The sequence below is a fragment of the Mustela erminea genome, chromosome 2 (assembly GCF_009829155.1).
Source record: "Mustela erminea isolate mMusErm1 chromosome 2, mMusErm1.Pri, whole genome shotgun sequence".
In the NCBI taxonomy this organism is placed as follows: domain Eukaryota; kingdom Metazoa; phylum Chordata; class Mammalia; order Carnivora; family Mustelidae; genus Mustela; species Mustela erminea.
Genome location: NC_045615.1, coordinates 70960436 through 71084529, shown reverse-complemented (window position 1 = coordinate 71084529; position 124094 = coordinate 70960436). Strand labels below are relative to the sequence as shown.

General features: G+C 38.8%; 1 protein-coding gene and 1 long non-coding RNA gene across 3 annotated transcripts; one reads left to right on the top strand and one right to left on the bottom strand.

Annotated features, from left to right (window-relative positions):
- Positions 1-4943: 4943 nt before the first annotated feature.
- Positions 4944-94614, bottom strand: UGT8 (UDP glycosyltransferase 8). 2 transcript variants are annotated; one of them, XM_032333261.1, is made up of 6 exons: positions 94030-94614; positions 60452-61275; positions 14806-14948; positions 13244-13320; positions 9729-9948; positions 4944-7605 (listed from the first exon to the last, which is right to left on the bottom strand). In XM_032333261.1, exons 2-6 carry the CDS (start codon positions 61271-61273, stop codon positions 7242-7244), a joined length of 1626 nt encoding a protein of 541 aa, XP_032189152.1. In that variant the 5' UTR covers positions 61274-61275; positions 94030-94614; the 3' UTR covers positions 4944-7241. The 2 variants fall into 2 exon arrangements, with proteins under 2 accessions (XP_032189152.1, XP_032189153.1); XM_032333262.1 differs by lacking the exon at positions 94030-94614 and adding an exon at positions 93114-93311.
- On the top strand, positions 19943-23718 carry LOC116584626. Its single transcript, XR_004283264.1, has 4 exons — positions 19943-20031; positions 21510-21771; positions 23320-23398; positions 23626-23718. It is a non-coding gene; the product is annotated as an uncharacterized LOC116584626 (long non-coding RNA).
- Positions 94615-124094: the final 29480 nt, after the last annotated feature.

Sequence of the window (124094 nt, the reverse complement as noted above, 5' to 3'; positions counted from 1 at the left end):
ATCCATCCAATTCAGATAAGCCTCTCTGGAATATCACTGAAATATACCAAGTGGATGAAAATATATCATGAAAAGCAGACAAGGCATTCTGAGGCAGTTTCCTATCTGACACTGCTGCTTCCTTTCCGGGTGGCCCTTGCTTTCTACCCACTACTTTGTTTATTGCTACAAGGGAGAAACCTGCTGCGACCCTTGGTTGAGCTATGTTTTTTAATGCCTGCCACCTTTAAGTGACACCATTAAGGAGTCCTGGGCCTTTCTTTGGCTCTACCAGACAGCTGGCTGCAGATATAGCATCTTCTGTTAATATCAGAGTTACGGGTGACACTAAATAAGGGAGGTCAAGAGAATGCATCCTGGTGCAGATCCTTCTAGGAGCACCAATAATGAACGTAAGAGGCAGGCTTCCTCTGGAGAAAGGTTAAGGTCTCTCTTCATGCAAACCAGTTGTACAAGAATTTTGACTGATCAAGTGGGGATTAAAAAGGGATATGTGAGGCTTAACAGTTTCGAGATCACTGAGCTATGCCCAGAACCAGGTCATGGGGTCCCACAGCCCAAAGTGCTGAGCAGAGCCCCAAGGGAATACGGTACTCACTCAGCCCTGGCCTTCCTCCCCACACCTGTAAGGAAGCACTGCCTAAGTATTTATTGTTTTGGATGGACCTTACACCCTAAAAGCATTCAGCCAGAGCATATAAGAGTTGTTGTTGTTTTTTTTTTTTTCAACATAGCCGGACATTTTCTCAATTTAGCCTTCTGTAGATTTGGGTTTCTTAAACTAAATGTGTTTCCATAGTCTGTTAAAAATAAAACAGAAACATCATTAGATATGTAAGCACGATCTGTGCACCATGCACCTGGGAATGGTAGGGCAACACAGAAAACACTGAACAGTGGAAAACCCGGGAGAAGAAACTAAAAGCTTAGAGGAGAGAAGTGGGGCGGGAGTGGAGGGGGAAGGGAGAGACCTAGTAAGGGAGGAAATCAGGTTGTGAAGTACGTAGTTTGAAATCTGGAACTGGAGGCTGACATACTCAAAGTTAATTGTTTTCACATATGCCAAAATCGACCCATCCATTCTCTTGGATCCATGAAATACCTGAGTAAGTTTCTTCCTTGTTTTCTTCTTCTTGAGACACACCCCCCAATCGGAAACTGCCATGTATCAGCTGAATCTAAATCTCAAATATTTTTCTCAAAATATTTTTCTTCTAGAATAGAAGATGGGACATTCCTGAAAGAAGATATTCAGAACAGTGGAGTGTCTTTATAACAATTTCACCCTATCTTCCCAACATTTTAGCAAGAAATGTTACAGACTACATCTAACCTAGTTGTTAAAACTTGCTAGTTCTTTTGAACTCTTTTCAGTTTCAAAGACATTTTTGTTTCTTGAAATAGACTTTTAAGTGCATATACTGGCCTTAAAATATAGAGAAGAAATTTTTGGTTTGAGTTAAATTTTTAGAATCTAGTTTCTAAAGAATTGTTTGATATAATTAAATGCTAACTACACACATGCACACACATGCAGTTAGTATTGACATTATATATTAATGTATTTTTATCACTTTGATATATACATCATTAGTAATTTTTTTTCCGATTGGCCAAGGCTTCACTGATTTTGTTCACACTGGCAATTTTAAGCACTCTACAACTGCCTACTTATAAGTTGAACTGCTTGTTATATCCAGAGGACAGAATCAGGATCAGAAACAGAACTAAACATTTTCATTGTTTCATAGCCTTGGACTTTTCTAGATACCTGGTCTCTAACCACCAGTTCCTTTGATTTATGAACAAAATGCATTCACCCAGAAATATAATACCACAGAGTATCATCAACATGAAATTTAACATTACATGCAATTTACCTAAGATATTTATACTCAAAACTTCCAAATTTTCTGCTAAAAGTAATACTCATAATCTTCACCCAAAATTTCATAAGGGTAACTAAAGCAAACTTAGCATAAATTTTAACAATTTCCTTTTAAACATATTTGTCTGACATTCCAATGCAGTGCTATGGTAAGTAACAGAGTAATAGGTCCCTTCAATAGCAAAATTATGTTTTATCTAAGATCTCAATAGCAAATTATTCTTGGTTACACTGTCTTTTACTTATTTCTGACCTAAATGGAAAATTGATCTTAATATTAGGACTAAGGATCCATGGCTTAGTAGAAATTACCTTTTAGAAGTAGGAATACTATATTGAATTCAAACTAATTCTGTTTTTGTAATAAGGAATGATCACTTACTCCACAAAACAGGTTACTGAAAGAGTAAAAACTAATTGTAGATAGAAATCAACACAGCATAAAATATTTTTAGTCATATAAAATTCAGTGAGAACTTCAGGTTTTATTAGTGAATAAATGAAAATGCTTTGTAATACCTGAGACTGTTACTATTGGTGTTAGACTTCTTTGTGTAGATTTACACTATTAAAATTGTTTTATTTGAGTAACATAATTTTACATGTAATTCTTATTTTTCAGTCCACTGGGATTACATATTGCTGTTGAAAAAAAAATCTGGTTTTATTACACAAAACAAATTGTCAGTAATCTTGTGGACTATATGAATCCTTTAAATTATGTCTTATTTACCCAAAAGTAAAGAATATCAATTTTATAACTATTGTGTGCCTTTCAGTTTCCATACTTTGACAAATTAAGAGTAGCCATGCTCTTTTTCCCCTAGCTCCAACTTGACCCAAACATCCAAGTCTATGACAGGGAGCCTGAAACATTGTGCAGTTTGTAGAAAAGTGACAATATGAGGATTTTGTGTGGATTCCTAAGACACTTATAACTAAAATTTGTTAGAAAAATGTTTTTGCTGTCTTTCAAAAATTTCACTAACATTTTTGCATGAAACATAGATTTTCAATGCTGGCTGAAAATCTTACCCTTCCAGAAATAAGGAGAATGAGAAGCCCTTTACTGCACATTTTAGAGAATTTTTACCAATAGAATCCATATAATTCTTAAATTTTGTCATGTAAGATTTAAAATTTTTCTCTTTCAAATGTCTTGATTATACCGGTTATAAATTAGCATTCTCTACTGTGATTTAATATTTAGAATCCAGCTGAATTACTTAGAAGCAAAAATGAAAATGAATTATACTTTCAATAATAAAACAGATTATGAACTATTCCTTCAAATGGTTTTGTCGCCTTGTTTTGGGTCTCTCATTTTTAAACCTTTTCTTTTCATAGTGGAGTCACTCAATTTTAGTAGCATTTTGGGCTTTGGTGAGGACTTGGCTGTGAAGAGATTAGACAGGACAACTCTGACAGACTAGTGAGCCACTAGCACCTTGGACACCACGGGAGTGAAAAGACAACTCAGGAAAGGGTTGCTGAATCAATGAATAAAACATGTATTTTCAAACACCATCTTTCAAAAACTCAAAGTGCAACACTGTGACAGAGGTTCGTCGATTCAGGACTAACCACCACAAATCTGAGTGCTCATTTCACACTGGCCATTATGCTAAATAGCCACACACACACACACACACACAGGCACAGTGTGTTTAAAACATTTAGTATGGTAGCCAGTACAGAGAAAGCATGTGTGAGCATGTATTCATGGTAAGTCCATGAGGTAATTATCACTAGCCAAATCAGAATTACAAAAGTTGAAGATTAATAACTGTTGGGAGTTAGCTTCCAACATCAGGACCCTCGGACAACCAGAACTTGGGTTCAATAGACAATTCTCTGGAAAAAAAAAAAAAATGATGAGGACGTTTCTGATTAAGCAAGACATGCCACAGGAGTTGTATTACCAACCACCACCAAGCGAGTCGGTATGAGTGTGGGGTTTACTGTGATGGGTCTTGTTGGCTACTCAGTGCTTCTACAACACCCCCATGTATTTCTGCTATAGCCATCAGCACTTTACATTATAATTACTTATGTATCCGTATCTCCCAGATCATGAGCTCCTTGAGAGAGAGATGGACCTTGTCATTTTTAAGTTCCCCTGGTATCTGGCATACTGTCTGGTGTGCGACAGGCATCCCCTGAATGTTGAAAGGAGGCCACTCTGACCTGGCAGTTCCTAAATTCTAGGATAAATAGGTTATTTTTTATTGAACTCACTTCAGTTGTGTATTTCAGAGAAGGTGCTTACCATTTATAAATAGTAACAGTCCACAAAATGTTCTCCCAATAGAATGAACTTCCGTCAATTTCAGTGCATGTATCACACCCCGTAACATCCAATTACAATGTCTAATATCCTTAATTAGGGCGCAAAGCTGGAAGCAGGCCACTGAGGTGGGGTATCAGAATCTATCAGACCACTTGAGCATGGATATTCTTATAGTCTTGGCCGAAACAGGAAATGTATGGGGGATAAAAACCAGGATGCTACATCTTGACGCTGGAGTGTCTCACCACTACCAGTCCCTAGCAGGGAAGGAGGCAGGCAGGGGCAGATGGCAGATCACAGAGTAGGACAGTCCTCTGAGGATCCAGTGTGGTGGATTCTCGCCCAGAAGGAGCGGGTGCTGTGTATCACAACGTAGAGGTGGGTGGTAAATATATGGTTGGGTAACGCACACGGTGATTCTTTGAGGACAGTATCCCCGAGCCTACAAAGACCTTATCAGAAAATGATCAATGTAGTACCTGCTAGTTTGAGATTGTCCTCACATTTTAATACAAAGTTTCTATGGTCTCAAGAAGAATCTTGAACGTTCAACTTTAATCACTAACCATGACTTTCACCCAAATATTACTTTCCTTCAATCCTGATCATCCAAATTCTGCCCCTAGATCTATGTGGAGGGATATTAAAAGTTATGGTTCTTAAAGAAAAATGGGTTGATGTGTTAATTCTCATTTGCATTTGATATGATGATGACCAGCTATGAAAATATTTGCAGAGGCTCTTTTTAAAAATAAAATGAATAAATACCTTCTTGAAAACTTAACTTTATTAGAGAATCTAGCCCCAATGTGGAAAATTTAAAATCACTCTATTTACCAAAACTGGCTAACAATAAGCTTACTAGGAAAAAAGAAAAAAGACAGAGAGAGAGAACAACAATGATCAGTAAATGCCTACACTTAACATTCTTCTGGGATAATTTTAAGATCCATGTTGATGTACTTATAAGGTAAATCCCTCTATTTAATAGTAATAAAAAAAATTCCCACATAACATTTTGTTTTTTACACTCATATACACATATAAAAGTTGGGAAACATGTCTCAGAAACCTGTTTATAATGGATATACATACTCTTGTGAAATATAATCTGAGTAAAAATTTTATTCCAACAACATTTCTCTATTTTAAATCATGTTTATTGTTTAAGTTTTCATCACAGTGGAGATTAATTTATGCTTAATCATCCATTGAGTGCCTACTGTCAGCTTCATCCAATTCCAAAAAAGTCAAGTCAACTCATTCATACACTCTAAGCCTGTTTCCATCCCACCATTCATTGCCTGTGCCTTTTTTCCCTTTTAACGGCAACATAACAATAAGATTGTGAAAAGGTATAACTAACAGACGTGTATGTATAATACCATTTCTTCAAGTATTCAGAGAGCAGTACGTCTGTCTGCATTGTACATTAGAAAACTATTTGTGACATTATTTCTAAGTAGAGGAGAGTGGCTCCTGGTGGGAGTGTAATGAAGTTGTATGTCATAGTGTATGACAAGGATTTACAGCATTCTAGAATTTTCACAACTCTTCCCATGTTAGTGAATGTCCTTAGGTGAATGTATGTTTCTACTCTCAGCTGTCAGACATGGGATCTCCAACTACAAATAAATAAGCATACACTCAACACGTGTAGTGCAAACGCTAAGTAAACAGAATGACATGGAATAAACTCATAGTGGCCAACTAGTGAATGGTTCAGCTGGGAGGCCCTGATTTTATGATGTCCGTGACGTGCTTCCTTCTTCTCCAGTGAACACTGTCACTGTTCCATGTCAGCCACAGTGACTTGAAAATTCTACTGAGGTGGGGCGTGAAGAAGTGAAGAGGGAAGAAGAAACTCATTTTCACAAGCAAGAGATACAATTTCTCTATCACTTCTGTGAAACCGGTAAAGTCTATCTGTTAACAGAATCTCAAACCTCTCAAAGGTGGTACCAAGAGGGAGAACTGTAAATGTCCCATTTAATTAAATGTTGGCACCTACGTAATATGGATTGTGTGGCCCAGACAACAAAAAAGGATGAAGAACATGTTTTTTAAAGGTAAAACTTTGGAAAGATAACACCTGAACATTCAAAAATTACATTATAAAAAATCCATCAGTTACAAAAACATTCAAATAACGGCCCTGTTTAAAGATGCCACATAAGCAATAATCTTCAGTACTTTGAACGAAAGTCAGAGTTTTGTAGCTTTGTCTTAATTATGAATTTAACACAAAGTTATTCATTAAAATGAAATAGAAAAAAAAACCTACAAAATTCTTTCAGAGGCAAATTATTGGTAGGGGGAAAACAAAAGTAAAATGTGACAACCGATTTATAAATTTACTTAATTGCATGTATTTTTCCCCCAGAAGGGTCCACAGCCTATAAGAAAAAGAAAACAAAAACAAAAAGGCAAAACAAAACAAAAAAACTAACACAAACAAACAAAAAACCCCAAAAAAGTATAAAAATGGTGCCATGTATCTTTTCATTTTCTTCCACTGCATTCAGTATTGAGGGAATAGTGTTCTTTCATGGTCAAGTGTTCTGAGTTCACATATATTAAATTCTAGAAAAGAAACATTTGGAGCCTTTCAAATTCATTCTTGAATGTGTTGTACCTTCAACAAATATGCCAAGCAGCCACCTAAAAATTCTCTTAATTAGGAAACACACATACATACACACATACACGCAAACAAACAAATCTTCTTCAAAGAAAAGAAACCATTCCTCATCTGGGACACACACGTATCAAGATTCAAAACTAAGGTCTGACATGGTCACTTAATTGATTTAAATAATTAAGGCTTCTAAAAGGTTCAGTGCCAAAACTCTCTGTATCAGTATTCGAATAAGATACATTTTTGCATTTTAGGTTTGTGCTTTTTACAGCCATCTTAATTCCACAGAATTTTGTTAGTAAGATCAGGTAACGGAGTGTTAGAATTGTTTACTGACATTTAACTTTTAGTAGTTGTTAGACTAAATTATAGTGATAAAAGGTGAATGACTGAACAGATTTGTTACTATCTTGTGGGCTGTTGGCTCATTTCACCTTCTTTTCATGTTTAATATGGCCATTTCTTTTGTACTTGCCATTGAGGATTCCATTATGGTAATGTCCATTAACTGTGCTATGCTTATTTCTAGACCACAAACTTTTGATTTTTCTGTAGATAAATTTTGTCACCCAGGACAAAAAAAAGTAGAACAAGGCAGCACCAAGCAAAAGCACAAAGGCTATATCCAGTAAAAAATACTGACAGAAAGAGATTTGATGGACAGCGGCACGTAGGTGATGGGCTCCGTTGTGACGAAGAATGTAATCTATCCAATAGACAGTCCGATTGACAGGGTGACCAGGCTGATCCTTGTGGATTTCTGAAAGCTTCTGGGCCCTCTGACGGTAGCTATGGAGCAGAGAGGCAGAACACAGAGTATCATGTCGCTATAAGGTTCAGTATTAGGACTTTCTCATTCTAAAAATGAGGAAAGTAATAAAACCAACTATTCTTTATTAAGTACATAGTATGTGCCAAGCACTGTGTTAATGCTCTGAACACAGTATCTTGTGTTAAGACAATAAAATAAATTTTAAACAAGCGAGGAAAACGAACTTGGAGAGACTGAGCGACCTGATGAGGATTACAAAGTTGAGATTCAGATTCAAGTGTTTCTGACTCTAAACCCCAGTTTTCTTTGGTTTGTTTTTGCTATACCATACCTCTTACCCGTACATACTCCTTCTCTCCCTATGCTTTTAAATACTATTAGCCAATGAATCTCAACCAGAAGAGGTACGTATTTATTAGATTCTGAAAGGTGGAGATGAGGAAAAATGCAGAATTTTGTCCCAACACCTTTTTTAAGCAATGAAATTTAACTTTGCTCTGATTTAAAATAACAAAGTGAAGGTGTGAGGTTTTTATACTTTTCAACAGAGGAAAAGGAGTTGAGAAACACCTATGAAGCCATCCACAGATAACTGTCATACGGTGCATATATATATACATATATATAGTTTTTCATTTTATACATATTTTTTCATTTTATATATAAAATATAAATAAAATATATACATATATAATATAAAATATATTGAATATATTAATATAAATATATAAAATATATAAAATAAGTAAAATATATACATATATTTCATATATATACATATATATGCATATATGTATATATGTAGTGAAAATACCCTCTTAAATGGTTAATCAGAACTCCAGGGTACCTCTGTATACTTGGAAGACTGCACAACTGGGGTTTAATTGCAGTGTGATGTATGACTACAGCGTGGCCTGTGACCAGGCCCTGTTTATATCTCAAAGAACACTGACAGAGGGACTGTATGTGGATAATCCAACCTTTTGCTTTTTTCTGTAGACCAAATCCAATCCTAGAAGCTCTGCAAGTATCTTCCCCCCACACCCAACAAACTTCACTTTGGGGCTATATTTTACAAACCTTTCTTAAAAAGCCTGTAAAATACTTATCATTTTTCATAAAATCATGTCTTGAAAAACACTCGACTTTGAAAGAAGAGCTACAGAACACAGAAGGATCCCCAAACTAAGGCACCTCGGCGCTCCCAGCGCCAGAGCTGGAATCAAGACACTGGATCCTTTAAGAGGTCAGAGCAAGAAGGCTGCCTCTGAGCCCACTTAAGGCAGCATAATGAACCTCAGTGGACCTGAATCCAGCCTTTTATATGGAAGCTGCATCATTTTCTATGAAAGAATTTTTCTTATTGTCAGTTGTTTCTTAGACGATGACAATGTTTTTCAATCCAGTGTTTACCCATACCGTGCAGGTATAAACAGAAAAATTCTACTGTCATATGAAATGCAAGATTAACTGAATGTCATATAAAAATGGGGAATACTGCTGCGTTGTTTTAAAACTACATGAGTCATCTCTCCAGACCCTTTGAGACTCAGTGGTTAACTGGGTTAACACAAGAAATCAAATATTTAACCACATCAAATAAATAAATATTCTGATTAGTCATGCACCTGAGTCAATAAATCTCTGTGTTTTGGTGATACTCGTCCTAGGGAAACCCAGCACCAGTCAATACAAAGGGCACCAACTTTGGAATCAGACAGTCCTGGTTCAAATTTCTACTCTAATAGCTGTGCAACTATGGGCAAATTACTTAAGCTCTCTGAGTTTCAAGTGCCTCATCTTTATAATGTCATTAATGAAAACAGTGGTATACAGATATTACGAGTATTAAAATGAGACACAGAACACAAAATTTGACACATTTTAGGAACCTTATGATTGTTCCCACTGGAATTTCTCCCTCAATTTGGCAAATCCTGGTAGAATATTATTCAAGGTCATACCTGGCTGGCCGTATGATTGCTGTCTTTATTTTTCAAATTACAGAAGATGTACAGAAAGCATCAGACACAGGTATTTCTGTAACCGGTTTATTGACAACTTCTTTGTAAGAACTGGTTACTGACAATATGCTGTGCTATTTATCTTTCATTTGCTTTCATATTAACTGAAAACTTACCTGGGATTATTGATAACTTTCACCAATGCTTCATACAGCTCTCCTTCAGTAACAGTCTTCCATTCTAGCAATATCCCCATGCCTTTTGCCTGGACCCGAGTCATAGTATCATAGTGGTCTCCAAAGAGTGGGATTCCCACGACAGGTACACCGTGATACATAGTTTCAAAAATACTATTCAAACCACCATGGCTCAGGAAGGCTTTAATATTTGAATGCCCTAAAGAAGGATTAAAAAAGAAAACAACTTACAGTACTGTATATTATTCTAAGCGATCTTCCAGGAATCTCTTAAAAATCCACCCTATAATAAATATACATTTTAGATATAGATTTTAAAGGCATAATTTCACTGATTCCTCTTCTACATCAATTAAAATGCTTATCATAAAAAAATAATGAACTGATTTGTGTATATTAGTTAAAAGCCATTTTTATTTGACAGAGAGAGATCATAGTACACAGAGAGGCAGGCAGAGAGAGAGAGAGGGAAGCAGGCACCCTGCTGAGCAGAGAGCCCGATGCGGGACTCGATCCCAGGACCCTGAGATCATGACCTGAGCCGAAGGCAGCGGCTTAACCCACTGAGCCACCCAGGAGCCCCCAAAAGCCATTTTTAAATAGCTAAAAATTATGGCTTTAACTTTCCCTCAAAAGCAAGTATCAACTGACTAGCCACATCTATTTAAGTGCCCAATAATAAATAGGAAGTCAATGAAAGCAAGAAATGCCAAGAATACCAGGGTGCAACCACATTCTACTAAAAACAGACAGCCACCTCTGGATACCCAAGCATTTATCCCTCCCTTTATATATTTTTTTAAAGATTTCATTTATCTGAGCGAGAGGGAGAGTGTGCAAGAGAGCACCAGCAGGGGGAGCAGCAAAGAGAGAGAGCAGCAGACTCCTCACTGAGCAGGGAGCCCCTTGTGGTGCTCCATCCCAGGACCCTGAGGTCATGACCTGAGCTGAAGGCAGATGCTTAACCAACTGAGCCACCCAGGTGCCTTGGCATTTATCTGTATTAACAGCAGAACACACTTTGTTTAAAGAAAAAAAAAAGTTACGATGTGGGGCTGGACTCCTAAAGGCCATGAAGAGTTTATGTGCTTATCCAAGGAGGAAAACTGTGCAGTACAAAGTATTTACAATATTCAAGTCATGTCAGCTTCTGTGCTTCACAATTTTAGGGTCCAATTTCACAGTCTGGGGACATAAACAAGTAGGGGCTGACACATTTAAAAATTAGTTGTAAGCGATGGAATATCATGTAACATCTAGTTGTCACGGGGATAAAAGAAGATAATTTATCAAAATTAATGAGGTATTTCCAAACCCAGATCTCCTCCTGAGCAGCCTATATTTCAAAAAGGGACCAAAAGCCTTGTGTAAGAAGTGTAGGACAAAGAAACACTGCATTTGGGGCGCCTGGGTGGCTCAGTGGGTTGATCCGCTGCCTTCGGCTCAGGTCATGATCTCAGGGTCCTGGGATCAAGTCCCGCATCGGGCTCTCTGCTCGGCAGGGAGTCTGCTTCCTCCTCTCTCTCTCTCTGCCTGCCTCTCTGCCTACTTGTGATCTCTCTCTGTCAAATAAATAAAATCTTTAAAAAAAAAAAAAAAAAAAAAAAGAAACACTGCATTTAGTGCATGCCACGGTCAGAAAGGAACTAAAGCTCACAGAAACAAATCTTTTAAATATTCACACACCACGTACAGTACGGACTCCTGGTGTTGAACCTCCATCTCAGCTGGGCACTGGGACACTCCCACCCTGTAGCGAGCAGGGTTAGTCACTCAGTGTCACCTCTGCCTACAGATGGCTTCTCAACTCAGCCCATCTAATGGACCTGCCCTCTCAGTGCATTTCAAACTTTCTTTTTAGCAGCAAAACCTTCTCTTTGAACAAAACCTTACTACCAAGTCCTGAAGTGACCAAGGAGACAGTGCTGGTGGGTGGAGGGCAGGGAGAAGTACGGAAGGAAGGAAGGGAAAGACAGTGGAGTTCAGGTCTGACTCCTCATCCCGGAGGAATCTTCTTATCATGGTGAGGAGCCAAAAGAGGGCCCATAAAGTCATACTGGGTGATGAAAAGAACACTAATCTTGGCAAAGGTAGAGAACTACGATTCTGAGGAACCCGGAAGAGCTATGAATTTGAGGAGGGCCACTGGATGTGAACCACTGTGTAGCCAGACCTCGCTGTACAGCCTCTCCAAAAAACCCTGAGAACAGCTCAGATGTTCTCAGATCATGGTATAACACTGTGGCACCGAAAGAACAGGCAGTCAAGATTCTCTGACTTAAATTTCTTGCTTCTTTCTACCTTCTATGGAATCTGAAGTCATAATAGTAAAGACATTTTTTAAAAAATGAAAATGAAATACAAGTATTAAGAAAAGTACATTGCCCTGTTTCTTCAATTTTGTCATTTACAGAATAATATATATAATGAACTAGATGAAAAAAAATTATATAAGGAAAATTTCTTGCTGTTTTTCAGTTATAAAATTCGATTTGCTGGTTTTTAGGATGGGTCACTTTATTGCATCTAAAAAATGCTTTTCAAAAGCCTATTTTTAAGAATATTATATAGAGCCACTTACATACCTCACTTTTTCAGTTACAAAATTCGATTTGCTGGTTTTTAGGACAGGTCATTGTAGCTTCTAAAAAATACTTTTCAAAAGCTTATTTTTAAGAATACTGTTTAAAGACACTTACATAATCTCGTATATTTTAGTATTATTGAACAGATGATGGCCAATACTGCCAAAACTCAGTACCATTTTATAACTTTCTTAATATCTTAAATAATATGGCATCATGTTTTCCTAAATTTAATGAAATTACAGTTTTACTATCTACACTTATTCAACAGTTAAATTACATATTTCAAATATCTTAAAATAAATGCACATAATTATTATTTTAGTTTTCATCTGAGGGTCAGAATCTCAATAAATAAATCATGTGTTTATTTAATAAAATGTTTCAAAAATGTCTGGTGACTTCAGGAGAAATCTAAACAGATGAACCAAACACAGATAGGATTTTATTGGCCTAAAGATGTTTCCTTGGCCTTTTGCTTCTCTTTGGTTTCAAATAAATGAATAATTTTGAATTTTTCTGAGTTCTCAGGTAAGTCTATAATAAAACTCTAACACAAATCTGTATTTTCATTGTTTTAATTTTACTACCTTTAGCTGATTAGTCTAATCAGGTAGAACTTTAGTCACTGCCAGTTTATATAGCTTATTAAGTATATTTTCCAGAAAATTAAAACTAGTGACTGGCCAAAAAATATTAATTTATAGACCAAAGGATTATATTTGACAAATTATTTTCCAATAAAGATAGATTTGATTTGTTGGCTTGAAATCTAAGATGAGACACTGGATGACACGGCGACTCTTTCGTAAACTACACACGTATTAGAGAAGATGTTCACATGCAAAAATCACATTTATACAATTCAGATCCAAAAGCCAAGTAAATACCTACATGCAGCTGACTTACCAAGCAGGTCATTTTGTGGTAACCATTCTATGAGCTTAGTGTTGTTTCCTAGATTCTTTGGTTTGGTTCCAGAAAACCTAAAATGTACATCATCAGACAATGAATCTTTCAAAAATCCAACTTAACTCCTGGTACAGACTCTGTGGTTAAGTTATCAGGTTTAAAATAAACGTTACATGATCTTTTGTTGATATTTTAAGAAGGAAACCATGCTTTAGCAACAAGAAAATTTTGATATTCTTTTTCACATTTTCACAGATTGAGATTAAAAACAAACAAATGAACAAAGGCCCTTGGCTTATGTTGAGATTTTCCTTCAGTTCTCACCTGATTACAGTGGGTGAGGGGGTGGGGTGGGAAGGATCCAAATTAACCTGTTCTAGAAAGTCACTCTCCAGCAGGACCCAGAAGGAGAAAGGCAAGAAGCAGGGAGGCCCCACTGGGCAGTGGATAGAGCCTAAGGAAAGGTGTGAGAATTGGAAGAAAGCAGGAAGTACCTCCTCTAGCTTGGCCCCAGAGACAGGAGCTCTACGGGGCAAAGGATACAATTCAGTGGTTTCTTACAGATCAAGATCTTTCCAAGATAAACCGTGAACATGCTTAATGACTGAGGGAGTGGCAAGGGTCTGAACTGAGCAGACACAACCTGTCCTCAACAAAGCAGAAGGGTGCTTTCTGGTTTTCCTAATAGAGAAATCGCAATCTAACTGGCATCCAGAGAAAAAGTCCTAAACGGTGGGGATAAAAATATATGTCCATTTCATAGCTCAGACAGGAAAAGCGGGACCTAGTCTTTACACAATTGTTATAAAGGAAAAACCTGTAGTATTCAGATCCTACTAGTAATGGCTTGAACCTCTGGGACCGATGTGGATCACTGCAGGATCCCTGAGCCCAAGGGCAGTGGCGGGCACTAAAGAGATCCATGGTACATGGTGTTCAGGTCTGATGTTTCCATGGTGGTCTGGGAAGTCCGGAGACGGACACTTATTGGCAGGGTCTCCCAAAGGAAGCTAGGGCAATCTATGGATCTGTTTAACCAGCATTAACTGGCAAGTTACTGCGTTTTTAAAAACCCAGTCTCTTGGATAAATGAAATAAAAAAGCATGTATAAAGGACGAACAGTTCCATGAGAACATTTTAACTGTTTATTCATTCACCCATCATTCTTTACCTCATTCCAACACTGATGTGAAGGTATACAGAAGGTGTCTAGAAATGCTTTAATTACAATAATTTTTTTTAAATGACAATAACAAGAGAAGGAGAAACAGGATATAAAGCTGAAGGTAACATAAAAATGCACCCGAGACAAGGATAAATCACTCTGCATCCTATTTTCTTTGCAGGCTATATAGGCTTGATATCTCTCTCTTTATCCATCACAGAGTCTCATAAATTCATCCCTAGATTTCAACAGGCTAAGAAACAGAATGAGAAGTCGGGGGCATCCTGCTCATCTTGCCAGGGAGCCAGTGCGCTGTGTGGACTGGGACCTGCCGGCTAAGCAAGGAGATCCCAAAAATCAGCAGTGAAGAAACCAACAGCATGATTACCTTACCTCCAGATCACTTTCTGGGGCAGTCTCCCCAGAGCTCCAGCCAGCTTGTTAGCAATGTCTTCGGACAGGTACTTGACACCAGCTCCGAAAGATACCAGGACAAAGCCATGTTCGTTAGCACCATTTACCCACCTCTGGAGATCCTATCAATCAAAACGCGGCAATTAATTTTATGAAAGGCCAACCAACCACAGTTCATAATCAGAGTCATCAAGAGCCCAGTTTTTAAAAAGTATTCGGGTAATTTTCTTAAACAATTAGGGAGTAGCGGATATAAAATTTTTCTCTAAACATCTGCTTCTGTTTAAAACAGTTCATCTGACAACACTAACTGAAATAAGGAGGGGGAATGGCTAATTTGGTAAGATCATCAAGTAGCAACAAAAAAATCAGTGTCTAATGGCCTAAGATCACAGTCAGAAAACTGAAACTGATGCTTAAAACACGGTCAGGGATAAATTTGTATGAGGAGGGGGCTGGGGTGGTTCAGTCAAGTGGGGTGTCTGCTTTCATTTGGCTCAGGTCAAGACTGGATCCAGTCCTGAGTCCCCACTGGGCTCAGCGGGGAGTCTACTTGTCCCTCTGCCCCTGCCTACCACCCTTCCTTGCCTGTGTGTACCCTCTCTCTCTCTCAAATAAATAAATAAAATATTTTTTAAAAAATTGTATGAGGATACAAGCGAAAGATGTGGACTGGACATTAAAAAAAAAAAAAAAATGAACTCTCACCCTCACTCCTACCCAGGAAGATTTTTGTTTTTAGGAGTGGGCTGGCTTTATCTCGGTCTAAGCTCCATTATTTTTATCTCTACGAGTCATACTGTGTTATATGGTAAGAAAGAGAAGGAGTTAGCTAACAGGTCCACAAATCCATAGGCCTAGTGAGTTGTACTCTTTCTCTAAATATTCCTCCAACTCACGGAGAACACAAAGCATGCATGCTCCATAGTGAGGCATCCAGGGTTTCTGGAAATCTCTGAGTGGTTACTCTCCCTCACAGTGCAGGAAAATGCTAAATTCCAAACCCGTCCTTAGATAGCCAACAGATGCCGGCCCACTCTTAACACTGCAGGAATCACTCTCCTTTTGGAGGAAGACACATTCACAGATTTTTGCCAGTGTGGTTGACTTATACTGAAAATGAAAGCAGTTAGTTTTAAGGGATACTATCCTTGCTTTGTTTCATTCTGTAGGCACAAACTTGCATCATCCCCTTGAATAAGTCTTTTGTCAAAGACACTGAGCTTCAGGTTCCCATATGAAAACTAACAGAGCCACAGCACTTAGAGGAACACAGAATTTCACTGCAAGGAAAACAAATGCGCTGTCTGTGGACCACACCTTTGCCGTAATGTAGGCACGAAAACAGGGGACAGGCTCACTCTGTATTCACGACGTGAAGAGTGAGCTGTCTCACGGACCCTGCGGGTCTGTCTTTCAAGATGAAGGAGCTTCTAGGGTGTCACCGTGTTCTTTGCATTTCACACCCCTTTCTGACACACCCTGATTTATTGCCGGGGAGGGGGATGGGAACTGCACAGTAAGCACTACCGTCACAAGGGCATCCCCACCTAGCTCCATACCAAGTATTTATATGCATATTAGCCCCCACCTCACCCACGTCTTCCTTTCCTTTGTTTTTCCCCTTTTCTTTTATCCCTTAATGAGATCTGTATTAACAACTCTATTGTACTCATTCTTAGCCGGGAAGAGGGGGCCACGTTTCATGTCCAAAATGAGTAAGTAGTGTCACTGGATGACTGGGATAGTGATGGGAGGAGTTACGCCCTTCCGGCTACTCAGTGGGCAAAACAGGTTGTGCTTATTACTAAAGCTCTCAATTTACAGTCTACTGCACTGACCAACAATATCGCATGTACTGAAAATGTAACAGTGTTATCTGTGGATTCAAAATAAGAAACAAGAGCAAACGGATTTAAAATTTTCATTTTTGAGACGGTCCTAAGCCAGATGTACTTAAAACAATATGAACGTTGCACAGTAGAATGACTGTAATACTATGTTTTATCCCTACGGCTTGTCTTTCAAGTAATTAATTTATCACCTACTGTCCAGTTCTCTAAAGATTAAAATTTCAGGGTCAATGCCATTTTTAAAAAGCTTATATTCAGATAAACCACCCCTTACAGTCATAATATTATTTAAATTTGCTTCCCAAGGACTTAAAAGGTCTTTGAGTTTGAACTGAATCTATGCAATACTTAAGTTGTTTGTTCTTTGTTCTGCATGAAACAAAATAAAATCCATTAACCTATTTTTCTAGATTTTTTCCAGCCATGCCCATTGACCATTTACAAGAATATATTCAACTATGTAGCCTTTATTGATATGAAAGGGAGTAGAGAAAATCTTGCTCATTATACCTCCCTTCAGGAAAAGCACTCAGCATTTTTAGAAGATAACATTCCAATTGGCTTAGAATGGGGCAAGGTGATTTCCAAACTGTTACTCCCTTGGCTGGAGAAAGAGGGGACGCGAAAGGTCAGAGAAGAAACAGTCAGCCTGACTGGGGTCTTGGACGGAAACCCTTCCCCATGATCTCTCATCTTCAGCCTAAATTCACAAAATGTTTGGTGTGACTGATGTCTGATGGAAACACAGAGGGTCTGGGTTTGGGGTCTGGCTGACAAGGGAGACAGGCAGCAGAACAGCAGCCCCAGGCAGAGGCTGAAGGGATCCCGAATTTGCTGAACTCATGGTGAGGATTTGGGAACCGGAACTTCATGAAAAGTATGCCTGGCTCTCCGAAGAGCAGAGAGGCCCCAGGTGGCATTTTGTCTCGATATACACAGGCAGTATTTTCTGGAATTTAAGATTATGCAACTATAAAGTGAAACTGATTTAATAACCACTCTTAAAAAAAATAACCTTCATAATAAATGTGTTCAATGTAAAACAAAACAAAAACAACCCAATCCTGGATATTTAACACTGTCAAAGGTATTTTAGAGTGTCCTTGCTCCCTGACAAACACCAGGTAAAAATATAGAGTGTTTAAAAAAAAAAAAAAAACCTCATTTATAATATCAACAAAAACCACATATATCTAAGAGTAGAGTATGCCTAACAAAATACACAAGATGTACATGAAGAAAAATTTACTGAAGGACAAAAAAGAAAAACTAAGTAAGTGGAGAGATGTAACATGTGACAGGAAGGAAGAAACATCAATGTCCTGAAGATGGGTTTTTTTGTTTTTGTTTTTTTTTTGAATAAAATTAAGTTCAATGCATTCCCCACCTACATTCCAAGAGGACTGCTATGGATCTAGAGCAGAGTCTAAAATTCATCTGGGAAAGAAAATACACAAGAAAGGCTAGGAAGATTTTGAAAAAGTACAGCGAAGGAGAGTTTTCCTTCCAGATATTAGAATGCACTCCAGAATTTAGAGTCCTCTCTATGAAATGTTCAGTTTTAGGAAGAGACTGCAAGGAAGGGGCCAGTAAGCTAGTTGCTGTCTACACAACTACACAACAGGAACTGAGCCTTCACATCAGTGGGCACAAGTCACCCACCACCGATGCAAAAAAAGGGAGGCTAGATTCCCCCCCCCCACTAATATAAGAGTTGCAGGAGCATTAGAAAGTCAAAATGAATTAGAATATATGAAATATTTGAAGAATCCCCAAAAGATACTTTTACTGTTTCTGGGTGTGGAAGGCCTTCCTGGTCCAGTCACAAATTCCAGACGTCATAAAGAAAACACTGAGAGATCTGACTACAAAACAATAAAACTTCTAGAGTATAAAAGATAATTTTTAAAAGGAAAATAATAATAATAATTAATAATAATAGATGCAGAAATATTTTCAATATACATAGTAAAAGATTTATATCCAAAACAAAATAATGAGAAAAGAATTTTCACAAACAACCTAAGGAAACACCCATTTCACAGATGGAAAGCAAATGGCATTCACATGGAAAGATGCTTAGCTTCACACACTAGCCAGAGAAACACAAATTCAAACTGTTTTCATCTCTTATTCTCTGTAGTCTCCACAGTCCTCTGTTAGGATTTGTTGACTGTGTTTTCTGTCAATATAAAATTTAATCCATTTTAACTTAAAAAAAAAAATGCAGAATTTACCCTTAAGTATTAATGCTTTGTAATTTTCTACCAACTTTTTTGTTTTGCTATAAGGATAAAATGTCTTTTCCGAAATGGCTTCTGGGTCTATTGACTTAGCACTTTTCCTACATTAAGATTATCTTTCAAATATCCATAGTTTCCTTTAGTAATTTTATAGTTTCATTTTTTTTTTTTAAATCCTTTCATCATCCAGAATCTCTTTTGGGGGAAAGAAGGAGTCTGGGATCCATTCTTATTTTTAACCCTATGGATAATCTTCTCAACACTACTGAATATTTCCTCTTGTCCTCATTAATGCAAAATTCCGCCCTCACAGCAGATTTCTGAGTTCCATTCTGTTCCATTGATCTATGTATCCGGTTATTCCTGTGCCTGGGCCAGAGACTTTTATTGACTGTTATAACACATTTTAATATTTGCAGTGTTAGATTTCTCTCAATTTTCATTCTGGGGATTTTATTAGTTATTTCCGTAGTTAGCATCTTCTTTAAGAACTTTTTTTTTCTTTAATTAGAAAACAGTGTATTATGTTAAGTTTTAAAAATCACAAGAGCTTTGGTTACAGTTGCTAAATACATCCAGGGACACACTACTGCAGCCCCCAAAGTAGTAAATACTGCAGTATTTTATTAATGGCTTTGATTATTTTATCATTGCTAAGTTTGTGAAATTTATAAATATCAAGGGGGAACTTGGCGAACACAAGGAATTTCATATGAACTGGACATCGATCATTCTACTCCTATCTGCTCTCTGCTGTGCTGCGTGAGCTCAAAAATAGCTTCAAGGTTACAAGTAACTGCATTTGTGGAAGCGGACAACCGACAAGCCCCAAATCTTCTTTCTGAATACCCCAACCGCCATTTTCCAGCAGTACCACTCCTTACACAGGGTAGGAGGACTTGCGCAGCCATGGACAAACACTTCATTTCACACACCGTACCCTTCAAACAGCGCGCTCAGTCCTTTCTGCTCAACTGGCGGGGGCACGTGCGGCACGCTCCTCCACTAGATGGCGCAGCAAGCACGGAGCACGAGCGTCTGGCGTCTGCGGCCGCTCCCAGGGCTTCTGACCCTCGGGGACCGGTGCAGACCCAGAGCCTAGCTCTATGGTATTTCGGGCTCCTTGTGGAGGGGAAGAACTCGGTCATTTTCCAAATCCAAAGGAGACCGAAGTTACCACAATAATGAATCAAATAGTAAGAAGGAAATCAGCAGTAGGCAGGTGCTTCCTTCACTATATTACTATGAAAATTTCCATTCTTCTACAATTAAAATAATTGACTTAGATACTTATGTAGAATATAGATATACAGATAATTTTTATTTTATAATTTAAAATAATTATAAAAATGTAATTCTATGATTTTATAGATATGATTATTTTTATTGAGGTCTCTTTTCAAAAGCTGTATTATATATATCAGTATCAATATATCTATATATAAAATACAGCTTATATTGATATATCTATATATATCTATATCTATCTATCTATCTATATATATATATATATAATAAGTCTTTTGAAAAGAGAACCTCGCAATAAAAATTATCACTATATCTTCTTGCACAGTTAAGTTGTCTTGGTCCTTTAATGGGAGAAAGTAGAATAAGGACATGTGGATAACATATTTATCATAATTACTACTGCATGTTAATGTATTTGCTTTCCTGACTCGTTACAATCATGACCTGGATATGCAATGATTTGGTTTCTAGTACTGCCAGATTTCTTTTCACCAAATAGAGAGTAAGGCACTCTACCCTGTTCCTAACGTGGAGAGCAGTTCAGGACAAGCCAGGGGGAAGTAACTAGGCTCTGTGAGACGGGACAAGGGCTGGAACAGGAGCCAAGAGATACACAGAATTAACCAGCAGGGAGCAAGTCGCTCCCAAAGTGTAAAATTTTTATTAATTTTACATCATGTTTTGACATGATGGATATCAAGAAATGAAGGATGTGAAAAATATTAAAAGGAGTAGAGGGTGCCTGGATGGCTCAGTCAGTTAAGCATCTGCCTTTGGCTCAGATCGTGATCCTGGAGATCCGGGATAGAGTCCCACATTGGGCTCCCTCCTCAGCACGGAGCATGTTTCCTCCTCTCCCTCTTCCCCCTACTTTGCTTGCTCTCACTCTCTCTAGGTCTCTCTCTCTCAAGTGAACAAAATTTAAAAAAAAAAAGAGGAGGAGAAAGCAAGATCTGAGAAACTTAGAGAAGACAATCATTGGGTAACTCCTTTTTATATACCTAGCCACCTGTCCAAAAACAAACAGAAGCCTCCTGTTAGCTGTGGTCAATGTGAAAACCTCCCAAGTCCAGAAATGTAAAAACAATTTTAAAAAGATAATCACTTCAGAACCCATGAAAGAAGAACTAATTAAAAGTTGGCTGGTGTAGAGGCCCAGCTCTGGCCTGTCTGGGCTTCATTCTAAGGGCTGAGGAAATCGGGAGAGATTCCCTAGAGAGATCTTTCACTGCACCCTGAGACCTGGGGCCAGACTGGGTCGCCTCAGTTAGTTACTATCAAATCTGTCCTGATGGCAGCCTGTGACCCAAACCTACTCTCTTCTCTCCCCACAAAATAGGAGCCTTGAGCAGAGACCAGCACAGTTGAGAAAGCAGCAACACTGCTTCCTTTGTCAACCGCGTCCATTCCGAGACAAAGAATGCCTGGACTGTGAGAGAATCCTACACAGAGATGACGATGGGAGAAGAGGGACCTTTTTTCTTGTTTCCAACACCCACATCAATAGGCCTCTTTTCCCATTTTAAAGTGCCCGACATAAAGAACGTTCCACTTTGGTCAGGTGGGCTGCAGAGAATTAGAATATTCATCTGCAAAACTCGGTAGGTAAGATAATAATGAACATCTTGGTATAAATTTATTTTAAAAATACCAGGGGACAACAAACTTATCTTTGGCTACTGCTAAGACAGTTAACCAAGACTTATTAAACAACAACAAAAAATGCCATTGAAGATATAAATATGAAAGTTACCATTCAAAATGAAATGTACCAACCATCATTTGCACTGATCTGATTAGAAAAGGATTTTGTTCAAACCTCAGTTCCACCATTTGCTGTGTGATCTCACTCAAGTCTATTCTCTCTCAAGCCCAGATTTCTCATCATTAAAAGTGCTGATGATATTCACAAGGTCATTGCAAAGATTAAATGAGACCAAATATATAAAAGTGCCATGTTAAGTAAAAATTACCCTGTTATTTTTCCCTAAGCAACAGACTGAACAGGGACTGAAAGGATAGCCACACTGACAACTGGGGGGGGGGGGTGTCATTCTGTACCAAGATATTTTCTCTCAGTTCACCACAGTTGAGATTCTTCTGAAAAAATCTCCTTCAAACAAATGAGAAGTAGTACCAAAAAAAACGTTTTACACGTAGGATCAAATCTAGTTGTTCGTTTTTTCAGAACATTCAAGGATTTCCAAGATCATCCAAAAGGCTTAAGCCACAACTAATCTAAAGAAGCAATATAGTGATGAATGTCAAGGTGATGGTTCTACTTTTTAAAAATCTCAGAAGATGATTTTTTTATTAACACACTAAGCATTCAGGAGAATGCTTACAGTAAGTACATTAAGTACCTAAAAGTGTGTGTTCCTTTGCACTGGGATTCTGTAGTATCTTCTTTCTTTCTCATAAGGCCTTTAGTTTTGCTATTACAGTTACAATGAAAAGTAGGCAAAATTTGAAACATTGATTTGACTTTGAAGAGAGTCAAGTTCTCAAGGTTCTGAAGAACCTCCAGAAATTGCACACAGTTGGGACATCCCAGGGTTACGATCATGGCCAGGTACTGAGGCATGATGGAACGTAGTCACTGGGTATATAATAATGAAAATCTCACCAGAAAAAGAAAAAAAAGAAATCAGTCCCCACAAAAAAACATCTAAATCTTTCTTTGTTACAAAAGGAAGTTAAAAATCCAGAGATTTCGGGAGAAGAAAAGATATTTGAATATGCTTGTTTGCAACAGAGTAAGAATGAAGGGGAAGGATTAAGATGCAGACAGAGGCGGCAAGTGTTTCCTGTGTACATCTGAGTGTACAGTGTACAGATGTGAGTTCCCCAACACTCTTTCCTTCACAATCTGCTGTCAGCTAAGTGTTCTAAGTTTTGCTGGGGGGGGGGGGGAGAAAAAGAAAGGTCATGGCTATCAAATAGTGTCCCAATAAATTAGATGGGTTTCAAAGTCCATTTATTAATTCAGTCAATACTACTGAGCACCTGCTATGTACCACACCTGACATTCTTTCAGTTTAGGCACTTGAGACATAGCAAAGAGCAAATGAACAAAAATTCCTATCCTCGGAGTTTACATTCTTAACGACATGGCCATAACCTAATTTTCCATCCTTATCTCCCATCAGGTTTGGACACCTTATCGGCTTTTCATTCCTCCAGATACAGCCTGCCCCCTGGTGCCTGAGATTTCCTCCTCAAACCACAGTAATTGACCAAAGTCCTGACAAACGATATGTCCTCTCTGTTGATCTCCTTTGAAAGAGGTGTTCTCTCTCCTGGATACTTTCCACCTCACTCGTATGTGAATTTACACACAAGACTTTCTCTCTTCTTGGTGCTCACTACTTACCTTAAGAAATCAAGAAAGCTCAGAGTAATCTACATCCTTAAACAGATGAACAAATGCATTGTTTCATTTTTTTTTCTTTCAGTTAGATAAACAAGATTATCTTTTCTCTAGAATTTGAGTCAACAAAGAGAATGTTCAGCATTTTAAAGAAAGGTCTCATTTTTTAAAATTCAACTTTGGCTACTAAATTATGTGGCTTGCCTAGAGAAAATAAAGGTAGGTATGCCAGCCAATCTAGCTGTCTGTCTCCTTTCCTTCCAAGAAAAAAACAAAACTTTTTTCGTGATAATCACACTGTTATGCCAGAGAGACAGAATGAACAGGGCAAAATCCATGTCTAGGATGGAGGCAGATGAGTGAAACAGCTGTAATAAAGCGAAATGCATACAAGAAGAGATTATCATGGGGTGTTTAGAAGAGATGGGGAGATGGGGAGGACCAGATGAGGATCTAAACCAGGGCTGGGCTGGTGAGAAGTGTAAGGAATAAATGTGTCTGAGTGTGTATTAGAACCAAAGACTTAAGTAAGAGCTTGGGAGAAGGCAGGGTTAGCATGATTTTCAGGTTTCTGGTCTGGAATCACTGTGGAATTAACCAAGGGAAGAAACATAAAAGGAAAGCAGGTCTGTTGGGGTGTGGGGGAGATGTGCTTACATCTGAACATAATGAATTTTAGATTTCTGTGCCACTTCTGTTCCAAGTGGAACAATCTAGAAAGGAGTGGGAAATTTGAAACCTGGGAGGGAAAAATCAGCTGCGGATGTAGCTTTGTACCTCAAGGGGAAACACATGAGTGTTATGGACAATAGGACCAGTGGTGTCCTCATTTCTTCTGTCAGAGAAGAAATGCAATCATTTTACTACTTGTACAATCTCATTTTATTAGAAGTTCTAATATTTCTCCCAAAGAGAATACGATGAAGAAATTACTGTAATTATTATTTTTTATTTCATTTATTTATTTGAGACAGAGAAAGAAGAAGGCAGATGGAGAGGGAGAAGTAGACCCCCTACTGAGCAGGGACCCCCCCTCCCCCATGGACAGGGGGCTCAATTCTAGGACTCTGAGATCATTACCTGAGCTGAAAACAGACGCTTAACCAACCCAGCCACCCAGTTGCCCCCAAATTACTGCAATTCTTGAGGAAGAGTGAGAAAAAGAGACTCTGGGTCTAGAATACCCAGCAAGATAAATTAGTAACACTTCTGTTCACAGCACTATTTAAACCACAGTCCACTAGTTCAATAAGTTAGAACATAAGAGTTGATGGTATGTGCCTACAGTCCTTGTCCAGGCCATCCCACAAAAGATCAATTTCATCCTCTACTCAATCTGGTTCCTTTGGGAGGACTCCAAACCAGATCACAGTCTCATAATGACCAAGACTCTCATTCTAGAATGAGTCCAACTTAATCTGGTCATGGCAGTCCCCTGCTGGGCCTCTCCAGACCACCTTCACCCTGAAGAGAAGTGGCCAGGCAGAAAAGAAAAGAACTCTGACTAGCAAAGTCAGCAACTTGCCCAAAGGGAGAGAATAAAAAACAAAACAGAACAAATAAAACAAATTAAAAAAGGAAGTCTGAGGATCTTACCGATTTTGGTATTTCTTAGAATTTGGTAATTCCTGTATAAAATCTCTCTGTAACTCCCTATTCAATCACACAATAGAGCTTAGAACTATATAAAGTATGCCTTTATGGTATGTCTGAACTAAGTTGCCTTCAATTAAAATTAAGGTATGGGAAAAGTTAAATAGCATATAGCAAAAAGAACTGGAAAAAATTACCTAGAAGCTGAGTATTCATTATTTACTTCTGTCAGAGAAGAAATGCAATCATTTTACTACTTGTACAATCTCATTTTATTAGAAGTTCTAACAATTCACTCTCCAAAATATTAACAAACCTGTAATCACCACACTGAGAAATACAAATAAAGCTACTATTTTTTCTTTTAAATTTAAACTTCCCTCCATCAATTTCAGCATATGTTTAAGACATTTAACTCAGGTTGTTTTTTATTTTTTTTTTATTTTTATTTTTTTTAAATATTCTTTTTTTTTTTTTTAAAGATTTTATTTATTTATTTGACAGAGAGAAATCACAAGTAGATGGAGAGGCAGGCAGAGAGAGAGAGGGAAGCAGGCTCTCCGCTGAGCAGAGAGCCTGATGCGGGACTCGATCCCAGGACTCTGAGATCATGACCTGAGCCGAAGGCAGCGGCTTAACCCACTGAGCTACCCAGGTGCCCTCAGGTTGTTTTTTAAATGGATACAAGGAATTGGTAAATAGTCTATTTGGTAAAAGCACTCTAGGGGGCTATAAATTATTAATCATATGTGAACATTTTAGCAAGACACATGGGAGTTACATCGTGTGGTAGATTGGGACTTTCCCAGCAATAAAACAATGGCTGCAGCCCCACATGTGCTTTCAGAAGCTTGCCATTCCCCAGTCCAGTGAAGCTCTCTGTGTCTACCCCTCAAAGCTGGGCCAGCTTGTGACTGCTCTGATCAATATGGTAGAAGGAATGCTTATGTGACATGAAAAGCTAGGTCATCAGAAAGGATACAGATGCCACCTGCTTCTCTCTCTGGGAACATGCATCCTTGATGCCCAAACTATGATATGAGCTACAAGCAAATCCAGGCCACGTGGAGAAGCTGCAAATAGGAGTTTTGGGAAAGAGCCTCCACTAAGGTTGCAGTGGACAGCCACAGCCACTCTCAACAGCCCAACATCTGACTGAATGAGCCTAGGGATGATTCCAGCTTCTCCTTCTCAAGTCTTCCAGTCGAAACCGTAGAGAAGATAAAGCACAGGCATTCATTCCTGCTGGGCCCTACCTCAATCCCTTGCCTACAGATTCTTCAAGAATTAAAAAAATAGTTGTTAGGGGTGCCTGGGTGGCTCAGTCTGTTAAACGTCATCTTCAGCTCAGGTCACGATTCCAGGGTCCTGGGATGGAGTCCTGCATCAGCTCCTTGCTCAGCAGGGAGCCTGCTTCTCCCTCTCCGTCCACCTGCCACTCCTCCTGCTTGTGCGCTCTCTCTATCTCTGTCAAATAAATTAAAATCTTTTTTTAAAAAATGGTTGTTTAAATGTCACTAAGATTGCTCTTACAGCTCTAGGAATCGAAACATCTCAAAGGATTTTACTTGGTTACTTTCTCAAGAGTCACAGATGGGATCTTAAAAACAAGGCTAACAAATCATGGAAAGAGCCCAGATGTCCATCAGCAGATGAATGATAAAGAAGATGTGGTGTACACACACACACACACACACACATACACACGAACGAATACTATGTAGCCATCAAAAAGGATGAAATCTTGCCATTTGCAATGACACGCATGGACCTAGAGGCTACTACGTGAAGCAAAGGAAGTCAGAGAAAGATAATTATCATATGATGTCACTAATATGAGGAACTTGAGAAACAGGACAGAGATCATAAAATGGAGGGAAAAATGAAACAGGATGGAACCAGAGAAGGAGACAAGCCGTAAGAGACTCAATCTCAGGAAACAAACTGGGGGTTGCTGGAGGCGGGTGGGGATGGGAGGGATGGGGTGGCTGGGGGATGGACACTGGGGAGGGTATGTGCTATGGGGAGTGCTGTCAATTGTGTGTGTAAGACTGATGATTCACAGACCTGTACCCCTGGAAACAAATAATACATCATACGTTAATTTTAAAAAATGCTAAGAGATCTAATATGAAGTCGTAGAATCTCTTTCTCAGAAAAGACTGAGAGAAGGGGAAGTAACTGTGGGCACTGAAAGCCTAGTTTGTGCTTTAAACCCACCTCAACTGCTTATTTAAGAAAATAAGATAACAAACTTGAGGCCCAAAGAACCTAATTCTGAGCAGTAGACCTACGGTCTACATCAAGATCAACAGAGAAAAATAGAATATCCACCTGGTATTTTTCCATAAGAATTCTTATAGCCTGTTCCCTTTTCAAGTACACTGGTATTACCAAGGACTGAGTGCACTGCCCTTAGTTAACCTGCAGGCATATTCATTTATCCAAGAATTTAATAACAGTTAAACTTTTATTGGTCAATTTCTAAGTGCCAGGCACTAGGTACCAGGAATAAAAAAGAGCAAGATTATGGTTTCCCACCCAGAAGTTCAGAGTCCAGGTCAGGCTTCACTATCAGCAGCACATGAATGCTACCTTTGTCCTATTTCTTCCCTCTGTGCTGGGGAAATGGACACCCTGCAAATAAATAATATAATTTCAAACAACATTTACATTAAGTTTCTGTAAACTGTAGTTCAGTTTTTTCTTAATTTCTGAGGTGAATTCAGAATGGAATGGAATGTGTGGCAACCAGCAATTAAAAGTTGTATGTAAATGGTTCCAAAACCAATTAGAAACACATTAATAGTTCAATTAAATAAAATGTCAAAAATTCTTTGACAACTAAAGAATCCCTTCATAAATCAAAGAAAATCTCTTTTCTGATACTGTAATACTGGCGTTTGGTGTTTCTAGATTATAAACCTATAAAGAGAAGAATAGTAAATGCAGAAATTGGTTAAAATCAGTCAGATTCCTAACATTTCCTGGGTAAATCACTCAGTAAGATCCTTCCACATCAATAATAGCATCAGAGTGCACCTGAGTCAGTTTCTCCCAAATATCTAAAAAAATGTTTATGAAGCTAGACAAAGACCAAATGTGTGATAAGATCACACCCTATCACCTCATAGATATTTCCATTAGCTCTAGTGTCTTTCCATGCTGAGCACGAATACTGCACATGGACAGGAAGAAGGCAGGAGGGGTGTTTGGTTTACTTCTGTAGTTGCTTGGGGGAGTAATGATACAGACTAGAAAACTAGGAACCGATCTCCCCCTGACCCTCAACCTCACTCCCCTTTTAGATAATCTATTTCCACAACTATTCAGGAAGTGCAACGCCTTCTATGCAACAAAGTCAATGACCCAGAAGGGTCTGGGCAATGGTACACTGATCCTGGCATAAGTAGCTGTGTCATCTCAGGGAAAGCACTTCTGCTTGGGGCAGAAACAAGCAGAGCCATGGTAACAGTGCCTGCTAGGTGGTGTAATATTTCACAGACTAACCTATATAAAGACAATTTACAAACAAATCTCACCACTGCTTGGAGAAAGAACAGGAAGATCAGAAAAAGGTAAAACTCCTAGCTGGTCTCAGCAAAGGCTGTATAAATGAAGGACAAACACCATAAGGCTGCATGGGGTTGTCACGTCTCTCAGTCCCTCTCCTGGTACTTCTCTTACAGGTGCACTCCATCAAATTATTCACACTCTCAAGTCAACTCTGTGGAACTAAAATTTGGATTCATTTGCTTTTCTAATTTGCCAATATCATGACTTCCTTCCATTAATACAATTAACCACACTATGCTCCCAAAGAAGTCTGTAGTAGAAGTCTACCTCTGAATGAGCAGCCCAAAATTTCTTTCTTGACAAGTTCTTTCTATCCTAAACCCTAAGTCCTCTCATAAAAGTTGGCTGTATAATCCAAACCAGTATACTAAAAAAGTCTTATTCAAGTATTCTCTACTCAATGCTCAAGTTCTTTTTTTTTTTTTTTTTAATTATTTATTTGACAGACAGAGACCACAGTAGTCAGAGAGGCAGGCAGAGACAGAGAGGGGGAAAGCAGGCTCCCCGCTGAGCAGAGCGCCTGATGCAGGGCTCGATCCCAGGACCCTGGGATCATGACCTGAGCCGACGGCAGAGGCTTAACCCACTGAGCCACCCAGGCGCCCCAATGCTCAAGTTGTTAACTGCATTTTTCAAACTTAATCTGTGAAAAAAAAATCTTCAGATTTTCATGGACAATCCAAGGCCGATCTGCTTCTCACTTTCTACAGTGAACCACCTTAGATCATTCTACATTCTCATAGCCTGTCCCATTGCTACCCACACTCGTTCACTCTGGTTATCCTGCATCATGTACTTTCATCTATCCATACTGAACAGGAGCTTCAAGGAAAGATCAAATGCCACCTTCTACACCAACCCTTGAGTTTGCCAATTTTAAGAAATTATTATTTGTGTCTTTCTTTTGATAGTACTTTATATCTCTCTTATGGTATTTTTCATATATGGACTTATTATAAAATTATTTGTATACATATGTCATCTCCTTTAGCAGACTATAAATTCCTTGAATATCAAAGCACCCAAACATTGTACTGACCCTAAATCAGATATACTCAAACATCCATTAAATACATATCTGATAGCTTACATGAAATTTTCATTGTTTTGCTAAATCAAAGCCATGCAAACACCCATCAACATATAAATGGATTTATTCCAAAGGTTCATTTGTAAATCTTTTTCTGAAATATACACACATTTTCACAAGTGTTATTACTCTACATGGTATTTAGGATATTTGAAGTTGTATTTTAGGACTTCAGTATATCATAGATCAATTATTACTTTAAGAGACATCTGGAAGACGTCTTAAGAATCTAGTTGTGATGCATAATGACACTCTTCCAAAGGAAACTTTCGGACAACAAATTCATATTCTCTATTCTCATTCCTGGACACCACTGACTACCAGACATGCTATGCGTGTTCCAAAAAACCACTGCTCTGTATAGGTTTAGTAGTAAGCACTTAATGAGTTTATGAAACTGAGCTATGTTTGTAGCAGAGAGAGCATGAAGGAAACCCCTATCAGAGTATGTATGAGAGCAATGAAACAAAACAAAACGAAACAAAAAGAATGTGAGCAAAAATGACGCATATATTGAAAACCAACCAGTATTGTTTTAAACCTTAAAACTGTCCTGAATTTCTCATAAAATTAAAACATGGAGAATTTTATATCGTAACAAGGAGACATAGATAATGATAAAAACCTTAATACTCTAGGAAGATTCTTCTTCAAATATTCTCAGCTGAGGAAAAATGGAAAGAATAAAGACTTGCCAAGTCAAATTGTTGACATATTTTCTTGATACATGGGATTTATTTTATTCTAGGACTCCAAAGGAAAATTTGTATGACAATCATCCACTAGAATGAAAAACAAGAAAACTAGATAAAAAACACTCCCTCCCCTTAACAGTTGTAACTAAAATGTTTGCTGGCAAAGATCTCAAGCATCTCACCTAGCTCCAAAAATCTAAGACCTGGCAAAATGAGAACAAAAGTAGAGAAGGAACACTTGTCAGGAACAATAAAAAGGTAAGGAGTTTTTAAAGAACTGAGTTTCAGGCAGAAAAGTTTATAGTAGAGACAGGAAATGGTAGAGTGAAAAAGAACTTTTTGGGCAAAGGGAAGGTCATATTCAAGGGAAAAAAGCAAAAAGATGTTGCAGAATAGAAAGAGAACTTCTGCATTTACAGAAGAAAAAATCATTTCTATGAGAGGAAAGAAATGAGCATGATCAGTTAAAGAGAGCCCAGATTAACAAAAACTCCGGAGTTTATGAGATCATCCTGGACTCCTCTTACCTAGCAGATGATTCCAACAAATTCCAATAAATTAACACTTAAAACAGATTAAAAAACCAACAATCAAGCATCATAAACACCACCAAGAAATCAATCTTTTAATGGAACTAGAAACCACGGTCATGGACAAAATATTTCATAAAAATGTAGGAATGCATGTGTATCATTTTAAAGTAAAAACAGACAAATTAAGTATGGAGTAGTAGTATATATACTCCATCAAAGCCTACAAACCTTTCAAAAATAGCTCATACAGAAAAGGAATGTGAGAATGTGGGAAAATTACCCAACATGTGCTATTTGTAATACTGTAATATGCTCCAGGAAGAGAAGACACAGGTAAGCAGGGCTTCAGGCCAGGCCAATTGCCAGTCATTCTGAAATAATACAACTCTGAGGGCAACAAATAGCTGGAATCACAGCAAAGAACTTAACACCTGGGGAGAGGGGACTCAGTGATCCTAGCAAATATCAGGTCCTCAGGGCAAATGCAGAATCTACAAGTGAGCTCAGTCAGGAAAAATCTCTGCATACCAATCCAATGCTGGTAAAAAACAAAACAAAACAAAAGACAAACAAAAACACTGGTCCAAAACGTTGCTTTTAATCAACAGCTCACATACCGTTTAAATCCGTGTTTACTAAATTTATTTATTTTTTATTTTTTTCAAGATTTTATTTATTTATTTGACAGAGAGAGATCATAAGCAGGCAGAGAGAGAGGAGGAAGTAGGCTCCCTGCTGGGTAGAGAGCCCGATGCGGGGCTTGATCCCAGGACTCTGAGATCATGACCCGAGCCGAAGGCAGCGGCTTAACCCACTGAGCCACCAGGCGCCCCCGTGTTTACTAAATTTAAAGCAATCACATGTAAGTCTGTATTTCTTGGTGGGGAAAACACCCAAGTGTACGAGGAATACACACCATACAGCCATAAAATAAATACATTACCCTGGAATGTTCATTTTCACCCATAAATAGCATTTAAATCCTCTTTTATAATAAATAAAGGTATATCATCGTAGAGGAGAAACTCGCTGCCTCGCAAAATCCACTTCCTCTACTTCCTGAGTTCCACTTCCCAAGCATTAACTGGGCATTACTGTAACCCAAGTAAAGAACATTTTTCAGCCTTTTGAAGAAGCTGAGCATGAACATGTGACTAGGCCACTTTCCGGACAATGACATTTAAGCAGAGTGGGCCTTCCAATGGCTGAAACACAGTAGTCATCTTGACTATGAGGATAAGAACAGCCGTCTGAGACAGTAGGACAGAGGGCTGGCCCCTGCTGACTGGTCACAACTGCCATACTACCTTGAACGGCCCACCTCAGTACTTTCTTTATGTGACACAAAAATAACCGCCATTGTGTATGGCTCCTTAGTTGTTTTCTATTATTCGCATTCCTAATCCTAGATGATGAAATCATGAAAAATGCAAAACAGGAGACTTCAAATAAATGTCCATTACTTCTGCTTGACTGGATGCTGCATTCCCAGTATCACACGGGGGACTGCATTCCTTATCGTGTGGCGTGTAGGTCTGAGAAGTACAGTAACTGCAAAGTATGAATATAATACTAATTTTTAGATCATTTGGGTTGCTTTGAAACTGGAATACTCTACCTGTACTATATTATCAATCCAGTACCTCAGGGACCAGAGGCTGTCCCTGAAAATCCAACATCATCCCAGCATCACAAAGTCTGAAAACAAGCTAAAATTCATGTTATCCCCCTAATTTATTTCACAGCTGAGGAAACTGAAGCAAGACATTAACTGACAGGTGGTAATGCAAAAATTACTTTAAGTTCCTCAGAAGGATCATGTTATGTAAACTGGAAAGTTATTAATATCCAAGCAGTTCATAAAAAGTGTTTTTTGTTTTTTTTTAACTTGGTCAGTGAAAAGATACCATGTTTTATTCCATCCTCAAAGACTACATTTTACCTTTCTCTTTGCAGCCCACTGGAAGGAAGAGAAAAACAATGACATGCACAAAGAAATCTTAACCAATTCTGCAACTGCTAAATATTTTGTGGTTTTTTTTCTTATTTAATTATTTTATTTCTTTTTATTCCTTTTTGTTGTTGTTTGTTTTTGTTTTTTTGCTTTAGCATATAGGTATTAGTCCACCCAAAGCACTGCTAATAGAATTTTTTAAAAATTTGCTGACTGCTTCTTCCTTAGAAGTATTTTCTTATTTCATTATGATTCATGACAAAATTGGATGAATAGTACACATAACTCAAACCTCGTTCTTGTATCATAGGCCAAGATTAAAATAATAATAATAATAATGCTTTTCTCCCAATCTGTTACAGACAGCCTAATATCAGTCATTAAGTATCTGGATTTGACTAAAAAAAAATAATAATAATAATAATAATAATAAATAAAAAACAGACTATCTGTCTGACTGAGGTTACATATAAATGAGACTACTCAGCATATTCATGACCTAACCCTCCTTCGCCATCACAGGCAAGAAGTGCATACTCTTTTTTGCTAATACACTGTTCAGTTATTAGTAACGCTCAGAAATTGTGCCACATAGTGACCTGCTCAGACTATGCTCAATATGCTGCCATGGCATTCCGTCTTATACAATGAAGATGAATAAAGCGGATCAAAACAAGGAATCTTTCATTATATACTCCAGGTAAAGAATAGGCAAAGCTCTTTAGAAGAAAAGGCTGAATTCATTAGATTTGAGAGTCTTCCGGGTAGAAAACCGCCCCAACTGGCAAACAAAAGACACTGAACTGGCATACATTAACAATAAGCAAGGACACCGTATTATGCAGAGGCCAGAACATCTGCTTGTGTTCACACGTCTTCTGCCATTCCGTCAATTAACAAGCCTGAACAAGAAATGGAAGGATGCCTGGGAAGCACTCAACACCATGCCTCTTCACGGGGAGTCCGCACCAAACAACATCCACTCGTATTAATTTTCAAGGACCTCTGAGTGCTTATTATCGTTCAAGAAATTCTACATTGCCCTTCCCAACAATTTCACTCATTAAATTCTCTCCTCTGTCATAGACTCTGAATTCCTCCTACAAAGTTTCCTTACTTTCCATCTTGAAGATGGTTAGGACACCTCTGTCTCTGGGCAGAGTATGCAGTGGGTGTTTTCCACATATTTAATGACAGCAAAAACTGAACATGACTTTAATGAACTAATAACCAGGTTAGGAACATTAATACATAAATACCTGAATGAAGAGCTAGCAATATGATGATTCCCAGCAAATCAGTGCATCAGTATGATCAAAGGCGAGCACGCCACTGTCAGCTATGGACAGACTGCACAGAGAAGTAGACTCAGCACTACATATAAGCACCCAATACCATGTCTTGTAGATACTTAATACTCAATAAACTTTAACTGAACCAAAAAAAAAAAAAAAAAGAGGAGATAAAGTCCCTTAATACAATGATAGGACATTTTAGGCAGGTAAAGACTTAAAAATGTATAGACCACCAACTGTAAGTTGCATGAACCTACAACATTACAAGTCCAGGGACACCTAAGAGATGAAATAAAGTGCCTACCTCAAGAGGCTGGGAAGAGGAGAAAATAATTACAATTCAAAGTGATGTGCTGAAATCGATTACATAATTTAAAAAAGGGTCCACAAAGTCTTTCAAATGGAGTTATAGTTAAAATCAGTAAGACTGGTCGTGACTCAACGGCGAGAAATAACAATAGATACATGTAAGCATGTAGGCCTGACTGCAAGTTTCAGGTTTTTGACCTTGATCATTTATGTAAGGGAAAGAGAATTTATCGTTAGAGAAGTAACTGCAGAGTGCTGTAGTACCTGAAGATTAATCTGTCGTCATTTTTAGGGTAGATTAGCGTCAGGGAAAAGGGCACCACGCCTACAGAGGGAAGCCAGGAAAGCAGGTCAGCAGGCTCTGTAATTGTTCATATGTGAGGTTATTGTAATTTACAAAAACTGGGAGTGGACAGAAAATAAAACAGAAAAGAACAGATATCATTTCCAAGGAAGAAGCACCAGTATTTGCTGAAGCCAGAAAGAAACATGAAAGGAGTTTAAGAAAGATGTATTTCATTTTTGATGTTCCACGGCTTCCAAGAGTTTTCAGTACAACATTAAGAAAGAATGCCTACATTCACCAAAGAGATTCCCTCTCTAAACTCTGCTATGTATTATGCTTGAAGGCTGAGTTTCCATCTGAGAAACTAATATAAAAATTATAAATGTGTTCATGCATCCCACGGAGATCACAGAGTACCTACCACGCATATATGCCAAATAACAAGCTCAGCACCACCAGAAAAAAATTAAAGCTTGACTGGTTTATTTTTTTTTTTATTTGTGAAATAGTAATCTGACTAGACTAGAATAGAAATCTGACTCTAAAATAATGCCCTGAAGAAGCTATTTAAGGACTAAGTATTATTAACTCACTCAGGAAAATACGTAAACATTTTTTCCTAAGCCCCACAAGTGCCTTTTCACAAGCACCAAATGTTATAAACCATAAAACACACGTACTTCTCCTTGATACCATATGACTTACCACTACTTTTTTTTCCAAGGATTTTCCTAATTGTCCTGTAAAGGCCTATTCAGCCAGAGCAGCCCCACCCTGGTTGAACCAGTTGAACCCGGGTTGAAATTGACCTTGCCACCCCCCTCCAGGGGAACTTATTTAAAAGCAAGTCAGGGAAACCAGTCCCAGGTAACAAAGTCCAAGTACAAGGGTGGGTCAGGCCAGAGGTATTCAGTCAGTGGGCGCATTCCGTCTCCTAGCTACCAAGGAGTATGGGCCCTGCCCTTTGGGAGCCTTTTGGTGCCAATCTTAACCAAGGTGTGATAGGCTGGTTCAAATGTCGACTAGAGTAAATTGTAATTCAGTTGGTCACCTAGCATCACTGTGGTGTTTCCTGTGTGTGTTACAATCTCATTGGACACCTGTGTGTGGCCAGGTCCAACCACATGGCCTTTGCTCTATAAAAGTTAGTCTGGAAAGCAGGGAGGGGTCGTCCTCTCTGGAGGGGCTGCCCCGACCGGTCTGTTTGATGGTCGGTATGATTCCTGATGCTTGGCTTGAAATAAAGCTTTGCTTGACCTTTGCTTTGTATCAATCTCACTCCTTTAATCACGGACTCATTATTGGGGTACCCAATTTGGGGGGACCCAACAGTCCTAAATATAATTCAAGAGGCTTACTTAGGTGCTTTATCATTAACCAATACTATGTAACTATTAAATTTGGAGTGCCTGGGTGGCTCCGTTGGTTAGGCATCCACCTTCGGCTCAGGTCATGATCCCAGGGTCCTGGAATCTAGTCCAGCATCAGGCTCCTTGCTCAGCGGGAAGCCTGCTTCTCCTCCTCCCTCTGCCTGCTGCTTCCCTGGCTGGTGCTCTCTCGCTCTCCTCTCTCCTCTCTGACAAATAAATAAATAAATAATCTTGTTAAAAAAATTTAAATTTACATCAACAATATTTTTCTCTGAACCTGAGGGCCTAATCAGCTAAGAACTGCAATTGAGGTCACTGCCATTATCCTGCGTCCAGACATTGTTTTTAGAACTTAATATAAATAAAACAATCAGAGAGAGTGTGACCCTGCATCTTAAGTACTGGGCCCTGCCCTTCCACAGTTTTTACCCTGGACCTGAAGCCAAATTATACAAACTAAAACACCATTAAAATAACAAGAACCAAAAAGGTCTTTTTGTTTTTCTTTCAAAACCCCCAAGGGTGATTGCCCATTTTGGAGAAAAAGAATCCTTTAAAGGGACAACTGTTTCTAATTTTGTTCTGATTGACTTATGATACTCAACAGACACCACATACCTCAGAGGCTTATAGATAATAATTCACAAAAGAAAAGCACCATATTCTGCATTTAAAAAAAAAAAATTCTCTATGTCCAAGAGGAGAGTGTCTTTAAATAGGTAATTCCACCCTATTAATTTCTCTATGACTTATCCTTTTGCAGGCCTTTAAAACAACCTATTTTTTTTTAAATAAATACATTTTTCTCCTAAGCCAACCTAAAGTCAAACAGCAAACTTAAATCCCATTGCTTACAAACTAAAATAGCTATGAAAGAGAAAGGTGAAATAAATAAAATGGAGTTTTATTTACTGAATTGTTGAGTGTTAGCTTATCCAGCTGTCTAGGCTGGGAGTTTTATCATACAGCTGCTCATTCAAGTGAAAACACAGCAGTGGAATTTGGGAAGAAAAAGAGTCATAGCTTTTCCAGTTGGTAAAAAGAATAGCTAAAGAATCTCATACTGCAAAGAACACAGCAATAAAATTCTACTAAAAAAACTCTAACATAATGTTCATCCTGCTATAAATTAATAGCTACCAATTATTGGGCATCTAAAATAAGCCCGTCCTGGCATTAAACAATGTGCTTTACTCACACTGCTGTCCTATTTAGATGGCAAAACACCACTGTAAGGTAGAAAGTTTTCCGTATATAGGTGACAAAACTGTAGGCTCAAAATCCCAATATTTCAAAGATATAAATGGCTGAAACAAACAAACAAAAACTCCACTAAGGTTAATGCACGCTGAAAAACCTCATTATCTTTCTGCCAGTCATTGTTGCGTATGACATTACAATTGTATTAAATATGTGAGGGTCATGTTCACAACTTTATCAAGAGGAGACTACTAGCGTGTAGAGAGCACTAACTCTCAGAGCCACTACGTTACAAAGCATAATGAGCCCATTTCCTCCTCCTCTTACTGATGTTTATTTATTTTTCTTTAACGGGAATTTCAATATACTTAAAAGATACGAAATTTCCTCTCATTATCATTAATTTTAAATTATCAGTTATGTAGCACTTTCAGTAAACAGGTGAATGGGAAATATAATGATTACTAATTTTTGCTTTTCTATCAAACTGCACATGAAGATGAGAAGGGTAATTCAGGCAATGGAGAAATTTAGACCCTATAATTCCTTCAAGTTTAACTGCATGTGTTTTAGGTTCAAAAGGTCTAATAAAATCCCAGGCACATAAGGCTGGTTTAACATGCAAAAATACATTATTATAAGCTATCACATCAATAAGCTAAAATAGAAAAATCACATGACCGTATCAGAGATGCAGAAAAAAATATCTAACAAAATCTAACGCACATTCATGATTAAAAACTCTTAGTAAACTAGGAATAAAGAGGTATTTCCTCAACTTAATAACCTCCAGCTTACCTCAAACCTAATGGTGAGAAACTAGAAGCTTTCCAACTGAATCAGGTACAAGGCAAGGAAGTCCCCTCTCACTACCCTTTTCAACACCGAACTGCAAGTCCTAGCTAATGCAGTAAGGCAAAAAAGAAAAAAAAAAGTGAATTAAAAAATATAGATTTAGAAGGAAGAAATAAAACTGCCTTCGTTCACAGATGACATAATCAACCAACAAAATAACTCCTACAACTAATAAGTGATTATATCAAGGTTTTAGGATACGAGGTTAATACACAAAAGTCAATTACTTTCCTAGATACCACCAATGAACAAGTGGAATTTGAAATTAAAAACATAGTACCATTTAAATGAGTATCACCAAAACTGAAGTACCTAGGTATAAACCTAACAAAACACATGGAAGATCTATATAAGGACAACCACACAACTCTCAATGAAAAAAAATCAAAGAGATACTAAATAAATAATATTCCATGTTCATGGGCAGGAAGAATCAAAACTGTCAAGATATCAGTTCTTCCCATCTTTATCTATAGAATCAATGTAATCCCAATCAAAATCCCAGCAAGTTGCGGGTATCAACAAATGATTTTAAAGTTTATATGGAGTATCAGAAGACCCAGAATAGCCAACATAATATTGAAGAAGAACAAAGTTGGAGGATGCTACTTGGCTTCAAAACTTACTATAAAGCTATAGTAATTAAGACAGTTTGGTACTGACAAAAGAACAGAGAAATAGGTCAACAAAACAGAAAAGAGAGGCCCCCAAATAGATCCATATACAGTCAATTAATTCTCGACAAAGTAGCAAAGGCAATACAATGGAGCAAAGATGGTTTTTCAACAAATGGACCATCTGGACATCCACATGCAAAAAAAAAAAAAAAGAATCGAGACACAGTATTACACCATTCATTCAGAAGAATTAGCTCAAAATGAATCACAGATCTGAACATGAAATACAAAACTACTAAACTCCTAGGAGATAATATAGGAGAAAACCTAGAAGACCTTGGGTATGGTGATGACTTTTTAGATACAGTGACAATGACAGTATCCATGAAAGAAAGAATGGATAAACTGAACCTAATTAAAATTAGGTTCATGAAGATACTTTCAAGAGAATGAAAAGCCAAGCTATAGTGTAGGAGAAAATATTTGCAAAACACACATCTGATAAGGGACTATTATCCAAAATATACAAAGAACTCTTAAAACTCAACAATAAGAAAACAAATAACCTGACTTAAAAATGGGCCAAAGACCTGACCTAATACCTCAACATTGAAGATACACAGATGACAAATAAGCATATGAAAAAATGTTCCACATCATAGGTCACCAGGGAAACGTAAATTAAAAAAACAAGGATGTACTACTATACACCTATCAGAATGGCCAAAATCTGGAAAAATGACAACATCAAATGTTGGCAAGGATGTGGAACAACAGGGAGCTCATATTCAATGCTGCTGGGAGAGCAAAATTATACAGGCACGCAAACAACCTCATGGTTTTTTATAAAACTAAATATATTCTTAGCATATGATCCAGCAATCACACTCCTTAGTAATTATCCAAGAGAATGAAAACTTACGTCCACACAAAAACCAGCATATGGGATGTTTACTGTGGTTTTATTCATAATTGCTAAACTTGGAAGCAATCAAGATGACCTTCAGTAAGTAAGTAAATAGGTACATAAACTGTGGTACCTACAGACAATGAAGTATTTTTCAGCACTAAAATCAATTGAGCTGCTGAGCTATGAAAAGATGTAAAGGAACTTTAAATGCATAGTATGAAGTCAAAGACATCAATCTGAAAAGGCTACATATGGTATGATTTCAACTAGAAGACATTCTGGGAAAGACAACTATAGATGGTCAAACAGCTCAGTCATTGCCAGAGGTTGGGTGAGGAGGGACGAACAGGTGGAGCACACAGAATTTTTAGGCCACTGAAATGCTCTGCATGTATGTATGTATTCATGAATACATAGTATGTATTCATACTATCATGATGAATACATACCATAATACACTTGTCCATACCCAAAGACTGTGCAACACCAAGAATGAACTCTTCTTTAAATTACAGATTTTGTGTCATTATAATGTATCAATGCAGGTTCATCAATTGTAACAAACATACCAGTCTGGTAGGGATGCTGACAGGGGAAGAGGTTATATAACGTAGGTGCAGGGAGGGCATCTATGGGAAATTTCTGTACCTTCTCAATTTTGCAATGAATATAAAACAGCTTGAAAAAAATTAAACAATTTTAATGATTTTTTTTCTCTGCCCTTCTCTCTCATTTTTCTATCAGTTTACTTCAATGGTAGTCCCTTATTTTATGAATCACTGAATAATCAATATACATGGGTCTTATCTCACTGTAACTCCACTCATACAAAGGTGTATGAATAAGCCTCTGTCTAGCAACGGTCGAAATTTGTAGACACCAAACATTCTTTCTTTCTTTTCTTCCTAATTAACATTATTATGGGATATTAACAGACCTAATATTTTAGAAATGACTAAAATAATTTTCTCACCACTTATATGAATTAGCCCCTAGGATTATGTCATATAGGACCAGTTACCAGACCAAAATTTTAATAAAGTCCAATTCAAGTATCTGTTTTTATTTCCACACAAAGTGAGATTGAGCAAAGAGAGAGACAGATCTCTCAGATGGTTGGAGGAATAAGGAAGAATAAATTAACAATGAAACTGTATTTTAAAATAACATTATTATCTCTGAAGATAGCAATGCCACCAAAGTAAGCCTTATGTGGTTCTTCGATATCAATTATCAGTTGACAAAGATTCATTACAAATTATGAATTCGAATTTCATCCTTAGCCTTTTAAAAGGCTATTAATTTTAGGTATTAAATTTGGATTTTGCCTGTCAGGTTTTTCAACATAGCAACATCAAAAGCTTAGCAGAATTTCTCCACAGAAATTACTCTAAGATTGACAACAGGAATTAAAGTGTCCCAAAACCAAGGCTTCACTTTTTTGGTGGTATTTTCTAGGATAGGTCTTTGAACTGAATAAAATCCAGCAATGCAGGCGTCCCTGTCTGGCTCAGTCCATGGAGCATGTGACTCTTGATCTCCCAGTCTGGAGCTTGAGCCCCATGGTGGAGCTAGAGATTACTTAAAAAATCATCTAGCAATACATGACCCATATATTTATTTTACTTGAACAGTATTTTTAAAAATATTCTATTTACTTTGGATGGCAGCTAATATCTACTGAAGCAAACAACTATAACTTTATTCTTGAAAAATATTACATAAGTGGGAACCTGAGGAATGTTTCTAAGAAAAATTCTTGAGAATTTTTCTCCTCTTTCTTCTAATATCTCTTTCCATGAAAACTGTCAATCTATGAGATCATAATAGTGAAAGGGAAAATGCACCAAAGGTCACACAAAAGTCAACAATTTGTGTTTTATGCCTCCAATAAAGCATCCATTATCTCCATTCCAGTTCAGTGTTTACCCGTGATCCACTTTTCCTCTCACCAACTGTTCGTTTCTGGGAGACAACACTAGGCAACCAAGTGAAACTAAGTCTACCTGTGCCAGGTACTTAACAATTTACCTTGTGTATTTTTACAACAAAATTATCTTTCTTATTTCATGGATAAAGAAGTTGAGGTTCAGAGAAATTAAATAACTTGCCTGATAACCTAAAACCAGTAAATGACAATTAAAACACAGGTTTGCCTTGTGTTAAAGTCTCTGCCCAATCTGGTACCAGGAGGCCTCCGTAGGTCAGTTCCAACACAGATGGTTTCCAAAAGTAAAAGTCAAGGAACCATAAAAGAAGAAAAGGTAAAGGGAAGAAATGGGAAACATCAGAGGGTGCAGATTCATCGTTACAAATCACCTACAGACCAGCAAGGCTGCCTTTCCAGCACCACTTTCTGACTCTTGGCCTCAACTGGGTGTCTAGGCCCAACGGGAATATGAAAGCCCTTTTTAAACAAAGAGCCAGGGAACCAGAATGCCCCTAACATCAGATTTCGGGATGGCAAGCTCTTCTAGTCCCTTGAATGGAAGGCATGGTTAATATACTATTTGACCATGGCATTTAGAACAACACCTAGCTCTCAATAAATATTTGGTGACAGAATTGATGGATGGATGAAAGGAGTGAAGGGAGTCTGATAAAGAGGGTAGCAGAGCTCCAGAGATTGCTATCTTTCATGTCCACTTGGGGTTTTCTTCCGCAACTGGAACTAGCACTAGATGCCCAGCGGCTATAGAGCTTCACAGACTGCATGTAAGATCCTTTGGAGTTTTAGGGAGTGTGAGGTTTTATTCTGCATTCCCAGCACCTAATAGAGTACCTTGCACACAGAAGCACTTAACAGGTATTACTCGATAATGAATGGATGGATGGATGGATGGATGGATGGATGGATGGATGGATCAAAGATATCGGTATGAAGAGGACTGGGCATTTTCTTTTATAAGGATAAAGAAATGTTCTCAGCCAAGATTCCCGTCAGATTAGAAAAGATCTGAGAGACCTAGAAATCCTCAGTGCCTATTGGATGCAAGCTACAAACTCCTCTGTGCTTTAAGAGCGATCTAAGAATGGCAGTTGAACCTGGGTAAAGCTGCAAACTGAAAAAGAGAATTCATTACTCAAGCAAGCAGCTTGTGGGAGGGAATAACTTTCAAGTAAGTAAAGAACCTTTCACATGAACCAAACATCCAAATGATCTAAAATGTTAACCTCGGTGGTAGCCGAAGGAGGTTCTTGCTTCCTGTCCAGAGAGATGAATTTTAAAATGGGAGAATGCCTACTGCCTCATACATGATGATCATCACTAAATTATGGAAATGACAACAAAAGACAGGAAAAGAGCGATGGAAGGCAGCAGGGCGGGAGAGAAAAACAGGTAACTGCCCCTCAAAATTGGCCTAGCCCTTTCCCTTTACTATTCCTTTCAAGGAGTTTTAGTTCTGGCTGCTCCAAAGGATCTTGCTGTAAAAGGCAAAGTGGTCTTACTCAGGAAGCATTTCCATAGCACAGATCCAGATACAGCGGAACATTCTTAGGACCCGCAGGGAAAAAGCTCTTAGTGGACCCTGTTCCTTATCCCTACATTCTAATGCCAAACTCTCCAGGCACCCGTCATTTCCATAGTTCTTCCAAATGTCATTCAATGTGATTAGAAGTTAGTATCTGTCTTTCCTACCAGATTTAAGTTCCTTGAGGACACAAGACTGTTTTGCTAAATCCTGTGTTCCCAGGAGCTAATGCAGTCTCTGGATTTAGGCAAGCGCTCAATGCACATTTGTTAAATAAATGAATATGACCTAAAAATTTCTAAGTCTTATTTTATGGTCAGATCATAATGACAAAAGCATTTTTGATGTTTTTAAGTGAATAAAGCAAGTACCACATGTCATTCTAGATCTATATTGTTTGTATTCTATGGGAAAATTGGTTTTAAGAAATCTGACAGTTTTAAGATGTAGTATTAATCTGATAGAAAGGGTGTATGAGGTTACATATTTTGGCCTGTAACTCCAACGGTTATTTTAGTCCACACTCTTCATTTTGCAAATGTATAAACTGGGCCTATCTCCATGAAGTGTTTCTGAATCCCTTAACCTAAGTACAAATACATCTGAAGCCTGTTGTGAACTGCATCGTTCTGGGTCCTTCGGTTTACATGATATCTAAGGCCTATTGTTACTTATAAAAGGCTCTATGCATTTCTGTCCTTGATTACACAAAGAATATACAACACATGGTTCCAATTATATTTTGTGTCACTGTAACAGAGAGACGTCCTCAGTGTCTACACTAACGGCCCCAGAGGGCTATGCTATATAGTCTTCCTATGGTTATTTCGGAAGGGACTCCTTTTTCTCTCATGTTATTAAACTGTCACTTTTCACTGTTTTCAGCATGCCTATCTCAGAAATTTGTTTGCTCTTTTGATCTTCAGCAGGCTTGAGAATAAAGTAACCAAGGAGTTTCTTTTCTTTTTTTTTTTAATTTGTTCGTTTTTTAGTAATCTCTATACCCAATATGGGGCTTGAACCCACAACCCAGAAAGACATCACGAGTCACATGACTGAGCCAGGCAGGCACCCCCAGGCAACTCTTCATCTTGGTTTCTCGCCTTTTAAGATCTTTAGCAGATGAACTTTAGCCCCCGTTTTCATAAAATAAGGACATCAGGTCAAAATTTTCCAAGGTCTAGAACATTCCCAAATAGTGTGATTTTGTATCATTTATACATCTGTCATTTAAAAGCTAGTACTGAGCTTCACAAAGTTACTTTTCCTGAAAGCATGAATTAAAAATAAATCTAGGGGCATCTGACTGATTCAGTTGGTAGAACTCGCTACCCTAGATCTTGGGGTGGTGAGTACAAGCCCCACCTTGGTCACAGAGATTAGTTTAAAAACTGTATTTTAAATGTGTAAGCAGAGCTTGTTATTTCTCAACATTCTGAAATTACTTTGCAAAGCAAAAAAAAAAAAAAAAATTGTAAACTTAATTTTATTAAAAAAAAAAAAAAAAGTGGCCCAAGAGGAGAGGAATCCTGGAGCCTGGCCTCGTGTTGGGCAGCCGCCAGCTTTGCCAGAACACTGGTGACCTTTAACCAAGCTGTTTCATAGGTACATAATTAGAGTAAATGAACTTGGGATGGACAAAACCTAAAGGTATCTACTGTGAGTCAAGTACACAAACTTGAGTTCCTGGACATCTGGTCATTTATTTTGGCTTCTCAAATGTCTTTTTGACTTGCTTTTCTAGCTCTTGGTTGGCATCCAGATAAATGAGACTGCCAGAAAAAAAGCCTGTTTGTAACTGGAGTTAGCAGAAAAAACGGCACCTAAACTCCGATCTCCACTAAATGTTCTCTTAAAAACGCAGCTCACTTTAGGTCAACGACGCATCTTTTAAAATTCATAACATATAGTCCCCCCATACTTCAATATCCTCTAATGTAACACTCTGTAATTCATAGGTCCTTACAAATATTATTTAAACTGACCTTTAGTGAACATTTTTTTATATAAGCAAAGATCTTCTCCTTTTACAAATAAGAAAACAGCCCCTGAGAAATTCTTGTGGGCAGTCGTTGTGATGACAAAGCTAGCAAGGGGCAGACACGGGACTCACACTCGGGTCTCTCGAATCCCAGGACACTCATGCTATGCAGGGACACAGGTGTGATCACGTGAGTCAGGGGAGCAGAGGTAGTCTACGAAGGTCATGAACAGCAGCAACACGACCAGAAGTGTGTGCGCTTGTGGAATTTCAGGTGATCACAACCTCAGTACTTCCGCAAACGCGTGTTGGAGAATGATGAAATGAGGAAACATTTTCAACAAAATCTGTGCCATTTAAACACTCAAAAAGTATTTGAAGATTTTCTGCACACCTTAGCTTCTCAGTGTAGTATTATTCCTTGTCTGGCCTATTTAATCCCCAAACCAGAGAAGGGGGAAGTCAGGTTAAGCATGCCTAATCCCAGCACCATGTCAGGTTTGCTAACAGTCCTGTTACCCCTGAACTCACAATGACTGTGAGACCGAAAGGTGGGAAACTAAAAATGCTGCATTTTCTCCTCCCCAAAAACAGTCTGAACCCTTCAGAGCATAATCCCCCGTATGAGTGAGCAACAGGAACTGATAGGAAAGATACTACCCAGAGTGTGGTCCCCATCCCCTGGGCCTGTTCGCCTCTGCCTTTTACTAACCAGGCTAATTACGCTACTGGTATTGATTCTTCTCACTTACGTCGTACTGTCACTGGACCTCCGATTGCAGTATAAAATATTCACTACTCCTAGAAAGGTAATACGTTACATTGCTATCGGCCATTAACACAGCACTAAACAAATTTCTTAGACCTGACCTTTGCTTCAGCTCACTGCATCTTATTATTTAGGAACAAGGTAGTTTAATAAAAGAAAAGGAGATAGGGCTTTTGGAATATAAGGCAGTCAGAGCCACGGTAAGGGACTGAGGTGTTACAGAAGGGTTCCTGGCACCAGGGTTTAGATCAGGCATAAAACAAAGCAGAGCGGAGGAGAGCAGAACAAAGTTTCTGTGTGTTGGGGGGCTCGCGGGGTGGGGGTAGTCAGGCTGGTTGGGGGCAGTTGCTGAATGGAAGCAGGAGAAAAGGGAAGAACAGAAAGAGAAATCGAAAGGCCACATGTAAACTGGACATTTTTTTACTAAGCTGGCCATTACTTTAGAGAGATTATGTATCCTGATAAAAGGATGATATTGCTAAATTATTCCTAGCAGGTTAAAACATTTTGTTAAAGATTGCCTGCTTTACATACTCGACACAAATGCTTATTAATGAAACCAGTAATGTGTAAAGATTATTTATTTATGTTTTTCAAACAAAAATGGTATTGTATCAACTCCACTGGGTACGCTTTGTCCAGTTTGATGTTCTAATTAGCAATTCTTAGCATGATTAAATGCTAAATACACAGCTGTGTGAGGCTTCAGCTGGTAGTAACCAGTAGTGCCTAATACTGACTTTTTAAAGGAGAAAAACAAAAGTACTCAAATACTGGATAAAAAACTTTTGAGGCCCTATTCAGCTGAAAGAAGGAAAGTATCAATATAAACAGCAATTATACATAACATGTTAATAAAGCTAATAGCTATGTAGTATTCATCGATTCTGCTGAAAAGCTCTTTGGAAAGTAAGCCTAGCCTAAGTCATCGACTGGTCGACCTCACATTATTACGTATTATGTACGGAGCTCCATTAAATCATCTTAATTTTTAAAAGAAGACTTTAACTTTATTACTAAGTAAGTCTAGAGAGATAAACTTAACTATCTGCATTCAAACATTATTCTAAGAAACCCATATACTTTTTGAAAAAAATGAACTTTTCTGCGTTCACCTGAAAAAAAGTTGTGCATTGTCTAGTATATAAATGATTTCCCTCTCTACTTTGCTTTCTTCCTGAAAACACCTAACACTTCTAAATAGCTAAAAATGATGGAGATTTTTCTATCTTCATAATAGAAAAGTGATCCAAATTACATGTGTCAGTATAAATTTCTACCCTTTAAATGGTAAAAATCGTATAAATAGATCTCATTTAAAGTTTTATTTACGAAGCAAATTACCTAAGGCTTAACCAAAATAACGCTAAGTTTAAAAAAAAACAAACAAAAAAATGCATTGTTTGGTAGGCACAGTAATAAACAGGTTAGTATTACATGCCTCAGATGACTGGTTCTTCTCAATCTTATGTATTTCTAACCAAGCCAAGTTTTTACACCTCTGAGCTTTGGCAGCACAGGGAGCGAGTTCCCTTCTTTTTTACTACTCTATATAAAATTCAACTAAGTATGAACTTTACCAAAATGAAATCCAATTTCCAAAGGCTTTAAGCATTTCTATTTCAATTTTTGCCTTTCAGAAGAAACACACTTTGCAAAATGTACTCACAGATTATCTATCATAAAAAGCTGAAAGAAGGGGCGCCCGGTGGCTCAGTGGTTAAGCCGCTGCCTTCGGCTCGGGTCATGGTCCCAGGGTCCTGGGCTCTCTGCTCGGCAGGGAGCCTGCTTCCTCCTCTCTCTCTCTGCCTGCCTCTCTGCCTACTTACGATCTCTGTCTGTCAAATAAATTTAAAAAAAAAGGCTGAAAGAATTTTTCAAGTGAGAAGAAACCAAATTATGTATATGGTTTGACGTGTCTTAAAATTCTCCTTAAGATTACAGTTCAAGAAAAGAAAAACTGTTCAATAAAAGTGGTAATTCAACTATATTCTCTGAAAAAGATATACTTTCTGTATTGTATAAAATAAAACCAAATGATGGTTTGCATTTTTAATCATAAATTGTTTATAAGTCAAGAACTACTTATCTTAATACTATTTCTAATGACTGCTATGATTTACTAGAAAATCAAAGTTTCACTACGTATAAATTGTAAAAATCCTTTTCTATAACTAACCCTGTCCATCCTCTATGAGCCTCCAGCTTCATTAAGCTAATACTAAGATCACACCTACACAGAGAGGTCTGCTTGACTTTGGTTCTGTAAACAGAACTACACCAGAAATAAAAATGTTTTAAGAATATAAACTGTTTTAATGTATGTATTTTAACGCATGGTGCTCAAAATGTTCTATTTCACACCATCACTGAAGTGGAAGAAGGAAAAAAAAAAAAAAAACTAATCCAATCCCCACCCACTGACCTGACCACAATCTACTAATAAAGAAACTGGGGCCCAGAAAGATAAAGTGATCTTTCCAAGAACCCCACTGGAGACCTTGGCTATATATACTCTCCCGGTTCCTCGTGAGCACCCTTTCAACTTTACCAATGGACTGACGTAGATGTAGAAGGATGTTAAAGGAGAGCCTAAATCTAATGTTTTGTTGCTACTTATCTACTCAGCAAACTGCCAATATTGTCCAGTGACCTAGGACCACCTGTATTATGTTCCCAACTAACACCAAGGAAACCTAATTCAGCAACAGTGATAACTAGTGGGCTGCTCCTTCTTGAAACACTTTTTTCTTAGATTCTAAAACACCACTTCTTCCTGGATACTCCACTTCTTAGGTCATGCCTTCCCACTGCTCTTGAAGACTTGTCTTCCTTCACAAAGCCTCTACATGGTTGAGTGTGGTTGGCTTGAACAAGTCCTCCTTTCTTTCCGTACCTCTCTAAGTAATTTCATTAGTTCCCACTGCCTTAGTTCAGTCCCTTGGAAGATAACCCCCATATCTTAATACCCAGCCCTGACCTTTCCTATCAGCTCTGTGCTCCTATCTGCAAAATTTGGTATTTGTACTCATGGATCCCCGGTTTCTCAAATTCAGTATGTCCCAACTGAATGGAGCCTTTTCTTTCAAAACCCCACTCATCCGTCAGTCTTTACCATTAAGGAAATGCCTTCTACCAGTTACTCAAGCAGGAAACCTGCTATTCTCTTAAAATTTCCTTCACCCAATTCCATTCCAGTCAATTCTACCTCCCAAATATACTTGGAATCATCCCTCCTTTCACCAGCCCACCTCTCTCCCCAGTGAAGGCAACATTCACTCAACTGGTCTTCTGTCTTCTCTCTCCCCTTCTAACAGTATTTCTCCACAAAGAAACCAGAGCAATTCTTTCTAAAAGCAAATCCAGTCATAGTTAAACTCACTGAATAAAACCCAAATCCCTTAGAGCCCCTAAGGCCTTCTGTGAGATGGTCTCTGCTCAACAGTCAATATTTCCCTGAGCCACCCTAACCTAGTCCCTTGCCTTCAGCCCAGCCTCATGGAACTTTCTTAGGGTTTCAAAAGGTACCTTGGGATCCTGTGTTCACTGTCAGGAATATCCTCCTTGCATGGCTGGCTCCAACGTCTCAGAAGACCCTACTTTATCTCCTGAGAAGACTCCTTCTTCTCTATCAATGCACCCTATCAATGCATTCTCTATCAATGCATGATCTCAGGGTGGGTTTCCTTCACAACATGTTAGTGATGCAATTAGGGATCTTATTCATTTATTTACATCTTTTTAATCACTTACAGTCTAAGTGGCACAGACAGAGAAACTGGGACTTGCACTTAATATCGCTAGCCCAGTGCCTGGTACATTTCAGGCTCTCAAGAAATATGCAGGGGCGCCTGGGTGGCTCAGTGGGTTAAAGCCTCTGCCTTCGGCTCAGGTCATGATCTTAGGGTCCTGGGATCGAGCCCCACATGGGGCTCTCTGCTTGGTGGGGAGCCTGCTTCCTCCTCCCACTCTCTCTGCCTACTTGTGATCTCTGTCTGTCAAATACGTAAATAAAATCTTAAAAAAGAAATATGCACTGGCTGTGTAACAAAATAGCTATCTATCCCTTTCATGAATGGCCATCCCTTTGCCATATGCAAAGGCTTCTCACTGCCCCATCCATGAAAAAGTTCTACTATGTCAAACTGGCTTTGCCCTCATGACGGCCTGAAAATGGTAAAGTTAATTGGTTAGCCTCAAAGTTTTAGTAATATTTATCTGGTCACTTGAGCTGTTTTTCACTGATAAAAGCTCTGGGTATCTATAGGATAAAAACAATTTTTGCAAAATAAATTGGGCAAATACACTGGCTTTTACAACTAGAAATTACATTAATTCAAAAAAATACATTTTATATACATATATTAAGGCCTATACGTGAGGAGTGCTGTGCACTAGCTATGTTAGTGGGTGGGATGTAAAAGATGAGCCTGGGATGCCTGGGTGGCTCAGTCGGTTAAGTGGCTGTCTTGGGCTCAGGTCATGATCCCAGGGTTCTGGAATCAAGTCCCACATCGGGCTCTTTGCTCGGCAGGGAGCCTGCTTCTCTCTCTCTCCCTCTGCCTGCTAGTGCTGTCAAATAAATAAATAAAAATCTTAAAAAAAAAAAAAAATGCCCCTGGAGTGGCTCAGTCGGTTAAGTATCTGACTCTTGATTTCTGCTCAGGTCATGATCTCAGGGAATGTTCGAGCTCAGAGATGAGCCCTGCATCAGGCTTTGTGCTCAGCAGGATGTCTGCCTGAGATCCTTTCTCCCCTCCCCCTGCACTCATGCTCTCTTACACATGCTCTTTCTCAAAAAAAAAAAAAAAGATGTGCTAGGATCCCTGCTCTTAAGTTTTGCTTCTTCCATTACTCTTTCTGAAAGGTTTTCGGTTTTTTAGAACCTAGTGTTCTTCTTAAAGATCTATGCAAATAAGTATTTTCAACTGCTTTTAAAAGAACTCCTCTACTCTAATTAAGTATAAAACAATTCAAATGACATTAATTAAATACTTATTATAGTCAAAGAAGTATAAAATCAGGTCAGCTTACTTTGATAAGTTTATTTTTACGCTATCATATATTTAGGGAAAAAAGCAGAAGAAAATCAAGGGGAAACAAATAGTATCTTCAAAATGGCATATAGTTTCTCCTCCTGCATCTGAAAACTGTAACCATCCTGAAAAGCTACCCAGTCAAAAAGCCACCATATGAAAAATCTAATTATATGTAAATGCCCCTTTCAACAGGTACTCTTCTCTTAAGTAAACTTTTTAGGAAAAAGGAAGACATGCCTCTCTGTGTGCTCCTCTTTCTTTTTCTCTCTCTTTCATTCCTCATAGCACCTTCACCTCATACGCACTCATGGGAATGCACGCTCTGTTAACAGACTATTATATTTATACTGACAGATTCAGAATTCTTGCACCTTCTACTAAAAGTGGTCTCTATAATGTTGCTTTACAAAAATACACCTTGACAGAAATCCAAAAGAAAAAATGGTAGAGGTACGTGTATCCCTTTCTGGTAGCACAATTGTGTCTGACTGTACAGAGGGTCTCAGGGGCTATCACTGCTTTGCATCCAAGGTTTAACAAAACAGGCCTTCTTCCACAAATACCCAGGGTTCTGGTCTGCAGAGTTCTGTCACTTTTATTTTGGTACCCAGTTCCCATGACTGAGAACAGGCGACAGAGGGAGAGCAGGCATTATGAGCGCCCTGCAGCCCGCTCCCCTGTGCTTTGTGAAGTGATCTTTCACTGGCACTATGTAAGGAGGAGTTTCCTGTACCACTTTGATTTCAGACAGAATCAGAGCCCACCCTGGATTAAGAAGTGCCTGAAAAACTGTCCCATGACTTCAGTGCCTATTTCTCTTTGGCTGTTAATCCTGTTTTCTTGCTACAAAAATACCCATCACAAAGCAGCTCTCTGTCCCAGGTCAACTCTGGGCATATCAGACAGGGACCAGTATTTTGTGTAAGTACATGTTCAGGATTTGTAATTTATGAGAGATGCCCTCAAAGTAAAAAGACAAAGTGGTTCTCACAGCATAAAAACATTTCCCGAGTAAGCAAGCAGATACAAAAACTGGACACTAAAAAATAAATCCTTTCTCATACTTTGTAATTATAGTATGTCAACAATGGGTAGTGAATATTTATATAATGCTATATAGAGTACATGGCATTCTGCTGGCTACTAAATTTTGGATGTAAGATCACAGGTAAGAAAAAATATTATTTTGGCATATAACTCCTTAGACTTTTAAAAACAGTCATTTATATCTTATGACTTTAAAATCATATCTTGCTTAGGGGGTCTGGTGGCTCAGTCAGTTGAACATCTGACTCTTGCTCTTAACTCGTCTTGATCAGGGTTGTGAGTTCAAGCCCCATGCTGGTCTTCACACTAAGCATAAAGCCTAATTAAAAATTAGATAAAGAGGCACCTGGGTGGCTTAGTGGGTTAAAGTCTCTGCCTTTGGCTCAGGTCATTATCCCAGGGTCCTGGGATGGAGCCCCGCATGGGCTCACTGCTCAGCAGGGAGCCTGCTTCCTCCTCCCTCTCTGCCTGCCCCTCTGCCTACTTGAGATCTCTGCTGTCAAATAAATAAATAAAATCTTAAAAAAAAAAAAAAAGAAGAAAGAAAAGAAAGAAATTAGATAAAATAAAATAAAACAAAACGAAACAAAACCACAACCTGCTTTGGTCAAATTCTGTATATCACTGAGATAGAGTATTTTTAGAATGTTGTAAAATAAAAAAAAATAGTGGAGATGAATGAAAACAGGGAAAAGAGCTGAGGGTATTAGTTCTGAAAACCTTACCTATTATTAACATGGCTGCACAGGGACATTCTATTTAGGACTGTATCTTAAAGCAGTGACTGATAATTCAACAGCAGCACTGTAATTTCACAACACAGAGGGGTAAAATAATAAGCTCGCCAAATGTACACTGGAATCCAGGGATTTTCTAGTTATTAAAATACACATGCGCACACAATTTACACTGAAAATAATTGTCTAGAAGAGAGAAAACTATAATGATCAGAAAACAAGAAGATTCTCAAGCAAAGTGTGTTACATAATATAATTAAAATTTAGAGATCACACAGCTTGTCTACAAAGTATGGTTGGCCCCAGACCAGCAGCATCAACATCACTGGGGAACTCGTCATAAATTAGAATGCCCACCCCAGACCCACTAACTGGCCCTACAACCCCTGTTTTACCAAGAATGTCATGGCACTCTCATATGAACAATCCTGAAAAGAGTAAATACAAGTGGGGCAAGATACAGAGACATAGAAAGAAGTCCAGATAAAGATTGGGGTTGGTTGCTGAGTCTGCATTATAGATCTTGGGAAAAAAAACTTAAATTTATTTATTTATATACTTGTGTAGGTTTCTAAGTTATCTAATCTAACAACATAGTTTACAGGGTCTGACTGTGGAGGAGAATGTGAGGAGAGTCTCTGGCTAGAAGGCAGGCAGTTATTTATCTGCCCTAAGCACCTTCAGGAATGGAAAGCTCAGAAATATGAAAACGGACAGGGGTAGAGCTGGCCGAACAGGGGCTTGAGTCCCAGCTCCTCCATGTAAAGGACTGAAAAACCAGAGACAGTATCACTGAGCCTGAAGAAGCCAGCATTCCCAAGTCCCATGAAGCTATTCCCCAAATTCTCTCACCCTTGAGAAAGACACCTGTCTGCTTCTGCTAATTTCTTCCAAGTCAGATGGACTAATGTCTACGCATCTCACTGGTCATGTTCTCTTCCTTCTATTTCTGTGGGAAAGAGGATGAGAGAGACGATGAAGAAAAGAGAAATAAACATCCCCAAGAGAGGAAGAAGGACCAAGTGCCAATCCGTAAAATACGTAGAGGAAAAGCCACAGAGACTTCCTCCGCATCCCTCCCTCGCCCCTGAAACCATGCTATTAGCCTTGTGGAAAACAGCAAGCGAGAGTGATTCAGTAATGAGAGCTCATCTTAACTGATAAGAGTTACTGGAACAATAACAAAAGCAACAAGCACCACCACCAGCTACTGCCCCGGCTCTCAGATCTCGTCTACCAACCCCTCCGAGGTAAGCGCTGCCATCCTCCCTTTAAGGAGGCCGACTCCCTCATCCAGGAGTCCTATTAAGGCCAAGATTAAGGGTCAAGACCATTTGGCTGAAAAAGCCCATGTTTTTCTACTTTGCTACTTCTGCCACAAGTTCCCGGAAAGTTGGTATTAAAAAATTCCATCAACAGGGGCGCCTGGGTGGCTCAGTGGGTTAAGCCTCTGCCTTCGGCTCAGGTCATGATCTCAGGGTCCTGGGATCGAGTCCCACATCGGGCTCTCTGCTCAGTGGAGAGCCTGCTTCCTCCTCTCTCTCTCTCTCTCTCTCTCTCTGCCTGCCTCTCTGCCTACTTGTGATCTCTCTCTGTCAAATAAATAAATAAAATCTTTTAAAAAAAAAAATTCCATCAACAAAACTATGAATTAGGTAGTTTGTCTCCAGTGACACTGACTCTTGAGAAGCTCCGTGCGCTCTGCCAAAATCTGCACTCAGGAGTTGGTCTGGCAAACTCAATTGACAGCGGAGATTTTAATTTCAAAAACAGAACTGTTTGGTTTAAAATGAGAGCATTCGCGATAAATATCATACCAAAAACCTAAGTACCAACAGCCATTTAATGATGAAAATTATAATTTGTAAAGATGAGCGGTTAAAAATATTTCCCTTGACCTGGCCAGTGTTTGAGTTAATATCTAAATGAACAATTCTATAGGGTACCCTAAAGCTTAAATACCTAAGAGCAGAGGGAGGAAGGTGTTTAAAAATCCTATCAGACTCTGCAACTTCAATTAAGTTTGGGTCTGCTATCATATCAGGGAACCTCTGTAAACCCATAATGCTTAGAGAAGCAACTGATAAGCTACTTAACACTCCAGGGCTGCTCAGGAAATTATCCTATCAGTGAGCTGAACAGTAAGTTACTGATGGTTCTGACAGTGTCCAAGTTACTTCCTGGACATATTCATTTAGCAGGGTAATCTGGTTTCTCACCAGAAAATAAAGACAAAATATATGATCAACCTATAAAACTTCTGCAAGAAATATCTGCAACAACATCTTACATTAATGAGCTCCCACTGAATCCCACTGAATCAATCATTTCTGCCCAGTGCTACCACGTTGTAGTGAATATTTAAGCTCAGAGTTAGTCATGGGAATGAAATCATTAGTCTCATCCAAACATTAGTGTTATCAATTTTCTGATTTCTCACATAGCTACCAACAGCACAGCAGTACTCTTATAGATGAAAACATTTTACAAAGTTCTTTGTGAGTGATGGTATTCAAAATAAGGAACCAGATATGAAAGATAAATATTTTAATTAAATGACACTTATTTAAAAGTGGACAGTTTAATCAATATGTTACAATGGTTATAATCCTATCTCTAGCTTTACATTTCACGGTAACAAAATCTGTATGTTACACAATATTAAAACGGCCTTAATTTTCCACATCTGCTGTAATCCTGGATCAAGTCTGTCAGCCCCAGCGACTCTGGTCCCATTTCTCAGCCTAGACACTTCATTCATTATTGCGGAAGTGCGCTTTCCACTACCATATGTACCAGTAAGTAATGGCTTCCAGGCGAATCAATAAAAACTGAACATAGAAAGCCATTGTTTAGCTCCCCTGTTATTCTTCTCATAACCTGATCCGCTCACAAGAAGTTAATGAATCCGCTGTTCAATGTCTCAATCTCCCTAAAACCTTTCTCTGTGAGGGAGTTGTGGCAGTAATAAAATGAGCAACAGTGAGGATTTCATGACCCCGTCCTTGGCCTCGTGCTCTTTCTTATCTCTGTTCATCTCTTATCTGTCTCTCTCCCCAGGACTGTTTTCCCTCAATTAAAAATGTCTGCACCGGGGATGAAATGAAGTTGCCCTTTATACTACCAGCCCGGCAATAAAGCACCTGGGAAGTAGGTGTACCAAATGAGTACCTCATCACCCCAAAACATCTTTCCAGACAGCAACAGCCGGACTGATTTATACTACTGACCCTGGTATATGCACATCCGGAATACAGAAGGGACCATTTATTTATTTATTTTTTTTTTTTCTTCAAAGATTTTATTTATTTATTTGACAGAGAGAAATCACAAGTAGATGGAGAGGCAGGCAGAGAGAGAGGAGGAAGCAGGCTCCCTGCTGAGCAGAGAGCCCGATGCGGGACTCGATCCCAGGACCCCGAGATCATGACCTGAGCCGAAGGCAGCGGCTCAACCCACTGAGCCACCCAGGCGCCCAGAAGGGACCATTTAGATCACCAGCTGAGTAATGTATGATGACCTTCTGCCAACATCAATAATATTATGTAGCAATTCTAATTCATTAAAATAACTTAGCCTGGAATGTTTAATTGCTTAGTGGCTGGGATGGTATGTGGACATAAATTTGAAAAAGGCAGATAATGGCCATAATATTAACATTGCTGTACTAGCTGAAACCTATTTTTTGGGCAACTATTTCTACTTGATGCAGTTCATTTAATCTTAAACATTCACTGAATTCCTTCCATTTTCCAGATACTCAGGGTACAAAGATGAATAAATAGAGGATCCCCTTTGAGGCATCCACACTCTAGTTAGGGAGAGAGCCATGTGAAAAACTGATAGTTAAAGTACAATCTATTAAGTGCAAAAATAATTTGGGGCTGTAGAAGCAGGAAGTGGGAGAGATCAGCTGCCTGGCAGGGTTATGCCATTTCGGTCAATGAGAAATCATTTAAAAATTATCACCAGAAAACATTATTTTTAAAAATTAATAGACACCTTAAGTAAATGTACTACTCTTTAGTTGTGTTATTATTCCCCCCTCAATAAAACTGCTAAAAGCTACAATGGCTCTCTATTAGGTATTATTTCATTCACATTCAACATTTAAAGGACCTAGTCAAATGGGATCTGTTTACAGACCTCCTTCCTGGCCGAGGCAAAGTTCTTTTTTAAAGAAATGTGTATTCATGTTCTCTGCACCCCGCAATGATAAAGTACACATGATCCAACCCAGACCTCTTCACCACTGACACATTTTAAGGACTCACACTCTAGGCACTCAGGTAGTAAATAGTATGATAAATTAGGCACACTGCTAACACGCATTTTAAAATGACTGTATTATTAAGGCACACAACTGCTTCACTTTATGACAAGACAATACCTGGTAATCAAAAGTATTTGGATTCTGGTGATTGCTATTATTAAATTTCTAAAGCATAAGTGAGAATATGCATGATTTAAAATCTGACTCTCGCATTAAGTCCTCATAATCTTTGAGATATCAAAGAAAGAACTGAAAAATATTGGTCTCTGCACAGTTTTGTATACACTATAAATGTGTAAATGGGTGATATGAGTAACGAGAGATGTAGGCATCTTGACAAAATATCCATTCATAGCAAAATAATCCACATTTTACTTGGCTATGTCACAAACTAGCTTAATGGCCTTGGATGAGACATCCAAAGTCTCTGAATCTCCTATGTGACAAATGAATGGACTATTTATTTTGGGGGGGGGGGGTAAACTAAATTAATGGAACTGAACTAGATGCTCTCTAGAGTTTCTCTGGGCTCAAACATTATGAAAGCTACTAAAAAGTATCTTTCAGAAATTTTCTGTACCCTTTCATCCCAGGTTTTGAAATGAAATCCCACTGTGAAATCATTTCCAGACATCTGGAAAACCTAATCCACTCCCAGTGTAAGATACCAAGGCAGTTAACAATTAAGCTGTTATTAGTGATTCATGTGTTCTCAACCGTCACTTGCTAGGCCCTATTATTTTAGTGTCACAACCATGACCTGTAAATAATACAGGTATTTGAGAAACTCATTAACTTGTATAATGCTGAGGTACAGTTTATCATATCATACAAAACTACTAGAGAAATCCCAGTAGGAACACATGTGTTCCTAAGCATATAAAGCCTCAGCACAGTAGGAAATATCTGAAAGGGTAGGACACCTCTCTTTCAAAACATTCCCAGGTGAAAAACTTTGGAAATGGCATACTGAAATGAAAATGGTCCTTCACACTTATGGCCTAAGATGTTTTCAATGGTAACAATAGACGTATCTAGATCTACACATCAAACACGTGCACATGCCATATTTGTATGTCTGTGTGTGTAACCTCACCTGCAGAACGAAAGTGGTCATCGTAAATAAAAAGCACATTTTCAAGAGAATCATTACAAAAAGCCCACGGAGGAAAAAAGAACAAGGAGCCCAAAAAGTCAGTCAAGCCAGTATCAAACTAGAATTACACAATTCAGAAAACATTTTGAGTAATAACCTTACATAAGGCTCCAAAACCACTCAAAAGATATTTTAAGGGCACCTGCGTGGCTCAGTTAGTTAAGCAACTGCCTCCCGCTCAGGTCATGATCCTGGAGTACTGGAATGGAGTCCCACATCCGGCTCCCAGCTCCGCAGGGAGTCTGTTTCTCCTTCTGACCTTCTCTTCTGTCATCCTCTCTCTTATTCTCTCTCTCTAATAAATAAAATAAATCTTAAAAAAAAAAAGATGCTTTAAAGGTAAAATAAAATAGTGAAACTAATTGGCAGAGGGATCTACAGGGGAAAAGATAAGCTTGGGTTATAGGAAAAAAAGCAGCATTCTCACATGCTATGCATCTTAATGAAGGCTAGAGGATAGAAAAAAATGTATTATTCTGTACTTAGGCTATGCAGGTCAAGTTACTGCACCTCAAGACAAATGAACAGGGAATGAAAATTTGTCAGAACGTTCCTTTTCATCATCCCTCCCATCGTCAATTCCAGCACTGAAGAAGGGAGACAGCCTCCAAACAGAAACCAAAAGGAGCAACACAGAAGGGCAGGGTGCTGGTTGAGGAAAAAATGGAAGACCTGGAGGGAACGGGGCTGATCTGTGTAACATTATGAATGACTCAGAGTAAGTTCAGCTAGAGTTGAAGTTCCTTCTCAATCTGATTTTCGCTCACTTTAGGAAGGGGAGTTACTACATCACATGGGGACTCTGGCAGAGAACAGTTAAGGATTTGAAATAGGCTTGGATAAATTCATGAATGGCTAAGAGACGCTGAGATGAGTTCCTATTCTTTACAGTTGACGTCAGAGAGCGGAGCCCTTCCAGACTCCGCTAACTGCAGCAGTTTGAAATGCTGGGGGATAGGGGGCGGGGGAAAAAGCCCCACATCCAGCAAGCTCTATTTTTCTCATGTGATGTAAAGGTATTTTTTATAATAAAAAATAAAGGTGTTTATTATTAAATTTACTTCAAAAGGATGAGAAAAATCTACAGGCTGTATATTTCAATCACATTAATTCTCCATTCTGCCCTGTGACTGTCCTTATTTGAGGCCTCTATGAAAAAAGGCTCTTCAACAAGGCCCTGACAAATCTTTTGGTATGTAGTGACCAGAGATTTTGCAGAGGTGTTGTGTGTCTTTTCAGATTTTCAAGAGTAGAAATAGTTTCGATAATGAGCAAAATCACAGTACAACTTGTTGCTTCCAGGTAAATGCCATCAGATGTTGAGATTAAACCCAGAGAGCCAGCCTGAGGTCAGAAAATCCTAGAACAACAGATACGCAGCAAGTTTGGCTCCTGTGAGTCTGAGTTACTTAAAACAAACTAGGATGGAGAAGAGAATACAAGAGACTCGCTGACAGCTCAACCAGAAGAAGAATTTAGGTTTGACTTAGATAGGAGACAGCGTTTTCTTAAAGGGCAGTCAATTCCATCTTTGAAATGAAATCGCAATGGGGCAGGATTTCTTTAAAATAGTTACAGCTGTTTGCTAAAAATTAGTTGGCTCCCGAGTCTGACAGAAGGGACTGCCTCATTTTCATTGTTGGACATAAGCTTTCTAGTGGTTATGGCTTCTGAAAGAAGAACCTTTCTTCACATGGCTTCTGTTTGACTTCACCAAGCCTGATCTAGACGTGGAGACCGGAGACTGTGCTATCTGGGGGAGAATAAAGAGAGTGAACTCCATGTTTAATTAAAAGCAAAACCACTTGTGCTCATTCAAGCTAACTATCTAACTCATTCTCCTCACATACTACAGTTAGTACTTAATCAAAAGCCTATTTCCCAGCCCGTCTACTGACCATATGGCAGAAAGGCCTCTCAGCATCATAGAAACGCTCCACCAAAGCAAAAACGTGCTGCACAGGCATGGTGCATCCACAAGGGAGCCACCTCCACAAGGGAGCCACCTCAGGAGGCTCTAGCCACCACTTAGGCTGCTTTTGGGAGCAGCACTTATTAGCCAACAATAACCAATCCCATCTCTCCAAAAATCAAAGCTGACAAATTGACCTTCCAGTTTAGAAAAGATTACCAAGGAGTTCAGCAAACCTTACTTCTGGTAGTGGGCTGGCCGGTTTGGTGAGGATTCCTCCTACGTACACAACATTAGGCAGAGTGGGTCTTGGAAACTCCAGCGCCACATCTGTACACAGCATCCACAGACTGGACCCATGGACCAAGTCGTACATGGACTTCTCCGGCAGCAGGTTGTACTTCTGCATTATCCTTTCGTATTTGGGAAGAACCAGAAAGCTGACCCCTAATCTGGAAATGAGGTAAACGCCGGTATTTTTCATCCTTTGCAGCAAGTTCATGTGGTCTGTGAGGAGTGAGTTAAACTCTGGGACGTAAGCTAATGGGGCGGGAGCACCCACTTCCGCTGGGTACCAAAGGCCAGTTGAAAATACAGCATATTTAACCCCTAAAAGATGAGCTATCACAAACCCACACATGTCATTGGGGTCCACCAGCAGCAGGTCAAACTTCTCCTTCTTCAGACCCTGAATCAAGGCACGGTTGCCAACCATCATATCACAGTTCTTGGTATAGTGATCCAGTATGTCAAACAGTTCGATTGCTGTCAATCTCCCAGAGAAGATATTCCGCATTTTGGACTGCAGGAAAGCATCCGAGGTGGTACTGTTAAAAATCCCTGGGTATCGCTGGAGGCTGTAATGATTAGATGGCGCGATGTCTCTGCCTTCGGAGAGAAGAAACACTGTGCGGTGTCCTCTCTCGTGCAAGGCTGAGGCTAGTGTCTTGAAAATGTACATATGGCTTTCAAACATAATTGGCGGCACGATGATGATTTTGGCAGCCTTCGCTATCCCCACAGCACTCCACAGGAGCATGAAATACGGAGTGTAAGACTTCATCGCTGAAACAAAAACCGGAAAACGACTTAAAACAAGGTACAATCCTTACCATTCAAAACAATCACAGAGGCTTTTTTTTTTTTTTAAGTAGCTCATGATTCGGTACTTCGTCTGTGCAAAAGCATCCTGATTTTGTTCTAATTACCCGTTTTTTTTGTTTTGTTTTTTGTTTTTTTTTTTTAAAGATTTTATTTATTTATTTGACAGAGAGAAATCACAAGTAGATGGAGAGGCAGGCAGAGAGAGAGAGAGAGGGAAGCAGGCTCCCTGCCGAGCAGAGAGCCCAATGCGGGACTCGATCCCAGGACCCTGAGATCATGACCTGAGCCGAAGGCAGCGGCTTAACCCACTGAGCCACCCAGGCGCCCCCTAATTACCCGTTTTTGAAAGGTAATTTTTTAAAGTAGAGAACTGACAGCAAAGCTGGCAGAAACCAAAATATGTTTAAAGCGTATCCATTCCTGAGCACACCACTGCAGCAACAACAGAGAACTAGATGGTTTTTTTGAGAACTACAGTTTTGAAAATCTGAAAAAAAAAATTTCTGTTAAGACTGAATGTCCAGGGTGCCTGGGTGGCTCAGTGGGTTAAGCCGCTGCCTTCGGCTCAGGTCATGATCTCAGGGTCCTGGGATCGAGTCCCGCATCGGGCTCTCTGCTCAGCAGGGAGCCTGCTTCCTCCTCTCTCTCTCTGCCTGCCTCTCTGCCTGCGATCTCTCTCTGTCAAATAAATAAATAAAATCTTTCAAAAAAAAAAAAAAAAAGACTGAATGTCCAAAGATCTTTTTTCTTTGAATAATCCCTGTATGAAACATCTGTTTATCTTTTAATTGAATGTCAACGTTAATTCCAGAAGAGACAAGATTTTTGATATCTGGGTGCATTAGCATGTATATCTCTTTTTAAATCATCTTATCACAGAAGTTACATCCCCAATTACCACCAAAGCATACCAAAGGAAGATTATGTTTGAAAAATTAGTCCTTTCAAGTAACAGTTCTATAGAAAAGACATTTTTCTACAGGAAAAATTATCTTTAAATGTGAATTTCCCCTTTACCTAAATGTGCTTATGTACCCTGGCAGTTTCTAGTTACGTAACCTCTATTAATGTGCCAATTCATTTCAGGGCATTAAATGAGAAACTTTCAATAGAAAAATTCAAGACACTTAACCGGATCTCTGTAAATGCTTATGGAAGAAGTGATGATGAACGAATGTATCCCAGAACCACACTTCCTTTGTGCTCTACCTCTAACTCAGGTGCAGAGGGCAAGACAGATGATGGCACCTATCACTTTTCCTACCCTTTCATGATAGCAGACTAGGTACAATAGTTAGTTATCCCGTCATTTTTTAGAAATACATGTCCTACCTATGGGGCCTCTACAGTGTGCCCCCTCCCTCTACCTAACCCAGGATAGTTTTTACTTACGCTCTAAACCAGCCTCCAAGAACAGCAAAGATCTAAACAACAGTTACCCATGCAAACTGGATCTTTTTACTCAAAAGAACAATTAAAATAGATTTATATGCACATAACCAAACCAGTATCTATCGTTACTCATTATCACGTATTAACCACCCTCCTAGTACAAATTCCCACCATCTAAATGCAGCTTTAGCAACTATACCTTCTGAACATTCAAACACTGCAAGCAACCTTAAAAAAACAAAAAAGGACATCAATAGCAGGCAAATGATAGATTCTTCCAATATCAAGATAAAACTACGAAATGTGTTCTATTTCCAGGTGCCTTTTACCTCTCTCACTCCAAGGAAATTTTCAAACTATTTCTAGATGAGCTGACACTATACCAATAAGAATAAACAGAAGTAAAGCACATTGTAAGCATATAACAGCCTATGTTAAATGTTGCTTGAATTAAATGAGGGCTTTAAAAAATAAATTTGGAGAAAACACTATTCCTATAACAATCAAGTAAGTTTATTCAATAATTACAAGATCAATAAAGAAAAAATAGCCATTCTTGGAAGAAATTTTCCAGGCCTTTATTCTACTGAACTCTGTGTCTACTGTGTCTCTGGTGCAGCCTTCCAATTCCAAGGAATTAAAAATCAGGGATTCTCAGTAGACTTGTTCTTAGTTCTAGGAATGAGATTTATGCAAACACGGTTATTGCAGAAGCTAGAGTCTGGGGCTGTGATTAATACTACCTGTCACTGTTTGCATGTCCACGAAGACAGACTGGTTCAGGGACCAGTCCGTTGAACTGCTCCTCCCACTGGGTTTTGCATCTGGCTGAGCAATGAATACACAGTTCATTCAGCTACAGTTAAAACCATTGCTTTATCTATCATAAATGACTAAGACACAAAACCAAAAATAACAGTAGGGAAACAAATCCTTTCACTGAGCTTTTTATTCTATTCTTCCTTTTTCATTTTAATATTTTAATTCAGTAATTACTACAAAGTAAAAAAATTTACAGGAATTTTTTTTTTAACGTATAACTACTTGTGTTCAAGAACACCATTGTTCAATAGAGCTTTCTGCAAATATGAAAATGTTCTAGATCCCCACCATCCAGCATTGAGCAGCTAAAGTGTAGTTAGTGTGATCGAGGAACTGAATTTTACATTTTAACATATGGCTAAATTAATTTAGTACTAGTGGCTATACAATACTAATGTAAGGTTAGAAAAAGTCCATATATTCTGTATATATGGATTCTAAAAGTAACTATACAAACATACCAATATCTGTGTGACAAAGTATCTTCTGAAAGAATGTCTACTAGATCTTCATTAAAAAATAGTGATTACCAATAAAGAAGCATCATTTGTACAAGTGTGTTATTCTGTTGTTCAATTCAAAATTAATTATGAAGGACTACAACAGCACTTTAATCTCACAAACACCACTGTGGTGGAAAACAGAATGACTAACACAACTACCAACAAATGGTGAGGTTCTTGCTAGTCCAGACTTATCAGAGTGTGTCTACTGACAAGCTGGAGTTCATGAATATTAAAAACTTCTGCTCTGAGAAAGATAATGTTAAGAGAATGAGAAGACAAGCTGCAGACTGGGAGAAAATATTTAGAAAAGACACATCTGCTAAAGGACTGTCATCCAAAATATACAAAGAACTCTTAAAATTAAACAATAAGAAAGTAACCAAGCTGATTTTAAAAATGGCCGAAGACTTTAATAGACAACTCATGAAGAAAATATACAGAGCAAATGAGCAAGTGAGAAGATGCTTCACATCATGTGTCATAAGGGAAATGCAAATTAAAACCTCTATGAGAGACCACTATACACCTGTCAGAATGGCCAAAATCCAGAACACTGACAATGTCAAACGCTAGAGAGAATATGGAGCAACAGGAACTCTCATTCACTGCTGTTGAGAATGTAAAATGGTACAGCCACTTTGGAAGACAGGTTGGCGGTTTCTTACAAAACTAAATATACTCTTAACATATGAGCCAGCAATTGTGCTCCTTGGTATTTACCACAAAGAGCTAAAACTTCTGTGCACACAAAAACCTGTACACACAGCACAGGTGAATGTGCACAGCAGCTTTATCATAACTGCCAAAACTGAGAAGCAACCAACATGTTCTCTAGGAGGTAAATGGATAGATAAGCTGGAGTGGAATATTAGTGCTAAAAAGAAAATGAACTATCAAATCCACTAAAAGACAGGGAAGAAAGTTAAATTCATATTACTTATAAGATGCATATAGTAGTATAAGTTAGAAGGGATTTTAATTTAACATTTTCTACAATGGGCATGCATTACATAAAATACCTTTAAAATGGGTATTTTTAAATACCTTTAAAATAGTAAACAGGATGTTTGTTTACTATACTAAGCATGGCAAGGCTTTCCCTAAAGACATATACATAGAAATAATACTAAGTGTAGAGAAATACTCTATTATTTTAGTGAAAGATGTTATTTGAAAAAAGTCAATCCTTTCCGTATTTTAAATAGACTGAAAAAATTTCCCCATGACATCCTACTAGATAATTGGTTTTGTTTTATTTGGAATTTGACTAAATTCTATCCATGTTCACTTATTAGAATATGCAGGAAGAGGGAATACACTTAGAAAAGAAACAGCAAAGCATTGGGACAGCAAGGTAAATATTAAAGCATATATTTTTTTTTTTATTAAAACATATTTTTAAAAAATAATTAAAACCCTATGGATTTAGCCTAAGAACCCTACTTCAGATAAATGGTTAAGAGTAGGTAGCCTACAGGGACACCTGGGTGGCTCAGTTGGTTGGACGACTGCCTTCAGCTCAGGTCATGATCCTCGAGTCCTGGGATCGAGTCCCGCATCAGACTCCCAGCTCCATGAGGAGTCTGCTTCTCCCTCTGACCTTCTCCTCGCTCATGTCTCTCTCACTGTCTCTCTCTCAAATAAATAAATAAAAATCTTTAAAAAAAAAAAAAAAAAAAGAGTCGGTAGCCTACAACAATTCCTTGAACAAACAGGAACATAACATGAGATGAAGGGAGCACAAGTAGATAAGGGAGGAGTAACTTCTTTGAAATGGAGTGTTAAAATCTAGCTTTATATCTGAGAAACAAAAACCTTTGAATTTTTTACCTTAAACTTTCCCCAAAGCAAATCAGAATAGTGTTATTTTTTTTTTTTTAAAAGAGCCAAAAAAAGTGTTGAACTTTAAATGATCTCTGGAAAGAGAAAACAAAACAAAACAAAACAAAAACAATCTGAGCATAAAGCAAAGAAAGAATCCCTTATTACAGATACTATTAGACTACATAATTGTAAAATATTTTTGGAATGTTTAAAACATCTCGGGCAGAGGTTTCCAGTCCAAGATGACTGACTGAGCCCAAATGTTTCTACTCCTTTCTTCCTAAAGCTTCTTCAGAAATGACAGGAACGCAGAATAAAAGGAACACCTTACCTCTCTGAGAACTGGTATTGAGGTAACAAGGTGTGGGCTGGACTACAGTGAGTGCAATGGATTTTTGACAAATCTCTAGAAAACAAATGCGAAGAATAGCTTATTGAAGAATAAAAGTGAGTGGAGGAAGTCATGACCCAAAACACAGAGAGGATCCTGGAGCAGTGCTCCAGAATGGCCGAGAACTGAAGTGGACCAGCCCGGGAAGCAGGAGTAGTGCGAGGAGCAAGAAATCAAAGGGAAGGAGGAGCCAGAGCAGAGTCGAGTCCCCATCCGTTAGATCTTCCCTTCACTCCCAGTTGCTTTCGCTCCCAAAGTAAAAATGCACATCAGGTCTCTAGAGAAAGAGGTGAGGTGCCCGTAGAGTGATCGGACCTGAGAACTCGCGGAGTAAAAGCCTCCTAATGCTGGCTTGCGGGAGGTGATGCCGGCTCCCCCCGGGTGCGTCCTAGCGAAAGCGGGACTTTGTCCGCACAGTTAGAACCCAACCTCCAAGGTACAGGCAAGGAGCTCAAGTTCGCTGAATGAGCAAAACAAACTAGATTTTTCTTTTATAAAATTAGCAAGGACGTTATTTTTAATGGTAACAGTTTTAGGCAGGCGGTGAAAATGTCCATCAGTACAAATGTTAACTACTCTAAATCAGAAATACCAACACACGTACAAAGATGTTCCTATATTTGCTTCAAACAGCAAACAGCTGGACACCACTAGGAATCCAGAAACAGAGGATTAATGGCATCATGGTATATTTTACAATGGAGCATTACAGAACTATCAAAACTATGTTTTAAACATTTTTAACATGAAAAAATTCTCATAACATAAACAAAATTATATATATATATATGTCTATATATATATATCACCTATATACATAAAAGGATTGTATTGACTCACAAACTAAGTAAGAAACTGTTATCAGTAATACATTTGGATTTTCAAGTTGTGAAGTACGTTTTCTCTTCCTACTTTTGTATTTCCAGGTTTTTGAAGTTTTCTACCAAAAATATTGAATATTTATTAACACTACTCATCCCATTCCCATGCTGGAGCTTTACTCCCACTCTCTTCTTGGAGTCAAATGTCTTAAAATATCAATGCTATTTGCTGGGATCCACTTACTCCCCAAATGGTTACAACCTGGCACTGTTTCCACTACTACTGTGCCCAAACACTCATTGTTAAGAGCACTAAATACCTCATAATAGTCACACAAATGCCCTTTTCCCCAACACTTACCTCCATGGACTTCTAACACTATACACGAATGCTCCCTTTTCTCCTCCAAATTCTCTCTTAGTTGAGATGCTACTGCTACTTGACTGTATTCCACCGTCCAAAGAATGAAGAAAACTCAGAATTCAAAGACTCTGAACAAATTTCACTTTGGGGGTGCCTGGGTGGTACAGTCCTGAAGCATCTGCCCTTGGCTCAGGTGATGATCTGGGGTCCTGGGATCGTGTCCCACCTCAGGCTCCCTGCTCAGCAGGGAGTATGCTTCTCCTTCTACCCTTCCCTCCACCCTCTCTCTCTCTGATAAATGAATAAAATATATTTTTAAAAAATTTCATTTTGCATATCAGCCCACCCTTTCTTCTTTATATTAAAAACTGTCGGGGCGCCTGGGTGGCTCAGTGGGTTAAAGCCTCTGCCTTCGGCTCAGGTCATGATCCCAGGGTTCTGGAATGGAGCCCCCATCAGGCTCTCTGCTCAGCAGGGAGCCTGCTTCCTCCTCTCTCTCTCTCTCTGCCTACTTGTGATCTCTGTCTGTCAAATAAATAAATAAAATCTTAAAAAAAAAAAAAAAACTAATTTTTTGCTTGCATGCAAGATAAGAAACAGTGCCAATTTTAATAAGAGTGCGCACCTCTCACCACAAGGAAGCCAGTCAACATTTGAGTGCAAATTAGTTCAGCAAGGATATCAGAGCAGCATTTTACTTGACTGCTGCCTATCCAAAACAATCATTTGCAAAAGTGATCCCTCTAAGGCCAAACTCTTACAATACCAGAAAAAAACAGATTAGCTATAATATTGTTCCTGATCCTAAATCTCAATGGTTCACTCCAGCTGAAATTCAACAACAGAACACCCCACTATACTACTGAGATTTTTTTTTTTTTAAGATTTATTTATTTATTTTAGAGAGAGCGAGCGAGCGAGCGAGCGAGCTAGGGGGGAGAGGCAGAGGGAGCAGGAGAAAGACTTAAGTAGACTCTGTGCTTAATATGAAGCCACAGGCAGGAGATGGGAAGCTTATCAGACTTAGCCATCCAGGGGCCCCTATCCTACAATTTTTCAAAGATAAAAAAATAAATTTCATGAACCCCTTATTTTCCTATTTTCTCAAACAGGAGTCTAAAATACCAGAGTCTAACCCCTACCTTACTAGACCTCTAGCAATCTCACTTTTTAAAATGCTATTTCCATCTACTTATTAAAAGAAAAAGTAGAGAATCACCACATGAAAGAATCATTTCTCTGGTTCTTGCTGTTTGAGGTTAGATCATGAATAATGCTCAGCTATGACGCATAGGTGAGGATGAACTATATAAGCAAAAAATGGCAAGCGCCTAAACTACAGGAAACAATGTAAGTTTTGACAGTCTACCAGCCCAGCAGCTGAGCAATTCGGGAGCAAAGTGGGGGCAGGGGAGACCAACCAAGAAACAGACTCAGCTTCTCTATAGAGCTAACTGATGGTTACCTAAGGGGAGGTGGGTGAGTGCAGGAGAGGTGACCTGGGAGATGGGGATTAAGGAGGGCATTTGTCAATGAGCACAGGGTGATGTATGGAAGTGCTGAATCATGATATTGTGTACCTGAAACTAGTATTACACTGTATGTTAACTAACTGGTATTGAGTAAAAACTTAAAAAAAAAAAAAAAAGGCTATCATTTTAAACAAGAATTGATCAAAGTGTTTTTGTGTTAAAGGAAAAATAAAATAAAGGCTAATGGGAAATTTAAAATCATGTCTGTACGTGGTGAATTGAGCTATTTAGAAAAATGAAGTGAGTAATTTAGTTCTCAAAGCAGATTATGTAGTCTGGTAAACTGAACAGCTAGAATGCTCAGTACTTTTAAGTTTCCCTGGCATTGAGTATCAACATGAAAAAATATATCAATCATAACGACAACCAGAGGTCAGCCTTGGTACTACATGAAATACTGTTTATTATAATTTCATCTCTCTTCAAAGCACCTTTTATAAGTAAGCCTAAGAAAATACCATCTAGTAAAATAAAAAATAAACAAAAAATCAGATTAATCAAAGTAAAGACTAATTAGGAATCATTACTAGTGCTTTTAAATAAGTGCCAACAGCATTTTTCACAGAACTAGAACAAATAATCCTAAAATTTGTATGGAACCACAAAAGACCCAAAGAGTCAAAGCAATCTTGAGAAAGAAGAACAAAGCTGAAGGTATCACAATCCAGATTTCAAGATATACTACAAAGCCATAGTAATCAAAACACTATGATACCGGCACAAAAACAGACACATAAATCAACAGAACAGGACAGAGAGTCCGGAAATAAAGCTAGCTACACCTACATGGTCCATTAACCTACGACAAAGGAGGCAAGAACACACAATGGGAAAAAGACAGTCTTTAAATAAGTGGTACTGGGAAAACGTAACAGACACATGCAAAAGAATGAAACTGGACCTTTTGACAGGGAAAAACTGTACTCTAAGCTGGCCAACCAAACCAGCAAGGGATTCCAGTCCCTGTCTCAAAGCCCTCCCGGGTTCTTCTTTCCTACCTCATTTCCCACGTGTGCCAATTGTACCAAGTATGCGGAAGTAGAAGGGTATAAATTACCCTCCCTGCTTGTGCACGGGTTGGGGGGGGCGGTGGTGCTCAGACCTTTGGAGAACAACCTCCTCTGAGCCCACCAGTGTTATATAAACCTCCGATCCTGTAAAGTCTCCCAGTGCCACTTGGTTCTTCCGTCAGGATCCAGTCCAGGTTCTGTAACATTTGGTTCCCTGACAGGGAAACCCAACCATGCTGACCCACTGTTGCCACCGATTTGAGGCAATGGTGGGGCAGTGACAGAACGAGGGATCCTAAGGGAGAAGGCGCGCCCTGCCTAATTTTAGGCAGTCTCCCACCTGGTCGCCTCAGGCCAGCCCACCCCGCTGTCCCAGACTCAAAGGAGACTTGGCAGGTGAGAACATGGTCCCAATGTCAGATTCCGGTAAGGCCTGGGGTCCCAGGACCCAGTCAGGTCCACCCATGAGGGTGGAAGGGGAAATTGATCACTTCCCAGAGACCTCATAGAGGTCTCAAACGGGGAGAGGGCCCCCAGGGGAGAGGAGGGGGTCACTCAGGTCAGGAACCCCCAGAAGAGGGGACAGGAAGGAATTTCCTAAAGGAATTCTACAGGTCAGGGCCTCCTGGAGTTGGGGAGCGGGGAACTATAATAACTTTGATGTGAATGCGTGAGGGAATGTGCTGTTTGACCTGGCTTGTCAGGCGGACTGATTCTGTTCTCCATGGGTGGACACCCTTAGGGTCCCAGAAGCCTGCAGAGTCCAAGCGGGCCCTAACCTGTTTCCATGGTGACCTCTAGGGTCTTTGGGGTGCCAGTCTGGGATTTATACAAACTCACTAAGGCTAAGAGGCACTCAGTTCTCCTCCAGAGGGCAGATAGGTGGGCATCTGACTGGGCTCTCCTTTGGAGGGACAACCACCCTTTGTCTTTACACCAACGGCACAGGGAGGGAACACATAGGGTGGCCAAGAGAGCCCCCCTGCTCCTCAAGGGAGGAAGCTCTTTAGCTTCCTACAGTCCTTAGACTGTATGCTCAAAATTTTAAGAAACCTACAGTCTTTAGATTGTATGCTCAAAATTTTAAGAAGGGATTCTTGGGAGACTATGGGATCAAAACATCTGGAAAATTAGGCACATTATGTGAAATGGAATGGGCCACCTTTGGGGTCGACTGGCCCTAAGACCTACCCACTGTCCAGGTCATTTACAAAATTATAGTCGGGACTCCCAGACACCCTGATTCAATTCCCATATATTGATTCCTCCCTTCAGGTAGCCCAAACTCTGCCCCCATGGGTCTGATTCTGTGCTAATAGGAAGGACCAAAGTAGGACATTTGTAACCGAAGTAAAAGAGCCCAAAGGCTAAGGAAGCAAAGCCTATCAGGGAGGCCTTGCCTGGGGAGCATCAGGGGCAGCAACGCACATGAGCTCTAGACAAGGATGAACCTATCAGAAAGTGTGGGGACCATAGTCCTCTGACCCAGGGCCTAAAGCTGAGCTGCAGGAGTCAGTGCTCCTGCTTCTTGTAAGTGGCATGTGTGGGGAGATACTCGATTTAGCAGCTCTGACAGCCCAGAGGAAATTTGATCCAGACAGAAACAGGATGTAAAATAACAAGAGCTCTCATATCTACCTTTAAGAGAAAGTGGGGGAGGTGCCTGGGTGGCTCAGTCGGTTAAGCGCCTGCCTTCCGCTCAGGTCACGATCCCTGGTGTCCTTCAGGGCAAGGATTTTAAGGAATATTCCCAAGCAGCTACTGAAACTCCCTTTGTTTCTGGGATATTCCCTGTCTTATCTGGCCTGACATGGACTACCTATCCCCGCTTGTCGGCTAGAAAACATGGCATCTGCTTGTCTGGAGCTGATGATGATCTCCTAAACTGGAACCTTTTCTCTGCCTTCTGGAAGCACTCTCTCTTCTGTCTCCCCATCCCCCTATTTCTGTTTCTGCAGCATTTGGGGTGTGGCCTGCATTACTGGTTTCTGGACCATCCTCAGTGCCTCAGGCACCATGGTCCCTCTCTTCACTGTCAAGGAGCAAGAAAAGCACCCCCAAGGACCTAACCACCATCCACTCCAGATTTCTCCATGTGTCTCAGGTAAAATTTGACCATGGGGAAGATCCAAGTGGAACATAATTCAGCATTTAAACTAAGTTTGTTGGTTTAGTTAAGAAAGATGTGTCTTTTAAGTTATCGGTGGTAAACAGGAAACTTTTATTCTATCAAGGTTTACCAAAAGTCAAATAACCTCATGTTATCTCTGTTGAGTTGTTTGTAAAAAGATGACTAAAATGGTTAATTATCTCATCAAAGTTTTCATGGGTAATTGTTAAAGTAGCTTTCAAAGTCTTTGGTAACCTGAAACTCTATCAAGTTTTGGTTGGATGACAGATGGAATTAAATTTGGACATCTAGGTCCTTTCCAAATGGGATCAAGTGCTAAAGCACTGATTACAGGACACAGGTCTGTGCTTTTGACTTACCGCAAAGAACTAAGAATATTTAAATCTGTTGGTAAACATGTTTTTGTGCTTAACTGATTTCACAAATTTGCCATTTAAGAATTCTGCTGTAACAGTTCACAATTGGCTTCTCCTTAGTCGTCACTGGAGATTAAGGTTTCTAAAGAGTGCAAAATTCTGCTAACTGTAAGACTGATGGAAATAAGGCAATCAACTCTGTATGTGGAAAAGTAGGAGATATGTAAGAAAGATAAAGAATAGCAACGCATTTTGCTGAAGGTAAAAGAAGGTAATTTTGTCTTAAATGAGACAGTTGTTTGTAAAGAAATGGCTTGGGACAAAACTTGAATGCAAAGGAAGTTGTAGAAGGTTTCTGATGGGAAATCTTTGGAAATAAATTTTAGGTGTGGTCAGGATGGACTAAGATTGAAATGAATTTTTAAAAGACACTGGTATAGAAAGTTGGTTTTCTCTCTGTTCTAAAAGACAGTATTCTCAATTGTTGGTCTGCTCTTAATAAGAAAATGCAAATAGTTGTTTTCTCTCTGCCTGCTTAAAAAAAATAGTTTCTATGTCTTGCCTTTATCAGGTCTTCAACATCCCCAATCCTATGTAGGCATGTGTTTTAAAACTTTTTAAGGTTTTAACAAACATCCCCAAGATTTTTGTTTTTTTTAAATGTCAGTGGTTTTTTTTTTTTTTTTTTTTTAAGATTTTATTTATTTATTTGTCAGAGAGAGAGGAGCGAGAGTGAGCACAAGCAGACAGAGTGGTAGGCAGAGGGAGAAGCAGGCTCCCAGCTGAGCAAGGAGCCGGATGCGGGACTCGATCCCAGGACGCTGGGATCATGACCTGAGCCGAAGGCAGCCGCTTAACCAGCTGAGCCACCCAGGCGTCCCAAACATCCCCAAGATTTAAATCAGGAACAAACTCTTGCTGACTAATTAGGCTTGCTTGTTTGGTATGTAACAATCTGGTTCTGGCTACTGATGTGTTATGTATCACAGAATAACTGAGTTTCCTCGTCAATCGTATCATAGTGAACTCTCCTATCAGATCATTAACCATGTCTATCCTGAGTTTTTGTCATTTATAATTGTCCTAATTCTCTTGTAAAGTGACTTAGTTCTTCAAAGAGATTCATATAAAGGACAGATACAGATATTCAGTATATTAAAAAGCCTAAAACTGAAATGAGTAAGAACTTCCAGAACTAAGAAGCTGCATTCAGACTGAACAAGAATCAGTAACATGGGACTAAATGAACTAAAAACATGATTATAGTTTTGTGATCCTTGTTTGAAAAACACTGTTGGTCCCTTAATGTTCACTCTTCCTAATTAAAGAAACTAAGATTTCTATGACATACAGAAACATGATAAAATAATCATTTGTGGGACGCCTGGGTGGCTCAGTAGGTTAAAGCCTCTGCCTTCAACTCAGGTCATGATCCCAGGGTCCTGGGATCGAGCCCTGCATCAGGCTCTCTGCTCAGCAGGGAGCCTGCTTCCTCCTCTCTCTCTGCCTCTCTGCCTCCTTGTAATCTCTGTCTGTCAAATAAATAAATAAAATCTTTTAAAAAAATAATCATTTGTAAGCAAATTAAAGCACTCAACTTTTATATCTGAACCCTCTGAAACCCAAAAGGCCTCATTAAGTATACCTTCTTCTATGGCAATCCTAGTCATTTGTATAAGTTCAGTAAGAATCTGCTCTCCTTGTAACAGAACACCATGGGAAACATTGGTTATTTTACCAAGGCTTTGTTTGACTGGGATATCATTATTTGAGGAAGACACGCATAGACTCAGATATGACCAGACAGCTTTAAGGAGTTAAGGTTGACTTTATGAAACTTAGAGCCGTAAAGACTCTTGAAACTGTTGGCCTGATACCTTGCTTACAGAGGTCCCAGGAACCTCACCAGGTGAGAAAAGAATGTCACTTTTCGGCAAGGGCAGGAACCTCAGGATACTCTGGGCACCTCATGAAGAGGAATCTGCCCAAATCTTAGGGGTCTTGCAGTATGTCTGATGGCAAGTGCATGGCTTGGCTTCTGGCCTGGAGAGGCTACCAGAAGTTCAAACCAGAGATTCCTTATAAAGCTCCAGCAAAGCAGATTCTAAAAGATCTATATGATCACTCACTGTTCTTGCTGAGTTTATGTAAATAATTAGGCCAGGTTTGTTCGAACTGGACTTGTTTCTCAAGTAAGTTAGTCCTGATTTGGCTATCTCTGGAAATGAGGGTTATTTTAGAGAGAAAATACGTTTAAATAATCCACCTTTGTGGATGTAAATTCTAGATTTGATTGTCTTGAAGTGCTTTTTGTTTACCTAAGCTAGACAACTTAAACTTCAGAGATGCTGTGCAATAGCTTGTTTAGACAATCTTCTTGTTTTTATTCTGTGGGGCTAGTAACAACAGGACCCCACGGCACACGATTAAACAACTGGAAAATGGGACTGATTCTCCAACAACTGTATAACTTATCACCTTGACCAGTCCTATGTGGCTGGGATAACGAAATCATTCCCTAAAAGCCAAAGCATACCCCACTCCAGACGGCAGACTGTGTGGATTGACTATGGACTTGTGGAGATAATGAATGACACCACTTTCTTTATGACTGGATTGGGTTATGCACTTGGCATCTCCTGAGAAATGTTTTCTCCCACTTGCCAGTGATCCTTTGTAATTAGTATGTTAACTCTTTACCTCAAACAAAGAGGTCTTCTTAGTGGTATTTTTCAGTTATATTTATCCTAGAAGTCACCTCTACTGAGGTGCAATTGCAAACAAAGGCTTTAGCTAAGCATACAATAATGCTCTTGGTAAAAGGAGCCTCAAAGCTCACTAGGGGACAGTCCCTGACTATAATGACTTCACATCAGGTCCAGAGTGTCTTAGAAACCAAATGCCACCAATGGTTGATTGAGGCCAACTTATATAATACCAGGTACACAGGTAGATATGCCTGAAATAATACCTAAAACCTGTCAAACTTTAAATCCAACTATCCTTATGCCTGAATGTCATACTTTTGTAGAACATAACTGTTGGATGTCATTGATCCTGTTTATTCTAGTCAACTGGATTTAAAGGATTGCCACAGATATAATTCACCTCAAAAGCTCTATGGCAGGCCACCCCCCGTAGTAAGTAGGCTTAGAGGAGACCTTGAACAGATTGGAAACTTAGAAGTGTTCCAAAATCTCCAAGCCCTGGGAAAAACTCTAAGGCACATCTCCTGAAAAGCATTAGAAAGGACCCCCTCAAATCATGGTGGACAGGGCCCCCCCACCCTGCTGTTCTAACCACCCCTACCGCCTCTCAAGGTCTTGGGTGTCACCCAATGGATTCACTGCTTTAGAGGAAAGGCAGCTGTCACCAGTTGGATGAATCACACCAGTGGAAAGCCCAACCAGATCCTATGGACCGGTTCCAGCTCCACCTTCAATGAGACCCCACCGACTCATGGACATCTGTTCACCATGGTCCCAGACTACTGTCGGCACAATATCCCTCACCTCAGTTGTTGGACTTAACACTACTGCCCCTTCTGACTGGACTTTCTCCCAGAAACTTGTTATTGTTACTGCTTGTTGGACAGCCTTAGGAACATTAAGATGGATTGCTAAGTTCATAGAAAACACTGTTACCACGTGAGCTGCGCCCCAGATTACTAGCCTTTCGGCGCCATCATAATAGATGATAATGATGCCCTCTAAACTAGGTATTTAAAGGGGCATCAAAGAGGGGAATGATAGGGAAAAACTGTACTCAAAGCTGGCTGACCAAACCAGCAAGGGAATTCCAGTCCCTGTCTTGAAGCCTTCCCGGGTTCTCCTTTCCTACCCTGTTTTCCGCACGTGACAGAAGTACCAAGTATGCAGAAGAAGAAGGGTATAAATCCCCCTCCCTGCTTGTGCTCGGGGCTCAGACCTTTGCAGAACAACCTCCTCTGAGCCCACCCATGTTAAATAAACCTTCCATCCTCCAAAGTCTCCCAGTGCCACTTGGTTCTTCCGTCAGGATCCAGTCCAGGTTCCGTAACACTTTCTTACACCAACCACAAAAATAAACTCAAAATGAACTGAAGACCCAAATGTGAGACCTGAAACCATAAAACTCCTAAAAGAAGATATGGACAGTAATCCCTTGGAAATCAGCCTTAGCAACATTTTTCTAGATAGGTCTCCTCAGGCAAGGGAAACAAAAGCAAAAAATGAACTACCAGAACTACACGAAAGTGAAAAGCTTTTGCACAGCAAAGAAAACCATCAACAAAATGAGAAGGCAACCCAGGGAATCTGAGAAGATATTTGCAAATGGTATGTCCAATAAGGGGTTAGTATCCAAAATATCCAAAGAACTTCTACAACTCAACACCAAAAAAAAAAAAAAAAAAAAAAAACCCAAAAAATCTGATTAAAAAATAGGCAAAGGACCTGAATAGACTTTTTCCAAAGAAGACATAAAGATACAAAGATGACCAACAGACCCACAAAAAGATGCTCCACATCAGGACTCATCAAGGAAATGCAAATTAAAATCACAGCAGGATATCCCCTCACACCAGTAAGAATGTAGTAGCAAAAAGACAAAATGGTAAGAAGTGCTGGTGAGGATCTGGAGAAAAAGGGAACTTTATGCCCTGTTGATGGAAATGTAAATCAGTGGGAAACAGTACAGATTCCTCAAAAAATTAAAAATAGAAATATTATAGGATCCAATTATTTCATGACTGGGTATTTATCCAGAGAAAATGAAAACACAAATTTGAAAAGACATATGCACCCCTATGTTTACTGCCAGCTTTATCTACAAAAGCCAAGTTATGGAAGCCACCAAAGTGTCCCTCAATAGACAACCAGATGAAGAAATGTTGTATATGCATGAGGTCCTACTGAGCCATAGAAAGGAATGAGATCTTGCCATCTGCAACAACATGGATGGACCTAGAGGTATTATGCTAAGTGAAACAAGTCAGAGAAAGACATACACCATGGAATTTCACTTATTTAAGGAATCTAAAAAACAAAACAAATGAACAAACAAAAAACAGACTTTAAATAGAACTGGTGGTGGTCAAAGCGAGGGATGAAATAGATAAAAGGGTTTAAGATGGACAAACTTCTAGGTATAAATAATTAAGTCACGGAGCTGAAATGTAGGACACAGGGAGTACAGTCAATAATACCGTAATAACATTGCGCACACTGAGGAATGTGTAGAATTATCCAATCACTATTATATACCTGAAACTAATACCACACTGAATGTTAATTTTACTTCATTTGCAAACACAAAACAAAACAAATCCGATTTCTGTATCCTCTAGCACAATTTAAGCTCCAAAAGGTTGGAGATTTTAGCCAAAGTAGGTAACTATTTCATTCCCTTTGCTAACCTTGTAGTAAGTGCTCAATAAATATTTACTGAATGAATTAACTATAATTGTGATTTTGAACCAGAATATGTAGCTGGACCACAGGCATTACCATAACAGACCCATTGTTTTCTTTAATCTTTAATGAATGAAATGCAATTTTATCAACTGCCTTACTTCTCAACAAAATTCTAAATCAAAAGCTTTTGCCTGAGGCGCTAAAGTCAGTTACACATCTCAGTTACAGAAAAAATTTCTAAGGTAATGGGTATTGCAGTTGGAGGAAGAAAGTAGCAGAGTATAGACTGCATTTCAGCCCTTCCTAAATTTAGGGATCTTTCTGCATCTTATTTTTAACTTCTTACACATTCACTGTATAAATGACCGTTACATTAAGTAACAGAAGAATGGGAGAAGCAGCTGGAGTTTGTTGGATGAGATGCCATTATAGGCCCAGGAAAGACAGCAGCAGGATACATTTTTCTCCTCTTTTCTAGTAAGGGAATCCTCTGCTTTCCCTTGACTCACCGCCAGGAAGACCAAAGCCACTTCCCTGCCTCGCTAAGAGCTAGTTTGAGCCCGCTAAGTAAGTTCTAGTGAATGGACATGGAACAGAAGCAGAAGTGATACCGGCCATCTCTAATTTATGCCTTCAGAGGTTTCACTTTTTACCTTCCACCTTTCTGGCGGCTGGAAGAAGAACATGGTAATGATTAACATCCTGGACCACACAGGCAGAAGTATAAAGTTGGAACAACAAAGATACTGGCGTGACAAGAGAGAAGCCGGTATGAGCCCTGCCTTGCTCAGACCCATGAGGACCCTTCTCAGTGAAGCAACTCTACTACTTTTTTCAAAGCCACTGCTATCTTGAGTCTCTGTGTCCAGAGATGGGGTGAGTCACCATCCTGCCTTGCCCAGACCTGAGGGGATTTCCAGGATGTGGATCTTCCAGGGTTCTTATCTGGGCAAACAGAACAAGCTGGTCACCCTCGAACAAGCTGGTCACCCTCGAGCTGGGGCCTTGCATCCTCACATAAAACTATCAACAAACAGCAGATCTTAAAAAGAGCTGTACTATGCACTGTGTGCCTTCCCTGCCCTACAGGCTTAATGAGCATGACCTCATGTTATAAAGACCCTACACCAAGGAAAAAGAGTTGTTCCCATTTCACAGACAGGAAGACTGAGAACCTGAGCGAGATCCAGCATTTGTATACTGCAGAGGTTCACATCCTCAACCACATAACCCACTTTTATCCCACAACGCGAAGAAGAAAACCAAGCTGAAAAAAAAAAAGTTGCAACTATGGATAAACTGGGAGGAAACTCTGCTTTATTGCTAGAGAATGGGTCAATAGTTTCATAGGCAGGCAATAGCTCGTGCTCTGAATTTAACCACGGCTGTCTTCTTGCAACTAAACTATAGAGAGGAAGGAGTCCCCTAAAATCACGCTGTGAAATGGGAACACCCTTACTGGAGATGGGAGGCTGGCAAGGTCAACCACTTCCCCACATTCATGGTTTCCGGTCACTCACGGGAACTCACAGTTAACTACCTATTTGTATGGAAGTGTACGATGTAACTACAGAAATACAACCACTATATGCTAAATGCAAAGGAAAAACCTGGGTTCCATTTCACAGACTTAAAAAATTAGTCAATGAATTCATCCAAAGCTACTTGTCAAAAGCTTTCAGTCAAAATTTCTAGCACAGTCATTTTTGCTTTTTTTTTTAATATTGCTTTTGTGTCTAATAACAAAATCAAAAGGCACAACAGAAAATATTCTACTATTAATACCACATTCCCGACACCGCCATGTCACCTTAAAGAAAAAATGAGACCAACAGAAATTTCTAAAGGTACCACACAGGCAGATTTTTCTTTATACACACGAAACACTGAAAGGAATAAACCAGTAGCAATACCATTCAAAAATGTTAATTCTGCACTTGGGACTTATACGTGTGCCAAGGGGCACACGAAAAACCTCCTTGTGAAGGAGAGATTATAAAGAATGTTTCTGCTGTCCTTTGTTGTTCTTACAGGATTCCAAGTTAGCTGCACTCAACCACTTTTCTACACGGCCAGTATCTTGTCGGGCATCTAGTACAGATGGTAAAGCTGTCGTGAGAAACCCAATGCTATTCCCTTATCAGTGGAAGCTGGCCCAGGCCCTCCTGGGCACTTCTCCGGCATCATCAGGTGGGAAGGGAAGATACAAACAAGCAAAAGAGAGGAAGGAACAACAGATGATATGGACACCAACAGACAATGCCACTCAGTACCTTGCAGTGAATAGGTATCAAATTACTACTCAATACTAGTGATTAAACATGGCTATATTAAACACACAAATTTAATTATCTCATGAAATAGTCCTCAAATATTCGTGTCCAGAAAAATCACCTGTGGTGCTTACTAAAAAATGTGGATTCTGGGGTTTCTTCATCACACAGGCTATTAGGACGTCGGGGGGGGGGGGGAACCCCCAAATCTGCATTTCTAATAAGCATCTGGAGATATTGATGCAATTCAACCACCAGACAGAAAGACAAGGATCTAATATTCAATCCTATGTGCATCAAGAGAAACACAAGTGATTCAAAGGGCATGTGCATCTGAAATAGAAAGACCAGAATTAAAGCTCAGTTGTGCTGGGTACTCATAAAGCATAACACCCACTCAAGATCCAGAGCAACTCAAAATAAACAAGCAAGCAATCCCAAAGTATATGTTTTTAATATTCTGTTATGAAGTACCTATACCATCTCGGGAACACATGAGTACAGTCTGAGTGATTTATAAGGACATGATGGTACCTTTCAATTTTCAGTATATTACACATCCAACTTTCTCATTACTACTTAACCCCACAAATTATAATGTAATTTGAAATATTAGTGTATTAGTAGGTATTAACCAGTGTCACATTAAGACAGGTAATCTAAATAAATGTCATTGTGTATTTAAAGTTTTGTTTTTGGGGGGTATATGTCATACTTGGTTAACCTAAGACTGTCATTTCAGGCAGCTCCCATTTCAAGTTGTTTACATTATGAAAATAGATCATTTTAAGTGACCCTATAATGAAGTCTCCATAATGCAAGAAAAAATAAAAATATATATGGCATGCATCTATGGATTGCCCTATCAACAGCTTTTGTAATTTGGGCCAAGTCGTTTAATTTTTCCGTGCCTCATTTCCTTCTCCTGCCAGGTAAGCTATGACATTAGATGGTCTTAGAGATCCATTACAATTAAAAAACTTACTGAAAAAAATGGATTTAAAAATAGGTTTAATGAGACTGATATGATTTGGTTCATAAAAGTAGTCAAGACCAGATAAACAGACACTAAGGAAAAAAAAATGGAGAAAAAGGAAACTCACCAATTTTTATGTTATCAAGAATTTTTAATGTGAAGGCAAATTTCATAGGGATACTATTAAAATGCGAATTCTGACTCAGTACAGCTAGTGTGTGGCCCGGGATCATTTCCTTCTAAGCTCTCTGGTGAAACGGGAGGGTGCAGGGACTAAGTGAGGATCCAGGGTAAAGCCAAGAAATAGAATGAAGAACAATTAAAACCTACTTAATAACATGGTCACCCAGTCAACAATACCATAACCTACTGGAAAATAAATTATTTTCTAATTGCACATACACAAAAGATAATTTGCTTAAAATAATGGAAGGACCTAATTTACTTATATCATTTTTTAAGGGACTGTTACATGGTAGGTGAGCCAATCTTTGAACATATGGCTACATTCCAGTGGCTCTCAACTCTGATGATACCTTATAATCAATCACCTGGATGCTTCTAAGAACCAGAGATGCCTGAGAAACCTACCAGCCCCTAGCTTATCAATTAAATCAGAATTTCTGGGGATAAGACTTTGGTCTTAGCACTTTTTTTCTTTTGCTTTTTTATAATGCCCTCCAAGTAATTACAGTACTGAGAACCACTGGGCTGCATTTACACAAAATCATAGCAAAGCACACAAAAGTAAACGACTAATCCAGCCCATTATTTAAACAAAATGCTTCATTTAATAAAGGAAGGAGCAGAGTGTGTATGTAGGAAAGTATTAACAGGAGAGCATTTTGAAATCGAAACCTAGTATTTCTTTGTCCCTAAAATGATCAGAAATGTTTTCATTTCATGGAAAAACTGAACTGATTTCATTTAGTATCAGAGATCAGAGGTTTTACAACTTCAGCCTGCATCAAAACCATCCGGAGAGCTAGTTAAAACAAAGACTTTCAGCGGTGTCCTCCCAATTTCAAATTCTAGAGATCTGGCTGGGCCCCAAAATCTTCATTTTTAACAAACTTCCAGGTGATGCTGATGCTGCTGGTTCAGGCCCCATTTCCAGAATCACACATAGAGATAAAAGCTTGCAATTTTAAAAAATGCAATTGTCTTTTTTTAATAACGAAAACAGTGGCATTATCTTTATCACATATCCAGGGTTTTTTTTAAAAGATTTTATTTACTTGTTTATTTATTTGAAAGTATAAGTGGGGAGGGGAGGAGAGGGTGAAGCAGGCTCCCCACTGAGCTGGATATGGAGCTCAATCCCAGGATCCTGGGATCAGGACCTGAGTCCAAGGCAGATGCTTAACTGACTGAGCCACCTAGTCACCCCTATCACATACCCAGTTTTTAAATACATATGAGAATATATATATATATATATATATATATCTCATCACATCACACAGGAGTAAGTGTGGGTTTCTTTTCATCTCAAGACCAGCCTGGTACAGTTATCTCCATGCAACTGTATCATGTGATCACATTCAACAAACAATAAGGAAATTCTTTGTTTTTATTCTGATCTCATCTTTAAGCAAATGAAAAAAGTTTCATAAATGAGACTGCTTGAGACTTTAAGGTCTTATAGGTATATGCTTTCTTAAAAGAAAACTGATGTTCAGTTAATGTTTTAAAATGTTTCATGAGGACTTTTTATAGTTCTCTTTTATTGGGATTCTAAATCATGGAATACCACAGTGAATGTGGAGGAGATCCAGATCAAATTTTCACCTTCTCCCAAAACAAAACAAATTCACATGTGGGGAAACAGCTTTCTTTTTAAGGTTTCATTATAATTTTTTGAAGTAATCTCTACATCCACAAAGTGGGGCTCAAACTCACAACCCTGAGATCAAGAGTCACATGTTCTACAGACGGAGCCAAACGGATGCCCCAGGAAACAGCTTTTCAAAATATCATTACATGACATTCTTAAGGTTGCAGAAATGTACAAGGACCCCAAAATATCACAGGATTGTTTCTCTTATATTAATAAAACAATCCTTTCGTTACTATCCTTAGTTTAAATGGATTTTTAACAATTATCTACATTAACATTATTAAGAGTCACAAAAAAAAAATTGCCAAGTGAGGTCTTAAACACGTTTTAGAACAGAAGACATCTGCGTAAACATAACCAAAAACAAATCAAAACAAAAAACAAACTTCTGGAGTTTCCCTGTTCACATTTACAAACAACAAACATTCCCAATGCTGTCTTCTAAAATACCTGCATAACCACTAAGAGAAGGTTATTATGGGGTATTAGATGAAGGAGCAAAGTTGTATTTTCCCCAGAAAAGGAAGATTTTGGTAGGTACCGTAGAAAGACTGAATGCATTGCTCTGATGTTTCCCTACTAACAGGTGAAAATATAATTTTACCTGAAAATATAATTCATCTGGAATTACAAATGGTATTCAGCATAATGAAGCAAGTCAGAGAAGTCTTTTGTATAGCACTGCCATTGCTATTAGTCTTGGAAACATAAATATACTTGATACTGGTACTTAATACATTTATTATGAAACGATACCAAATATTGTTAGAAGATGTTTTTCATTTAAAAAATGTCAAAGGCCCAATTTCAAGACTAGAGATGACAGAGTCCAAATCCTCTCATTTGTAAAGAAAGGTACAAGCTCTCCAGGGGGGCTGTTGCCTGGCATCACCTGGCTAAGTCTGTAGTACTTGCTGGCAGAGTGGGACGCAGCACTTGGGTTTCCCGGGTCCCAATCCACTCTCTCTCGTACCTCTACCATATGGACTCTCCAAAGTGGCCACTGCCCTGTGTCAGATAACAGATCAACTTCTTAAATTCTGAGATATGCAAATCAAAAGCAGTTTCTGAAAAGCCTTAAAAATGACCTTCTTAAACCTTTATACATGCAACGTGTACATTTTTTATTAGATTTTTAAGAATCGCCATGTATTTGTGGCTCTAAGGCAGAAGAGTTCTGTCATTTAATAGGCTGCTTGTTCAATGAATGGCTGAATTAATTCGTGTAACGTTACAGACGCTCACTATACAGAACTTCAGGAATCAACATGTCTGGTTCAAAATGTCTCCCCTGCCATGAACTTTAGGGCAGAGAAGTGTAAGTAGGAAGAGGAATGCATTTAAGGAGTATCAAAACTGTAAGCTGAAGTATTTTTACTAGTAAAAATAATGATGAGAAAGCATAAAGCAATTAAGGTTCTTATACAGGCTGAACAAGTACTATGCAGGGTGATTTGGATAAAATGACCAGCTCGTTTGTTAGTGACACCTGCTGGCCCACCCCCTTACACATTCCCCTGCATCCCTCCCACCAATTTTAACCCAATCACTAGGATCCCTCTCCTGAATTCCCCACAAAAGGCAGGGACTTGATTTTCAGAAAGGTCACCAGATGTAGGAGGAAAGAGAGTGGACCAGCAAAAGGAAGGAGCAGGACAGCCAGAGGAACGTGTTTGTGTATTTTGCATAGTTATGAAATTTTAACAAAATGATATTCCTAAGATGCTAAAGTCTAACGGATCAAAATAACATAGTTACCTCCCAGTGCTCTCAAGAATTAAAAAAAAAAATTTAAGGGCGCCTGGGTGGCTCAGTGGGATGAGCCTCTGCCTTCGGCTTGGGTCATGATCCCGGGGTCCTGGGATCAAGCCCCACATGGGGTTCTCTGCTCAGCAGGGAGCCTTCTCCCTCCTCCCCCTCTGCCTGCTTCTCTGCCAATCACAAGCAGTGACCTCTCTCTCTCTCTCTGCGTCAAATGCATAAATAAAATATTTTTAAAAAAATTTAAACAGGCAAGTGGGAAGAGTCAGGCATCATTTCTTATAAATAGCCTTACCAAACTGCTTATTTTCTTTTCAGTCTGGCTGAAGAGATTCCTCAAAATGTGCTCTTCTTCCTATGCCCACTCCTACTGCCCTGCCCAGAAGGAGACAGAAGAGGAGACATTTGCAACCAGAGAATTTTGCCAACTACCAAAGGAGGAGATAAGCACAGAGGAGGGAGAAAAGGCTCTGCCTGGATGGGTGCTTTGAATTAACTGGTATAAAATGTCTTATCTGGGGGTGAGGAGGAAGGGAGCAACTCAAATGCCTCCTAAGTCAGATCTTCCTAAAGTGTGTCATCGTTTGTTTCTCCAACTGCTGTTTTATGACATGAGGTGATAAAATACAAAATAAAAAACTAAATACACGTAATTATCTGTTAAGACTCTACAAAGAGAGAAAGACCAGAGTTAGCCTTGCAAATCTGCATCATCTCTTTATAAATAAAACCTCAATGCCTGCGCACAAATAGCTAACCAGCCCAGAGGGTCAAGGGGAAAAAATTCTTCAATGAGTGGGTAAAGCGTCTCTGGTGAGAACTGAAGAAAGACTTACTCAACAATGGTCATTTCAAGGAGGCCCAGGTCTCAGCAGGTGGTGAGCTGTAGCTCCAGGGCCCCATCTAGGAAAGAAGGCTGTGTTCCAACACCAAATCCTCACAGACTGTGCTAGCGACCTCCAGAAGTTACTGAAGTCCCTACTGGACAGCGCGCAGGGGTGGGATGAGAATCACACGATAAGAGTGCATGAGTAAGAGATTTACAAGCCACAAAAAGGCTGCACGAATATAACATTTCACTGTTGTTCAAGGGAACGATGTACTTCCAAGATAAAGTCAGTGTTAAGAGATGGTTATCTACAACATTTTCCCAGGAATATTCCTCGGAAGCCTCAGCCCTGGCCCAGTAGAGCGTTCTCGATATTGGATACTGAAGACCACAGGTATTCACTTGTTTTAATTAAACTCATTCTCAGATCAAAGCTTACACAAAGCCTAGAAGGGGCACTGAAACACTGGTCCTCTTCCCATCGTTTTTTTTGTTGTTGTTCTTATTTTTACTCCCCCTCTGCTATTGTTTTTCCTTACCCTCTGTTCATGTTGTTCTAATTCCCTATGTTTTATTCACTTCTTTCAGTTCCTTTTACTCTCACTCTAAGCTCCATGAAGATATATTCTCACAAATGCCCCCAGAGTATTTTCAAAACCCTGGAGAAAATAAGAGTTAGTGATCAGCATTAATATTCCTTAAAATAGTTTCACCCTTGACCTTATCCACAAATTTCACTGTGCTCCCCCCCTCCATTAAAATAGACGGGCAAACCTGTCTGACTAGTTTTCCTCTAAGCCCCGCTCTCCCTGATTGGCTGGTGAGTACAAATGAACACCAGGTACAGAAGCACAAATGCAAAAGCTATGTAAAGCACAATGGCCTTTCTTCCCAAGAGCCCACAGGGAAGGGCCTGCAGGTTGTGCCCTGACCCTTCAGTCTTAGAGCAACACTCTCAAAGCTGAAAGGCAACGCTCTCGAACCATTCACTCCACTCCTGGTTCAAAACCAGAAAACAGAAACACAAATCCTTCTTTGGATGCCTCCTCTTTAGAGTAAGGAATATTATGATGAGGCTCACATTAAACCTTTATCTTAAATTCAGAAGTTTAGGAAATTCTGGTGGCTGCAACTACGTTCAAAATATGGTACAGAAGTGTGCCAAAGTTTGCGGCTGGTGTGGGGGTGGCATGTATTTGCTTAAGTAGATTAGGAAAATTTGAATTTGTCAAACAGATTAATCGAAAGGGGATTCTTTTTATGGAAAGATTTACTTTCATATTGCTTTAAATAGCAAAGTCTCTGGGTACACTGATAGGTGTAGTGTGTACAGTTGTCCATATTTTTTTTACCGTAAAATATTTCAAACATACAGAAAAAGTATTATAAAGATTAACAAACATCTGTATACCCATCACCTTTATTTACATTCTATAAATATTATCTGATTTATAAACCTGATTTTTTATACAACTTTTCAGGAACATACAAAAAATAGAGCATATTTGTAACACTTGATCCTACTTCCTTTTAATTTTTTTTTTTTAATTCACAGAGACACAGTATTAAACTGAAACGTCTCACTTGAAAGAAAATCAGCACCACAGTTATTTAATAAAGCTAGTTATAGCCAATGTTATAGCTAAAAAAATATGACTCATTGTCTTGAAAATATTTCGAGGATTAATTAAAAAAACAGAATTGGAAATTTCAAAGTAATTTTACACAAAGTTTGTATTAATAATATTCCAAAATCAAGCAAATATTTACCAAATCGGTTATAATGTAAATTTTTTTAATGAACTGGAATACCTTCAGATGTGTTTCTGTTATCTCAACCAAGCCAGGGCAAATATAATCAATACAGTCATTATTTTGATTATTAACAATACAGATACACAGCACAAAACTAAGAGCAAAAATACACAGTCTCTCCGAAATGTTCCTAATCACATGTTCTTTCCAAATGCTTTAATACTTATGTAAATTTCCAGCCAAGAAGTAGGAACTGACCTATGCTGTCCTAGATGCCCCACCATTCATAAATCCAAATGTTCCGTTTTTGTTTGGCTCCACACCCCCAAATGCTGACCTGAGGATGGCACACACATCCAAGTCAATTTCAACTTGGCATCTGTCATCTCCATAGGCAGTGCTGAGCAGGACAGTATCTAGTCTAAAACCGAGTTGGTGAATATACAATATGGAAATGCACAGACCACCCCGCTTTGCAAGAATGAGATGAGACACTGGGAGGGAATTAGCGCCAAGTGGACAAAAAGTACCAAAATTCAACCTCAAAATAGAGAGGTCCTAGTAACAAAAAGTGTGTCTGGAGAAGTTCAAGTAAAGAACATCACCACAGAGATGAAAAACCACGCACACTGAACACATAAAAACTACAGATATAATGATTCACCTTAAAAATATGAACATTTAATTTCACTTTATTTCAAAAAAACTTTATTAGAAATTCTAAAAACTACATATACTCTAAGTGCTATATAAACAAATGACATGTGGCGAATAAAGGTATGTATTGAAAGATCCATATTAATTTGCACTAAAAAAGAAAAATCAGTATCATTTATAACCAATTAATCATTAATATGGCTTGTAACCAATTAGTAAATTAATACGCATTATGTTCAGCTATTGATTGGTTCCCAAACCAGTTCCTACATGCAAACATTTTTTTCAAAATGCTCATGAATTACAGGGTGAGAAATGTAAACACGTATTAAAATAGGAATCTAATTTTTGATGTTTATCTCTAATATAAAGCATTACCTCCTCCAAATAGAGAAAATCCTAAGGAAAAAAAGGTAGGTATTTTTAAATTGTGCCACGGTACACTTAATTTTTTAAAAACACTTAATGAATCAGTCCTTCTCTTATTACACAAGTTAGTAATTGTTTCCCACAGTGTTGACTTTTAAGACCCCATATGATATGGAGGTGCCTTCTGAATCATCAATTATTAAATACTTTGTTCAGTTTTAATATCGTTTGTCTTGTTTTTTGCTGTTTGCGTTCCAACTCTTTTAAAATGATTAACCTATGCCCTTATTAGATTATCTAAGAAACTAGAACTCGCTTTTAATACCAGAAACAATTTAACATTTAAAATATCTATGATTTGATTTGATTACCAGATGCTTTTAAAAAACAACCTGCCTGCTTTAGAATAAGGGGTAAGAATAAGAACCCTCCAGGCTGGTAGAAAAGTGAGGCTTGTCCTGAGGATCCCAACAAAGCCCCAGAGCTCTTGCAATTTCCATCCTCTCCTCAAGGAATGCCTTCCAATGCTCTCTCTGCTCCCTTCAAATTTTCCAATTGCCTCTCTTCTACTGGCTTCCTCCCCAAAGGCTATAAATCTGATCAAGTTTTCATCTTAAATATAACTTTAATCACCCTCCTTGAATCCTGACAGCAAGTACTGCCAAAAGCAATAGTCTCCACAGACCAACTAATCACCAAATCGAAGTTCTGCTTTTCACAAAAGACAGCTAGCGTTTAGGGAGCACAAACCAATGACCTTCCAGGCACAGAGCATGCCAGACTTTATCTCACTTGATCCTCAAAGTAGCCACTTGGTATAGGAACTTTGATCCTCTTTGTAGATGACAACAGTACCCTACGTTCAAGGTCACAGAGTTTATGCAGGAGCAGAATCAGGACTGTCTGATACCCCTCAGTTTAGTACTTGATCTCACTTCTTGAACTTCTTTCCTTCTTCGGCTACTCAAAAGCTGTTCTATCCTCATTCTCCTCCCACCTTTCATTCTGTACTTCCCATGCTTTACTGTTCCCTATTTCTCACCAAACTGTTAGGATTTTTAGGATTTCAGGATTGTTAGGATTTTAGGATTTCCCTAGGCTTCTATTTCTCTCTTACTCGTTGTACTTGCCCTGGAAGGCATTCAACTTCTTTTCCCCACCCCCAACCACCCATGTACTGAAAACTGCTGTCAATCCATCCAATCATCCATCCATCCATCCATCCACTTCCATACCTACCTATCCATCTGTCCATTTATCTACCTTATTTATCCAGCCAAGACTCCTCTACTCAGAACTTCTGTGCAATGATCCATCGGACACTCCTCTCCAGTTGGGACATTCTGTAGGTACTTCATACTCTGTCAAAACTGAACTGAAACACCCTTGCTCCTCTGACCTGCCTCTCCTCGTATGTCACACCGCTGATCCTAGAGATTCCCCTACCTTAACATCTGTGACCAAAACCTTTTCTTCTCACTGCTACCACTACGGTACAAAGTCCTGAGATCACTGGATCTCACTCTGCTACCTTCTAACTGAGATCACTCTGGTACCTTCTAAACTGCCGTTCCTGTCTCCCATTCCTCAGATCCATCCTTCTAGATGGCTTTAAGAGCTATCTTTGCATCCTATCATTCCTTTTTAGAGACAAACCTGAACAGAAAATGGTCCATATTCCTTATGATGGCAAACAGCCCCCCATGACACTGCCCGTGCCTATATGCACTATGAGGCTCCGGGTTTAAGAGGTTAGATAGATTGAAAACACACTAGTTTCAGTAACTGCAATATAATGTTGTAGGTTCTGTGAGTGCACTTATTGAAACTAGTGTGTTTTCAATCTATCTAACCTCTTAAACCCAGAGCCCTTCCACGGTCTTCTGTGTCTGTACATCCCCAAAGCACAAGAACATAGTATGCTTTTAATAAATATTTGCTGAATAAAAGAAGGAATGCTTATGAAATGTTTTAGTTTAGGAAGATGTTGATTACTACTACTGTGCTCCGAAACTAAATTAAACTAATTTATTCAAACTAATTTGATTATGTAACTCCTCCACAGGGAGTTTGCAAAATAGTATTGAAATGATTGACCTCACTTCAATAGGTGATCAAGATTATCAAATCACACCTTTTACACCAGAGTAGGAAAATATTACCAACATTCCATCTAGCTAGCTAGTTTCAAAGGCAGAAAGTGGTACAGAAAACATCACTGGACACATATTCCTAAACAAAGACAATCTGGGCCTACTCTAAGAAAAGTAAACTTTTTTTAAAGGGCTACTGCAATTTCTCAGAAAAGCAAAGATTTTTCATAAGACTGAACTGTCTGAAATTAAGACACCCTTCTAAAGATCTCATATTCTGTAATATTAATATTTTTCTGTAATTATTATTCTGTAATATCAAATTATTCTGTAATAATCTCATATTCTGTAAAATATTCTGTAAAACAATGACATTAAAACCATACATACTGGGCGCCTGGGTGGCTCAGTGGGTTAAGCCGCTGCCTTCAGCTCAGGTCATGATCTCAGGGTCCTGGGATCGAGTCCCACATCAGGCTCTCTGCTCAGCAGGGAGCCTGCTTCCTCCTCTCTCTCTCTCTGCCTACTTGTGATCTCTCTGTCAAATAAATAAAATCTTTAAAAAAAACACACACAAAAAAAAACCATACATACAGAGGCCATCCTACTAGTCCCATTGGGAACCTCAGCCATACAGCTTACAATCCAGCCCAGAAATAAAGCATGAGAACACCAAGTACCTGACACAAAGCCCACAGGCTTTAAACTCAAGCAATTGCCCACATCATTTCAGAGAAAGAAAAGACAACAGATAACATAGCAGCAACATAGCAGCAGGACTCGCTCACAGCCTGACAGCAGCAGAGATAGCTGATAACAGAAAGAGGACCCAGAAAAACCATAAAAAGAATAGTACTCTGTCTTCAATCTAGTATTTCAACAGGGCAGACTAAGACCATTTACTATAAACAAAAACAGCTCTATACACCTCAACAAATAGCACTATTCAATTCTTTATGAATTCATGCTCATAAAGACAAGCCAATAAAAAATTTAATTTAAATCCAGGGGAGCAAGTAAGAGTGTAAGATTTAGAAATTATTTAATAGCTGAATTTTTAAGTTTCAATAATTAGTTGATCATGGGAGGGGTCAGCTAAGGAGAAAATGCACTTACGTAAATAAGCAACAACCCAGAGAGTATCAGTATCAGTAGCTGTAGTATTAATATATATTACAAAAACAATCAAGAGTTCTTATTCTCCGGGTATATTCTAAAAATCTAGTTGAAATAAACAGCACCAACTCAGTATTATTTGATAAATAAATATAAAAATAACTTTGAAAAGGAGTCTGCAAATCTGGAATGCGGTTATTTTCTTCCTTTGTCATCCATATTGAAGTGGTAATTAAGCTGATACGGTATCATGAATGTTTTAAGTAATTTAAACTAAATGTTAACTGTCAAACTCTTTCCACAAAAAGATTTTACAAGAAATAGATTTTGTTATAAGTATCTTTATCTATTTTACCGGTTTATTTATCCTAATAAGTGCACCAAGTATTAATACAACATGCACAAAGTTCTGGAAATTTAAAGAGTTTGAATCTCTATAGTAGTATTACCCAGAAAAAATCAGAAGTATTGTTTCTCCTAAGTTATGCCCAGCTACCAAAATGCTATTAAGCTTTTACCAAATGTCAAGGCATCACGCTTCACTGTAGTTTTAGAACAGTCCTACCGCACTAAATCACACACTAGATGTCACCTTCATCTTCTGGGTGGCAGGCAAATCAAATAATACTAGAGTTATTTCCCTTTGGAATTATCTAGAATATTTGATGAACCGAGTTACATTCCTAAAGCAAAACCTCAAACTAACCATCAAGAGATAGTTTTTACAGAAGAAAACTAAATCCACAGTTTCCCCCTCTGGCACTTAAAAAAAAAAAAAAAAGTGATTTATGATTTAGCTTAGTTAACAAATTCTGGAATCCCTTATCATATAACACTGAAGTGCATAACTCTTCAATTAATTTAAGAATCTCCAGAGAATAAAGTGTGATTAATCCTAGTATGAGCAGAATACCAATTAAAAAGGACTTTCTATCCTTCTTTCAAATGACTGTCATTTCTTCCCCCTAGAGATATAAAAGCACAGAAATTCTGAGTGGAGAACTTTTTTGAAACATGAAATTATCAGAAGAACCCGCAGCACACCTGGCATATATAACCAAAGAACCACACCTTTAGGATATTAATCTTGAAAAACTCAATATCCAAGGTGACAGCCTGAGGGGATTGTTTCTAGAGTAGTGTGTGTGTGTCTGTTCCTTTGTTTGTTTCTGCGTGGAACCCACCTGGAATAAAAGGCTATCTCTATTACTGACACTGACTCATAATAGAAGTGACTCCGGGTCACTCCTGCTTGAGAACACCGCCCACCACCCGTCCTCTAGTGATACGCCCTTTCCTTAAGAATCGCTACTTAACACGATCTAGCGTTCCAGTGAGTTAGTCTGCGGGACTCTCAGAAGTTGGCCCACCTTCTTCCCCACCCCAGCGCCCCGTGATGCTTTAAGGTGACGGCAACCAGCAGTACAGGTACAGAAGCGGTTCCTTCCCTAAGGAAGTGCTGCAGAGTAGTACATTCACCGCACTCAAACTTTATCAACGCAAAATTGAACCAGCGAGCTTCCACGTACGTTTGGGTACACCCCTCCCCACCTCTGCCTGTTCTTTTGCCCCGACGCACTGCACATACTTGCGCCTTCCGATGCGGTTCGCCTCCTACAACCCCAAATCACGCATCCCAGGCTCCCTCGCCGCTCCTCCAACCCGTGGAAGGCGCCCTACTTCCTGCAGCACGTCCTTCTCGCAACTCCTCTCTAACCTCGGCAGCCCGTAGGAGCTTCTCTAACGCAAGGGCACGCCGCATGATTCTCTCAACCGCGTGTGAACCCGCGAGCGACCCCGCCACCACTATACATTCCTGGGGGGGGGGTGTCACGCGGACATATGGGCTCCGGGAGATGCTCAAGGGTCCCAAGAGAGTGAAACAAGGGTCCCAAGAGAGTGCAAGAGAGAGAGAGAGAGACAGAGTGTGTGTGTGTGTGTGTGTGTGTGTGTGTGTGTGTGTGTGCACGCGCGCGCGCGCAGCCCCGAGACATTCCCCACCCCCAACACACCCAGTTCCCCTTTAGAGAGGACGAAGTAGAAGACTGTTATGAGAGGTCCGAAACTTCCTGGTCCCCCATCCCTGCAGGCAGCGGGCACGGGCCTTGGAGCTCCCTGATGCCCATCCCTCCAGGGTCAAGTGCAAGGTCCTCCGCTAGATCCGCGCCAGGTTATGCCCTCCCCTCTCGAGTTCAACCCGCATGAACTCAAGCAGACCCTCAAAAGGGTGCCATATGGGAGAAGAAAGTAAGGGAGCTATCGGGGGCAGCTAGGAAAGACCTTTTTCACGGCCCCTCAACCTTATTAACCTTTCTCCTTAACCCCCACCCCCACTCCCTCTGTCGCTCTCAGCCCAACCCCATCTGTCCTTTCCGATCCCAGCCCCCCGCCCCTGGATCGCAGCCATTCGCCCAGCGCTCACCTTCGGGAGCAAACAACGCCCATCTCCTCCTCCCAGCCCGCCCCCCTTCCGCCCACTGGAACGGCGCGGTCCCTCCACTTACCTCGGCTCTGGGCTGCTGCGCGTGAGTTTGAATGTGTCTCTGCCGCGTAATTGTATCCGGGGACAGGAGGGACCCGTGCTTGTGCGCTGGATCAGGTGTCGCCGCCTTCGGTGGTTTGGGGGCGTGAGGGAAGCTGTAGAGTTAGTGTGTTAGCTTAGGACGGCCTCACTGGGCTCACAATTGATGGCAAAGCTTTAACCGTGCCCTCCCTCGGGTCCGCAGCGCGCCTGCTCGTCCGCTGCTTCCCGCGGGTGGCCGAGCCCCCCCAAGCCGCGCCCCGCCCAGCGCACCGCTAGAAGAGCTGGAGCGCGCCCCTCTCCTCCCGCGTCCGGCTCAGCCGGGCAAGACGCGGATGCCACGCGCTCAGCCTCACATCACACGTCCGGGTCTGTGAACGCCGCCTGCTCCCCAGTCTGGGGCATGGATGCGGACGCGCCTTCGTGCGACGCGCTCGCGGGCTGGTCGAGGGGCAGGTCCTGGGACAAGGATGCTCGCCCGGGGAGCGGCGGTGGGCGGGCAGGCTGGGACGCTCAGGAGCCCGCCGGTCGCACCCGAGCTGGGAACCCTGGGACTGGCACGTGGCCCCGCCCCCTGTTCCCCCTGCGAGGCGTGCCCTGTGCCCTTTCTGCCACCACCCCTTTGGTCCCCGTGCCCGCCTTCCCCCCCCCCCCCCCGCCATCACGCTATTGCAGTGGAAGTCGATGTGGTGGTAGCGCGCTTTCTCTCACCTTCCCAGCCTCACCGCCTACTGCGCTCCTCTAAAGCCCATTAAAAAGTTGGACTTGGGCAAGGAGGTAGAGGAGTTACGCGACAAAAAGCGAGGTGGGAGGGTTAGGTGGTGAGGCACCTGCCTCATGAATCCGAAAGCGTTAAAACAAAACAACCAACCACAAAAACTCGAGTTTGGTGATCCCAGAAAAAGTAATTTGGGTTGCTGGGCTCCGTAACATCCCTTCTCGCGGGCTCATGCTGAAAGGGCCATTTATGCTTTGCCTGGTTGAGTCTGTGGCGACTTTATCCTTACTAATCTGTGTCTGCCAGCAGCAGATCCTTGCCAAGTTGGCGTTCCGGCCAGGAAGCAACTTTGCCTACCCAGGCCTGCTGGAGCAGCCTTCTTGTGGCGCCTCCGACCTGAGAGGCCAAGCGCCTTTAAGAGTCTGAGGGTAGATTGTGAGCTTCCTGGGAACCAGGAAAACCTAATAGTGTTGTTTGGATTTTCTCTAAGCCCCCATAGGCATTGTATTCAATAAATGCATAGATGAGGTGACCAGAATTGTTTGTTACGACTTTCAGAAGAGCGAAATCTTGTAGGACATAAAACTCCAGAAGCTAAAATGTTTCCAGTGCGCACAAACGTTATACGCTGAAACACTGGAAATCCAAAAAAATGCCAAGTCAGGCCATTCTTTAATTGCTCCGAACTGAATTTCAGGAATGGGTTGGGGCACTGCACTTAGATAAGAAACTGGAAATTATGTTTTCTTGTATATGTTATAACTTAATGATAAATGGGAAAAAACACTAATGTACACCATTGTTCTCATTAACGCTCCTATATTTAATAAGTCCAGGATCTAAATAAAGTCCATGTGCTAAAGAATGTTCACTGATGTAGTTGAGTTTCAAATGCCGAATTCAAAAAGGAACACACTTTCCTTCTTTGCAGATTAGAAATTTGAAATATTGTGAAAAACACTAGGAGTATGTTCTCGGTCTTTGTACCTGGCAAAAGATTACCATCCCGTATATTTACTTTTCATTTAACTTGCATTAAAAGAAAATGTAAAGATAATAAACATTAAACATAACAGATAATGAATGATCTGACCCAAGAGAACTTAAAAACTCTTTTCTCTCAAGGGTCAAGCTTCAAGCAACTGTTCTTGCAATTGCAAGCTACTGTTTTTTGATAACACATGTAAACTCTTTGTTAAAAAAAAAATCATTAGAAATCAAGCAGAGGGGCGCCTCCATGGCTCAGTGGGTTAAGCCTCTGCCTTTGGCTCAGGTCATGATCTCAGGGTCCTGGGATCAAGCCCCACATAGGGCTCTCTGCTCAGCGGGGAGCCTGTTCCCCCCCCCCCATCTCTCTACCTCCCTGCCTACTTGTGATCTCTCTCCCTCTGTCAAATAAGTAAATAAAATCTTTAAAAAAAAAAAACAGAAACTTTACCTTTTATGAAAAACCTTTTTAAAACTTGTGTCACATTCCTTTGCTTAATAAAAATATGTAAACTGACCATAATGTGAGATTTCTGTCAGACTTTTGGAAGGAAAATGTATTATTATACTGTATATGGATACGACCCTGTGTATTGTTTCTGGGGTCTCTGTAGTGCCTTTTATAGTCTTTATCTAATGATTATTGAATTTCTCACAGGTCTGCACTCACAGGACATTCTATAGCTTAAAACAAGTTAATTCAATCATTGTATAAATAGCTGAACTGCATTTTTGGAGCTTATGGTTATAAAAAAAAAAATGGTGAGAATCTCCTTTTTAAAAAAAATCTACCTGCACCTGGCACTTAATATTACTGGCAGAATGAACAGATAAATAATGAAAGTATTTGCTACTTCTCTTTAACGCGTATTTCCCGTATTTAATTCATCCTCCAACTTTCCATTCAGATCCAAAGCTCTCCCTATCATTTTTGTATATAAAATATTGAATTGGACAGCATTATCTATAGTAAGGAACTTCTAGCCAATGTGAAGTATGATAGTAAAATTCCTCATTATTTCTATAAGCATGTGTATCAGTATACTCAACTGTTAATTTTTTTTAAAAAGCTTGTTCTGGATCTTTAGCCAGTTGGGCCTATATGATTTTTTTTTTTTAAATAAATAGTAACCTATGAGAGATACTAGCTTAGCCTGGTGATTATTAACCATAAGCTCTGGAACCAAACTTTCTAGAGTTGAACTTCAATCAGTTATAAATGACACGATTTTGTTATCAGTTGATCCTGTAATGTAGACCATATAATGTAAAGTACAGCAGAATGGATTTAGATTCAATCACGGAAGAAATATGGGTGGGTGTACATTCTAACACCCGTTTGCTAAAATTCCCAAATATTCTAATATATTCCAGTGGAGTACCATATGACTTAAAACATCACTGACTTCACAAACAAGACTTTGAATTCTGCTAAGACCCCTTGAAATAGGATTGTGGTTTTTTTGGAGCTGTGTATATACAAAGACTCATTAGCTCTAATTTGATGCTGCCCCCCATAATAACAATAATGATTCTTATTCCTTCTACTTGAGTTTTTAAAGTGTATTCCGGGTACAGTGCTAAGTAGTTAACAAGAATGATCTCATTTAGTCCTCATAAAAAATCTGGAAGTAGGTACTATTATTATTTTCCCTTTTGAAGGTGAAGTAGCAGAGAGTTGGAGAATGAAACTTATTCAAGATCAAGGTGAAAAGTAACAAAACTGGGAAGTGAAGTCTGTTTGAGTCAAAGATGATGCCCTAAATTACTAGAATATTCAGATTAGATCTCATAGTACAGTATAAATTTTGGTCAGAGAAAAAGTTGAAGTACATAAATGTAACCTGGCCGTTTGGACAACCCTCGAAATTCAAGAAGCACATAATGAACCCAGCCTATCTTGCTCTGTCTCGTCTTATACCCCAAACGACTGCTCAATATGCATGCCATAGGACAAACATGCTTCATGATAAAAGGGGTGTAATTTTCTGTGTATCCAATTCTTAAATCTTTGCCATTATTTTAATTCCTGTTTCCTGTGGACTCTGACTTGCTGTATTTATAAGAACACTAAACCCGAGAGCAAACAGAATGAAGATCTGGGACTCCTGGGTGGCTCAGTTGATGAAGCAGCTGCCTTCGGCTCAGGTCATGATCCCAGTGTCCTGGGATTGAGTCCCACATCGGGCTTCTTGCTCCGCAGGGAGTCTGCTTCTCCCTCTGCCTCTGCCTGCCACTTTGTCTGCCTGTGCGCGCTCTCTCTCTCTCTCTGACAAATAAATAAAATCTTAAAAAAAAAAAAAAACAGTATGAAGATCATGCACAAAGTCCCTAAGATAAAAACAGTCACACCGTCGCATCTTCACCTTTCCCTTTTTGTTCCTTCCTTTTTCCTTTTTCTTCATCTCCTATTATCTTCCAAACATCTTGCATTCAGTTTCAATTATACACTATATACAAATGTGCCATACCCCATGTTTTTATATGCACAGATATATTTCATTTTTTTCTTAATTTTTAAAATGTGCAAAGTAATTTTTTCCTAATTCAGTTTTACAATGCATGATAGACAATGTTAGAAAATTAATCTATGGATCCAATTGTAACAGAAAAGAAGGATCAGAGGAATGAAGAGGGATTTCTGGAACTGTGAAAATGATGGAGATAGCTAGAGCACCTGACAACTTCCCGATTCTCATCAAAAGATTTTCTGTAACTGTATAAAAGAAGATCTCATATAAAAGGCAAGCCAAAAAAGCTTATACCCTTAATAATTTTGATTATATGATAGTAGATACTAGCTTATTCTATATGTTCCTTTAAAGCAATATTTATTTTCATGCTTAGATAATGTCCTCAATGAAACTTTGCTCTCTAATCTAGTACCCTGTAAGTTAAATCTTTTAAAATAATTTCCAAAACTTCATGATGAACCCTGTTCCGAGTTAGTTGTAGGAAACTTATGGGAGTAGCAAATCTTATGGCCTTTAGCCTTTCAGAATTGGAAAGTTTGCTATACTGGATTCCTATGTAGCTCTATATTGAGTTTCAGTGACACCAGCCAAGATTTTAAAGGGGAGGAAGGTGGTCCTACATAACATTAAAGGTAATTAAGGCTGTGTCCACGACCACTTCCTTTCCCACCCATTTTGCAGGTGTTTCTTATTGCAGCCTTTCTATATTTAGTCTGTAATGCTTCCTTGTAATGAAGAGTTTTATTATATACTGCAATTATAGCACCATAATTTATTTGACCTAAATACACTGCAAGCTCCAAGCAGTACCAACCAGTTCTAATAATTCTAGCACTAGGTGAATGTGGTCATGTTTACCATATCTGCTTTACACGTTTATAGATGCTAATCTACATCCGTATCTTTTTATTATCACTCTTCTACAGCAGTACTCAGAGCCATTGAATATAATTCTAAAATATCAAAACTTCCTAACTAATATTACATCACCCTGGTATCACGGTCTATGTGCTTCCCGAAGTAAACATGAATTATCTGCATTGTCAACTTGCATTTACTGGGAAGGTTAAAGAGGACACCCAGAAACCGTATTTTTTAAAATTTTTTTAGAACTAAACCCTCTGCCTTTTAACATAAAGAACGAATTGTATTATTTTCAAACAAGAAATGAGGGACTTGCTTTGGCAGATTGGTATAAGCAGTTATGTATGACTCATTTCATGTGGTTATCTTGGAATCATAGTACTTCAAAACTCACTTTCTCAGGCCACACACCAGCTGGCAGATAACACTGTTAAGTATATATGCTTGTCCATAAGTGCTAGCTCTAAGCCTGACTGTCCCGAGGTCTGCCAAGAAAGTAGATTTCTGTATCAATGTAAAACAATAAATACAAGGACTTTGGTCCTGGTGTTCAGACTTATGTTACCTATGTGTGTTTTACTTTATAGTTGGAATTCTATTTTGAGTATCTCTATTCCTGTTTTGTTTTCCATTCATTGCTTCCCTTCCCTTTGTGTATCAAAGAACTATGATGTAGTAAATAAACTCTCTGAAGGAATATCCCATAAAAAGGGCACCCCGGTAGGGAAAAATCCTACTTCAGTGCGAGCATATTTCTATAATGTGAAGATAATCAAGACTGTGTGGCTCTTTCCAGGGTATCACTAGAAGTTAAGGTTCTTACTGTAAAACAGACACAAACTACTTTTAAAATTGTTTATAAAACAATTTTAACGTTATCTAGAACTTCAGATACCTGTTCTGACCCTGATCAAGTAGAAGTTTTTATAAAACGTGGACAGAGTAAAATGGCTTTTCTAAGTTTATGCTTTTACATAACCTCTCAATTTCAAATAAAAATTAATGCCTCATAAAATATGGAATTAAGAAACAAGATAATCATCCTCCTGAACTAGAAAGAGAACAGAAACGCAAAGCAGGCAGCCAAGCTGGAAGTAAGGGCCGTCACTTCTGGGACGGGACACAGATGGTGGTTTTGGGATTAAAAGTGCTTGAAGCAGACAGACCCCAAGGTAACCCCATTGAGTCTCACCTCCTGGCATCATGCGTTCTGTAATTTCCTCCCTTTGTGTGGGGTAGGACTTTGTCTCGCTTCTAGTCAACAAAATATGGCAAAGATAAAGGGATATTTCCTATGTGAAGGCCCCAAATCTGGTGATGTTGAGTTAATCGAAAGGGAGATTATCCTGGATAGGTATGACTCTTAAAGGTATCGTGTGCAAGCCCTTAACACAGGAACTGGACCCTTCCTAAAGAGAGAGCCTCTCCTTGCAGGCTTGATGAGATAGATAAGCAGCCATGATGGGGAAGTGCTTATGGCAAAGAACTATGGGCTCCTTCTAGGTAGGACCTAGAGTGGCTTCAAACCAAAAGCCCTCCAGGATTTGAGGACCTCAGTCATATAGCTGCAGGGAATGAATTCTGCCAGCAACTGAATGAGCTTTAAAGTATGTTCTTGCCAGTCCGAGGCCAGCGGGGCCAACACCTTGACTGTAGCCTTGAGAAACCCCTAGTCACAGAACCCAGCCAACCCCTGCTCCGACTTCCTACCCACAAAACGGTGAGATAAGTGTGTATTGTTTTAACCTACCAAGTTTGTGACAATGTGTTATACAGCAATAGGTAACTAATTCAATACTCTGTACAGGAAGAGAATAAAGCCGGGTTCATGCCTTGAAACCAGGGGCTGGGCCAAGACTCCCACACACCCACACATGTCAACGCAGTCTGAATAAAAAGGCTGGAAACCTTGCTATACAGAAAATAGTGGCTATATGGATGTTTGAAAACTCAAAACTAGGAATCAAATCAATTTGCTAGCTGACAGCAGTGGCTGGACCTTTGATATCCCCAGTATCTACCCCCCACAGGAGCTTGAAAATGCTGTTTTTAAACTTGGTTCTGGATTGGTGGCCCAAGAGTGCCAGGTGAAAGCAATTACAGATACCAAAATCTAGGCAGGAGAGGCAGACCAAGAGAAAAAATCCCTTTCCAGTTAAAGTGTATACTCAAGTTCAGACACATGAAGAACTCTTACGTTAAGGAAAGCAAACAAACAAAAATCATAGGGCTCCAACCCTGAATTCTTTGTAAATAAAATTAAAATCTTATGGAATTATTTGACAAAGGCTTAAAATGTACTTAATGAAGGCATAAATCTATTGAAGTCAAAATAAAAAATTCCCTCGAATTAGTAAAGCAAACACCTATCTCAAGAAAATCTGAAACATGAAGAAAATGGAAACCTTAAAAATCCATTCTATGGGGATTCCTGGGTGGCTCAGTTGGTTGGACGACTGCCTTCGGCTCAGGTGATGATCCCGGAGTCCTGGGATCGAGTCCCGCATCGGGCTCCCAGCTCCACGGGGAGTCTGCTTCTCTCTCTGTCTGACCTTCTCCTTGCCCATGCTCTCTCTCACTGTCTCTCTCTCTCAAATAAATAAATAAAATCTTTAAAAAAAAATCCATTCTATGGAATAAATACATATTTTAGTAAATCTTAAGACTGTTCTGAGAAATTACCTCAGGATTTAGGAGAGAAACACACACACACACTCACTCTCTCTCTCTCTTACGAAAGTTAAGAGACCTGAAAAATGTATTTACTCAGTAGTACATGTAACTGGAGTTTCAGAAGAGAAGGAGGGAATATCAAAAGAAACAAGAAATAGTAAGTAAGAAATTTCCAGATTTAAGACTAGATCCTCAAATCTTAATCCTTAACTCATTGTCAGGTTGTTAGTAGACAAAGCAAATAGCACCATCAGAAGAGACAATGCAATCAATGACTGAACCCTGAGATTTTATAAAATTTTAAATTCTCAGGTCCCACCCCATATCTACCAAATTAAAAACAAATACAAAAATGTATATTTTAGAAAACCCCCAGTCTTTCTCCCCTAAACTCCTAACTCCAGTCTAATTACGAAAAAAGCATCAGCTAATAACCTCCAGTAGGGGGACATTATAAAATATCCAGCCACTATTTCTTGAAGCTATGAAAGTCATGAAAGATAAAGTCTAAAATCTTATGACAGGAGAAAAGAGCCTAAGGACATGATGACCAAATATGATGTATTCTGAGTGGGATTCTGGAAAGAAAAAGAATATTTGATAAAAAGTAAGAAAACCTGAATAAAATATGGATAGCTAATAATCATGTATTAGTATTGGTTCATTAATTGTAACAAATGCACCATATTAATGTGAGATGTTAGTAAGCAGAAATGAATGTGGGGCCTTACTGTACTATATTATCAAGTTTTCTGTAAATCTAAAACTAGTCAAAATTTTTTCTTACTAAAAATAAAAGCTCCCAATTTATTTCATCAGCCAGATTTCAGAATTATTTTTCACTCCCTCATATTATAGATGAAAAAACTGAGGCACTTCAATTGTAAGCATTTGTCTAGTTGTGATCATTTTTAGAGAAAATAGAAATAACTTACTGAATTATGGTTGCTATAAATTGTGAATAGGCATTTCTGTAAAATATCTTAGAATTAGGGGGGCCTGAATGGCTCTGTTGGTTGAGTGTCAAACTCTTGGTTTCGGATCAGGTCTTGATCTCAAGGGTTGTGGGATCGATCCCCAGGTGGGCTGCCCACTCAGGGCTAAGTCTGCTTGGGATTCTCTCCCTCTCCTTCCCCCTCTACCTCTCCCCTGCTCAGCTCCTGGGCATGAGATCGCACTCTCTCATAAATAAATACATACATACATATATAAATACCTAAAATTTTAAAGTATTAGCATTAATCCTTACTTAAATTCTGTACTTAGAGCTGAACAACAGCAATATAGTAATTGTAGCTTAATTACAACAAATGTTTATTTTTAAGACCCTTGAAATGGTAATGAGATACGGAGTGGATTGCCCCCATGAATATTAGATAGTATTAAAATTTATTGCTCAGGGGGCAGCAGGTGGTTCAGTTGGTTAAGTGGCTGCCTTCAGCTCAGGTCACAATTCCAGGGTCTTGGGATCAAGCCCCACATCAGGCTCCCTGCTTGGCAGGGGCCTGCTTCTCCCTCTCCTCTACCTACAGCTCCCCAATCTTGTGCTTGCTCTGTGTGTCGAAAATAAATAAATAAAATTTTTTTAAAATGTGTTGCTGAAATATTTTTTCTGCACCATGTCAGCACTAACACAGTGTATATAAAATTAATGAGAGGCTTACACTCCTCATAGAAAATTCTTTCTTGCTTCCTCTTTTCTCATTAATCCCTTCCTCTCAAGTATTTCGTTCAAGCATTCCACCTGTTTTCACACCCACTTTCTGGTAGTTTCACAGAGGAAAATCCCCTCTGCACAGAAAAGCTACAATCTTCCACTGGCACTTGTATCAGCATAGTGTGTGGTCAGAAATGATTTTGCTATTTGCTCTGTCTGCTAAAATGCCTCCCTTTATGTGAACAGGCTCATGAAGCAACCTTGGAACTTTGGATTTTCACTTTGGTACTGCCACTACCTAGGGGCATGTGAACTGAAGTATATCGCATAACTTATCAATGCCTCATTTCCCAACTTGGAAAGTGTCAATAAAAGACCTACTTTTCAGAGTTGTAAAGATTAAACGAGATAATATATAAAAGAAACTTTCTGAAGTCTCTGGCACTTTATAAGTCATCAGATCTTTGGGAAAACTTTCCACTTCCTAAGAAAGTCCTAGCTACACTACATAGGGGGAAACATCCGTTTCCATCCATTTTTCCTAGACTGGCTTATTTAATAACCCTTGACGGTGAACTCGGATCTGGCCGACTCTAACTGAAGCCAGTACTGGCCTTATAGGTTGTTGCTACTGAAATTCAAACAGTTACTTAGGCACGATGGAAGTGAATAGACTGCTGAACAACCACTCTTCTTTACAAACTCAATTTTACTGTCATTTCTGGGAAACAACATCCTTGTATGCACTTCTGCAGACTCTGGTATCGAAGTGGAATGAAGGAATATTATGTTGTCACACAAGTGCTGCCATTAGCTAATGCAGAGCATTACCCTACTGTGTTAACATCAAGTTCTGGAAATTCTCGGCTTAGTGAGCTGGCCTTCTGAAACATCTGGTATTTCCCTACAATGGTATTTCAAAGATGCATGTTTTATAGTCCAGAAGTTCAAGATAAGGTATTTTTTAAACTGCTGACTGCCAATTAAACATGGACCATCCAACCTCGATGCTGTTACGAGTATCAGATTTGGTTCATACGCTTAGAAATCCATACACACTGAGTTTTTGTGACACACTGAGAGAAATCTTGGTGAGGAGGCCCCTAAAGTTTTCACACACATAGTGGTTATGAAATATTTAGCTACATTCACTCATTCACTTATAAAGATCTACCCAATATATTCTCTTTTAATACAAAGATGATAAAATATAGATCTTTGCCCTCTAGCTCACAGCTTACTCAGGGGATTGGGGAGGAGTAGGGACAGACAACAAGGGGAGCAACTCATTGCTACAGAGGGAGGAAAGTCTGAGAAGGCTCTCTTGAGAAAATGATATTTGAGCAGAATTTGATAGCTAGTTTACCGTCAAGCTAATGACAGCTATCATTAAATTTAATCTCCATGAGAAGAGAGACTTTTTTTTTTTTTAAATATTCACTGTTACGTCATCAGGGCCTAGAACACCACCTGGTTCAGGTGTGCTAAAACTCTTGTGTTAAATGAATAAATAAATGGCTGCATAGCACAGAATTCCTTGCATGAAAATATTTGCTCCCTCGACAGCTGAACTGAACCAAAATATGTGACAGCTCCTGATACCACTGGTGTTCACATCATTTCAAATACAGCGAGAGTCAAACTGATTAAATATGTGACTCCAGTCTTGGATTTCAAGTTTCCAGGGAGGGCGTGAAGAAGTTTATGTAACAGAAAGGCTTTGATAATAAGAACAAACTTCCAAGAAATAGTCCGAAGTTAAGAAAGAGAAAAATAGGCCGCCTTCTTCTGCTAAAACTCCCACCCCCCATAAACATACATTTACATGGTCTGTTGGGCTGGACCAAAATTCAACAAAAGATCTATGATATGATAAAAACCCACACAAAACAACTTCTTGAATCAACTGAACAGAAATAAAGAGGAAACTGACTGCAGATGTTCAATTATCCCTTTAAGATACAGCCCAAACTGACTACATCCCATTATAAAATCATCACTCCAGCAACACCAGTCCCCAACAATGGACATGCGCTGTGTGGGAGAAATTATTTTAGAAATATAGAGAGTTATGGAACACACTCTTCCCCACTTCCACTTTTTAAAAATTCTTCACAATCATGAAATTTAAACCCCATTGTGAAGCATTCTTGAAATCATCTCTCCTTTCAAATACCAATAGCTCTTTGGTCAGATTTCTACCTTGACAATATGGTCTGTAATTTTTTACATACCTGTTAAATTCCTGTTAGAATGTGAGATCCTTGTGCACATAAACTATTATCTTTTCATTCTTGTATCTGACCCCACATTTTCTAACTTCCCCTTACATACACAAATAAACATAAACCTTTGGTGAGTGCTGAAAGAAAACTATAACCTGACCTATTACAGCTGACCCATGAAGAGGGCAGGGGTTAGAAACATTGAAACCCCAAACACAAATTGCCTACTGTTGACTAGAAGAGTTACCAATAACATAAAGGGACAACTAACACATATTTTGTATATGTATTACATACTATATTCTTATACAATATACAAAGTAATCTAGAGAAAAAATATTAAGAAAATAGTAAGAGAAAATATATTTATAGTATTATACTGTACTTATGGAAACATCCTCCTAAGTGGACCTATGCAGTTCAAACCTGTCTTGTTCAAAAGTCAGGGGTACTTGAAATTTTCGAAAATAAAAGAAAATCCTAATACAGGCTTCACGGGATGTCAATGCAAGATATAAAAACAACTATGGAAAATAAATAGAAAATGAATCAAAAATTTGTCATGTAAAAATCATATTAAGAATACTCGCTGATACTGATAGACACATATTTTATCAAAATTAGGAAGTTTATGTTAGATATTTTGTTTCTGAAAGCTTGGAATCAGTAGCATTTACACATCATCAAATGCCTTTTAATGATCATCCAAGAGCTGTTCTTCATCCCTTGTTCAGTTAAAATGCTTTCATCTAGTAACAGGGCATCACATCTGGAGTGGCCTAAACAATATGATCTTTATCTCCTATAAGAAATCTGGAGGTTGGTGGTCCCAAGTTTGGTGCAGTGACTCAATGGTGCTCAATTTTTCCTCTTAAAAATTAAAAACTTTGCCATAGACTATAGCATGGTTTGAAATGCTATGTCTGCATGATAATTTAAAATGGAAAAATTTAAACTTTGCACTCCAAAAGCTTATTTGGATTTGTTCTTGCACTGTTTTGTGTAATGCAGAATAATGATTTTATTCCTATGGCATTGTAGATCCTAACATTTATGTATCTTTATTTTCATATTGTACAGTAATTTTACTTTAAATTATTAAATAGGCTATTTTATTTATTTCAAATGCTGGTGAGTTGGTTCTAATTATTGAACTGTCTGTGCACTGTATGTAGAAGCATTTTTAATCTATTGTATACAAGTGGAAAGGATATTAGAAGTGTAACCGTGCTATTATTTCAATAAAGACCTCTTGACACCTAAAAAAAAAAAAAAAAAAAAAGATCTTTCGATCTTTCTGCTTTCATGGTTGCAATACGGAGGCCAGAGCTGCACATCCAAAGAAGAAAGCAAAGAGCTGACAGAAACAAAGGCTTTCTCCTTGAGTACCCCTCTTTTGTAAGGAATATCTTTCTTAGAAGATGTTTCTCGGCATATTTCCCTTTTCAGTTGGCCATGATCAATCATGGACAAAGAGGAGAGGTGTTACTATGATGTGCTTACATGGGCTAATATTCACCCAGTAGAACAGGTGCATCACTGCTTTAGCCAAATCGGGATTCTGTTTACCAAGACTGAAGACCAATAATTCCTGAAAAGGAAGCCACCAGTGTTTGTAACAACACAAGATAGCCCCTACAATTTTTGTGTCATACCAGAAATCTGCCAGCCTTGGTTTTTATTCATTTATTTTACTAATTAATAAAAAATACCTGAAAATTCTGTACTGCTTTAGTATTTAGTTTCAACTGATCTTTTCAAAAACTTGGGTGAAGTGGCAGTAGAGCCATGTTAATTTACAGGTTCTGTAAATAACTTTAAATAGGAGAGAGAATCATATTTTAATTTACAGCACCTAATCAAGTAACATAAGTTAAAAAGAGATCACCTTCACAAAAATACCAGTACTAAGACATAAAAAATGAATGTTTTCTTACAAAGTACTTTGCTTGGGAGTACATTTCTAAAGTAGCCACTGGTCAAAGAAAGCTAGAGCTAATCTTGCAGAGTTGCTATTAGGTCCTGTGACACAATTCTTAGGAGTATTTTCCATAATAAGAAATCAAGCAAATGAATTTGCTTGTTGGAAGTAAATGCCATTCTGAGCCACGTCTGGGTGAACCGGAATAGTCATCTCTTGGTCAAAAAATAATATGACTAAGAAACATCTGATATGTTTTATGTGGCTTGTTAACATGCTCTAGAAACAATTCCAAATGCGACATTCCAAATCTACTCTGAGAAATGGGAAGAGTTGAAGTTCATCCACAAACATAGTAAAATGACATTTTTCAGGTAGTTACTTTTGAAAATATTTTAAAAATCAGTTAGTATATGTATAGTCATCTTGAAATCAAACCAATTTTAATAATATTAATCTCAAACATATGGCTCAATATAAAATGTATATTCTTGAAAATATATCTTAGAAGTGAGATTCTCAATTATTAAAGACATTTATCCTAAGCGCTTAGGACATAATAGGCATGCATGCTGTTGGAGAGCTGAGTGATTCAGTCAATCTCAAATAAATAATAGGATGAAGAATACTCATTTGGAAATGGTAACTTCTAAATTATAATCCAGGATGCATGGGTGGCTCAGTCAGTTAAGTCTCTGCCTTCGGCTCAGGTCATGATCCCAGGATCCTGGGATTGAGTCCCACATCAGCCTTGCTAAGAGGGAGCCTGCTTCTCTCTCTGCCTCTGCCTGCCACTCTGCCTGCTTGTGCTCTCTCTCTCTCTCTCTCTCTGAAAAATAAATAAATAAAATCTTTAAATTATAATTTTATGATTATTATTTGGTAGTAAATGCAGTCCTATTAACATGGAGTATTTGGAAACTCGGCTTATAGAGAAGTAGCCTACTTAAGTATATCATAACAGAACCTTTATTTTCTACTCTACCTACTACTGTCATGGTCAAAGCTATTCTTCTGTGAGAGAAGCTTCTTAATATAGAGTAATTGCCTAGGCTTTTAGAAGATAAAATAAGATTACGTAGATCCAGGATTGCAAATCTGAGGATTGATTTTATCTGCAAAGTGGTCTCAACAACTAAACCATTACAAGTAATCAAGATAGTTGGCACAGCCCTCCCCTGTAAATGGCTTAATTATTGAGTTAAACAATCAGAAAACCACTAAGTCATTTAGAACTTCAGGTGTCTAATTATGTCTGACCAGTACTATTCATGGAAATTAACCTGAGATAGCAGCAGTGTAGTTTACCAAAAAGACTGGTTGGGTTTAATTTGAACTGCGCCTGTAAGAAGGGAAGTCAGTTCCCAAAGACAGAGATAAATCAGTGTATCTGAGAGTGCCTTCTAGATGCAGAGCTGCTCCTATCTTTAACTCAGTACATGATTAAGAACAGAAAAATATATCAGTTAAAGATGATCAGGTGTTTTGAAAATATAACTGACATTGTATTGGTGTCAATTTTGTTTTCCTTTACACTGTTGCATTTCCTTACTTGGTTTTTCCAAAGAATTATTTAAACTTTTTCATTTACATATTCATACAACATATGTGTGTGTGTGTGTATATATATATATATATATTTATGTCTATGTGTGTGTGTGTGTGTGTATAACACATCCCCTCTGGGCATCTCAGGATGATGTAATTTTTTAAAGATCTTATTTATTTGAGAGCAAGCAAGAGCAAGCTGGGGAATAGACAGGGGCAAGGGAGAGAGGGAGAGAACCTGTAGCAGACTCCACGCCAAGTGCAAAGCCCCATGCAGGACCTTGAGATCAGAACCTGAGCCAAAACCAAGAATTGGACACTTAACCAACTGAACTACCCAGGTGCCCCTCGAAATGAGGTATTTTTGTCAGAACGACTCTCAGTTCATACCTTTCTTCAAATTGTTTCCCTAATACAGTATAAATACATAAGGAACTGGAAACTATACTAGATTGTATATTCCTAAAGAAGTGTGCTTTACCCCTCATTTCCCAAAGATGATGTTTAGCAAATACTTATTACTGGTTGATTTAATCTGGAGTGAGAGATAAATATCCTCTTTTCACCATCTCTTTATTTGTGTGACTTTGGAAAAATCGCATTTCCTTTCTGAATCTTTTTCCTCATTTGATTACTGAACAATTTATAGTTATTCTGCCTATGCTGTGTTTAGTCCCATTTTACATGTGTATCCTGTCCGCTGAAATTGAGGTATCAAGAATTATCTGTGTTTCTAGCTATTCACTCCCATGCCAGTTTCTGGTCAGAACAAACATACACACATATATAGACATTTATATTTCATCATCCTTTCCCTCTTGACAGAGAATATTTTTTTTAAAGATTTTTATTTATTTATTTGACAGAGAGAGGTCACAAGTAGACAGAAAGGCAGGCAGAGAGAGAGAGGAAGGGAAGCAGGCTCCCCGCCGAACAGAGAGCCCGATGTGGGACTCGATCCCAGGACCCTAAGATCATGACCTGAGCCGAAGGCAGCAGCATAACCCACTGAGCCACCCAGGCCCCCCTTGACAGAGAATATTTTAAAACTCCTCTGTTGCCTTCTTAATGAAGTTTAAGACTGCACAAAGTGTAAAATATTGTTGTTCATATTTATTTGTATATGAATGCATTTATTTAATGCTAATTAATTTTATGCTAATCTTATGCAATGTATTGTTCCCCAGAGTACACCAGGCAGCTTTGAAATCATTGCCTCCCTAATCATGTGCAGAATCCTAGGAGGTAGCCTGGTGATAAAGACTACCTGTATTATTTTTATTTTTATTCCACTATATTTAACATAGATAACTATAGCATATAAATAACTGTAACATACAATCTAGCGATTCACTACTTTCATACATCACCCAGTGCTCATCATGACAAGGGCCCTCCTTAATCCCCATCACCTGTTTCACCCATCCCCCCACCCACCTCCCCTCTGGCAACCATCAGTTCATTCTCTATAGTTAAAAGAGTCTGTGTCTTGGTTTGTCTCTCTCCTTTTTTTTTTTTCTTTGCTCACTTTTTTTTTTCTTAAATTCCACCTTATCTAAAAACCTGAACCAATTACTCAAATGCTTAAAAATCCATTTAGTATCTGTCAAGGATTTCTGTGTCATAAAGCCTTAATAAAAACCTAATCTTTAATTCTCAGCGAACTCCCTGATGGACATGTTTATATATAGTGCACAACAACATTGTACAGTATTAGATAAAAATTGCACTGTGCTTCAGTAAACTTGTTAAAAAATTTTAAAAAATGTAGTGAAATAATGTATAGAGATACATATGTATGAGTGAAATCATACAGTATTTGTCTTTCTCTGACTGACTTATTTTGCTTAGCATTATACTCTCCAGCTCCATCTATGTCATGGCAAATGATAAGATTTTGTTCTTTTTTTGTGGCTGAATAATATTCTATTAAATATTTTATATACATTAAATATGTAATTTTATAAGTATTATCTATGTTCTATTATATAGATACAGGTATAGCTATAGATTTTTAGATAGATACAGATATCTTTATCCATTCATCTATTGGTGGACACTTTGGTTGCTTCCACCGTTTGGTTTATGTAAATAATGCTACAATAAACACAGAGGTACAAATATCCTTTCAAATCAGTGTTTTCATACACTTTGATAGTAGTGCAATTACTGGATCATCGGGTAGTTCTATTCGTAACTTTTTGAGGAAACTCCATAGTATTTTCTACAGCGGCTGTACCAGTTTGTATTCCCATGAGAGTGTAAGACAGTTCCTTTCTCTTTACATCCTTGCCAACACATGTTTCTTGTGTTTTGGATTTTAGCCATTCTGACAGGTGTGAGATGCCATCTCACTGTAGCTTTGATTTGCATTTCCCTGATGATAAGTGATACTGGGCATCTTTTCCTGTGTCTTGGCCATCTTTGTCTTTATTGGATACCTATCTGTTCATGTGTTCTTCCCATTTTTAATCTCATAATTTTTTTGCTGGGTGTGGGACTGTACAAGTTCTTCATGTATTTTAGAGACTAACCCTTTAGGAGGTATGTCATTTGCAAATATCATCTCCCCTTCTATAGGTTACCATTTAGTTTTATTGTTTTCTTTGATGTGCAGAGGCTTTTTATTTTGAGGTGTTCCCAACAGTTTATTTTTGCTTTTATTTCCCTTGTCTAAAAAGGCATACCTAGAAAAATATTGCAACAGCTGAGGTCAGAATCATTACTTCTTATGTTCTTTTCTAGGATTTTTATGGTTTCAGGTCTTGCATGTAGGTCTTTAACCCATTTTGATTTTATTTTTGTATACTGTTTAAGAAAGTGGTCTAGTTTCACTCTTTTGCATGTAGCTGTCTAGTTTTCCCAACACCATTTATTGAAGAGACTCTTTCCCATCGGATATCCTATCCTGCTTTGTGAAAGATTAATTGAGCATAAAATTGTGGGTTTAGTTCTAGATTTTCCATTCTGTTCCATTGATCTGTTTATCTACTTTCATGTCAGTACCATACCATTTTGATTACCACTGTTCTTTAATATATATTGAAGTGATATGCCAAGTGCTTTTCCTTTTCAAGATTGCTTTGGCTATTTGGGGTTTGTTCCATACAAACTTTAGGATTGTCTGTTCTAGTTCTGTGAAAAATGCTATTGGTATTCTGATAGAGAATGCACTAAATCTGTAGATTGCCTTAAGTAGTACAGACATTTTAACAATATTTGTTTTTCTAACCCGTGAGCATAGAACGTCTTTCTATTTCTTTGTGTTATCTTCAATTTTTCTTTTCTTCTCCTTCTTTTTAAAGATTTTATTTGTTTATTTGACAGAGAAAGAGCACAAGCAGAGGCAGTGGCAGGCAGAGGGAGAAGGAGAAGCAAGCTCCCCACTGAGCAGGGAGCCCGAGGCAGGACTGGATCCCAGGATCTTGGGATCAGGACCTGAGACGAAGGCAGATTGTTAACTGACTGAGCCACCCAGGAATCCCTTCAATTTCTTTAATCAGTGCTTTATTGTTTCCAGAGAACAGGTCTTTCACCTCTTTGATTAGGTTTATTCCTAGGTATTGTATTATTTTTGTGCAATTGGAAGTAGGATTGTTCTCTTAGTTTCTCTTTCTGCAGTTTCAGATTAGTGTATAGAAATGCAGCAAATGTCTGTAGGTTGATTTTGTATCCTGCAACTTAACTAAATTCATCTATTAGTTCTAGTAGTTTTTTGGTGAAGTCCTTCAGGTTTTCTACAGAGTATAATGTCATCTGCAAATAGTGAAGGTTTACTTCTTCCTTACCAAGTTGGATGCCTTTTATTTCTTCCTGTTGTTGATTGCTCTGGCTAGGATGTCCAGTACTATGCTGATTGAAAGTGGTAAAAACAGACACTCTTGTCTTGTTCCCATCCTTAGGGGGAAACTTAGCTTGTTTTATTTGAGATTTTTCTTGCTTCTTGAGGTAGGCATGTGATGCTATAAACTTACCCCTTGGGAACTGCTTTTGCTGCATCTCAAAGTTCTTGAATCATTGTGTTTTCATTTTCATGTTTCCATGTACTGTTTGATCTCTTCTGTGATTTCCTGGTCGACTCATTCATTGTTCAGGAACACGGTATTTAACCTCCATGTATTTGTGGTCTTTCTAGATTTTTTTCTTGTTGTTAATTTCTAGTTTCAAAGTGTTGTGATCAGAAAAGATGCATGTTATAACTTCAACTTTTTGAATTTGTTGGGATTTGTTTTGTGGCCTAATATGTGATCTATTCTGGAGAATGTTCTGTGTGCACTTGAAAAGAAAAGTGTATTCTGCTGTTTTAGGATGAATGTTCTGAATCTATCAAACCCATCTGGTCTGGTGTGTCATTCAAAGTTGCTGTTCCTTATTAGTTTTCTGTGTGGATGATCTATCTGTTGATGTAAGTGGGATGATAAAATCCCCTAATATTATTGTATTACTATCTATTATTTCTTTTATGTTTGTTATTAACTGTTATGTATTTAGGTCCTCCCCTTTAGTGGGCATAAATAGTTACAATTTTTTTATTTTCTTTTTAGACTGTTCCCTTTTTTATTATGTAATATCCTTCTTTGTCTCTTGTTACAGTCCTTGTTTGAAGTCTGTTTTGTCCGACATAAGTATTGCTACTTCAGTTTTTTTTTTTTGACATCCATTTTACCTGATAAATATTTCTCCATCTCTTCACTCTCAATCTGCAGATGTCTTTAGGTCTGAAGTGAGTCTCTTGTAGGCAGCATATAGGTGGGTCTTATTTTTTTATTCTGTCATCCTGTGTCCTTTGATTGGAACACTTAGTTCATTTACATTCCAAGTAATTACTGATAAATGTGTATTTATGGCCATTTTGTTAGTTGTTTTGTGGTTGTTAAAAGCACATGTATTTTAGGGCGCCTGGGTGGCTCAGTGGGTTGGGCCGCTGCCTTCGGCTCGGGTCGTGATCTCAGGGTCCTGGGATTGAGTCCCGCATCGGGCTCTCTGCTCAGCGGGGAGCCTGCTTCCTCCTCTCTCTCTCTGCCTGCCTCTCTGCCTACTTGTGATCTCTGTCAAATAAATAAAAAAATAAAATCTTTAAAAAAAAAAAAGCACATGTATTTTATAAAGTAATAATGGTCTAGGACAAAGTAGGATTTAATAGGTCAGAGAATAAGAGACCATTAAAAACAGATCTGGAATTGAACTAAGAGATCTAGGTATCCTGGCCAATGATATTTTGTACAACAAATAATATCATGTGTGAAAACTACATACACAAATGAAATTTATATTTTATAATTGTTATCTCAACTGGAAAAAGTAGTCAGGAATGTTTAGAGTCATTTCACACTACATCAATAACTATCAAAACATTCATAACAATAGTTCTTTGATCTCTCTAGCAGTCAAAAACAAGGACCAAGAAGGAAAAAACATATGATGCAAAAACTTTTAAAACATCACCCCATAACTGCTGTGTGCTGGAGCACGCAGCTATTCACATACAGGATTCTGACAGTACAAATATGTAGAGATAGATACAGATATATAATATAACTTGATTATTATTAAACTGGATTAATAGACATATTTCACTTCCTTTCCCAATCTCTGTTCCATATGTCATGTTGCTCAGCTGATTCTTCAAGGCCTCAATATATGATAGATACTAATCTTATTCAGATATACCCTGAGCTGTAATAGTGTAAAACTATATAATTGTACTTTCCAACAAGTATATATGGAGCTTTGATGACCTACTCAGCACTCCAGAGTTCTCCAGGACTGAAAACAACAACAAAAACCACAGATGACAGTGGGGAGGGGGGTTGAGAGAAGGGGGGTGGGGTTATGGACATTGGGGAGGGTATGTGCTTTGGTGAGTGCTGTGAAGTGTGTAAACCTGGCGATTCACAGACCTGTACCCCTGGGGATAAAAAATTAAAAATTTAAAATTAAAAAAAAAAAAAACCACACAGATGACATTCTCTTAACCCTTTCAAGAAATAGGACTAAACATTCTCACTGTGGGCTCTGAAAATCTAATATGTTCTTTGAATGCTAGCTTTACATTGTCACTAAAAGGTGCCAAACCTTTTGCTTGTAAATGTTTTTAAGATGTATTTATTTGAGAGAGAAAGAAAGAGTACGAGTGAGTGGAAGGAGGGGCAGAGGGGAAGAGAGAATCCTCAAGCAGACTCCTTGCTTAGTGGGGAGCCCTACATGTGGCTTGAACCCAGGACCCTGACATCATGACCTGAGCCGAAATCAAGAGTCACATGCTTAACCAACTGAGCCACCCAGGTGCCCCTGCTTATAATTTTTTTAATTTTAATTTTATAAAGTGTGTTGAGTGCCTATCTTCCCTGCAAACTTTGCCTGGCTAGCCTACTCAGGTTTCAGGTTTCTATTTCTTGGAAAATATCCTCTGAGATCTTGTTGAGTTTAGTTGCCCCTCACTGTTACATTCCTACATGCCCCCTATCCTGGTCGTTATACTACTATACTGTAATTAGTTAGTTACCTCTATCCTCTGCTAAACTGTAAGTTCTTTAATGACAGGGACATGTCATTACAGACATGTCATTTCCCACATAATGGGAAAACTGTGAGTTAATGAATAACAATACATAGAGTTTCAGAATTCTGTTGCTTGAAATGTGCCTATTAAATTACAGTTATGTAACTATAAGCACAAGTCTTTCCCTGTACTGGAGGCAAATAAGTTGAAAACCACTGATCTATAACATAGTCAGAAATTTTACTGAAAAGAAATCAGGGTACTATCTTCCTATATAATACAAATTAAAAATTTAATACCTAACATTTGTTCACACATTTATCTGAGGTTATATGTGAAGTTTACTTCATATTGAATTTACTACCCACAAGTCCAAGATGTCAACACTGTTCCCATTTTATACCTACAGCAAATTAATTTTATCAAGGATAAGTAACCAAAGATCACATAGCTGGTAAGTGATGGGGTCAGGAACTAAATTAGGGCAATCTACAGGCCCATGTCTTACCCACCATATAATACTTAATCACTATGCTACCTGCCCAAGGTATTACCTTATCTCCAAGCTTCAAACAGTCTTTCTTTCCAATGAGTTGTGATTCTGAAGCTGAGAAGCCACATTTCAGTTTCTCTAGATGGACCTACGTTAGGTTTTGCCAAGACAGGGCATGACAGGGCTGGAGGTAGAAGAATAGGGAGGGAAGCTCTTTCCGGCTGCTTCCTGCGAGCTCCCAGGAGGCTTCTCCTCTGCTTATGTGTGCCATGGGCATTAGCCTTGCCTGCTTCCTCACTCCAGCCGCAGAAGTCCTTTCTCTAGATGCAGGAGAATCAAGTTTGCAGTAGTCCAACACTTGCAGAACCAGCTTCATTAAACTCCTCTCCTCAGGGTGTGTAGGTCCCTGTCCCCGGGGCCCTTCCCCTTCTAAATTTCAGTAACTGTATCTCTGTTCCCCCAGTATTGGAGATGATGGCTGCTTCCTGCACTTACAATCTCTGAGAAAACAATAATTCTCCTTCTTGGACCTAAAGAACAACTTTATACTTTGGTAACATTCAAGCTACTGGTGTTCTCTCTTCTGACTGAATCTTAACCCTTAAGGTCATACATATAGCTATTACATGATAATCAAGAACTAGAGTTGGGCCAATCTACCAGCCACTGCTCTTCCCTACTGTGAAATAATACTCTTAGCACCATGCTAGCCAAATGAAATTTATTGACTTGTCAGCATTTTCTAAATAATAATAATGAAAGAAGAGTAAAGAAATAAATTAACAACAACAAACAAATTAAGTTCTAAGCTTACAGACTGTCAAATTGGAATCTATTAGTCATGCAATCACAGGGACTTCCTTAAATAATCTTTTCTTCTAATTATATCATAGATAGGTATGTATTCTGCTAGCTGGATTACCATCTATCCATCTAGATAGAGAACTGTGTTATATAGCTAATCTTAATTATATAGCTAACATAAAGCTAGAAAACACTAACTACTAGTCCAGCTCCTGATTTGAGCTTTTAGGTATTTGACAGTGTCAAGAATCATGACTTGTCACATCTAAAATGGGAGAATCAGACTGTCTGTATTTTTCCTATACAGGATAAATGCCGTAGGGAAAGCATTGAGTATATCTGATATATCCATGTTTGAAGTTACCATACTGTTGCCGATGCTGCTGTTACTGTTCTCCACATGATTCTAACTCTAAGTTTAAGTGAATTTTTCTTCAAGTTCTCATATTTGGAAAATACTTAACAATATATATGGCCTCAATTTGATCATCAAATATTTTAATCCCCTATATACTAGGTACAGAATTAAGTTCTAGTTATACAATGGCTAACTGTGGGTGCCTGGGTGGATCAGTCGTTTAGCATCTGCCTTCAGCTCAGGTCATGATCCTGGGGTCCTGGGATGGAGCCCTGCATCAGGCTCAGAATCAGGCTCCTCATCAGGCTCCCTGCTTGGCAGGAAGCCTGCTTCTGTCCCTCTGCATGTCTCTCTCCGTGCTCCCTCTCCCGCTGTATCTATCCCTGTCAGATAAATAAGTAAAATCTTAGAAACACACACACACACACACACACCAGCTAACAAGACAGACTATGCAGTTCCAGCACTGCCCTATAATCGAGCAGGTTAAATATATGTGAAACAAATGGGTATTTCATAAAAAGTATTTTATATTTAATTTTAGGCCATTTGTTCCTGAGTTGTTTGGGGGGTCCTGGTGAAAATAAGATAATACCTTTAATACATAACTGGATGATAGTAATCAAAATTTTAAGAATTTTTAAAAAATGAATTATCTCAAATTGATGAATTACATGGAAAACTCAGTAAGATTGAGAGCTACAGAGATTTATGCACTGATAACCTTACTTTCCCTGATTTTAGGCTATGCTCCCAAATCTAAATGTCAATACATAACCAGCTGTATTTTTGGAGTAACACAGTGTTCACTGACTCATAAGTCATATCCACCTTTCGTAAGTAAAGCTCTCTCAATCCACAAATTAAGTACTTTCAAAAGCTTTCTTCAGTATTACTACAGAATGGCTTAATCCCACTCTGTGAAAGGTGCTATAACTGGGAGGAAATGAGAGCAGGATTAATAGCTGCTCTTGAGCGCTTACCATTTATTGTCCTCTCTTGTACTTCATTCCAGGCAAGTTTTAATACCACAGACTGCAACTCTGCAGTCCCAGGAATCCCTCAGAAAGCTTGTTAGAATGACACATTTCTGAACTCCACCTTCAGGTCTAGGGTGTGGCTCAAGAATTTGCGTTTTTCAATTTGGTTGAGAAACTCGAATGCAACAGAATCCTTGCTTTGAAGATTAGCTAGGTGCTCCAGAGAGAGAGTGAATCAGAAGATAGGTGTGATATGGGGTCAGATCTAAAACAATGTAAATTAAGTCCACAGGGGTTTAAAGATATCTTGAAAAGGTGAACATTGTCACTGGAGATGATCATCTGATCACTGTTGTCTGAACTTGCCTGGTGATTGGAATCCTCTGAGGGACCTTTCTAAAGCAGTTCATCCCTGGCTTTGTCTCCCAGATTAGTGGTCCCCAAATTCATCTGCCCCAAAAAATCACCTAGGGAACATCAAAAAATTCAGATACCCAGGCCCTACCATAGACTGAATCAAAATCTCTAGGACTCAAGTGAGGCATGAGTTTGTTTTAATTTTTTCTTGAGATATAATTGATACATAATATTGTATTAGCCTCAAGTTTACAGCATGATTCAGTAATTGTATATATTGCAAAAATAATTAGCACAATGTCTCGTTAACATTCATCTCCGCACATAGTACAATTTTTTTCTTCTTGTGATAGAAACTTTTTAAAAGATTGATCTATTTATTTGAGAAGAGAGAGAGCGCACCATGGGGAGGGTGGGGAGAGGGAGAAGCAGCATCCCCATTGAGCAGGGAGCCTGATGCAAGGCTCAATCTCAGGACCCTAGGATCCTGACCTGAGTTGAAGGCAGATGCCAACTGACTGAGCCATCAGGCACCCCAAAAACTTTTATGATTTATTTGCTTAGCAACTCTGAAATGCACAGGGCAGAGTTACTAACTACAGTCATCATATCATACATCACAATACCTCCCCATGACATATTTACTTTGTAACAGGAAGAACTTTTGACTACCTTCACTCATATTGCCCACCACCTCCTACCTATCTCTTCCACCCTCCCCCACACCCTTCTGACAACCACCAATCCATTCTATGTTTTTTGTTTTGGGGAGTTGTTGTTTTGTTTCGTTTTTTAGATTCTACATGTTTATGAAGGCATATATATATATATATATATATGTGTGTGTGTTTTTTCCCCTGTCTGACTTAGTTCATGGCCGTAAGATTTTTTAAAGCTCCCCTGTGATTTCAGCATATAACCAATGTTTGAGTGACTATGCTAGAGACTGATTCTGGTAGTGACCAAGAATCAGAATTTTTTATTTTTTAATTTTATTTATTTGACAGACAGAGATCACAAGTAAGCAGAGAGACAGGCAGAGAGATAGAGAGAGAGAGAGGAATGGAAGCGGGCTCCCGGCCAAGCAGAGAGCCCGTTGCGGGGCTGGATCCCAGGACCCTGGGATCATGACCTGAGCCAAAGGCAGAGGCTTTTTAACCCACTGAGTCACCCAGGCACCCCCAAGAATCAGAATTTTTAGCAACAACTCCAGGTATTCTTATAAACACAAAGTTTGGAAGTTATTAAATTTGATCTACAAGGAGTTATCTGGAGTTATTTAAAAAAAGAACTATCCACATTTGACCAACCAGTGATGAAAAGGTTGGTTTCTCTTTATTTGGAACTGAGGATTCCTGTATTTTTTAGCTCAGACTGCTTACTTGTGTCACCAACAACTACAGTGAACATACACACACATACACATACACATACACTCTGAATTTCTCCTCTTATATTGTGAAATAAGGACTAAACACACAGATAACAAGTCATTACTTTAAAGATTTACTGCTACTTCACTAATGTAATGAAATATTACTTCCCTGATGGGTGATTTTTAGGGTGTGGTGTTAAAATTACTTTCCCTGATTTAAATTTCCTATTCATCTTCATCAAGACCTTTAAAAGTCAAAGCGGAGTAACTTGTTCTTAAGGAGAAAACGTTCCACCCCACCTTCCATAAACAGAACACATTGTATGTTCCACTGAGCACAGCAGAACTGAGAGGTTGTGTCTTAAACCCCATCCAAGAGGGCGGACCATTACTTGCTAAAATATTTCAGTGATATCCTACAACGCAGACACCAGTACAGCACTGTTGCTCGATTCCAGGAAATCTTACCTACCAGTGCCTCCATCATGTTCTGCAATCACCTCAATGAATCTTAAGACCTTACAGCTGAACTGACCAGTAGAGACCTCTGTCCTAGCCCAACTCTCCTGTTTGAAAGAAAAGGCAACTAACAAACAAATAAATGCACTGGTTTGCCTCAAGACTCACAGGGAGTTAATCCCTGATTTCTGGACTCTCAGCCCAGGACTCCTAAACCCCCCACAGTGGCGGTTTTCTCTTCCACCCCATTCATCTTTAGGCTACTTGTTTTGAAGACTCTGAACTGTAGTAGTTTAGGGGGATCTGACATCCTTCCTCATTCACCTCTGAGAAGTAAAAACTCAGACATAATACTGGGCTAAGTGGATGAGGCTTTTGTCGTGATTCAGAAGAGTTTAAAAAGTCTTCCTTATACTGAAAAAATAAAATTTAAAGTCTTCCTTTTGTGTCCTTTGAAGAGCTTTTCTATCTTTCCATTCCCTTGAGAATTTTAGTGGTAAACGCAGGGCCTGAGTCAGAAAGAAAAATGAGCAACTTATTAAGCTGTGTTCTAGCCTTTAATAAAGAGATTTCACATAACACTGTATGATAACTACACTAGAATTACATTTTTTTTTAAAAAAAGACATTTCCCTTTCTTTGGGATCCTGTTTCCTTATTCCTGCTAATATGACTTCCACCGTAGCCTCTCTCTGACATATGGACCTTGTGAACAGAGTTCATGTTTGTGAGAATGGCCTGTTTTTCAATCTAGCCAAGAATATTCCAACTGGTACGTATTCTTTGGTATCCTAGAATTCTCTATGGGAAACTAAAATTAATTTTAGTGCATTCTGTATCTTTTGCAAGACAAACTTTTATCCTAGTACCAACATTCATGGCTGTGTTCATAGGTGTGTTCTCATGAATTGAAGGCCAAATAACAACACAGGATGCTATAGCAAGAAAAGTTTTGCAGTAAGTAGTTCAAGTAAGAAAAACAGAGCTACGTGATTCATTGTAGAACACATGGCAGGACAGAGTCCATGGCAGTCAGACTGCATTTTCACTAAAATTGGGTATTATGTTGTTTTCATCTACTTCTTTGCAGAGAACAATTTATAATTATTAACACAATCATTCATTTCAATAAATCTTACCTAAAATTTTCCTCTATCATGTTATGCAATCGTCTTACAGAATTACTTCACCTGTAAGTGAAGTAGTAAAAAGGCCAAAAAGTAATTTTTTGTTCCCCTTTCCATCAATCATTGGATAAGATACCTTATTCCAATAGATTTCATAATTGTCATGATACTTATCTTTAAATGAGTAAGAGTCCTATAAAGTTATCAAATGATATCTCATTCAGTTATCATCTGTATATCGCTTGAGGTCCCTTTGATTGAGTATGAGACAGGATTATACAGACCCAGTCAAAAGTTCAAGCTCTAGAATTAGGATTCCTCGATCTAAATCTTAAGTTCTCTAGAGTCTGGATCATTTTACCAGACAAGTTATTGACCATGTAGCTCTTAATTTCCTGATCTGTAAAATGATGGTAACAAAATGTCTACTTCATAGGGTTGCTGCGCAGATTAAATTATTGACACATGAAAAACACTTAGAATAATGTTCGGTGCATATTAATGCTCAAAAACTGTGGTGGTGGTAGTAGTATTAAAGTATCAAAACATTTAAAACTGATTTTACATCTTTCTACCATTTCTTTCTCTTTTTTTAAATTAACATATAATGTACTATGTGTGTCCAGGGGTACAGGTCTGTGATTCATCAGTCTTATACAATATTCACAACACTCACCATAGCATATACTCTACTTTCTATCATTTCTACCATGAAGCCAACACTAGTGATTTAGGTTAATTAAAACGTATCTTTTCATTATCTTTCAGGGCAAAGATATCTGTATTTGATTTAATTTAAAGAGTAAAGAAGGTGTCACCTTTGGAGATAGGCTAGAGATGGTCAATATGATTCAGGTTGAGGAATGAGCATAAAGAGAAGGATTAAGAAACAAATATTCATGCTAGTTTGACTTGAATGGGACACAGGATTATGTAGTACAAGACAGAATCGAAAAGGTAGTTTGTTTTCATTCATTTATTTATACATTTTTTTTAAGATTTTATTTATTTATTTGATAGAGTGAAATAGAGAAAATGAGCAGGGGGAGGGACCAAGGGAGAGGGATAGAGGGAAGGGGGGAAGAGGGAGAGGAAGAAGCAGACTTCCCACTGAGCAGGGACCCCAACCTTGAGATGAGCCAAGCTGAAAGCAGATGCTTCATCAACTGAGTCACCCAGGCTCCCACACTAGGAATTTAAAGACAGGAGTACTGCTTGTCTACCAACCATATACATGTATCAATACATTTATTCCCAGTGTTTGGGGGACTCAAGAGGAAATGAGCTATGGAGTTACAGATAAGGCTCCTCAAAAAGGGTGATTTATCAGATTGGTCTTGTAGGTTAGAAAGTTTCTTTCCTATGTGAGACAGGGTTGGGAAAGGTACATCAGGTCACAGAAAAAGAGGAGGGAGAGGAGGAGAGAAAGGAGACAGCTCTGTTATCTTTACTTGTAAAAGACTTCTTTTAACTTTAATTATTCTGTAAAGGTCCTGTCTCCAAATACAGTCAAATTGGAAGGTTAGGCTTCAACACTGGAGTGTCGGGAAGAGATGCTTCAACACTGGAGTGTAACAGATGGGTGAGGTTTTGAAAGAAACATGGACAGGAAGGGAAAATGAATAAAGGAATGTTAGAGAATATAGAATAATGAAGTTGTTTTATTCTTTGGTGTTTCACTTAAGCAAATTGGTCAGGAGGGTTCAGCTACAGCTTTAAGGTTATGAAATAAATTCAGAGGAGTTGCTATTTAATTATGGAGTTATTTAATTATGCTATTTAATTATGCACTATTTCTTAAATTTATCAGATAAGAATCAACTAGAATATTGTTTTAAAATAGAGATTTCCTTGGTGATTCTGTGTCTCTTATCTGGGTTGGGGTTCTAAAATTTTTATAATCTTCCAAGTATAAGCAACTAGAAAACAGGGAGTTAACTGGGAATAAAAGGACTGGAAGATAACAGTGAAGACTCAGCATGAAGGTAACCTAATCACGTAACTTTCATAAAGATTATTCATAGCCAAAGGACAAGTGCATTTGGTTGAATAGATCTTGAACTAAGGATTGGCAGAAAGGCTGGGCTCAAGGTCAAGGGCAAAGGGAATCTGAGGTGTTTGTGAGTGTGCAACTGAAATGTTGATCCATGCATTGCAAGCTGAATAGGAGTGACGCCAAGAAGGAAGAATAGGCTTGGGCAAAGAAGAAAGATTAAGGGGCTATTGTCCTGAAAAATAATGAGGGTTGTGTTTACTGGGAGACTTAAGAGAACAGGAGTATTTAGATTTCAGAAATCAGGACTTCAGCAGTATCGTGGATTCTGAATTTCTGTAGACATGAATGCCATGAAAAATGGCATAGCAATTCTTTACCTCTAATCCATGATCAGAAATTCTGTCAAGGTATTCTTTTTTAAATGAAAGCTGGATCATACTTCTCTGTGTCAAACACTTTCCTAACTCCCCACTGTCTAAGGTAATTCCAAAACCCTTACCATGGCATCTGAGATCCACTGCTGCCTGAAA

What these genes read in the sequence shown, in the direction of transcription:
- UGT8 (XM_032333261.1), bottom strand. Translation starts at nt 61,273, where the DNA reads ATGAAGTCTTACACTCCGTATTTCATGCTCCTGTGGAGTGCTGTGGGG. An exon ending in CCCCAGAAAGTGATCTGGAG is followed by an intron (nt 13,321 to 14,805) that starts GTAAGGTAATCA and finishes TGTACATTTTAG; the next exon opens with GTTTTCTGGAACCAAACCAA. An exon ending in ACCACAAAATGACCTGCTTG is followed by an intron (nt 9,949 to 13,243) that starts GTAAGTCAGCTG and finishes ATCCTTCTTTAG; the next exon opens with GGCATTCAAATATTAAAGCC.